Source organism: Sceloporus occidentalis, unplaced genomic scaffold, assembly GCF_023333645.1.
Source record: "Sceloporus occidentalis isolate IW3139 unplaced genomic scaffold, rSceOcc1.0.p SCAF_11, whole genome shotgun sequence".
NCBI lineage: Eukaryota > Metazoa > Chordata > Lepidosauria > Squamata > Phrynosomatidae > Sceloporus > Sceloporus occidentalis.
This window is the reverse complement of record NW_028316991.1, coordinates 16,988,868-17,133,046: the sequence shown is the minus strand read 5'-3', so window position 1 is coordinate 17,133,046 and position 144,179 is coordinate 16,988,868.

Below are 144,179 nucleotides of genomic sequence, written 5' to 3'. Positions count from 1 at the left end.
CCTTGATTCAGTGTCCAAGCAATGACCTTTGTATAATCCTAATAGTGGGTTAAAAACACTTCTACTCCCATACATTATCCTAGATGCACTACAAATGGTTGTGTACAAAATGCTCATCGTTACAGAGTTGTTTTTTTTTTTTTTTACAACGAACTGAAATATTGTGTTAAGATGATTATACTTGCCGTGTTTACTGACTGCAAGCTTCCAATCAGTACAGCTATTTAAAAGCTGTGTTACAGAACAGGCCTATGCATAAATAGATTCATGTGGGTGATGGTTTAAATGTATGACTGTGTGTTCTCATTTGTATGTCTCTGCCAGGAAATTCTGGCTGCAGTAGAAACACACTGGGGGTTATTCATAAGGAACAATTCTTGCACGAAGAGTGAGCACTCGGGAAAGCTAATATGTATATGAGTCCGTTACGACAGGGAAATAACATATATGCGGAGCTAGTATCATTAAATTGTACGGTAGGTTCAGTCAAGTGAATATTGATAACTATTAATATTGTTTTGTTTTTATTATATGTAATAAACCATTTGACAATTCATGACAGGATTCACAATTTTCAGGGGAGGGGTGGCAAGCAGAGTAAGGAGCAGTTGGGCTGTTCTGATTTTGAGCCACTATTTTTTATGTATTGTACTTGCAGTTCCACAAACAGCCACTAGGGTGTCTACATCATCAATGGCTTTAGGCAGTTTTTACATCCGTACTAAATCTTTATATTGTTTTCTATGCTTTATTACTGGAGTACTTGGCTAGACTATTTTTATTATTTGAAATAGAAGATGCTAAGGATCCTGTATCAGAATGATTACAATATATCCTTCAGATTAGATATTCAATATGAATTTATCTTCAACCATTCAGAACACACTTTAATTAGTTGATTTGCCTTTTCTTTTTCATTTTGTTTTATGCTTATGTCTTTTAATTTGTCATACACTTCCATAATACCTGAGAACATTTGTACTTGGCTTATTTAATGTCTGATCACTTAATGCTTTATCCTGAAATAAAAAAGTCAAGTAATCAGACCAGTCTATGCAAACTGCCTTATCCCATAAGAGATATCAATATGTGTTGCTTGGAGGAATACATAACATATTTATTTAACATAGTAGAGGATGGCCGTTTTTTTCACAACCTAGCCAGAAGAAGTTGTTTTATGTGAAAATACCTCAAAACATTTTTTCTACCTAACACAAAACTTCAACTGGAATTAAGCTGCCTGTGATTGTCCAGCGGTCCATTTTAAAGCCAGCTTCTCCATGAACTTGTGCATTATGTAGTAGAGGAAGGGATACCTTTTCCGCTTCCACAATCTGTGTTATAAATTCCTACCACATGTCTACCACTACATGTACTTTTTTGGATGCCAGAAGTAAGAGAAACCCTAAATATTATCAATACAGGGCAGAAAAGGTAGAAAATATTGTATAGTCAATTGTTGATTGCAACCTCTGGGCATTATATACTATAAGCTCTCCAGATGGTCAGCATCCCATGGCACATATATTATGCATAAGGCCAAAGGATACAAAAAAACCCAACATGTTTTGACTCAAGTAACCCATAAAACAATGTGCACTTAATAACAGAACATAAAAAACCCTCTGTGTTATCGTATTTTTTTTTAATGATTCAGCAATTAATTTCACCCTAACTGCAGTGATACCTATTGTGCTTTGAACATTTGAGGCGCTGACTTTATTTTTCTGCATTAATTATTAACCCCTTAAGGACAATGGGCGGTCCCTAAACCCATTGAAAACAATGCATTTTGTCATTAAGTGGTTAAACATGTTACAAAGATGAAAATATTATTACTTATTGTTTTATACAGCACCATCAGATTCCGCAGTGCTGTACAAAGGATAGACGGGACATGATGACATACAGAAACAACAGCTCAAAAGAGCTTACAATCTAGAGATTTACTTGATTACTAATTTAGGTAACTCTGTTCAAAGTCCTTTGACTAAATTTGGTATTCATAGAGCAGTTTTGATTTCCTAATACTTTATTTGTTTCTTTTTTGATAAATGTCTGATGTGACGCTTCAGTATTTTAAAACATGGATGTGATTTAATTTTGTCTCTTTAATAAATATTTGGCAGCGTGCATTGGCAATCCCGCCAGTTACATTATGTGGCTTCGTACTGTGTGGGATATAGGTTTTGTACAATATGGTGTTGGAACTTCAAATCCCTTGATGCTGCTCAAAATGCCAAAGTTGAGTCTGCAAGCTTGGGATTTTGGGAATGGTTTTCTCAGCAGGGAGTTCACAACCAAATCCAGCATCCTTTTCAATTTTACTGTTACCACACACACACACACAGATGGGTCATTCCAAACTACAACTAAACCTAAAGCAGACTTCACAGCTGAGTACAACATTGTTTTGTACAACAATGGTTTCCAAAAGGACCACATCAACTAATTCAGATCTACACTTTAAAAGCAACATTTTTAATTCCTGTGAGAAACATTTTTATTCCATCCCTGTCCCTACAATTACATTACAATGGCAGAAAATGTTCTTTATTGATTTGTAGATATGTCATACTTTGGTTATAGAATAGATTTTGACTACAAGATGCACAGATGGTGGCACCTTGTATATTGTTTTATTTAAGAATCGTAGGGTGGTTTTGTGTCTGGAGTGTCCACCTTGTGTCCATTGAAGTTTATGCTCAGTTTTAAAGCTTAGCAATTTAAATTATATCTTTATGTAAATCTGATGGCAGTTTTTTACTATTGGTAACATAAACATGATGAATGTTTTCTTTAAACACAGGAAAATATGTTTCCCAGCTAATATTTACTTAGGCAAATCTGGGAATCATCTACATAGGGAGCTTTCACTTAACTATGAGCTTGCAGTAGAATTGATGATCCTTAAGACCTGACTTCACAATACGTTATAAGGCTTTATCTGCAGGAACAGCTGGCCTGTGTAATGCATAGTTAAATCATAGATAGTCTCCCCATGTTAACTATGCATTATACCATGCTCACAACATAAGCTAACAGGATTGGTCTTGCATAATACCGTTACATTTGTGAGTTACATTTTCACCCCACCTTCAAACCCCGCAATGAATAGACCCCATAATGCATGGCTTAAGTGTTTTCAATATATTAACCCCCTTCCGTACCGATGACCTACCTGGTACTTCCTGGTTGGGTGTCACCCACAGACCAGGACGTACCTGGTACGTCATCGATGATGCGCAATCCAGCGTCGCTATGGATACTGGGATCGTGAGGGGCGGCTGCTACTGACCGCTGGGTGTGCCCAGCGATCCGTAGCAGTCACTCCCCCTCCATTCCGTGCACGGGATCGCTTTGCAGCGAATCACGAGCATTGAATTAAAATATTGAAATAAAACTGCGGTCTTCAAGGGAGTACGCAGTCCGAGAACGCCGGTATGGGAGGGGTTAAATTTTAACACCCTTCCTCCCATATTCCTTTAGCTCACCTTCCCTAGTGCCTCTCCAGAAATACTTACACTAGTGTGGCTGGTCCATCCCTAACACCAACACTTTTACCTCTTGTGTAATACACCCCAACTCCCTCTAGATTGTAAGCTCATTTGAGCACAGGGGCGGGCTGGGCCGGGGGGCAGGGGGGCAATTGCCCCCCAGGCCGCGCTAAATCCGGGCCGGTGGGCCGGACGGACGACCGGCAGACGAGCATTCAATGCGGCTGCGGCCGCAAAGTTAAAAACTAAGCGGCCGCGAGCAGGATTGAATGCGGCCGTCATGCGTACCTGGCGAGGGGGGGGAGGGGGGCGGTCCGCCCCGGCTGCCGCTCATCTGAGGGGTGCCACCATGCCGGCACGCCTTCAGAAACAATGCGCGCGGCAACTGCGGCAATGTCAAATCCCGGCGCACAACACTGAAGCCACGCCCACCGTCTTCCGCGCTCAGTGCACCGGAAGGACAGGAAGAAGAAGAAGAAGAAGAAGAAGAAGAAGTAGAAGAAGAGGAGGAGGAAAAGTGAGAGTGAAAGAAGAAAAGGTAGGAGAGAGTGGATTAGTAAGTGTGTGAGAGTGATGGGTGTTATGCTGAATGTAAGTGTGTAAGAGTGATGGGTGTTATGCTGAATGTAAATGTGTGAGAGTGATGGGTGTTATGCTGAATGTAAGTGTGTGAGAGTGATGGGTGTTATGCTGAATGTTTGTGAATGAGGGTTTCAGATAGCATGGATGTGTAAGTGTTGGGGGATAGCTTGGCATAGGGAGTCCGTAATCACATTCCTTTCATGCCCAGATTCCAGCATGTAGTGGCTGCCTAGGCATGATAGGAGTGTGATTGCTGTTATAAATTATTTTTTGGTCCAACTTCGGTGTGTTAACACTTTTATTGGACAGAATAATTCAATGACAGTATTAATATATATATATATATAATTGCAAACAGCAATCACACTCCTATCATGCTAAGTCAGCCAGCACATGCTAGAACCTGGGCATGATAGGATTGTGATTGTTGTTATATATATGTGTATATATATATATATATATGTTAATATTGTTGTTGATTTTTTTGTCTAATTTTGGTGTTACTTTTAATAAAGTATTTTAAAGGTTTTTTTGTTGTTTTTTTCAGTTTTGGCCAAGTGAATGCTGAATTTTTAGTTTCAGTCCAGAATTTTCATTTTGGTGCATCCCTACTATATACTATGCCAGTCACTAAAGTGGTAAGCCTACACCACATCAATGTTTGGCTTAGTATATAGTGATAGGGGTTGTCAGTGTCTGGCTCAATGTATAGGCACACATTGACGGTGGTACCGCGTAATCCCTAAGCATATAATGATAACAAATATGCTGTACCCCTGTCAATGTTTGCCTAACCATAGAAACTATGCAGTTTTAAAGTGTGTGTGTGTGGGGGGGGGGGGGGTGCCACATACAGGGTCTGCCACAGGTGCCAAATACTCTAGGTACCCCCCTGCATCATGCGGCTGTCAGACCCAACGGCCATTCCTCAGCTCCTCTTCCCACGTCTTAAAAGGGGTGTGATGAAGAGCTGAGGCATGCGGTGCGTGCACGTGGAGTGACTGCCACACGACGGCCGCTTTCAATGTCGATCGCAGTCGCTTTGATGGTGCAATGGGCCAGTTGACTAGACTTGCCCCCCAGGCCTTAGGCTGCCAGCCCTCCCCTGTTTGAGCAGGTACCTCGTCACCCGTTCTTTCAAAATTGTTATGTTATATATTACTTGGTATGTCCTGTCTACCCATTGTACAGCGCTACGGAATATGATGGCACTATATACGACTAGATGTAGGTCGTGTATAACAACATATGAGTCTAGGAAGATCAAGATAAAATAGATAGCACCAGCTTACATCTATGATGCAGTGCCAACAGCATAACCAGAAATATGTAACAAAAATGACATTTGGATTTTTCAATGATTGATGGAGTCTTTAGTTGACGTTGACACCATTTATTGGGTCAACATAGAAAAAGATGTGAACTTGCACACGTTTTCGGGACCTTAGCTATGTCTTCTTCAGAATGATTGGTGGAGGCTTAAAATGAGAAAATTAACTGAAAGGTTATAAAAATTCTTTTGTATGAAAGTAGCCAGCGGCCCCTCAATAACACGTTATTCTAGATGATATCTAAGATGAGAGCAGCAAGGTGACTATGATACTCTGGCATTTAAAGTGTTACATAAGAACCATATTTATCAAAAATGCTGATCTAAAATCTTATCATCTCCCTGGTAGAATTTAATTTGTATTTGTAATTATTTTATGTTTGAAATTGCTGCAGATTATAATAAAATACTATGTTTGCTGATAAAATATTAATCATGCTTGTGATTAATCAAATAAGTAAAGACCCTAAAATTCAATCTGTAAAATTAAATTTTAGTTAGTTAAGTAGATGTCTCCACATTTCCATATGTTTGTTACAGCTGTCATTTCCTTAATGGCCCAAACTTTTACACAAATTCACTGGGAACATGAGAAGTTTTAAGTAATTTCAGTAATTTAAGTAATTCAAGTAATTTCTTTCTATCAAATAAAATCAATTTGACACAAGTCAAGCCACTTGACAATTTATTACTACAAAATGGACAGATAATAAGACCTTTTATTAATGGTTTTTAACATTTATGCTATCTTTAGGACAAAATTATAGCCACGCATCCAGTAAAGCACTCAGCATAAAGTGAAATTATTCATAGAGCTGCTCCATGTCCCAGTTGACTATACATAAAAGTAGCCAAAAACATTTGGTCACATACTAAAAATTACAGTGAACATGGATAGTGACATCACATGTGCCAAGATGCTTACGTCTTAAGACACGATGTTAATGTCACATGATTTGACATTTACATCATGACCCATGCAGCATTTCAGGAAGTTCTTTTATGTTAGTGACATCAGCGATTGGATAGTTGAAGGTATCCAACTACTTCCACAAGTGTCACCATTCCAAAAGGAACATTTGCCTTTTTGTCCAACTGAACTATCATTAGACTTGTGCATTCGTCTTCGGGCGAACATGAAAACGAACACGAAGAGTGCGTTTTCGTGTTCGTTCCGAAGACATGAAGAAGAGAAGACAGTGCCGGTAAAACGTAGGCGAAGACGAAGACTCACACACGAAGAATCTTCGCCTTCGTCTACTATTCTCCCCGGTCCCTTCCCCATCTAACTTACCTTATCTTCACAGCATCGCGGGAGTTGACTGAAGTGGAAATCCGCAGGTTCGTCGTCAGGGGTTACAGGGCAGTGTGAGTGAGCCTATTGGTCACCTGCAGGGTCTTCCTCTGGCATCAACCAATTGGTTGATGCCAGAGGAAGACCCTGCAGGTGACCAATAGGGCTCACTAGCACGGCCTTTTTAACTCCTAATTTCCGCTCCCGTTAACCCCTGCGATGCTGCGTTGGATAACGGGAGCAGAAATCCGTAGGGTAAAGGGCTGTGCAAGCGACCAATAGGCTCACTCGCACGGCCCTTTACCACTAGTTGCTAGGCAGAAAAAAAAATCAACCTGGGACCCTGCTGCAACAGTTAAAAGTCCGTGCCAGCGACCAACAAAGTCACCGGTACGGACATTTAACTGACACAGCAGGGACACCAGTGGTCTCCCCACTGTGTCAGTTAAATGTCAGTGCCAGCGACCAACAAAGTCGCCGGTACGGACATTATTATTATTATTATTATCCTTTATTTATATAGCGCCAACAGTTTACGCAGCGCTTAATACAATACATAAATTCAAGGGATATGACAAGACAAGAATTGACAGACTAAGACAAACCGATACATTTGGTGGAGAGAGCCCTGCTCGCAAGCTTACAATCTAGAGGACATTTAACTTAGCATAAATAACTTACTATAACTTCGGACACAATGCTGCCCTCTGTTGGTTTTACATTAAGTAGCATATGCTTGAAATCCAAAGTTATTATGCTACTCAGTGTAAAACCAACAGAGGGCAGCATTCTGTCCGAAGATATATTAGCCATATGTGGCAGTGTGTTCATTTTCATTTATTAATTATTTAAATAAAATATATCCCCATGATCCGCTGGTCTCCCCGCTGCAACAGTTAAATGTCTGCACTCGCGGACATTAATTCTGTCGAACTTGAAAACTCTTTTTTTCTATTTATTTTGGGGTTTTTTTGTATTAAACTGTTAGACGAAAGCATCATGGGAATGTATTTTATTTGAATAAATGCAAATGAGCTCACTGCCACAGATGGCTAATATATGTTCGGACAGAATGCTGCCCTCTGTTGGTTTTACATTAAGTTGCATAATAACTTTGGATTTCTTTCAAGCATATGGAACAATGCTACTTAATGTAAAACCAACAGAGGGCAGCATTCTGTCTGAACATATATTAGCCATATATGTTCGGACAGAATGCTGCCCTCTGTTGGTTTTACATTAAGTAGCATTGTTCCATATGCTTGAAATCCAGTTATTTATTATGCTACTTAATGTAAAACCAACAGAGGGCAGCATTCTGTCTGAACATATATTAGTGTTATAAATATAAAAACGTGTCTGTATCTTACTGTGATTACCGAATAACATTTAATGTATGAATATATATATATATACACTGTTATGCTATCAATAACCACTAACTATTGAGTGTAAAGTCGGAGTCCACACTCCTTGTTTTCTGCAATTAACAATATTTATTAAGAGAGGCTAAACAAACTAACAATACATATACAAATTACTATAAATTAGTATATGCTGTTACCAAACTATCTATTCATTGATTGAATGGAAATAACAAAGAAACAGCAGGATAAGCCTGTAAACACGTGATACAATTACCACTCCCTTGTGATCATCTCCACGCAGACTCAGAGAGAGAGAGAGAGAGAGAGAGAGTTGGCAGGACTTTATAGACACAATAAGTCCTCCTTCTGCTGGACGCTCCCCTGGTAACCTATCTTCTCCAGTGACCCTTAGAGACCAAGGTGATAGAAAAGGGAAAGGACATTGCACTGGGGGAGGGAGTGGAAGGTGACCAAATGTCCTAACTGATTTGCCATGTGCTCTGCAGAGAAGAATCTCCATTAATGTTTGAGACCATTTTAAGGTCTTGTATAGAGAGGCTTTGCCCATTGGATCTCTGCATCATAACACCATTTCACTTCATTGGCATACAGTTGGTTGTCAATCATGCCTTCCTTTTTACATCCCTCCTTTTGACAATGAAGTGGATGAGACCCCTGGACTCTATAAAACCCACTGGAGACAAGAGGGAGGGTGTACCTCGCAGTGTATCTACTATGTATGCATGCCCAGCCCGCTATTCACAGAGTTCTTTCCATTTGCATTCCATAATGGAGGTGATATACTCTGGCAATCAATGACTTCAGGTAACAACACATACAAACTTGAATAACAATACATACTACAGAAACACACAATACAATAATAAATGGATGTATGAATAGGTTCCCCAGAGCAGTACCCCATGTTGATTGTTTAGAGAATGCATTAGCTAACTTTTGCCACCAAGTTACACTAGAAGTGTCGGTTAACAACCATTTACATTCCCAATCATCTTGGTTGCCCTGGTTATCTACCCAAAATCCCAAAATATAATTATTTCTTATTTCCCCATAAATTTCAACAACACCCCCACCCCCACTGAATGTTAGATATAAACACGGATCATGTACATTGTCACCACTCCATATTTTAGTCCATCCTTCCATTCCATTGGCATAATTCCCTCTGCGGTCCCGAGAGGGCGGAGTGATGCCTGTATCAGTCCAAGAGCTGTTTCCAGTATAATTGCCTTCAGGATGTTGGTCAAATGAGTTTGTGTTAAGTTCAAGAGTTGCATTCAGTTCCAATTGTTTAAGGAAATGCAACATGACCAGAAAGATGTTGAGCTTCATTCTTCTTAGAATATTATTTCAGGCTGTTATACTTCGGGCACCTAAAAAGATCAAGCAGAAGCATCAGTCCTTAGCAGTTAACTCTGTATCTGGAGCACAAGTCCCTTTATATAATTTACACTGATCTACATGTACCCACTTATATCCAGGCTGCCTTCTGGCCTTTTTGGGGTTAGACCTCTGTACATGTAGAACTGTTGTGCCCAGTGTGTCTCGAATTACATAGGGCCCTTCCCAATTTGCATCCCAGGGAGAATTTTTCTGAAAATTTTTAATCATTACTAATCCCCCCTTCTTAAACAGAGTTTGAGGTGTGCATAACATTTTGCAATCTGTTGGGGCAGCAAAGTGAAGCAATGAGTTTAATTGCTCCTGAATTTGGGAGAGATACTGATCTCTAGCTACAGATTCTCTCAGTGGAGTTGAAAGTTGTGGTTCACCTGGATGGCCTAGTGCCATTTTTCTCCCTGTCATTAATTCATATGGAGAGCACCTAGTGGCATTAGAGGGTGTAGCTCTGATAGCCATGAGTACTGCTGGGAGATGGTTAACCCATGATTTGCCATATTGTACCAGCATTTTAGATAACCTGGACTTCAGAGTACGATTCATTCTTTCCACTATACCGGATGACTGGGGATGATATGGTATATGAAATCTCTGCTGTATTCCTAATAGAGAACACAGGTTTTGCATATCTCTCCACAAAACATTATTGCAAAGGTCTACCAGCATTCCTTCTGTTCTCATTACATCTGCACCCAGTATGGTACCTTCAGTGTTTTTACTTTGCCAGATCAGTATTTCCTTACTCCACTGAGCACTTAAAGTCAAGGTCACTTGTGGAATAAGAAATGCCTGAGACTGGGAGCCACCAAGTCCTACAAGAAATGTCTTTTTCGCCCTAGAAGGAGGACTTAATGGTAGATCGGTTAATGTCACTGAAGCTCCTGTATCAATCAGAATCTTAGTGTGATGTCCTGCCATAATACCATGCACGTATGGACGTCCGGAATGGTCCCTTAATGTTTTACAAATAGGAACCATATCGTCCAGTGCTAGTCAATCTGAAAATAAAATTAGAGGAGCCTCATCCCCTGGTTTCAGTTTGTGGTCATTAGTAACCGCTCCCTGTACTGCCATCATTCTCAGAGCCTCCCGCGCCGGACCATACAGATTGGTCCTAGGCAGAGGGTTAGAATGATGCGCCTTTTCAGGAATGTTATTTCTGTTCATCTTTACAGATACTCTTTGATCACTTTTTCCTTTGGCAGACCCAGAGGGGGATGGACTAACATGCCATCCCTCAGTCACCCTTTGGTCTCTCTTGGCCTTCCTACATTCTTTCTGTCTGTGACCATGTTTATTGCAATAATAACAAATACCTCTGAAGGGAATCTCAGGTAGAGATTGCTTCCCTTCATTGGTAGTTACAATCGCAACCTTACGCTGTCCTATGACTCCTTTCCTCATTAAATTCTGCCTGGCCTTCCCTATGATGGTCAATACCCCTTCCAAAGTATCTTTTTCTTCTGCCATCATCTGCACTCCGGGGTCTAAGTAAGTGAATTTTTTTACTAGGTATTGCAGTAGATCAGGAGGAGTTTGACCTGGTGGAATGCGGTGGGTTAGCCGATAGACTTGCTCAAATTTGGAAGCAAAAACCCACGGATCATCTTGTAAATTCACCTTCATCTCAGCAAGTGAATGACTATCTAAATCTCTGTCTCCTGTTACAAATTTGGAGACAGCTCTAAGTCTGTCTCCCTCTGTACCCCATTTATCATCTTTAAACCAATCTCGGTCTCGATTAATAGGGCCATTTATGGGTGGATTAAATCTACATGCAATGCTGCTTGGGGCCCACATTTTAAGCATCATACATGCCTCTTTAGGAGAGAGCATATATTGTTTAACTGCTGATTCGTAATTAGACATGTTTGAAAGGACATCTGTTTTGCAGTCATATGGGGGAAAGAGGGGCTTTAACTTTATCAGCTGTTTCATCACCTTATCTCTATCCTGCTGCTGTAGAATTTTAGCAGTTTGCAGGGTGGCAGATGTCCTGCTTTTAACACTAGGTGAAACAGATAAAGGGTCCATAAAATGTGGTATTGCTGGCTTTGTTACAAGAGGGGTTAATACAGGAATACCACCATTATCTAGCTCATCCAGTATACGGTTTCCTATGTTTGTTCCTGGGTTCTCATTCTCTACAATACTTTGTGCCTCTTCTTCTTCTGCACGTTTCCCCCTGGCTGCATACAGCAACTGGGGTTTGCGTGGCTAAACATGTTCTAAGGGATGATATCAACTCTCCTCTCGCTTCGTAATTGTCCTCTAATGTGTTTACATAATCACCATTTAATCCACAGGTTGGACAATCACTATATTTACTTGTGTTGTTTATTATGGAGGCCACAGGAGTGTGCCCCACAAGTATACGGTTCAACTGATTCCTCAATAACTTCAGCAACTTCATACAGTTCTGGATTTTCAGTCTATCTTTATTCAGGCACCACTTCTTATTGTCTACTCTGCAATTCTCTTTCTCACATTGCAACCACAAGCTATGCATTTGTTTAAATTCATTTTCATTTTCCATCATTAATGGGTCAAAAGTGCTAGCTTCTGCATACTGTGCTACAATTTCCATTCTTATATATCAAAAAACAAATTATAATTTACTCACACGACTTGTGTCTTCAGACTGCAGGCAATCAAATGGTGTGCACCCCACTTTGAATCCTCGGTCTGGATAAAACTCGATCCTCCAGAAATGATGTCCGGCTTACTAATTGCGTCTCACTCTGGTTGCCTCTTAGGATCTCTCACGTCTTGGCCCGAGACGTATTGCAGAAAACGCTTCCAGCAAATAAAACAAAATCGGTTCGGTTATTTTGTCCCTTTTAGCTCACTTGTATCTGGAGAAAACTGGATTGTCCCCCCTTGCAAGTGAGCAAAAAGTAGTAAAAAATAATTACCTGGCTCGCCAAATGTTATAAATATAAAAATGTGTCTGTATCTTACTGTGATTACCGAATAACATTTAATGTATGAATATATATATATACACTGTTATGCTATCAATAACCACTAACTATTGAGTGTAAAGTCAGAGTCCACACTCCTTGTTTTCTGCAATTAACAATATTTATTAAGAGAGGCTAAACAAATTAACAATACATATACAAATTACTATAAATTAGTATATGCTGTTACCAAACTATCTATTCATTGATTGAATGGAAATAACAAAGAAACAGCAGGATAAGCCTGTAAACACGTGATACAATTACCACTCCCTTGTGATCATCTCCACGCAGACTCAGAGAGAGAGAGAGAGAGAGAGAGAGAGAGAGAGAGAGAGAGAGAGAGAGAGAGTTGGCAGGACTTTATAGACACAATAAGTCCTCCTTCTGCTGGACGCTCCCCTGGTAACCTATCTTCTCCAGTGACCCTTAGAGACCAAGGTGATAGAAAAGGGAAAGGACATTGCACTGGGGGAGGGAGTGGAAGGTGACCAAATGTCCTAACTGATTTGCCATGTGCTCTGCAGAGAAGAATCTCCATTAATGTTTGAGACCATTTTAAGGTCTTGTATAGAGAGGCTTTGCCCATTGGATCTCTGCATCATAACACCATTTCACTTCATTGGCATACAGTTGGTTGTCAATCATGCCTTCCTTTTTACAATTAGCCATATATGTTCGGACAGAATGCTGCCCTCTGTTGGTTTTACATTAAGTAGCATTGTTCCATATGCTTGAAAGAAATCCAGTTATTATGCTACTTAATGTAAAACCAACAGAGGGCAGCATTCTGTCCGAACATATATTAGCCATATGTGGCAGTGTGCTCATTTGCATTTATTCAAATAAAATATATTCCCATGATCCTTTCGTGTAATGGTTTAATACAAAAAACCCCCCAAAATAAATAGAAAAAAAGAGTTTGCAAGTTCGACAGAATTAATGTCTGCGAGTGCGGACATTTAACTGTTGCAGCGGTGAGACCAGCGGATCATGGGGATATATTTTATTTAAATAATTAATAGATGAAAATGAACACACTGCCACATATGGCTAATATATCTTCGGACAGAATGCTGCCCTCTGTTGGTTTTACTCTGAGTAGCATAATATTCTGCCCGAGAATATATTAGCTATATATGGTAGTGAGCTCATTGGTCCCCAGCAGGAGGCCCCCTGCTGGCAACCAATAGAGTTGCAGCAGAGCTGCTGCGGTACGCGTTAACCCCGTATTAACCCCTTAACCGGAAAAAACGAAGAAAAAACGAATATTCGCCCGAAGAGAAGACAGGAACGGGCGAATATTCGCGGAATACGAAGATTTTTTTTTTGACGAAGACGAGCACGAAGACGAACACGAAGAGCCCCCTGGTGCCCAAGTCTAACTATCATGGAGATTTAACTCATGAGCAGGGATAGTCAAAGTGTCCATGGCAAAGGTTGTGAAGGTCCATAGAATATCATTAAATTGTCCCCCATAGACTTCAGTAAATGTCGGCCATGAGCAATGTTGGTGCCTACCCCTGCTCATGAGCAACATGGCAGAGTTGTCTGTGCAGTTTGCATTGACTCTCGTTTATTGAGTAAATTGGGTCAAATAGTGAAACAAATAAGCTGGGAGTTCTTTGAAACCGATAGCGACCACTCAAACAGTCCAGTAGTTAATTGATACAGTTGTACAGATTGCCCCATTTAATGCCACATACTCACCTGCCTCTTCTCATGGCTACATTGTACTCCATACCTCTACTACTGGACTTGTCTTCATTGTTTCAATGGACACCCCTTTTAGAGACCCACATGTGCATGATGGAATTAATTTCAGTGTTGATAAACATTTTGGTAACAATAACACTTACCAGAACTGGGACAATATACTTTTAATTTCTATCGCTTGCAGTTTAAGCATGTCTTGGAATCTGGGACAAATTTAGCTGTGAATTCCGTATCAAATATATTTTGAAGACATTTCAAGTGTGCATCCCGCTGTGTTTACTATGCGTGGGGGTCAATTAAAACTAAAACTATTTGTTATTTTTCTAATGAATGTTATTTTCTTTCTGAACAAAATAAATCAAAAAAGCTTTTTTTTTGTCTGTGGAAAAAAGAATGACTTTATATCTGGGGGCAATTCAATAATATATCACCATTCCCAAAGATTTCATAATTAATAACACTATTGAAGATCATTGTGGCTTCTATAAATTCATAAACTATTTCTATTGTTTAGTGGATTGTTTTGATGTGTTTGCTATAGTTAAAAAAAAAATAATAATTAAAATCTCTTTGTCATCTCTAATTCAACACAAATAATAGGATACACAACTTACAACATTCTCTCCATTTGGTTTTAGATTTGTTCTGAGGATCAGTTAATGTCAAACATTTTGAGGTCTAAAAATCAGCCATGTTTCTCATTATCAGTCATCAAGATGTTTTCTATTTGTTCTTGCATTGTTGTTCCTTTTTCAGAAGAAAAAAACTGCAACATCTTTATTTTAATTGAGGCTAAAAATTATGGTTTAGTTTATAAAGGTTCTCATGGTGCTGGAAACATTTAGTACAGTCGCAGCATGACGATCAGTTTTATTTCTACCAGTTTTCTTAAGTGACACATGGCAGGATTCTAACATTTACGTATCGACCTGAGATGATCTATAGATAGCAGTGCTAACACATTTTACAGAAATATACATGGCTGCTTCGACAATCACTAAACTATCTTGAAATCAGTTTGGTTGTTCTCGATAGGGAAGCCATATTATTCTTCAGACTTTAGATTTCTGTGTTCCTAAAGGTAGAAGTACATTGTTTAGGAGTTACTATTACTGTATGGTTATACACAAGTATGCCTGAAGAAGAGATCTAAGTTGTCTCAACAACTCGCACTCGAATCCTACTCAGCCAATCAATCTACTTGTCTCTTAAAGATATATGGTATGTTATGGTTGAGGGTCACATAATAGTCTACATACATTACCAGTCTACATGTATTGATACGCAACGCCACTCTTGATGCAAATTTCAGAGGAATAAGGGAATCGGTATATTGCAGCTTTGGAGCAGCAGCATCTTCGCCAGGCAAGTAGTATTTTGGGAGGTGGGCAAGTAAAGAATGCATATTAATGTATTAAGTACATTAATATTTATTAATTATATTGTGAGTCTGTTTGGAACAATAGACTGTCCATTTAAGTAATTGAAAAGTTTCATTATTAAAAAAGAATACATTTACTTACTTGCTTACTTTCCAACCAGGTTCCAACCACTACCATCAACTTCTCTCCTATTTAGAGCCCTACCCTATGCACTGCCAGACCCACTCTTTGCTAGTTATGAGATATGTGTGCTTCATCTGAATGTTTTGCTTCCCTAGAAACCTACATCCACCCCTGGGTTACAGTATAAATGAGGTCCACAAAAGCTATTAAGCACTAGACCCCCCACGTATTGGACGAAAACCAAGCAAAAAGCTCTCACTCAGTATCACGCTCTCATTCTTGTTCACTCTCTCATGCTCTTCAAATGGTTCCCTACCTTCTTTGCCGACCACTTCTGCTTCTGTGTCTTCTTCTTCAGCTTTTAGCTTCTCCATTCTCTTCTCCTCTCCAATCTTCTATCTTTGTCTGCATTCTAGGCGACATAACTTGGCAGAAGCTTCCCCCAGAATAAGGGCACTTGCAGTGATGTCCTCTTCGGATCCTCCAATCGGGAGAAAGGATCTCACCGCAAGTACTTGCCCCGAATTCACGTGAGGACTGTGGCAGAAGTTACCGCCGGGTTATGTCCATGTAGATGCAAACAAAGATAGAAAATAGCCAATTGAAGATAAAAGAAAGAAGAGAAGGGAGAACATACAACATGAAGATGCGGAGGTGGATTTTCAGCCAAACCAAATGGACAGGGAATGAAATTTATTGGCCAAGACCCATCTGTGTTTGTTAATGTTGTACTGGAGTGCTTAATAGACATGTGCAAAGGGGACAAAAACGATTGGGACATATTTTTTGGTTAATTTTCGTAAAAAATTCGTTTTCGGTTACAAATTTCATTCCATGTCCATTTAGCTTGGCTGAAAGTTCAGGGGGCATTTTTAATTTGCCCATAGAAGAGCACAACAAGGGTCTAGTGAAATCATGTTTGTAGGACTAGAGGTGTCCATGGGCAAATGCTCCTCTGCTTTTCCATTTTGGCTTTATTTTTGTTGAATACATCATGAGAGAGTGTCATATGTTGTTGTTCATCTGAGATCATAATTTACCAGATGATTGTTGTTATGTCCTGATGTGTAAAAACAAGAAATAATAATAAATGAACAAATAAATAAAATCATAGCTTTAACATAAGACTGCTCACTATCACTCACTCATCCCCAGCTATTAAGTTAACATGAACTATATCCACATTCAAACATGTGACAAAATCTTTACAAAACTAGATTTGAAAATTGGTATGTCAATAACACAAGAGGACTAGTGGCCAACTTTGTTTTTAATGCCATAATAATGTTCAAATATAAATGCACAAAGCAGCAGAATTCTTTCTGCAATAAAAAAAGTGTATACACAAGCTGTCTAAATGTTACTTGTGGACTGATCATTAAACCACTGAGGAGCCTTAGTTATAGTATTGAATGTTTCAGAGAAGTATGCATAGATTACTGTATAATGTGATAGACGTATATCCTTCGCTGTACTAGGGGGAAATAACTTCTGTTTAGCATCGCCTGAAGCTCATTAGATAGGATTTAGAAAATCATTAAAATATCGATTCCAGTTTCTTTATACAACATCAGTTAATATTAGCAAAATTCAAACCAGATTTAATAGCTTACTCTAGACATTCTTAGGAGCAACCTTACAAAACTTTATACGATATTTGGAAGGTATAAATTGACTTTTAGACTTACTGGATGAAAAAGTACCCCTTCTATAATGAAATGATCAATATTAAATATATGTATAATGCACACAATTAAGGTATTTTGCAAATCTACCTTTTTTCATATTTGGAAATATTGAGACTTGAGGTAACTGCCTGCATAGTATTAGAGTAACATAATTATAACTAGTGAAAACAACGAAAAGGAAATCAATAATGTTTCATAACAAGGACACGGTATCAACAGTTTTAATAACCTTCTGATAATTCTGTCTGCCTGTCTTGCTGGGCAGACAATTGAATTCAGATATTTTATAATAAAGATATGAGAATTTATTGTGCCAGACAGGGAAACATAAAAGATTACCCCCCCACACACTTTGCAATCTGTGCTAAGCCTATGCATGTAGACTGACTAGGCCTAAGTCTAGGGTGGCAGGTTTAGGAGGCAACAGTTTCTCTGTTGCAAAACTAGGGGCAGATTGGCCTGTTTGGGAGATCCATACCAAACTTCATTTGGCGCTGCATGTCAGTCTGAGCCAGACTAATAGGACATGATATCTGTAATGGAAGCCAGGAGACTACAGAGAGATTACTGGCCTCGGGTAGCTGATGTGGGTTCTTGGAGTAAGTGTGCTCTGCTGGTCAAAATTCTCCAAAACTAACCATTACTACCAGTAACGACAGGACACACCAGTCAGGATGTAAAAGAATGAGTAACTGTTTATTGGGGAAAAACACAGGGGTTTTAAGGACACAAGGACAAAGATGACTCTAGGAAAACACACTGGACATTAATCAATTCATTTGTTATCTATGGCCAATGGGGTGTCGAATGTGACGGGAGAGTGTCCCTTTAAAGTTACCAAAAGGTTTGAACATGAACAGACGAGGCATGGGGACCAACCAGAGGTCCCTAATATATGAATGGGCAAACATTGATTTGGTCACGTGAGCAACGGGGAGACTCATGGGAATATGGGGGAACAGTTACCCGGACAGGGGGTACGAATGCAATACAATATGTCAATGTGTAAAAATAAATGAACATCAAGAACAAATAGCAATAACATTATAAGTATATTTTAACAGAACAACAGGCCAACAGGACCTGTGCACACTATCTTGGTGAGTTTATATGAATAAAAGTGTATTTTAAAAAAATTATATGTGACAGAGTTTCAATATATATAACTCTCTTTTTTCCCATATGTAAATCTGTATCTCTGGGAGATATCCAGTCCATAATTGTGTTTTCTGGTATGAGTAACCAGAAGGTGCTCTACGCTCCTATATATATATATATATATATATATATATATATTTATTTATTTATTTATTTATTTTTGTAAATTATTTTTATTTTATTTATTTATTTTTTTCTATTGGATTTGGGGAATCCTCAGAGAGTGTTCAGATTGAGGAGAGTAGGTGCCGCACCGGTGCGGGGAACTCTGATCTCTGACAGTCGGGGAAGGTCTGCGCGATGGACGCAGACAACCCCCGCTGCTAGCCACACCTCCTTCCGGCTGCAGCGTAAGTGCGTGGGATCTACAAGCTGCCCTGGCTACGTGATAGGGAAGTCAGAAGCACCGGTAAGTTGGGGGGGGAGTGTTAAATGGGGGGCATAAGGCATTTCTGGAGGCAGAGTGCTCTGTGAAATGCCTTTTAACCCCCTTAATTCACTCTGCCTCCAGAAATGCCTTTTTAACCCTCTATACGCCACTCTGCCTCCTGAATGCCTTAAACCTCCCTATATGCCACTCTTCCCCATAATATGCCTTTTAACCCTCTAAATGCCAGAGTGGCATATAGGGGTATAAGGCATTTCTGGAGGCAGAGTGGCACATAGGGGGTCAAAAGGCATATCATGGGGCACAGTGGCATTTAGAGGGTTAAAAGGCATATCATGGGGCACAGTGGCATTTAGAGGGTTAAAAGGCATATCATGGGGCACAGGGGCATATAGGGGGCATAAGGCATTTCTGGGGCAGATGTGCATAATTGGGGGGCAGGTTGGAAAATAGAAGGAAATACAACCAAAATATTTTTCTCAATCATAGCTTTTATTAAAAAAAAAATAGTTTAGATGAATTAACATTTACTGGTAAAACTTTTTTCCTATAGGGTCGTCTTATATTCAGGCTTTTTCTCCTAAATTAATATTTGAGGGGTCGTCTTATAATCGAGCAATACGGTGTTTTCTTTTTTTATGTATATTTTCTTGATTTTTAATACATATATATGTAAATATACATTGCTCATTTCAACTTAGAATCTCCATGACTTTACAAAGTATATATAGAATTGGATTGGGGAAAAATGTCATTTTTTTCACTTCGCAAATTAGTTTATTGGGTAATTAATATCCGTGTTGGAATTGACACATAACTTTGCTGATTAATTCTACTCTCATCAGTGCTTTGAGATTTTGCTTTATCCGGGAACAAAATGCACTCCATATATTGACTGAATCTAGGTTTGAGCACATTTTAAGAGTATTTTCTTACATAAGGCAAGGCTTAGAGACTTGATAAGATGTCTCTTGCTGAGCTCTTGAAGAGATTACCTTGGAGGCTATAAGGAAACAGACTGCTCCTGCAAGATTTGGTTTGCTTTTGTTTTATTGTATCCTTCAGCTGCCTATGTACAAAGATCATTAAACTCCCCACTGTTTTTGAACTACAGAGTGTATCAGACGCTAAGCTCATTATTTCTACAACCTGAAGCTAACTTCTTATAAATCACTATTGAAGAAAAGCCTACCAGCTCATTCATATAAAGAACACACCAAGCATTGCCTATAATGGATTAAACAGGCAGTTAAATACTGTGCATGTGGTTTAACAGGGACAATAAAAAATATTCCCTATATTTAATTGAATATCAAATATATAAAATGATACAAAGTAAAATTGTTTACATTTATTTTAATTTTTAAAATGAAGGTTTCTCCTTCATAAATAGTTAATATAGAGTTTTTAATCCTGGGGTTATTTATTGTATTTTTTTTTTTACTTTTTTTTTGGTGAGGGGACCTCCAAACCAAGCACCAATGAAAAAGTGAAATAGGAAAAGGTGGTGGTCTAAGTTTGTTACCAGGCAAAATAAGTATATATATTTATAATATGAGGCTAACTTAATACATATTTGCATATCTGAAATGTAACCCCAAACCAATGATCAACGCACTACCTCTCCTTACTCCTATTCATCAAACCTAAGCCTCATTACTTTATTCACTGAATAGGGTTTGGTCCCGATAACACCCATGACATGTTAATAAAGCCCTGGCAGCTGTGTATATATGGCAGATTTGCGCAAATAATTAACCAATTACTGGGACACCTTCAACAAGACATGACCACATACTCTGGCCAGATAAAACCCTACTTCTGCTCCTTTTGCACCACTCAAGGCTCATTTGGGACTTTTTGGGGGATTTTTTGTGTTGGTGGGAGTCTATTACAGTGTTTTGGGATCCTTAAGGTACCAACATTGTACATAGACTTGTGCATTCAGATTTGTACAAGTTTTATTCTAAAAAAAATTGCCAATTTCATTAATTCACACAAATGTCCAAAAACAAGGATTGATCCCAACAAAACAAAAGAAAATGAAGTGGAGCCACAGAGCGTACCATGGGGGCGGCATCTACCCCTTTCGCCCCAATCGTGAGAGAGGGTGTGTGAGGTGGCTCCAACCTTTTGCAGAAGTACCTGGATAACGTAGCTGATACCAGAGAGAAGGGTGTGCATGAGAGAGAGAAGCATGTGCATGAGAGAGAGTGTGAATGAGAGATTGTGAGAGGGCATGAGAGTGTGAGTAAGGGCAGATGACAACAAATTTTATTTCCAAATAGAAAAAGCTTTTTGAATTTCATCCAAACCAAAAGTGCAGGAAAATTCCTAAAAACAAAATGAAACATTTGTCTAAATCATTTTTGGTCCATTTGCACAAGTTTAATTGTATATATAAACAGTAAAAATGTGTCCAAAAGTCTTTAAAAGAAAGGATAGGTGTACCTCTTCCTCCTAGCCATGCCTCTTATCATATACGAAGAACTGCACTGCGGAATATAATGGCGTTATATAAATCAATCCATGATAATAAAACACGTTTCCCTCTTTGGCCATTTAAAATGCTATGTCTTGTGTTGGGTAAAATCATAAAGCATACAGTGGCCAGGTTATTGAAGCAACTGACAGGGATTTATTATTTGGCTTTACCCTATGTATGTCCCTTTCTGTGGGCAATCAGTGCTGAATATTTTTGCTTCTTCAAGTGTAATTCGGTCTAGATGTGATTAAAATTTGCAAATGTGATTTAAATGATATGCTGTTTCTGCTTCTTTTGTTTGGCAATTCAATGAAACTTTAACTGTTTCTTTAAACAAATAAATCATTATTCGCTCTGCAGCTGATGAATTAAGCTGCAAATATTATTCTAAAAAATGTAGAGTTACAAAAAATCTTCCATAGCAAAAGCTACATATGGAAACTGTTTCCCCCCCGTAATTGTTTTCATAATGAACATAAATGACTTCAGCTGCATAATGCAGCTATGTAGATATTTGATGTGAAAAATTGCACAAATAGCTATCCTTGGTGTCAATTGTAAATTGTATATTATCATTTTAATAACCGGTTCAAGGGAAGCTGTTGATGGAACGTAAATGTGACTTTGCAGAGGAAATAAAATACATTTCTCACTTTTTTCCCCCAATATTTTTATTTTAAAAACCCAGTAATTGAAAAGTCCTAAATAAAATATCATCATGAAATGTTATTATCTGTTGTGAATTTGTTAATTATTTCTTAGTAATTACTATGTATTTATGGTATTTTGGGAACGTATTCTTCTTCCTGTAATCTACACCTGTTATAGATTTACCTATATAATGGGAAATCAAAAGGCGATCAGGCACCGAATTCAGCCCTGTGCAGGGGAATATCATTATAATCTGTTTGATTTACCACAAGGCATGATTTCTCAGCTGAAAATCACTGGATTGACAAACAGCCAAGTCAGACACAGTAAACAAATTGGTATTCATGAGTAAGGACACAAGATAACAGCAATGCAAAAACTCGGAAACAAGACGACATAGAAACTTTTTGTATGTTTCACATGTTATTTCACATATCGCCACCAGGGGGTTCTAGAGTAACAAGAGGCAGCATTGTCATCCTGTTTAAAATCTTTTTTGATGCCTTCTTTGACTTTTCCTTTTCTCTTTGTGAATTTTAGTTGGCTGGGATTGGAAAGTGCACTTTGGGGGATCTGTGGGCAAGGCAAGATTAAGGAGGTTTGGGCCCTACAGCAATTATACTGTATTTCCTGCCTTCAGCAAAAACAAACACAAATCCCCTTTTTCTGCTTTCTGTCCCTTTGCTGCCCCTTCTGTTCTTTTTCTATTTCCTCTTTATCTTTGGCAATTTCTCTTTGCCCTCACTTCTTATATCTTCTTTCCATTTTTTTTCTTTGATCTTACTTTTATATATTTCATCCTCTAACTTCTATTCTGTCCCCAACATACATACTGTATATACACACATGTAGACATATACACACATACATATATGCACACATAAATACACACACATATATATATACATATACATACATACAATACATACACACATACACAGTACTCACCGCACCCTCCTATATGTTCCTTTTGGCCCGTAGCTCCCTCGCTGAGCGGTGATCCGATCGTGCCCCCGTGACGTGCGGCAATCATCCTCTTAGGAGTCGGATAAAACAGGATACAGACAGGCTTGTGTTGAATCCCTAAGTCCTGAAAATGTAATATTTAACCCCTTCAATCCCCTATAGACGTACCGGGACGTCCAAAAAACGCCCACTAAGAAACGGGAGAACAGGCTGTCGTTTGATCTCCTGTAACAGCTTCCGGCATGAAAGCCGGTAAGCTGTTACATTTGAAAGTGCCCGATCGCGCGATCGTGCAGTTGCAAACACGCGATCGGGCATGTGTCACTGCTGACGTAACCCAGAAGGTCATCGGAGGACAGGATATCCTGCCCTCCGATGAGCCACAGAGACGCTGCGATCGCTATGCAGGTCCTGTGAGGACCTGCATAGAGATCCCAGTGTGATCGGTGCAGGGGGATCGCGGGGGGGGGGGGGGGAGAAACCATCTCTCTCACTCCCCCTCCCGTCCTGAAACAGAAAAGCTAAAAAAAAATATAAAAAAAGTTAAAAAATAATATTAAATAAATCATTAAAATAATGATAGAAATAATGCTAAAAAAAATTATAATGTGAGCTGTGATGTCATTGTGACATCACTGGCATGTTCAGGAGGTCCCTAGGAGGACCTCTAACCATTACTGTTTAAAAAAATATATAAAAAATACAAAAAAATGTAAAAAAATGTAAATAAAAAAGAATAAAAAAAAAATATATAAAAAAAGATAATAAAAAAATTCTTAAAAAACCTTACTTCCCATTGCCCTAGCATAACATCTAGCCAGTATAACCCTCCTGCCCCTGTTCACAACCCCCAAACCCGTTAAGCCATAGGCATAAAAATTATACAAAATTGTACACCTAATAGTATGCTCCCTGGTGCTGGGAAAGTCTGGAAAATCTATATAAATTAGGTATTTCTGAAATCAGGACACCTGAATTGATAAACTTGGAGGGGATTTTCCATCACTTTACCTAATTTTGTGAGGATTCTAATCTTCGCTAGTTTTTACTAAATTTCTCATTCTAAATTTTCAGCTAATCATCCAACTATGGTATCAAACGAAAGCTCTATCTCTCCTTGAAAAAACAATATATAGTTTACATGGGTACACTATTCACAGGAAAAGAGAATCATCGCTAAACCGACATACCCCAAAAATGGGTACCAAAAACCCCTGGGATTGAAGGGGTTAAGCATGTGCAAACAATTCTACTGACTCTGAACTCATTCCTCAAGTACAGCTAACAGTTAATGTTTTCTGGACCTTTGGTATTAAACAGCCATATCTGCCTATTTTAATGGACAAACAAATCTTGCACTGTTGGCTGTACTTGAGGATTGTGGTTAAGAAACCCAGTCTAAATTCTCAAATGAGTTTAGTTTTTGTTTGAGCCTTAGAACATCAAGGATTATGTCGTTCACACAGAACAATAAAGAAGCCACGTCTATGTATGTCTTTTTTTTATAACTGCTAATTGTAAGATTTTTAATTATCTTAAGTGCTGCTTTGAAGTAGGATCATCTTATTCCCCTTGACTTCCTAATTACAGTTATGGTGCCTTGTGGTTTGAAATTGTGGCAAAATATGTTTGTCTGTGTAACAAACACTATAAAAGCATCAAATCAATGAAAAAGTGGAATCATTTTCATAAAGGAAACATTTAAACATTGCATAAACTGAACCCCAACAAAAAAAAACATACACATTCTGTTCAAAAGAATAAGTTAGATTGGAGACTTTTTAAAAAAAAATTCTAAATGTGAACTTTTAAGATGGACATTCATGTTTGCCCTCATAGTTCAGAAATTCTTGACCCGTTGCATATGGTTATACTGGTGATGGGACCAGGACTACTAATGATGCTTGGGTAAAAAGTAGGATCCAGTAATCATGTCTCCTCAAAATGTACTTATGACTACTATATTTTTGGTGATTGCATTGCATTCAATAATTTTTTTACCGTTATAGCTAAAGCTAACGGTAATAGATGCCTATGGATTTCCAGTGGCATCTGCAGGATAAGTTGCAGCATTGGGGTTTTAAAACCCCAATGCTGCAACTTACCCGGCACATCCCACTGGTCTCCCTCCCCGTTCAATTAGTTAAATGTCCGTACGAGCGACTTTACATTTAACCCGGCACAGACTAACTAAGTGAACAGGGAGGGAGACCAGTGGGATGTGCCGGGTAAGTTACAGCATTGAGGTTTTAAAACCCCAATGCTGCAACTTACCCTGCAGATGCCACTGGTCTCCCTCCCTGTTCAATTAGTTAAAGACCAGTGGCATCTGCAGGGTAAGTTGCAGCATTGGGGTTTTAAAACCCCAATGCTGCAACTTACCCAGCACATCCCACTGGTCTCCCTCCCTGTTCAATTAGTTAAATGTCCGTACGAGCAGACTTTATTGGTCGCTCGTACGGACATTTAACTAATTGAACAGGGAGGGAGACCAGTGGGATGTGCCGGGTAAGTTACGGCACCAGGAGTTTAACAGTCTGTACGAGCAACCCTATTGGTCGCCAGCAGGGGGCTCGTCTGCCATCAACCAATGGCAGACGAGCCCCCTGCTGACGACCAATAGAGTTGCTCATACGTACATTTAAGCTCCTGGCGCCAGAGCTGCGTTAACCCCGTATTAACCCCTTAACCGGGAAAACGAAGAAAAACCGAACACGAAGAATGTCCACGAATATTCGCCCGAAGAGAAGACAGGAACAGGCGAATATTCGCGGAATACGAAGATTTTTTTTCCCCCGAAGACGAGCACGAAGACGAACACGAAGAGCCCCCTGGTGCCCAAGTCTACTAACAACCATATTCCTACAATCTCTTAAATTCCACAGTCTGTCAACACTTTTCCAAACATGAAAGTTGATGGCAGAAAACACCATTTGGCCAATCTGGTCTGCCATTTTTTTTCCTGATGTATAAATCTCAAGCCTTTTTTGCCCCTTGGTCTCTTCTTATATTTAGGATAGCCTTGTGTCTATCTTACCACTTTATTAACCTCTTACACTTCTGCTGATGGGCTGTTTTACTTATCTACCTACCTCCCAGTGTAGTAACATTTCCTTATGTTGCACTTAGGCCTCTGACCCTCTTCTTTTATACTATGATGTTTCTCCTTCCATGATCCTTCCACCGAATGACTGCCTGATAAACACCATCAGAGTCATAGGCCTTAGTCGTGGGCTAAAGGCAGAGCTTAAGGTACTTAAAGTAGTTACCCTAATGAACATTAAATAGTTTTATTTGTCTAAGTGTTGCCAGATCTGTCCCCATGATCATTAAAGATGGGTTTCTAATGTAAATATATAGCAATTATTTTAATTTGAAAAAACTAAAAGTTTTGGGAAAGAGACAGATCCACTTTAATCTGCAGAGACTAAAATAATTCTAATAAAATTGATGAATTTTACAATTCACTTAATGTTATCAACCTCCTGGCTCTCGTCTTCTAATAATATCTCTACCGCTGTTCTGTCTCACAGTTACCTCCACATCAGCCTTACACTGGAGACAGAGAGGAAATCGAGCGTTTAGTCGAGTTAAGATTACCTATGAGTTTGTACTCACCTGTAACTCAAAATCAGCATCTCCACTGCATTAAATTACAAAAATATAAAACAATATTAAAAAAAAGAGAGTCCCCTATTAACAAAGGGTGACTCAAAAATTGCTCACCTTTTTCCCCCACCCTGTGTACGGTGTGGTGAAGGTAATTAGATAATCCTTGAGGTGGGTATATATCCCTTTATATTCCCCTAAATCTAAAAAAACCCTATAGGAGACACGGACCCCCAGCTATGCCCTCCCCTTTCCCTTTTCCCATTCTCAGTGGGATGGGAGGGTTTAAGATCATTTTCCCCAGCTTCATGTAAGATTCTGGAATGTTAAATGCTTAAAGTGCTTCTGCTTCTTTGCCTTCAAAGGATGGTTGTAAACGCAGTGGAGCAGATGAACCATCTACTGTCCGGGAATGTCTTGTCAGAAGTGGTCTTTATGGAAGACTTTCATCCAAAGAGCCATACCTCGGATGTGGAAACAAGACCAAGTGACTCAACTATTCAGGAAAACACAGGAACTGGGGTGCAGAAAAATGGCAGCAGGTGCTCTGGACTGATGAGTCAAAATGTTAAATATTTAGCTGTAGCAGAAGGCAGTTTGTTCACGGAACGGCTGGAGAGCGGTTCCTTGCAAGACTGGGGCTGCATTTCAGCAAAAGGAGTTGGGGATTTGGTCTCCTCAATGCTGAGAATTATAGGCAGATACTTATCCGTCATGCAATACCATCAAGGAAGCATCTGTTTGACCCCAATTTTTTTCTGCAGCATGACAATGACCCCAAAACATACAGCCAAAGTCATTAAGACTTTAAGACTCTTCATCATCAATGAGGACAAGGAGTCCACAGAACCCTGATCTCAACATCATCAAGTCTGTCTGGCTTTAGATGAAGAAAGAGAAGCAAAATCCACAGAAGAACTGCGGTTAGTTCTCCAAGATGTTTGGAAAACCTACCTGCAGAGTTCCTTCCACAACTGTGTGCGAGTGTATCTAGAAGAACAGATGCAGCTGTGAAGGCAAAGGGTGGTCACACTGAATATTGGTTTTATTTAAATTTTTTGTCTGTTCACTCACTTTGCATTTTGTTAAATAATAAAAAAATAAACTTTTAACATGACTATTTTTTTTTCAAAATACTCTTACTTTACAGCATTTTCTTCCACACATGCCCAAAACTTTTGCTCAATGCTGTATATATATATATATATATATATATATATATATATATATATATATATATATATATATAGACACACACAGTATATAATTTTGAAGAAGCCAATGATTACAAAAGACTAACGTGAAAACACAGCTTTAGTATTTTTGCCTTATCAACTGAATGTTCATGTCTAAATTATAGGATTGCGTGTAAAAAAGTGTTTCGATTCAACTACCTATTTGTGAGGCCGTTAACGCAGCTGCCAAGTATACTGGATTGCCAAGGATAGCCCCTATTTTTGGCTCCCTCTCCTACTGTCCAGGCAACCATCCCACAGTTTTGTTTATTGCTGCTTATTTAACACTTTATTAAGTTTTCGATTTTTTTTTTGTTAGGATTTTGGAGTATTACATCTCTTCACTCCTTCAACAAATTCTTGCTGATGCTGCTTGCTCCAAAATGTATCACTGTGCACCCCGTTGACTGTAATGTCCCTGCTGTACACGGTCTGATTACAAGTTTGTACTGATTGGTAGTTTCCTCTGAAGTGTTCAAAATGATTAGTGAAGTAGAATTATAATAAAAAATTATTAATGTAATATTAATTGTAAATGTAATGAGTAATATCATTTAATTACTTATAAAATACGTGTTATCAAATTATTTTTGGGAAATACATCCAACCCATTAGATATAATCCATCAGCCACCATTCTCTCCAATGCAGTTCTAATGATTATATAATGTTCATAGGAGTATGGCTGTATAGAAGTGATGCACCAAGAGGAAATATTAGGATTGTGGTTTATGTCTATAGAAATTAACTCTTCATTGCTGGGATGGGAGGCACAAGGGCACCAGCCTACCAGACTATGCCTTTTTTTATTGAACAAACATATATTGTTTAAAATGGATTTTGGATTAATGTATGAATCTAAATATATAAACTTATATGATATTACCCCTATCCTACTGACCTCCTAAAATATACATAGATATAGACCTCTTACAGACCCTGCGCAGTCAGGGTGATATTTTCACAATGCACTAGATACATTTGATGGGCGATTATGTAATCACTGATAAAGTGAACTCCTATAAGTTCAAGAAGTGAGTTTTCCTGCTCTTTTTCATTTTCATTCTTCAGTTAAGAAATGAAGCGCTGTATATGTTGGGAAAGGATTGGAGAGGGAGCTTTTTATGGCAATGAACATTGAAAAGGTTGTAAGCATGCACATATACACTGTCTTATGTAGCCTGATATATATACACACTCACGCTCACTCACACACACACACACACACATACACAGACACACACATTCACACTAATGCAAGGACATAAACACGAGTAAAACATACAGACACTTGTATTTATATACTTTGATGTACATATTCTGTACAAAGGGTCTCTCATTGTTAAATTCTTAACAATTTGATGCAGATAATAAATATCCATCATGGGTGTTTTATAAGGCTAATGCCACTTAGTGATTAATTAAAATATTCACAAGCCTTTTTCTAAAATATTTTTTTTTTTGTGAGGCCAACCTCATAAGCTTTATATAAACTGTGTGGTTACTAGAATTCATAGAAACATTATATTCAGCATTTTGTTTCTGATACAGTAATTTCGCCTGAAGCTAGCTCAGCATAACAAAACCCTGCACTAAATATAAACTAAATTATTTATACAATTTAGTACTGACAAGCTTGAATAGCAATGCTATATCCATATACGGCTGAAATGATATTTTAAAAGACTGTACAAAACTGTTAAATGTTAAATTAACATAAAAGTAGATTTTTTTTTTAAATTTAACATTTATATATACCATGTATAATATTTTTTTTAAATACAAAATATTATTAGTTGGGTTTTTCAGCCACCAAGGCATAAGTTCCATTGACATAAGATACAGATGACACCAGCTTTACAGTTTATGTAGATGAAGAGCCACAGTCAGTGTTTAATGAAAATAATCAAAGCAGAATTATTATTTTATAAAAAAGTAACTATGGCATCTATTCGCTGTAAGGTGGCGTAAATGAGACCTTACATTTTGCAAGTTGGCCCATGTGAGGTGGATTAGGTGTAATAAATAAACCCTAGGGGGTAAAGAGCACATCTATAGCCCCTACACTCCAACTAACGTTCAGAGGGACATAGGACGAGGTTAAAACATAATAAAAATATATGATACATATAAAATATAATACGATAAACCAATGACAGGCATGGGCCAATCCCATGGATAGGGGAGTATCAAACAATAATAAAATACCATTAGAGCATGCAGCCCACCTAGGTCCCCAATGACTTGTTTTTTGGGGGAGTTGCAGTAAAATGAACCCTTTGGTATTTACAATGCATAAAGGAAGGTATGGGATGGGCTCTCGGTCACTCATAGGTTTATTGTAGGATATTTTAACCCTTGAAACATTGAGCATAGGATGGGGAAATGATAGTGGTATGGATCAAATCCATACAGCCTCCAGGGCATTATTTATTACCTCCCACTGCACTTAGTTAACAAGATAATTATTAGTTTCTAATTAAAACCCCCTGTTTTTTATGTAATGTATGTACTGTATGATTTTTATAAAAGACCCTTTTATAAATCCACCAGTTCTTTTTTCCCCAATGCAATTATTTAGTGTATGCGAGTCAAGTGTTATTTTCTGCAAGAGCAATGATGAGTTTTCAATAGTTAATGTGAAGATTTGGGAAAATCTGTGAAGGAACATTTCAGTCTGGAAGGAACAAGAACAAGGCCAAATTTTGCCAGAATCCCCCCCCCCCCCGACAGATATAAGGGGCTCTTAGTTTATATCTACAGGGCCCTTCCAAAATTGTAATGCACTATAACGGGCTTTGACATACGTAGGTTAGCTGATGCTGGTTTTAAACTTAATCCCAAAGGTTTCAAACATCTATACCTTAGCAAATATACACTTTCTAAAGAAAAACAATAAAAGGAAACCAGCCAAGTACTGGCAATTATTAATAGCATAGGACATTGGACCAAATGCATTTACCGTGATATTACACTGACTAAATTAGCTCACAGCTCTTTTTCATTATTGCCAAAATAGATCAATAACATTTTGCCAAGTATTACTGATCCCAAAATGAAGTCATGTTTATATATATAGTTCCCGTGCCATTTGAAATGCTCCACAAGCTATTATTCAGCCAGTGTATCCCTTCTCAAACGTAAGAAATATATTTATTTTAACGGCTAATAGCTTTAATGCTGCTAAAGATAATGTTGAACTTTCTTCCCAAGACTCTTGCAAAAAAAAAAGAAAGAAAGAAAGAAAAAAAAACCAAAAAACAAAGAAGTTCTTGTCATTTTTTTTTTTCATATCCAGCGTTAATGATATTTCATGCCTTTGTTGAGTCTGTGCAGAAGAAAAGCTACTGCACCTAAAAGGGAAATGACTTCCATACCAGCCTCTGTGAGCCAAAACATTTTAGAATTTGGGAAATCTGGACAAAGTCCATATTTATACTTCAGGGAGAAGTGTAAAAGAAGATTTCAAGACATTGTATAGGCAGCCAATTTTTTTTTTGTAAGAGCCTTCGGAGACAGTTTAAAAAACATTATTAATGTATGATATACCTATTTCTTGGAAATATGAAGCATTGTTGGGAATATAAATAATGGTTTAATATCTATTCTCTGTTTTGGGTTGTATTGTATATAGTATTATTTTTTATTTTTTTTTAACTAAGCTTTATTCCCAGTTTTAGAGTAACTTGACAGTCGTTTGATTAATAGGATTCTACCTGTCAAACTCATTTTAACTCTGCATATATGATCACCATCTCCGAGCTGTCAATATAAAAAGCTTTTATTAAAATATAAAGTATATCACTGTGCATTTTATATTAGATCTGTTTTTCTGAATGGGTTTCATTCCAACTACACCCACTGTTTTTAGTACATTTTCTCTGCTGTTGGTTACAAAAAGTAAAACATGAAGTCCTTCCATGTTTTTTGCTTCTAAATGGGAATAACACATTTGTGCTCCATTTTTCCACCATTACTTAATATAGTAAAACTATACTTTACCAGCTTTCATATAAAAACATGTTGCCAATCCAAAACTTGTAAGATTTAATTTAATTCTCATTTAAGGTATCCAAAAACTAAAATAGGTGTTAATTCCATAGCAGAGTCCATGAAATGGAAAATAGAACGACGAGTGTAAGTTGAGGATATCTAGAGTCATTGCAAAGTATGGTCTTAATATTCTTATAGCTTTATTTCAAATTAAACATTTTTTCATGGTTAAATATGTCTTTGGGAGCTTTAACAAACAACAATTCTGTTGTTAACTGCTTTTTAATGAAATGATAGATCCCTTAAAGTATATTTATTTTGTTATTTTGAAAGAATGTATAGTTTGATTACACCTCACACCCCAAGGTGGGGTTCTCTGCTTTCCATAAGACAAACTAGGGAATGCCTCGGGGTTAATTAGGCGATGGGTGCGATCAGTTACTCTCCAATCTCTGGCCCAGTAGAATTTGTGCCAAGACCCAAGACGCTGATGGCATCATACATTTGAACCTGGACGTTGTAATACATTGTTATTATTTATTAACCCCTTAATGACAAAGCCCGTACATGTACAGGCTCAAAATGCAGTTTTCAATGGGTTTAGGGACCGCCCATTGTCCTTAAGGGGTTAATAGAGTGCTATCGTACTTCACATTGCTGTACGATAGAATTCTGTTGAGTTTTGTACAAATGACAATTAGAACAACAGTAGAGAATTCTTATTAGTAGGTTGCCTAGTTGTAATACAAAAATCCCTGTTTAACTTAGCTCCATGGTTTAAAAGCATGCGCCGTGTGAGTCGACTCACAGCACAATATACCTGGATTGTTAAGAAAATAACGTCTTTGTAAATGAAGAGCAAACCAATGTTTCTTGATGTACTTCTAACCAATTCATTAAACCAATTAACTGCATAGTGTGACTTCACAGTGGAAACAAACAAATGGATTTCTGTTTTTGCTTCATTGTATTAATCTGTTCCATTAGCAGTTTTTATTTTTATAGGTTCCATTAATAGTTTTATTTTTATATAATGATAACACCAGCAGGCTGGCTAGCTTTGTACAACAGGCTGCTTTTTGAAATCTGCATATTTTTCCAGCACGTATTGTTTTTTTAAAATGTTCAGTCATCACCCATAATAAGTCCAGTTTCCTTTCCATATGGATATGTTGGATCATGTTAGTAAATAATAATAGGAAAATGTATATATTTATTGTTTAATGATAAGGGCCGCTCATTGTTGAGACTTGGTGGCCAAATAGTCAAGGTTTGCTGGCGGGTTCCAGCAAATCGAGTTGTGTATTTCTTCTTCAGCTGCATGGGCATGTACCTTTACTTGTCATATCATATAAGGTATACCTTAGGCATTAATCAGTTGGCTTCTTCAAAGAAATAGACCAAGGGCATAGCGAGAGTTTCCCAAAAAAAGAAAAGTACCTTTCTCAGTACTCTTAAGATGAGCACTTGGTAAAACTCCTATGGCTGCAGAATCTGTAGGTCGTCAACATAAGAATTAGGTAATATTTCTTGTGGTGTTTTTTAATTCTGCATTTACTATATAAAGCTACAAAAATGCTTCAATTTAGTTATTGATTTTGGACTCTCCTGATTGGATTCAATGCAAATTCCCCCCAAGACTGACAGCTAATTGGAGCTGGCAGGTAGAGCCCTGAGCGGGACGGCTTAATCCCGCTCCCGCTGATTTTTTGCCCGCTCCCGTCCGCTCCCGCAATGTGGGTGTGGCCAATCCCGCCTGCTCCCGCTACATTTGTGGCCAATTATGCCCACCTCCTTATCTGAACTGCAGATCCCGCAAGGCTGCCTTCTTGCTGCTCCCTCACAGTGTCTCTTCTCTTGCTCCGCCCAGGAACAAGGCGGAGTCACGGGAAGTGATGTCATATCACGTGACTCCATTTTGTTCCTGGGCGGAGCAAAAGAGGAGACACTGTAAGGGAGCAGCGAGAAGGGAGCCTTGCGGGACTGCGCGGGATTACTGGGACCCGCAGATACAGTGCCTGACCGCCCGCTCCCGCCCGCAGCAGCAGCAAGAACGCCCGCGCCCGCAAGTTTTTTGGCGGGTCCCATGGGACCCGCGGGACCCGCCTCCCAATGCAGTCCTCTACTGGCAGGTTCAAAAGCATATTCACGGACTGTGTAATGACACATCCGGTGAAGGATATATTACTTTCATTTTTTTAATTTCGTATTATGAATTCTTGTTGTTTTGTACGTTTGGTTCTAAATTACAACTATATTCCGTACTGTTTTTTCATCTCACATGGGATGTCAGGATCAATTTTGGAGTCTTTTTAAAAGAGTTGTGGCTTGAAAATAATTGTAAAAAAAAATGTTTTTCAAATGTGCATTCTTTACATACAAATCCAATACATCTCATTTTATTTTGGGTTATAACTCAATAAAACAGGTAAAACCTTTACCTTGCCAGGGTATTGTTGATAATAAATAAAAGGACGTAGTGATATCACAAATAGTTGGAATGTCAATCAGTCTTTCTATAAATAAACTCATGGTCAGAAGAGTAAAAGAACGAACAAAGATTTAAGATACAAAGCGTGTCATGTAAACCCTTAAATCAAATTTTCCAATAGAAAAGACCAAAGCTTAAGTGTAAATCTAGCACAGCTAACACTGTGTAGAATGGATCTTCACTGACAATGACCACCTGAAATATATTCTTACATGGCAAAGAGGTCATAATTGATCAGCAAACTTGGAAATAGGAAATTGCAAGTTCAACTTAAGCTATGTTGAATCTTAAAAATTGAAACCATTACCATTGTTTGGTTGTGATATATGTTTATGGTTCTAAGGACATCATAATTCGGACCATCCTGGTAAGGATGACATTCAAAAACAAAGGAAAGGTTTGAATGGATGGAACCATAATGGATGAGATCACTAGTGCTGAGTGCAGAACTCAGAGTGATGGGTAACCATTATTATGGTTATTTGATTTTAGGGGGCAAACTATTGACCAGTGGTCAAATGCAAGTACTGTAGCAAAGTCACAGCGTACCCAAGTCATGTATCAAAATTATAACAAAATGCAATTTAAAATAGTCAATGAGCAAATTTTCATATGGACATGTTCTAACGTTTAGGAGAAATGGTTACTTAATTTCTTTATTTCCCAACAAATATGAAAACATTTTTTGCCTCTTAAAAGTAGAAGATATTTGTATGTTCAAACCTAAATATATGCTTTAGGACAGTCTTATGCATTTGGTTGAAAACAGTATATAGAAGCTGAATGTGTGAACACTCAGGAAGCAAATAATACAATGGAATCGGACAAGATATGATTACCTAGCTTGTTTTTGACAAGAATGTATACAGCAGCTTTGAATGCTGTACACTGCAACCTCAAACCAGCAATAACGCCATGGGTTTTTATGCCTTCAGGAATTGACATCTAGAATCCTTGTCTGAACCTTAAATTCCCTAAGAACCGAAACTAGGCATAAAACTTACTTTATAGTTTGTTTCTCTGGGTGGAACAGTTGTGTGTATCTAAAAAAAATTACCTTTTCAGGTTATTATGGTTATTTTTACTCATTCTTACTTTTCATTGTTTTCATGCAGGTGAAAACGTGAAAAAGAGCTTTCCCACATTTGTATGTTATTTTTTGTTTATACAGAATCAACAATTTCTGCAGCGCTTCTGACAATACATATATTCAAGTAGAATGACAAGACTAGAAAAGGTAGACTTAGACAAACTGATACATGGGTAAAGGGGGCCCTTCTCGCAAAAGTACTATTTCTGCTCATAAGATGAACCTGTGTTGAATAAGAATGTGCTAAGGCAAGACATTGGATCAGAATGATCCCCAATAGTAAAAAAAATAAAAAAATAAAAAAATAAAAAAAAAAATGATATAGAAATAAGAACTATAATATATTCAATATTATTAATAGATAGATATAGAAATCAATGTAACGTGATGGTGTGAATATATATATATATATATACACTCACTGGCCACTTTATTAGATACACCTGCTCAATTGCTTGTTAACACAAATAGCTAATCAGCCACATGGCAGCAACTCTATGCATTTAGGCATGTAGACGTGGCATGACTTTGAACGTGGCTTGGTTGTTGGTGCCAGTCGGGCTGGTCTTAGTATTTCAGAAGCTGCTGCTCTATTGTGATTTTCATGCACAACATCTCTAGGGTTTACAGAGAATGGTCTGAAAAATAGAAAATATCCAGTGAGCGGCAGCTGTGTAATGAAAATGCCTGGTTGATGTCAGGGGTCAGAGGAGAATGGGCAGACTGGGTCGAGATGACAGAAAGGCAACAGTAACTCAAATAACCACTCGTTACAACCAAGGAATGCAGAATACCATCTCTGAACGCACAACACGTCAAACCATGAAGCAGATGGGCTACAGCAGCAGAAGGCTACACCGGGTGTCAGCTAAGAACAGGAAACTGAGGTTACAACTTGCACAGGCTCACCAAAATTGGACAATAGAAGACTGGAAGAACATTGCCTGGTCTGATGAGTCTCAATTCCAGCTGCAACATTCAGCTGGCAGGGTCAGAATTTGGTGTAAACAACATGAAAGCATGTCTTGTATCAACGCTTCAGGCTGGTGATGGTGGTGTAATGGTGTGGGAGACATTTTCTTGGCACACTTTGGGCTCCTTAGTACCAATTGAGCATCGTTTAAACGTGAAACCCTGCCTGAGTATTGATACTGACCATATCCATCCCTTTATGACCACAGTGTACCCATCTTCTGATGACTACTTCCAGCAGGATAATGCAACGTGTCACAAATCTCACATCATCTCAAACTGGTTTCTTGAACTTGAAAATGAGTTCACTGAACCTTAGAATACGATGTCATAAAGTCCCTGTTGGTGTAATGGTCAGGTGTCCAATACTTTTTCCCATATAGTGTATTTTGTGTGATTTCAGAGCACCTTTCTATTTATTAACTTTTTAAAATCAATTTTCTAGAACGTTTTAGAATAGCAATAAATAATAAGGGTCATTTAGACAGGTATCATAGAAGTATCACATTATTAATAGGAAACTGCATTACAATTACATATGTTTTCCCTGCACTGTTGGAATATTTAAATATTTTTTTGCTACCCCCTTAAAATCCCAAGTGTAAATACAAGATACAGCCTATTGACAAACTACAACACTGGAAACCAACAATTATTTGTTAAAACCCTTTGTCAAGATTAATTATACATCTTTGGCAGATGGCGTTGTAATTATTTCTAATGGTATTTGGTTTTTTTTAAAGAAAATAATTAACAAACTCAGTTGTGATATATAGCCCTCTTTACAAAACTGCTACTGCCTCCAGTTTATACCTATGTTTAATAATAATGTCTAAATACACCCACACATTTTTTTCATTGCAACATAACGGATTTTTATTTGGTCCTAATAATTAGATACTCCCACTTCCAACGTGTATAAAAAAAACCCAAACAAAAACGTTTATTTCGTATGAAAGAAACAATTATGCTCTAAAAACCGTCTATTATAAAAGTTCTGTTTGAAGAAACTTTTCATGGTGCTCCATTTGTTTCCCATTTTCTCCCACCTGGTTATTCTTTGGACAACAGACAGTTAAACAGGTTTCATTATTAACCTGTGCATGAACGAACCAAATGTATGGGGCGCAGGTACATATAAGGGAAAAAAAACAATACAATATAGTATTGTATTGTATTGGTTTTTTTCCCTTATATGTACCTGCGCCCCATACATTTGGTTCGTTTATATTTCTACACCCTGAGGAAGAGTGTCTTTTTTGGGCAGCTGCGGTCGTAGTTCAATGAAGTATTATTCATTGAATATATACACTGCTCAAAATAATGAAGGGAACACTTAAACAACACAATGTAACTCGAAGTCAATCACACTTCTGTAAAATCACACTGTCCGCTCAGGAAGCAACACTGATGGACAATCAATCTCACATGCTGCTGTGCAAATGGAACAGACAACAGGTGGAAATTATAGGCAATTAGCAAGACACCCCCAATAAAGGAGTGGATCTGCAGGTGGTGACCGCAGACCACTTCTCACTTCCTATGCTTCCTGGCTGATGTTTTGGTCACTTTTGAATGCTGGCGGTGTTTTTACTCTTGTGGTAGCATGAGACGGAGTCTACAGCCCACAGGTAGTGCAGCTCATCCAGGATGGCACATCAATGCGAGCTGTGGCAAGAAGGTTTGCTGTGTCTGTCAGCATAGAGCATGGAGGTGCTACCAGGAGACAGGCCAGTACATCAGGAGACGTGGAGGGGGCCGTAGGAGGGCAACAACCCAGCAGCAGGACCGCTACCTCCGCCTTTGTGCCAAAGTGGAGCAGGAGGAGCACTGCCAGAGCCCTGCAAAATGACCTCCAGCAGGCCACAAATGTGCATGTGTCCACTCAAACGGTCAGAAACAGACTCCATGAGGGTGGTGTGAGGACCCGACGTCCAGAGGTGGGGGTTGTGCTTACAGCCCAACACCGTGCAGGACGTTTGGCATTTGCCAGAGAACACCAGGATTGCCATATTCACCACTGGCGCCCTGTGCTCTTCACAGATTAAAGCAGGTTCATACTGAGCACATGTGACAGACGTGACAGAGTCTGGAGACGCCGTGGAGAACGTTCTGCTGCCTGCAACATCCTCCAGCATGACCGGTTTGGCGGTGGGTAGTAATGGTGTGGGGTGGCATTTCTTGGGGGGCCGCACAGCCCTCCATGTGCTTGCCAGAGGTAGCCTGACTGCCATTAGGTACCGAGATGAGATCCTCAGACCCCTTGTGAGACCATATGCTGGTGCGGTTGGCCCTGGGTTCCTCCTAATGCAAGACAATGCTAGACCTCATGTGGCTGGAGTGTGTCAGCAGTTCCTGCAAGAGGAAGGCATTGATGCTATGGACTGGCCCGCCAGTTCCCCAGACCTGAATCCGATTGAGCACATCTGGAACATCATGTCTCGCTCCATCCACCAATGCCACGTTGCACCACAGACTGTCCAGGAGTTGGCGGATGCTTTAGTCCAGGTCTGGGAGGACATCCCTCAGGAGACCATCCGCAACCTCATCAGGAGCATGCCCAGGCGTTGTAGGGAGGTCATACGACTCCATATCCAGACCTCCATGGGTTGATAAATTTGATTTCCATTGAGAATTTTTGTGTGATTTTGTTGTCAGCACATTCAACTATGTAAAGACGAAAGTGTGTCATACGATTAGTTCATTCATTCAAATCTAGGATGTGTACTCTTAGTGTTCCCTTTATTATTTTGAGCAGTGTATTTTTTTCACTTTATCACATTAGCACTCAATTTTAGGTTCATTCACGTTGTCATACATTAACCTGTGCATGTTCAGCTCTTTGGTACACTATCGGTTAAATCTCCTTCTCGATCAATAAGATCAAATTGCCTAGAAATATTTACTTTGTAAGCTAATCTATGTTTAAATAGAAATCAGGGCATATCCACCCTCCTTATGACTATTTGACAGTGACATGCAGTAATTACTTTTTTTCTTTTTGTAACTGAGTTCTTGAAGTTGCAACATTATTAAAATGTCTTAAGACAATATAATACTCTGCATTTGCGAAGGGATTTTGATTAAATGAGATTTTCTGATCCAGATAGCTTCCACACTGACAGGAGTTATTTGCATATTTGATTTGCTCAATTACATTTAACTATGTATTTAAGAGGAAAAGATAATATTTTTTGTGTGTGCTGCTGCTTCACAAAAGACATTTATAGAGCCATCTTTAAATATGATAGGGAACTCAAGAAGCTTCCCCTAGTGGGCTCCCATTAGCTTCCTAGTCAAGTTGTACCTGCTGCCCCCCCATAGGAAAGGCTGGTACCAAGTGTCCTCCCATCTTCTCCAACTACTTAAGCACTATTAAAGCAGTAATTTGAATGCATAATTCTTAGTTGTTTACATTTTTTTAACCATTTTTGTACATCTAGCACAGTTTCTGTGCTATTTGTAATCAACAACTCAAGAATACCCCCAGAGTATCCCATATTCATTTTATCGACTACTGTCTTAGATTTTAGATTTCAACATCTGTCTTTTTTAATCTTCTAATATTTTTCTGTACTACAAACTATATTATAATATACACGGCAATCGTCTCAAATCTGTTTATTTTCAGTTATGGGCTTGGGTTTCTTTTTTAATCAAAACTTTCAACTGAATTAGAAAGCTAACTGAATTATGCTTCCAAACAGAAACATCAGACTTTATAACATTCTTTTACCAAATTTGTGAATTACAAAAAATAAATAAAAAAAACTACAGAACAAGTCCTTTCTCAGACAAGGGTTGAATATTACAAGCAAAAGTATTTCTCTTGAGAAACACCGTTAGAAGAACCCACATGCTTCTTTGATTACAATCCTTGCGTTAAAAGTTATAAATATTTATAATATATTTAGTGGCATAAAGAAAACACAGAACAGTGATTTCTACACAAAGACAAGTGCATGTTTGCAGAATAAAATCAAAACATTAATGGTCATTTTGACAAATTAAAAGGGAAATTCAAGAAAATAATTGCTCTATTACACAGTAGTCTGTGATCGCAGAGCAAGACCAGAACAGTTTTTATCGGCAGCCTGTGTTGGTGCCATATCAGCCTTCGTAAATCACAACTAATCACCTAAAAGGATTTCATTTTAAGGTTTATGGGGAAGAATATCAGAAATGGAAAGAAAGAAAGAAAGAAAGAAAGAAAGAGAAAGAAAGAAAAACCCCAAGAATTTAGACTCAGAATCCTTCCTGGTAGTGACAGAAAAAAATAATCCTTTATTGTTGTAAGAATTGAAACCTATTTTCCTGTGTGAGAATCATTATAGAGTTGAATAAATCAGAATTGTTTGAGCTTGTGCTTAGTATGACAGTTTGTATGTGTAATCTTTTGTACAGGTCGTATGTATTAATGTCCATACACAGTGCATTTTGTTGGTATGCTGCTTGGTCACATATATTGTGAGGATGGTGTGGCAGCAAAAGTAGTAAACAGATAAGAGAACCGAGAAAAAAAAACACCTGGAGAGTGTTTTGTACGGGCTGCAGCTGGGTATCCGGAATTAGTGACAAGAAAAAGGGAAGTATATTGGTCACATTTTTTTCTCTATATATACCTCTTCTCAGACTGTTCTTCATCACTTTGTTTTTTAACAGATAAGAGAAGACAGAAGTCCATAAGGTCAAGCAGGAAGACTAGGTTTGCCACCTTTTGTCAAGCCTTTCACTTGACTTTATTTGAAAGAATAAAAAAGAGATAGGAGAGGAAATAGAGAGAAGAGACTGTTAAATGTTAAAGAGAGAGAGAAAGGAGAGATAGAGAACAGAAAGTGGGAGAAGAAGCGTTAAAATGAGAGAAGAGAAGGGATAGAGAAGAAAAAGAAAGGTGAGAAGAGGAAAATATGTGGAGAGATAAAGGAGAAATAAGGGAAAGAACAGATGGGAAATCAAATGAGAGGAGGTAAGAGACACTTGGAAGGAAAGAAAAACAAAACAAGAGATGATGGCAGAGTACCATAAAACCCTTTAGCTGGTATTTATGACATCTGGACCCTCAGAGTCTGCATCAGGAAAATAGAAAATAAATATACCTAATACATCTTAAAGATGCAAACAAGCTCAGCCTTTTTTCAGCCACTTTCACTTTTAATGTATTTTTCCAATCCTCTCTAATGAAATTAGATATAAAATAATTCTGCTTGTTTTGCAGTGAGGTGAACCAAATACTTTATATACATCTGATTTGTTTCTGTATCTTGTTTACTTAAAATATTAGCAAATCACAAAATGAGCTGGATGCTCTTGAAAACAAACTCCACGTAGTACTTTCAACCTCTGTCAACTTAGCTAAAACATTGTGCTAGCATACATTTGGTGATAGTGGATATTTGTTTGCTTCAGTCACTTAGCTCTGATGTATCGAGTGCATAAGCGCTGAATACCCTGCTTACAGTTCAGAGCCTTTGCTGTTTATTAAGTTTTACTGTTTTTTGGCTCGTCCCTATCTAAGTGCCCTATGGAGAATGGAATTGTGTTAAAATCTAAATTGTTGAACCATTGTGAAATGAAAGAAGTTTAATTTTGTTCGGTGCTAATTCACTTTCTTTTGGTCCCCATGGAAATTGTTCCTAATAATGCGTTTTAGATTTAATTCATCCCTTAAATTACATTGACAGATAACGGTGTCATGGAGGGGTGTCTGGATTTTTACTGTGTTAATAGAAAATGATTTATGGAAAGTTATTTTTCTGCCTCACCCAAGATGGATGTTATTTTGGCATCTGTACAGAAACCAAGCGCAACCCTAAGTTCGTGTGTTGCACTTACTATTGGGTAGAATGTAACGTTTTTAACGGGCGAAAAATCTGTATATCAGTAAATATAGAAAAGGCAAAAGTAGTATAAGCAGTTCCCCAGTTCACAAGTTAGTCACTCGCATGAGAAATTTAAAAAGAATACAAAATTAGTTTTCTTTTAACAATGAAAGTGATGGCTTATTAAACCGATGATTCAGGCGTCAATATAAATAATAAAAAAAGCTCTTGGCTACAGTTGAAAAATTATCCTAATGTGTCCTAAAGATATTAAAGCAATACATTTCTGGATAGGGGAAGTCAGCTTATGTATTAAACATTATAGATTTTATCAAAGACCACAACGATGATGAAACCTCATTATATTTGTGTAAAGGATTGGATCAATGTTTGAGAAGGATGAAAAAATAGACAAGAATAAACGTCCAGTTGGTTTTGTTTGAGGGTATGCCAGTGTCTTTGTCTGTTAGTTTCTGTGGCTCGGTATGTTCGTTTGTGTGTCTCGGTATGTTAACATGTGCCTTTGGGTATGTTACTTAGTATGGGTGTCTGGGTTAGCATGTGTACCTGGGTATGTAGTCAAAGTTTGGGTGTATGTTAGTGTGTAAACATGTGTCTTTGGGTATGTTAGTGAAAGTGTGTCTGGGTATGTTAGTGTATGTATGTGTGGGGTTGGGGGAGATTTTAGCATGTGAACATATGTCTTTGGGTATGTTAGCCTGTGTTTCTGGGTATATTAGTGAAAGTGTGTGTTTGGGTATGTTAGTGTGTGTCTTTTGTCTGGGTATGTTTGTGTGTGTGTCTGAGTATGTTTGTTAGTTTGTGGGTGAACCCATGTTTCAAGTGTCTTTGGCAAAGTTAGTCTGCAAACGTGTCTTTGTTTGGGTAAGTTCGTATGTGTGTGTTTGGTTGTGTTAGTATCTGGTATGTTTGTGTGGTTGTGTATGTTAGTGTGCGTGTATGTTAGTGTTGAGTTTCTGGATGTGTGTGTTAGTGCTGAGAGTCTAGTTGTGTCTAGTGTCTGTGTGTTAATGCGAGTGTTTGGGTGAATGCTAGTGTGAGTGCCCCTAAGGAGGTCGGGCTCTGGATACACCCCTGTGTCTGAACTTTAATAGACCCTTGCTTTTAAAACAAAAATATCCAAAGCCAGTTCACTGGTTGGGAAATAAACTTAATGAGAACACAAAAACAGAAAAAAAGAAAAGAAGTTATAAACGAGAGGTAGTTTTAATTACATAAATTAATTAATTGACATCGTTTTTATGATAAATGTATGCTAAATTATGCAAAGATGATAGTTACTAAGTTTATACGAACATTTTTTATACTTTCAACCAAGTTTTTTTATGTATTTATTTTTGCTTTACTGCAAAATGCAGATTTTCAATATGCTGGTGCTAAAAGAAGTAATCATATTTTCCTGTACTTTGGAACATTTCTTAAAAAAAATATTTCCAGTAATCTGCATTTAGCCTTATCCCACATGCGGATTTGCATTCCTGCAGATCCTTGCTTTTAAGAAAAGTTTGTTTCCCTTAGTTAAGTACAAAATAAACCTTACAATTACATACAGTACATCACTTAAATATTTTTAATAGAACCAAAAAGAGTACTTTTTGATTTTTATTATCACAACCATAAAAACATCTTGTATAACAAAAATATGGAACACAAATTCACTCTATTATTTTTCACATGCTGAAGTTGCTATAACAACTTTTATATTATGCTTTTACTCTTAAGTGAATTAGTGTTTAATGCTAATAACATTTGTAAAGAACAGTAAAACTTGCAGATTTTGATGGAACATAGCAGAGCATTTCAGAAGTAAAAAGAAATAGACTGTCTGCCAATGGCAGCAAAAATACAACTTGAAGTGTATTTTAGATATAAGAAAATCTGTTTCTTAAGCAAGTGTGTAACATAGAAACATAGAATTTGACAGCAGGCAAGAACCATTGGGCCCCATCTAGTCTGCCTATTTTACCTAGTTTAGAGACTTCGATCTTAATCAGTCCATGTCTTAGCCATATGCCTATCCATGATGGGAGGTTGTTGTATTTATCTACCACCCTCTCAGTAAAGTAATTTTCCTTGCACTACATCTAAACCTCTGACCCTCAAGTTTTCTTCTAGTTCTAGCATTTTCCCTACTTTGAAATAAACTCCCTCCTCTACTTTGTTAAATCTCTTTAATTATTTAAATGTTTCTATCACATCTTCCCTTTCTGTTCTCTCATCCAAGATGAAATAATATCATCAGCAATTGAAAAATACAAGTAACTCTAATCATAAATATATAAATACAAAAAGTCAATCTGAAAAATATGAGACAGACATTGACTGTGGCACAGCATAACTTCCTCACTTTACACTGGGCCAAACATTGATGGTGGAAGAGCATAACTCAATACATCAATATAAATTGTGCCAGAAATTGACGGTGGTGCAGCATAACTGCCATCACTTAACACACGGCCAGACATGGACGGTGGTACAGCATAACTGCCATCACTATATAAGATCCATTAACAGTGGTACAGCATAACTGCCATCACTATATATTGTGCCAGACACTGAAGGTGGTACAGCATAATTGACTTTATTATATTCTGTACCGGACATTGATGGAGGTACAGCATAACTGACATCACTATTTACTGATCCAGACACTGACAGTGGTACCACAATCAGTCTCTGGCTCTGCTGCGTTACTGGGAGACAGGAACAAGTGGTTATAAGTGAATATAAGCTTACATTCACTTAATACTGTGTACAAGATGCTCAAAATCAGGCAAAAGCATAGCTTAAAATATTCATGAAAACAGTTGGAATGAGATGCAGAACTTTAAGTCTAGATAGGAGGAGTGTACATTATGTCCAGTTGAATTGATAATATCTCTAGTAATACAGTACCAGATGGCTGAATTATCTACTTAGTATCAAAAACTCACTAAACACCAATAAAAGTCAGGGTTTTTTTTATATCTTAGTTTTGATAAATCACATCTCCTGCCCAGCCATAAGATTATAGCTTTATACTCCAATTACATCAGATAAAAATATTTCTGGGCAGCAAAGCCAAGTACATTTAAGAAACAATAATGTTTTACTTGCATAAAGATTAATGAATTGGCTTTGTACGCGTACAGTTGAGATAGTACATAGGAATGTAACTGAACCAACATAAAGGTAATACAAACCTTTAAGATAAAAATTATATTTATATTTTATTTATTTTTCATGTTTTCTGCAAAGTGTTCATATGCAGACATTAGCTGGTACCTATGACCTATGAAGCCCAGGGCATATATGAAGTATTGCATCTAATGTATGTCACAAAAGCTTCTTGTATACTCTTGAAAAGGTTATGTTTGATTGGAGTGCTTTTTAAATATCAAAATTAGCTGGGTGATGGTTATACATTTCAAGCTCTGCAAGTACAAATATTTGGAATCAAAAACTTCCATTTGGAATGGGACATAAGTTGTAGACTTTGCTCTATGTTCCACCAAAAGACGGACACCTTCCAAGTAGCTCCTTGATAATAAGTCCAGGCCTATGTCTCATAAATGGGAGTTTGTACCAATTAATATAACTATTATTCTTCTATATCTGCCTTCTGTGGGACACCTTATGGAAAATTAAGCCCAGTATTTAAAAGTAGCATGCATGATATATATATATATATATATATATATATATATATATATATATATATATCTATATATATATATATATATATATATATATATATATATAAGACCTAATAGCAAAAAAAATATAAATGTGAAATGCAATGTAATATTTTTTTAAAACTTGGCTTGTTTTCATGGCTTTTTCTAACTATATTCTCATTACAGAATGTTTGGGGCTTGGCTTGGGACACTCAGTTTTAGTGGGAGTTTGGAAAAGAGTTGCCATTTCAACTCAAAACTTCACAATGTATTATGATGGACCAACCCTGGCGAGTTTGTCCTGCAAGAAGGGCTTTAGATTTATCTCTGAGTTCTAAAGGTCCAAACAGGTTCTTTTTGCAGGAAATGCTCACCGGGGTTGGTCTCTTGTAAAGCATAATGCATAGCTTGATAATTATTTTTGATGGTTTAAAACAAGGTCTTCATTTGATGGCCCACAACCCTTGTGTCAAATCCCTCTATTCAATTATGTTAAAGCTAAAAACACATTTCTAGCTTGTGTTTTACATATTACTTAATTGCCAAAGTCCTGCTAATATATGTAAATATTACTTTTAAATATTAAAACAATGCAATAATAAGAGTAAAATGAAGCAACAGCAGTAGCCTAAGAGCATTTGCAATGTTTTTTTTAAATTTTTTCATGTATATGCATCAAAAAAAAATCAAAAAATCTTTACAGTCTGACATGGGTTTTCCTCTGATAACAGTGTTTTTGGGAAATATTCTCATTCTGTTACGGGGAAATCATGTTTTGCTGACTTCAAAGATTGGATTATTTTACTAAACAACTAACTGTTAGTATAGGCATCTGGTTAAGGCACCAGATTCCCACTGTGAATGAATTTATTTTCCAGCATGGGGAAAAAAAATCATATATTACTTTAGTAAGCACAAAAACTGACCATAACGTTTCCTGTGGCTGTACAGATTTCATATAAAAGAAAATATCAGAAAAGCAGACTGATGTTCTCCACTATGATGGCCATGACCAAGTATCTGAACACCACCTACACTGTGGTAACAGGTGCTCCGTCTCAAATTTGCTATGATAACCTATCTTTAGTCCGAACTTTACTTTAGGTTTCCATTCTACCAACACTTTTCTAGTTTTTTTTTTAAACACTTGAAACATTTCTTGTACCAGGCTCATTTAGTTCAGTATCAGAAAATATATATTTTTTTATCTCATAGACGTCTTTTAAACCATTTGAGATGTTCAGGCAGACTATTTTTTTCTGGGAAGTGGCCTAAATGTCCTCTAGGACATAATAGTACTATTTTATGATTTACATGAGTTAAGCGAATTGAAAATTAATTTTTCTTCCTCTTCAAAAAAGAAAAATTATGTTTTTCAAAAATTAAATAAAATTGATACAATTTTTAAGGTCCATGGGGGGCACCTTCTTAGGTCATCAGACTCTCTGGCGTGCCACTGCTCACTGCTAAATGGGACATCTACGACCTTCCTAACCAGCCCATTTATAGTGTAGCCTCCATAGGATGCACTTCTTCAGAATATGTATATATATTGAACATTTGTATTATATTTGTATTATAGATGATATGTAATAATAAAAAAAATAATACTTATATTAAGTCATATTCATGATGTCACCGCAGCGCACGCTTTCACATTAAAGTCAGCGGCGGGTGACGTTATAGATGATATGTAATAATAAAAAAAATAATACTTATATTTTTCGTCTCTGTGTTCAGTTTTTTTTAAATTTTTCAGTTATGGTTTTTGTTCCAGTGTTTTAACATATGTAAGAAAAAAAGAATAACAAAAACATAGTGTTTTCCGTAAAACAGTAAATCTGTATCATTGATGAGAGTATTATAGTTTGCTCTGACTTTCTGGACATAAATTGAACGGTTCCACCCGCCAAAAGGATTATATGGGCTTCCAAAGCTCCTTCCCGAAGAAAACAATTATCGGTCCACACGATAACGCCACAGAACGAAAGCCAATTATCGGTCCACACAATAACACCACGGAACGAAGCAAAGAGGCAGAAGGTAAGGTATACAAATATTTAATTCGTTATCAAACAAAAGCGCGGTATGCTCACATTTAGGATTTCTTTCTCGGATCTCTCTCTCCAAGCGGACAACTTCCGGGTGTAGCAGAATAATGAAATCGGCACGCAGACGCGTTTCGCCTTAATCAGGCTTTCTCCGCCTTACTCCTTACTCCTTTTTCCGCGAACTCCCTAACTGCAGGCCTTTATGAAGGGAGACTTCGCCACACTCAAAATGGTCGCGATTCCCGGACACCAGAAGTGATGTCATGAGAGGCTGATGGGAGATTCAGACTTCCTCCGCGGTTCTCCTTCAGACCTGTTACACCTTGCCTTCTGATGGTCGTCTATGCCTTGTGCTAGCACCCAGATAGCGTTTACCTTCCTGATTCCTGTGTTTGACCTCGGCTTGCCTGACTACGTTGTTTTCCTGTATCCTGACCTCGGCTCGTTTATTGTTTATCGTGATCGCCTGAATCCTGACCTCGGCTACGTTTATCGACTATCCTGCTCTCCGGAATCCTGACCTCGGCTTGTATGAACTGTTCTGTCCTGGAGTCCTACCTGACTACGGTGTCTCCTTACTACTTGTACGTGTCAATATCTATGTGTTTAAAGGTGATGCAATAAAATATTAATTGCGTGCTAAGCAATTAAACCTCAGCAGGTCTCATCAGATTTGCCTTGAGGCAACATGAAAACAACACAAAAAGAAACCTTTTCATTTTATATGACATCTTTTCCTGCCTTTGTGAAAAATCATGAATTAATCAAAATTTTATTTGATTAAATAATTAGTTCTGAGAAGGGTTTAAACATTCAACAGTATGAGGTCATGATGCTTTTAATGTTATAAAAGTATTACATTCCAGAATAACTTCACCTCTACATCCCTGGACATCTGCTCAGTGAAATACCTGCAAGTAAAGCAGCTTTTCTGTACTTTGGTAAGTCTACGATTGTTTTATACATGTGGCTTCTGAATCAATTGGCTCTATTTACTAAGAAGAGCTTGCATGGTATGCACGCAAACCAACACACATAGTCAACAAGTTGTTTTGCGATCTTCAACTGAGTATGACAATTTGCATGTCCTTGCCTGAAGGTTTACCGTTTTTTTTTTAATATATTTGTCCATGATTAATGCCGCCCAAAGAGGTGCCATGTTATCTATTAAGTCCTGCTGGAGAAGTAATCCCTCTACCCATCACATGAGTATAAATTGTTAAGATGTCAATGGCAAGCATGGACATATTAGTCTAAGCCAAGGATGGGGCTATAATGCTGTGAGGTTTACTTTACTACATTCTGCCATATTGTGCATGGTATAGGGGAGAGGGGGCCAATCATTAGCTCAAGCTTATGGAAATGTATCCAACTTGTATATGTTTGCATCTGTATTTTTAGCTGTCTCGTGTACAACTGAAGCAAGATCACTGAATTACATACTTGCAGGCTATTAAATATTTATTAAAAGTTCATTATATGGCCTTCCTCTGCCGCAAAATACAAAAACACCTCTGCAATGTGAGATTTAGAGCTTGGTTATTTTCTCTGCTTTTATTTACTTTCATCTTTTAACAAGATTATTGAGAAGAAGAAGACTGGGCTCACATAACTAAAAATTCTGTTGAGAGGATCATGTATCAAGGTTGGCTACATTGATTCTAATTAGACAATTATGTAACATTATGGCACTTTACTGACCCTGGAGGAGTGTGTTGAACAATCATATACAATGGTTATTGTTGTATCCTTCAATTGCCCAATTTCTTTGGCTTGCTCCATTAATAGCCCTAAACCTCTCATTTGTAACAGCATTATTGCATCTCCCTTAGTTACAGCTGTTAACTATAATCTTCAAAAGCCTCCAGTACTATGAAAAAAAATATTTTTATATGATCAGTTACATTGTGTAAATACATAATAAAACTTGTGCGAGAAGGGACATTGCCTTCTAGACTTCTAGCGCATAGAAGTGAATCACTTTATGGGCTGTAAACCCTGGTTACAGTGGTTTTGTTTATTTAAGATTTCGAAGGAAATTTGTTTGTTTTTTTCTCTACTCTTTTAGTATATACTGTATGAAAGAGGGACCAAGACCATTTTAAAAGTCTAATACATTTAGTATAAACATACTAAACTATAACATTTGTCTTGGTAAACATCCATAATATGTCACACTGAAGCTCTACTAATATTTACCAGACCGCAGTTCCATGTCTTAGTTCTTTTATTCACCTTGAAATGGATCCAAGGATTGGCAGTTCTTTAAGTGGGTAGGATTCATCTATGAAAGCCTCTTTCGTTTGGAAGCTGAGCACCAAGGCACCTGCTGGGACTTATCTTCAAGGCAGTGCATGGAACACCAGATGAGGTACATCAACGTCAGGGGCAAGACGGTCAGTACAAATGGAGGTCATTTCAAGGTCATTAAAAAGCCGGGTTTAGCACACAGTATAGGAGATCAGTTGACGTTAATAAACAAGCTGGATATGGTACACATTAAAAGAGATTAATAGACAAGATGAGTTAGTTACACAGGAGTCAGAGACCACTCGAGGTATTTGTGGGTATTTATAAGAGCTACTTACAACTAGATTCACAAGCATATAATTATGTTAAATTCATATATTATCAAGAACTGCCATTGTGAGGAAAACCAGCGTTACGACTGTTGAGTTAGTGCCAGAATAAATTGTTCTGTTAAAGACCAAGTGAAGTTGGACAAGATGAGAGCAAAAAGAGGCTTGCTGATAGGATGGAAAGAGAAGTGAATCCCTAGCACTTAGAATATTAACAATAATTGTTCTTATATATGTTATTTTACCATCTATATGGATGAAAAATCTGTTATAATATAGATATGTTGCATGTTGCAAAATATCAGAGCCCTGTCTGATGGTAAGAGATTGTGAGGGAAAAATGTATTTAAAAAATTAACTTGTTAATAACAGGTTATTACAGAAAAAAAGAGTAATTTTAAGTAAGAGAGAATAAAAAGGGTGGGATAATTATGTGATGTTCAAAAAAAAAGTTCTTATCAACCTATGCTACAATATGCTGTTAATATTTACATACATATATATATATATATAAATATGTGTGTATATGTACGGCATTAGACATGAAAGGTATCAAAAATGTACTCAAGAAGGGTACAAGCATAGGAAATTCATACTTATACTGACAAAATAGATTTTTTTTGTACAAGTAAATAAAGAATAATATATTATATTATTACAACACAGTAGAGGGCAGTCATGTGTGAGTGAGAGAATCATAGCTCACTTGTAACCTATAAAGTACATTTTGGAGGTCATCTTCTATCCTTTTACACTTAAAGGCCAAAGCATTTTCATCACTTTTTTTTTAAAACCATATTCATATAAACAACACAATATTTATTAGGAGTAGAATAGAAAAAGGTAGGAGAAAATTAAACTCAGGAAAACTATTTTTCTTCACAGGGCTAACTGTTATAAATTTTACACGGCTAATGCTTGCTGTAATTTTTTTCTAAATTTGGTTTTCCCAGGACCGTGGCCTTAAAAGTTCTCACAGATTCCATAAAAGTACCACAGAGGTATATGATTCTGGAAAGCAGACAACCCAGGCTATTTCACAAGGGTCATTCTGATGCTTTTCAGGTAGTGAAATACCAACATAGTAACAAAAAAATACATTTTTGCATACTTTTGCCATTTTGTTTCTTATGTGTTGGAAGACATTTAAAGGCTATAACTCTCTAACACACTTCACCATTTTTATACTTCTGGGTTGATTGGCAGGGAAAGGACTTCAGAATTTTTTCAGGTGTCTGAATCCTTTTTTTTTTTTACTACATTTTACAACTTTTTTTTCTGAGTAAGTTTACGAGCAGAGCCCTCTTTACCTGATGTATTTCTGTGTCTTGGTCTGTCTATTCTAGTTGTGTCCTCTCTTTTGAACAAATGTTTTATGAGAAGCGCTGTGTAAATTGTTGGCGATATATAAATAAAAAATAATAATAATAACAAAGAGCAGTCCATTCTAACTATACGGCACCCCCTGGTGTTATGATGAACCTACAGAAGAACATTTGTGTATATATATATATATATATATATATATATATATATAAAGCACTCTCAAAGGATGGTCAGCACTCCAGGTCTTAAAGTTAACAACTTTTCTTTATTCAAAGTCAAGTCAACGTTTCAGTCATGATATGATGTCCTGATGAAAGTCAGCAATGACTAAAACGTCGACTTGACTTTGTTTGAATAAAGAAAAGTTGTTAACTTGAAGACCTGGAGTGCTGACCATCCTTTGAGAGTGCTTTGTATGGAAACTGCTGGTTACCAGCACCAGGCTTGAAATATTTGGAATGGTGTGCAGTGGACTTTGTAAGCATACGAGTGGTCGCATGGACCTGTGAGCATGCTGGCTGAGGGGAGACCAGGCTGTTATCAGATGGTAGGATGTTATATTATGCCATTGCTCATTAAGTGACAGCTCTGCAAGGATGAAGTAGTATGTCAGGGGTCATTGGAGGGTTAAATAGTGATTAATATATTTTCCTATTTGGCTCAAGGATAGGCAAGTTGTGTTTCCATGACTTCACTATAAACTATGCATATCCAAGTCCAGAGACTCTCCTGACAGCGCCGCCTTTAGTGAATAGACCCATTGACTTTTTTGTGTTGATAGGTAAGCTTCAAAAATACTATACAGTCATCAACCCTGTACAGGCTATTCTTGAATTAACCATCCTTTTGCACATATCCCTTAAAATTTATGAATGGCGTCCCGTCAATATTCATATATCTTATATACCATCATATATGAATATATCAGAATCATATCAGAATATAAGAGCCAAGATTCCTTTACACAAAACAAAATATTAATACACAAATGACCTATGGATGGCATACATTGTCTACCAACTCTCAGCTCCTTAAGATTTTGCTTGCGTTGGACTCCAAATAGGATGTGTACAAAACTACCTCGAAAACGAAATGGCTGGTAAGATAAATCTTTGTTTTTGGGAACATTTAATATTGTAATTAATACAATTTCTGAAATGTTTACGCAAGGAAAAAAGCAGCATAAAAATGTTATATTTTAACATGAACTCATTCATAATCTCCCGTCCTGACTATTTCTGTATCTGCCATTGTCATGAAGACTTGGCGTCTGCCACTGTAGACAGAAACAGTAGTCTCTCTCCATGGATACCTCTGTAATGTTACCCACTACAATTCTCTGGATAACATGATTTTCCAACCTCCTCTCCTGGTCTTTAGCTGTAACTCAGATTTTTGGTTGAATTTCAAACAGTAATAGCCCTAGTGATACATAAGGCACTGGTTCAATAATGCCAAATAAGCCTTTTTTTTCGTTTCCATAGTGAGTGTTACTTAATCTGCCATATGAAGTTTTTTTTCCAGGAACTGGAGTAAAAGCGTATTTTTTATTTATTTATAGAAGCAAACTTTGCAAAGTCGCATTACTAAATATTTTTCTGTTTCCCCTCTACCGTTGAACGTATGTCATTTTTAATAGAATATATAAACAATTAAAACTATTTCCCTGGAATTTTAAATAAAAGTTTGCAAAAACTGAATGTATATAAATGTAAAGTATCTCAATACATTTATGTATCTCATAAAATCCTCCAGCCTAACCAGTTTTACCTAAAATGTAGGGCTTAATTAGTCCTTGACCCTGTCTTAAATTCAGGATAGCTTTATGCTTATAACATGCTTGTTTTAGTTCCTTCACTGTATCAGCCTCTACCACTTATGCCGGGAGGCTGTTCCATTAATCTACCACCCTCCCAGTAAAGTACAATTTCCTTACATTACATTTAAACCTCTGACCCTCTAGTTTGAATTATGGAATCTTGTTCTAACATTTCTCCCCCATTGAAATAAACCTCACTTCTGTATTTTGTTAAATCCCTTCACGTACTTTCTGTCATTCAGTTATATTTTATGTCTATTGCTTTTTCATGTGTTTTAACTGATCCTATTTTTAGTATGTAGTGTGATGTTATAATTTAATAGTTTCACTACTTCTGTGCAATGCTTCTATTTTATTTTAATATTTTATATATCATGTATTTTGGCTCTGTAGAAAATCAAAGCCCATTTGGGGGTACTTTTTTCACATGATGCAATAATAGAAGCATAGCAATGTCCTAAACGTCTTGGTATGCTGAAAGGGACAATTCAAGACATTTTGGGCAATTCTCTACTTCTTTGTGGGAACAGTTTGGGGAAGACTCACCATGACTCTGCCCCGGCACACAAAGCAAAGTCCTCAAAGACATGGTTGGATGAGTCTGGGGTGGAACTTGACCGGCCGCACTGGTATGAACTGCAACAGAGATTGTGAGCCAGGCCTTCTCATCCAACATCAGTGTCTGACCTCAAAAATGCTCTACTGGATGAACGGGCAAAAAATCCCACAGAAACGCTCCAAAATCTTGTAGAAATCCTTCCCAGAAGAGTGGAAGCTGTTATAGCTGCAAAAGGGGGACCAACTTCATATTAATGTCTATGTATTTAGAATGCAATGTCATAAAAGCCCCTGTTGGTGTAATGGTCAGGTGTCCCAATACTTTTGTCCATGTTCCGTGTGAGTATATATAGATACACACACACACTAGTCGTTCACTTTTATATCCAGGGGGAAAAAAGAGGACTGGTTTAAATGTTTAGCGTTAATTTTGCAACCTTCTATGTGTATCCAAGCGAAAGTGAATAATGTATCACACACGGTTTGGTTGTAAACCAACCAAGATTAATGATTTAAACTTTAGTGTGTTGTATTAATATAAGAAAAGTCCTTCTTCCATGAAAGAAGGGTATTTGAATTCCAAATGGCTTTCTATAGCTTTAACATCATGGTTACAATTGTAATAGCAAGATAAACCACACCATTGATAGTTCATGTCAAATTAAATGTTGCAAATGTTCCTTGCTCTGAGACAAGAGCTTATTTAGATTTTGAAGATATTTCCTGTGGCCAGCCAATCAATTTGGAAGGCAATACAATGTTTCAACGGCTATTTTACGAAATTACTGTATGATTTACAATGATTTCATTTTTTTGGAGCCAAGAATTTAATGAGAACAGGAAATACACGGATCTGTCCTTCTGCACATATATTTCAGAGAATATGAGATGGTTAAAACTTGTTTTCATTCATTTCAAGAAAAAAAAAAGGCAATTTTCCTTTCCACCTTGCCGAAGCTAATTCCAATTCTAAATCAAAGTGTATATTTAAGATGTTGCCATTAGCAATGGGTCAGCTTAATTTACAGTATTCTCTTATGGGCACATATAGGTCCCCTTATTAATATGGACGGGTGAAGAAGTAGCAGAGGTGGAACATATGTGGCTAGTGGGTTGCCACTAAAGGAAATCATTAGCCACACACCTAATGAATTTCAGTTAGTTCATATTTATATGACGTCTTTCAGCCCTGATGTATTATATTGATAAATTGCACTGTTTGAGAGTAATATTAAGTGTATTAATAGCTGTAAATGTGTATAGATCATTGGAGAGTCTCATTGTAACAATAATGGGTAGGGATTTCAGAATAAATATGCAAGATTATAAAATTATATATTTTATGAAGCTTACAATGGTCAGATGTTTAGGAAATGCAACTGAAGCGCCTACTATGTTAGAAAAATCAACCAATTAAGGCATAGGCAGAAGTGGAAGGCCAGTAATGACTACAGCCAAGTGGCCCTCTGCCTGCCGATTTTATAACATACAAACACACCCACACCATTGAATTTTTATGTTTACTAAATTAAAATCACCATGAGAAACTAAATGATCTAAGCCTAACATTAACACAACACTGGTTTAAAAAAAGCCGTTTTTAAACCATTTTAATGCACATCTGTACATACAAAAGCCTTAGTAACATAGTTCATAAGGTTGAAAAAAGACCAAAGTCCATCAAGTTCAACCTATATACATATTGTGTCCCTACTGTGTTGATCCAGAGGAAGGCAAAAAAACCCTTATGAAGCAGATGCCAATTGCCCCATACCAGGGGGAAAATTCCTTCCCGACTCCAAATATGGCAATCAGAATAAATCCCTGGATCAACGTTCTGTCCCTATTAATCTAATATCCATAGCTTGTAATATTATTGCTTTCAAGAAACACGTCCAGGCACCTTTTGAACTCTTTTATTGAGTTTACCATAACCACTTCCTCTGGCAGAGAGTTCCATAATCTCACCGCTCTTACTGTAAAGAACCCCCGTCTGTGCTGGTGTAGAAACCTTCTTTCCTCCAACCGTAGAGGATGTCCCCTTGTTATAGATACAGTCCTGGGTATAAATAGGTCCTGGGAGTGATCTCTGTACTGTCCCCTTATATATTTATACATAGTTATTAAATCCCCCCTAATCCGTCTTTTTTCCAAACTAAATAGCCCTAATTCTGATAATCTTTCTGGGTACTGTAGTCCTCCCATTCCCCTTATTACTCTGGTTGCCCGTCTTTGAACCCTCTCCAGCTCCACTATATCTTTCTTGTACACTGGTGCCCAGTACTGTACACAGTATTCCATGTGTGGTCTGACTAGTGACTTGTACAGTGGTAGAATTATTTCCTTGTCGTGGGCATCTATGCCCCTTTTGATGCACCCCATGATTTTATTTGCTTTAGCAGCAGCTGCCTGACACTGGTCTCTACAGGTAAATTTACTGTTAACTAAAACTCCTAAGTCCTTTTCCATGTCAGTCGTCCCCAGTGTTTTCCCATTTAATACATATTCCCAGCCTGGATTTTTCTTCCCCATGTGCATAACCTTACATTTATCTGTGTTGAACCTCATCTGCCACATCCCAGCCCAAGCCTCCAACCTATGCAGATCCATTTGTAATCGTGCACTGTCCTCTATTGTGTTAACCACGTTACAGAGCTTAGTATCGTCTGCAAAGATTGATACTTTACTATACAATCCCTCTACAAGGTCATTAATAAATATATTAAAAAGAATAGGACCCAAAACTGACCCCTGTGGTACCCCACTAGCAACAGTAACCCACTCAGAGTATGTACCATTAATAACCACCCTCTGTTTCCTATCACTGAGCCAGTTACTTACCCACATACACACATTCTCCCCCAGCCCAAGCATTCTCATTTTATGTACCAGCCTTTTATGTGGCACCGTATCAAATGCTTTGGAAAAATCAAGATATACGACATCCAGCGATTCACCCCGATCCAGTCTTGAGCTCACCTCCTCATAAAAGCTGATCAGGTTAGTTTGACAGGACCGATCCCTTGTAAACCCATGCTGATATGGAGTCATACACTTATTTTCATTGAGATACTCCAAAATAGCATCTCTTAGGAAACCCTCAAACAGTTTACACACAACAGAAGTTAAACTAACAGGCCTATAATTCCCCGGGTCACTTTTTGTCCCCTTTTTGAATATTGGCACAACATTTGCTATGCGCCAGTCCTGGGGAACAGACCCGGTCACTATAGAGTCCTTGAATATTAGAAATAGGGGTCTGTCTATTACATTACTTAACTCCCTTAGAACGCGGGGGTGAATGCCATCTGGACCTGGTGATTTGTCTATTTTGATTTTTTTTAGGCGGCACTGCACTTCTTCCTGGGTTAGACAGGCGACATGTACTGGGGCAGTTATCTCATCCTGCTGTATATTACCTGGCATTTCATTTTCCTCTGTGAATACAGCAGAGAAGAATATATTTAATAGATTAGCTTTTTCCTGATCCCCGTCTATAACTTCTCCCTCATTACTTTTTAAGCCTTGTCACTGTGGGAATGGTCAATCACGCTGAGCCGGGCTTAAAGGCAAGGTCCAATCAAAATGCAGTTGGTGATGTATGATTGGAGTTTTATCTATTATTTTTAGAGATAATCTTTAAATAAAGTAATAAAAAGTGTACATTTGACCATTTTCACCAAGGTCATCAAGGTCAACCACGCCAACTATACTAGAAGGATCCCAGACACTCAAATTGGTTGAATGGTGGTCAGTCCATGATGATGATGTGAGGAATAACACCACACCAAGGCTTCAACCGCTAGTTACTGTACATTCACACCCCATTTTCTCCATACACATCAACACATCCAGCTTTTTATACTAAATTGCTTGCCAAGCATAATGGGAACTGTAGTCCGCAGGAGGTGGAGTTTTAGTCATTAAGGTTGTCATCATGTCAAAAAAACTAACCAGGCCCTCCTTGCTTCCAAGCAGCTCCAAATCATGATGCTTTCTCCATCGTACTTCACTGTTGGGATGATGTTTTAATGTGGGTATGCGGTGCCCATTTTACGGCATACGCGGTACTCCGTGTCCATCCCAAGCAATTCAATTTTAGTTTTATCAGTCCACACACCATTTTCCCAGTTACATTGTGGAGTGTCAAGGTGACAGGGATCGTAGTGACTACAGAGCATCCTAGTGGCGGCACGGGTAGGTATCCCATGCTCAGGATAGCTGGTTTGAATCTTAAAGTTCCTAACAATCTATTTCTTACTTTCTTTTTTCTCTCTTGCTCTTATCCCCATTTGTTCACTTTCTCTTTTCCTTCCTACCTTCCTTCCTTTCAATTATTTCTTCTTTCTCTCTCACTCTCTTTATATCTTCTCCCACTCTGCCCTTCTTTTCTGTCTGTCTGTCTCTCATTCTTTTCTTTTTTCCCTCTTTCTTCTCACTTTCTCCTCTCTATACTCTGATTCTTCCCACCTCTGCATTCACTCAACTTGTTCTGTCAACCCCACTCTCTTCCCACACAAGGGATGATTCCGGCACACCGCATAGTATTGGTGTAAATTCCCAGTCATGCTGAGCATACAGTAAAGGTTCAATCAAAGTACACGTATATTTAAGCACTTCCCAGTATGACCTACAATGCCCATGGTGACAAGGCTTTTGTATATATGTAGAACACACCAACAGAAAATAATAGAAATTTTGCGTTTTTTTGTATGTAATATATTCCAAAAATGACATTTTTTTTCTTCATATTTAGAAAAACAAGTGAAGGCAGTGAAGCATGAAATCTTATGACTGTAGGCTAGATTCATGTTTGCTATCTCATTAAATATTTGTTGGGCAAAGAATTTCTTATGAAATATTTGATGTTTTTCTCTACTGCTCAATTGTACCACCAATTAGAGTGCATTGTATTGTAGTTGTTACATCAAAAATAGTACCCTTTCTTTATTTTTCTTACAAAAATTATAAAGCTCACTGAAAATTTAAATATATTCAGTGGCACAAAAAGAAAATAGAATGCCTGGCAAAAGATAAAAGTTGCTAAGGAAATTGCTTGAAAAGAATGTCAAGAAAAGAAATGTCAAATAAGGATAATGTCACATGTAATAGGAAATTAAAGGTGATAAAGGGAATTTTGTGACATGGTTAAAGGTCAGGGTAAGAACACAATAGGGATGCGAAATTAAGAGTTCATAAAATGTATAAATGAATGGCATGTTAGACAGATTATTAAGTAACCGAAAAAGGAAATTCATTTTAAGCTTTATAAATACTCATGTATTTGTAAGCCTTTTTTGGACTAACCTGAAATCCAGGGTTAGTCTTCAGCTTGGTTACCTCTATATGAGTCCTAGCAGGTAGTCTTGAGCCTCTGGAGATTGCAAGATTGGGGATCTAATCATGTAGTGTCTCCACATGGCTGGGACATCTGAGGCTTTTAATTCCTAAACTAAGGTTGCTCACAAACTACAATAGACAGTAATGCCCACCTTCATAATACTTCCTCCCAAAAGTGTAGCCTGTTTCTGTCTGCAAAAACCCAGATTGCCCAGAAAAATGGTGGTGCACTTAGGTGGGAGCCTTCAGTGTAGTCGGTAGTACCACCTTGGTGTAAAAGGTGAGCATTACCTCAATACCTTGTGGCAGACATTGGTAACAAGCCACACAATGTCTTAGGATCTGTCCTCGGAAGAGTGCAGATCTTTCCTAATGTGCTGGTAACTTGATTATGTGTTAAGGTTGGACTCCCACAATCTCTTCCTTCTAGCAAATGGTTTACTGAGCTGTGCTTCTCCTGACTTCTCTTGATTAGAGATTTATCTAAATAAAGTAATAAAAAGTGTACATTTGACCATTTTCACCAAGATCAGTCCTCCACGCCAACTATACTAGAAGGATCACCGATTCGGAACATTCGGAATGCACAAGTCTAGTAATAAATAAATGGTCCTCTTATTCAGCCCAGGTCGGACTGGCCTGGGAAGCAATTGTGGACCACGTACCTCCACCTCCCCTAAATACGCCACTGGATATGCCATCATTCAGTACAATAAAAAAAAAAAAAGTATTTGTACAAAGTCTGTTGGTCACGAAATAATAGAAGAAACAAGCAGCTAAAAATAAAATTATAAAAACAACATTTATGTAATTACTTCAGCTTTGCCTCGGCCTGCTTAATGTTTAATGTAAAGCACAGAAAGACAGCGATCACTGGCAGCAGCAATGTTGATGGACTTTGTCTCCTCGAGCCATCACATGCGCGGAAGCGGTTTCTTTTACCTGCTTCTGGTCTGCTTGGCAGCCAGTAGGAGAGGTCCTGTTGCCAATTTTGGCTGTAATTAGCAGCGATCAGTGACAGCAGCAGAATTGTTTGAAAACTAAGGCATAATGTGAGAAATAACTGCTTTACAAACAAGAAATGTGGCTTTTAAAAGAAACACATTAGATTATCCTGTTGGTTCTGCGTTACCATCCTTTGATTCCGTGTAGGCGGGTGTAGTTCCATGTTACTCCACATGGTGGTATTATCTTGCTTTTGCTTTTCCTAGTTTTCTGTATTAAATAATATTCTTTTGTTGTTTGTTTTTTTCTTTTTTTGTTAGATTCATACAGATCTTTAGGTGTGCTGCATATATCTTTTTAAATCAGACGAGGCATTGACATATGGCACATCTTTCAGCAATAATCCTACAATCACACACAGACTATGAACATGCCCTCGGGTCTGCATCATTTCCCTTAATCATGGTCAAAATTGCACCAAAAGTCTGGATCTTGATTGCTTATAATTTAGAACCATGATAAAAAAAAAGTAAAATTAAAAAAAAATATATATATATTTGTTCTTGCTACTTGAAAAATCCTGTGACGTCTCAAACCACATTGGGTATTGACTGCTTTTCTCTGTTCGCCCCTTCTCTCTTACCTCCTTTCTCACTCCCCATTTCTCTGTTTTTCCTTTCACGGTATATTTGCATACCCATTTTTTTTATAATAAATTGGAGCAGCTTAAATCTTCAAATCACAAAGCAGACAGGGCTACGTTTGTCCGCTTGGCATTCGTACGCCGGAATAAAATCATCCATAGCCCTATAATTCTTGTCCATGATTAAAATGGCGTGGTTTGACTGCTACTTGCGTATCGTAATTATTGTTCACATTTACCTTACACTTACTTAATGAATTGGCCTCGGATCTTCATATGGTTTTTCTATATTTTTTAGCTTCCATTCTTGGCCTTTAAAGCGAACAATCAGACCAAGCAGAGCTGCCTCATGGCTAAGTGATGGCAGCACAATCTGTCTGCAGTCGGAGGTAGGTCAACACTGATGAGACGTTCTTTCATCCTTCTCTGCATGAGGCTTTTCCCCACTTATTGCCGTACGTGTGTGTGTTGGCATGGTCTTAGAAAAGTGACTCTACTCACTGGTATGTCAGAACTTAAAGAAGCTCATTGTCTGCTCTTGAATTCCGTATCCCACTTGAGAAGTGTTGAAACCTAACCTCACATTTTAGAAGTGTATCAGAGTTTTTATATATATTTTTTTTTTCTTTCATAATAGCTGCAGTATGAATAATTCCGGTTAATGGATTTTCCAGTTTTTAAGGAACTTTGCATCAATTCCGTATCATGACATTCGGCGATGTGACTTTCTTTTAACATACGGTTTCACAAACAATGACATTTTATATACCGGGTCTGATATTATTAAAGTCCGTTCTCCAAAATCATTTCTCCTTTTACATAGTAACGCAAGGAACTTACATTTTTACCTTTCTTTCTGGTTTAAGATTATTTCACCTTTACGAGGCGATCATGGGATAAACAATTTCCTTTTTTTTTCCTGAAACTACAGCTGTCTGATCTCCAATAGCATTTGCCTAAAAGTGATAAATGAAGCCTATTAACAGCTCATTTAAATAATGTAATAGTGTTTTACCGAATGTGCTGTTAGTTTCTAAGTGCATCTGACATTTTATGAGCTCCAAACATTTAAAGTCTGCACAACTAAAACTATTAAGTTATTTTATTAGAAAGGTTATACTTAATGGTCTGGTAATGGTCAGCTTGACGTTAAAAGTTCATATATCTTAATAACAGCTGATTCGAAATCTGCATTTTTGCGATACGGGTTTATAAAGCAGGAATCCTCTCTTAGTTCATTAAAAATGCATTTTTCTATTTCTTCCTCTGTCGGATTTTTACATTTTTTTTGTGATATGCCTCATCAATCACAGTATCACGTTTATTTATAGTATAAAGCACAGGTTCGCAATGCAACGTGTGTATGGGCAAGAAGAGAATAATAAGTCAATATATTGGAATGTATTTTTTTTCTACAACAAACTGAATGTACTATTTCGTACGGATAATTGATAGATTTTTTTAAATGGGTCTATAAATCATATTTTATTATAATTATATATACAACATATATATATATATATATATATATATATATATATATATATATATATAGTAAATATATATATTTCTTAATACAGTACTTTATTATTATTATTTATTTATTTTTATTATTATCATTATTATTAACAACAAAGATGCATTCTGAAATATTTAATATGACTATATGTTAAGAGTCTTAGCTCTATGTCATAATATTAACCCATGTCATGTTAATACCAGTATACCTTATGTCTCCCCTTAAATGGTGCATAATCCATTCACTTGAAAGAGTTCTTCTTTCTGCAGTGATCACAGAGGTCAAGCGTTAAAAGGCAGACTTCGCCAAATGAAAAGAAAGCCTGAATTTTCTGCTTATACATTTAAATGTTCACTGATTTCCTTAATTACAGGATGACTTTCTTTCCGAATCCCTTAATTGTTCCGTAAATGATCACTGATAACCACAGATACAAGAGAAGGTCTGTGATCCCTACTTTATTTGATTTTTTTCCAACTAACATGCGAAACCACAAAGAAGGTTAGGATATGCACATAGTTCCTGCGGAACATGAAACAAATAGTTCTTTTTCTGCCTCTTGATTATTGAATTAAAATTGAATACAACAAGCATAACTAAAATAACCAGACATATCCTTGATGTGAGACTCTTAAAACAAATAAAAAAATAAAAAGTATTTTTTTTCGAAATTCAATCAATTTTTTGTTTATATCAGTTTTGGGGAATGTCAGTAGCAAAATACATGTGTATTCATAAAAAATTAACTCAATTACTTTATGTAGTATTTTTATGTATTTTAAAGTTTAATATTACATTATATTGTTTTATAATACATATACTTTTTGTGTTATTGCTGGTCCTGAAAATACATTTAATAAAAATAATAATAGTAATAATAAAATAATATAATAATAATAAAATAATATAATAATAATAACAATAATAATAATACTACAGATTATCAGTGTCTGTGTACGGAGACGTGCTGAAAAAACACAAGACGGCAATGGATTTACATTTTTTTAGACCACTAATGTCCATAAATCTGAACAGCTTTAACTTCTGCTCAGAGATGCAGATGCTTTTTTTCCGTCTCCCTCCTGTGACAAATTCATAACGGTCTCTTGCGAGTAGTAATATTTTCTTAGCGAGAAGTTGACATAACACAAACAAAGTCTATAATTTGCTTTTTTTGACAGTACAAGTGCATTAACTAGATAAACATCCCACCGAAGCACAGATTTTTGATTTTAAAGCTCAGGAGTGCCCTTAAAATTGTAGTTTTCAGATTTATTTACCATTCTTGGTTACTATACCTAATAAACAAAAGGTATACATAAAACTTCTGTATAGTGTTACGTACGTGGCAAACAAAACGGATATTTAATGCCGCAAGGAAAATGTAAAAGCATTAAAGGATGGATGTCTAGACTTCAATCGAGGGTAAACTCTTTAAACGTTTATGAGTACAAATGATGCATTCAAATGCAAAGTTTATGCTCATTTTCGATTCACAAATCAGTGTCTGTTAAGGTACTTGGTGTTAACAAGATCTAGGAAATCTACATTCAGCTTAGTATACATTTTTTGTTTTAATGGACACCAGGGTCTAATAGGTCGCTTGAAATTTACTTAAATATATAACGTCATCCAGAATAATTCCAAAGATAACGTTTAGGGGCTTTCAAAATCTTTCTGTTTTTATGACACGTGGAAAAAAGAGAGGGCGATGGATTCCACAGTACTACTACATTAGGGGAGAATGTAACATTAACAATAATAATAGCCTTTGACAAAATTAACAATAACATGAACACTCGTTAAGATATGCTGATACAGAGTTGATGGTCCTGTCATTGACAGCGTCCAATCTATTAAGAGGTTAAGGGGTAAGTCATTTTCATCAATGGAGCTGCACTATTGTTTCCCCACGTATTGAATACAACAAGTTTCACATTTATATGACACTAAAGGGAGAGCTGGAAGGAGAGTTGTGGTTTCAACTATGACCATTCATTATTAAATATAAAGAGCCATCCAACCTCCCCACCTTCAAGGTCTCCATGCCACTGACCTCTCTAAATCACCCTTACTACAGTCAAGTGATCCTCACTCACGTAGTCCCTCTCCTTTATTTTAAATCTGATTTGATGTCAAATTACATTGTCAATGTGATTGTTTTTTCCCACTGTCTTCTTATTGTAATAGTGTTATGGGAATCTGCTGGCGCTCTATCAAAAAATACTACCCCAAAAAGATCTAACTGCATGCCTATATAGAGATGGACGGGGACTTTTGTAGCCCTTCGTTTCCCAACACTTCTCCTCCGGAAACTTTAGGGAACATGGCAATAGAATATCAGGTTTGGGGTGATATATCCAAAATGAGTTATTTTTTTGTTTTTTCCTTAGGAGATAATTGTGTCCTCCCAGGCAGTTAGCCAGACATTTTGGGCTTAGCTGTGTTTCTGGCTATTATTCAGGCCAGCAGATTTTTGAGGTCAATGAGATATGATGAATGTTCCTACACACTTTATTGCAAAATTAAGGTCACCTGTGAAAAGTGTTTAATTTAGCAGCACGGCAAAGCCTAATGCCTGGACGCATCATACACACGTTGCATAATGCATGTTTGGATTGGGTTTCAAGACTTCGTTCACCGCTAACAATGCATGGAAGATGTTCTCATTTTGTTTCCACGTCCCATAAATTATTTCATACTTTGAACAAAGATATTTTTAAGGTTAACCTGAACTTGAAGCAATGGAGTAAAACTTTATGACAAGTTGTCATTGTAAATTTTTATATCCAGAAATAAAACCCATTGGAAAAAAAACTTTATCGCGCTTCTCTGTGTTAATAAAAGTTGCCGTGATCCTTTCTAACATTAATTAGCGTGCTTGTTGCATTGGAATAAATCTTCCTTTTCTTTAGAGACTCAAGAAAATATATTGCTCTGTAAACTTGAATAAGAACAAAACGTTAACAATACAAATTATTTTTTCACTTCTATGCAGAGCTGTCATCTAAAGACAACTTTACGATATTCAAAAAATTCTCAATTTAATATAAAAATGTGTATTATACCTTATATATCTTATCTTATATATCTTATATATATTCAGTGGAGGTGATTTATAATAGGGTTGCAATCACAAATTTCTGGAAATTTGATCTGGAGTCAAGTTATAATATTAAAATATTCCAGAACCAGTAGTTAGGCGAGTGTGCCCACCTGCTAAGCCTGTTGGATTTTTGCAGCAATAACGGCAGTGCAGCCTAGCTTTAAAACAACATAAAAAAATATTGCAACTCATACACGCATTTGAATGGCAAAAAAATATTGCAACTTTTAATGCAATTGCGAATCGGCAGACCAGGTAACTTCCCTCGGAAAGGCTACCTGGAGAGCTCCCTCTTCGGGGGAGTGACTTTCTGAATGGGTGTGGCTAACTTCACTTAGGGGAGGGGTTTAGTGGGTGGAAAGTGGGGGGAATAGGAGCAGGTGTATGTGATACATGGGCAGGGAGGATTTCCCACTTACTTTTCTAGATGGCCTACTACATCCACAAAAGAACAAAAGATTTTGAAGTTCTTCTTGCATGTAAGTGAAAAGTTTAAGCCACTGATATTAGTCGGTGAAAAGGATCAATAATCAGCGACCAAAAGTGTTACTAATCAATTATCAGATAATAATCAGTGTAATAAAGACGTAAAAAAATAATACAATGTGTTTTTCTGTATGACCTGGGCGAACCCTCTCTCTCTGAAATCTGTCACTGAGGGATGGGCATACCTGGGAACTTCTGGGCTCCCAGTCCTCAGACCCTTGCGGTCTGTGACCGCTTCTCTGGTTCTCCAGGTCAAACCCTGGAGAGTTCCGAGGTATGGGGATAGGTAATCATGATCATATCAGTCAAGGTCAGTGGTGTTGCATCACATAGGCTGCATAATGTAGCTTTGACACAACCATGGCACAGGTTAACGCTGCACAATCTCTCTCATTAAACCATTGTGCAATGAGGGAGGAGGGTCAGGGCCAAAGATACTCTGCATTAAGGCCCTGAGCCTATGACTGCTGGGATGTAATTACCGTTAAACCAGCATTTTGTAGAGTTACTATTGGACAATCGCTCTCAAGCAATTGTGCAGCTCCTTTCAACAAAAGACCTGCCCCGCTGTATGAGGGAAGGCCCTCTCCCCATGCAAGACAGGGTTTGAACCTCCCAAAAGCTTTTGATCAGCCTGAGGAGCGGTAAAAGTGCAACTATGTAGAGCCTACACAGATGTCCATGGAAGTCCACTTTGTCTGCAAAGTAGGGCAAATTTAGCTGCCACTCTAGGGGTTAAAGATCCTTTCAGGTGATGGGTCTACTTGAACGAAGGAATAAATACACGTAGTGCGCTGTATGCAGGATATCAGGGATTTACTTTCTGTCTATTCTTAATATGGTAACGAAACAGGCATGGGATAGTATTCTGTGTCATCGACTATGGTAACACGTTCAGATATCCCAGCTGGATAGGCTTAGAGCTGAGTGGGAATTTGAAGCCGTGCCTAAAACTTCTGCGATGAGCAGCCCACAGCAGGAAAATTTTTTGGTAATATTTTTACATTATATAGCTAACCACCTGGTGTTTTTTGTCGTGCGGTAAATCTGAAAAATTACCTTGGACTATGATTTCCTTCCCCTTTTTAAAGGTTTCAAAAGAGAAACGACAATCCCTTAACCCCATGTTGAATTACAAGAGATGAACCTCTTTGAATTATTACAGATAGAGCTCCATATACACCGACAGAAAAAGACTAAAGCCGTTCATAATAAATCTACGAACTCTTCTGTAGAGTTTCTCAGTGGAAATTATTGGCATTAGAATAGTTTGCATTCTATGTGTTTTATTAACCCGAGCATTCTGTTGCACATTTAATTATGAAAAGTCTAAGCTTCACTGGCTCAGTAAAATGCTCAAACCTGAGCTCATTCATCACATGTTTACAGTAACATCACAAAGATGGAATATTTTGTACTTTCCCGTAGATTTTATTTCTGGAGGAAAAATGTTTATTTTTTATTTTTCTAAACGTTGCTTTGAAACTGCTCTGCAGTTTAATATTACACACATTATTTTCTGACAGTGAAAATGACCAGTAGTTTTCTCTTTGGGGATTTCTGTCACACAATGAGATATTCCAGGTTTTTAAAGAAAAAATACTTTTCAAAGCTTTAAATAGTTTTCCTTCATAGATTTAAAAACGAGATAAAGTAGGTGTGTTGTATATCAAAAGCCAAAAATATGCTGGAATTGGGTTTAATGTTTAAAAAACATATTTGAGATATTGTACTTATTTATGTCACATAACATTTGTGAGATAATTTAGTTATTGTTTGCATCCCCAACATTCGGACATTTTGTTCAAAGTAAATAGAATGTGGTATGAAGGAACTAGCAGGGAACATTATGGCTGCATGCCAGTTTAATGCAAGGGGAGGATAAAGACCTTAGTACTGCCCTCCAAGGCTTTTGTCCAGACCATTGCCTTTCACAGGTTATTTGTGCTACATATCTGTTATAATTTCATTCAGCTTTCTAGAATGTCCTCTTTTATCAGATGGGCTGGAATCGTTTTACATCATATAGGCACTTTTTGGCGTGCAACATTCTCAGGCATGTTGTGGACAGCATGTGAGTGATGTTGCTGCTCATGATGTGCGGTTATTATCGCAACCAATGCTGAATTAAAGGATTTGTGGTCATGGAGCTGAACATTTGAAAAAAAAAAAGTAGAATAGGCACTTAGGTGGGCAAGTAGGCAATATATTCGGCAGCGGCAGTTTCCCCTATGCAGGGCCGGCCTTAGGGGTGTGCAACCTGTGCGGCCGCACAGGGCGTCATGGCAACAGGGACTTAAATTTTTTGTTTGTTTGTTTTTTTTACTTTATTTAACATCCTCCATGTTAAATAAAGTTTAACAAAAAAAAAAACGGTGTTTAAATTTAAGTCCCGGGCAGGCGTGTTAAGAAAAAAAAAAAACCCGGTGTTTTAATTTAAGTCCCGGGCAGGGGTGCCGAGCGGTCGCTTGTGAAGTTTTCAGGAACCGTGACGCCGTTGCGGTGCCAGCGTTTCATGCTGAGCGCCGGAATTATTCTGGCGCTCAGCTGTGAAGTGCGCGCAGCGGCAGAGCGGGAAGACGGAAGCCTCCCGCTCCCTCCGGCAACAGGGTTAGTAAGGATAGGGAGAGGGGGTAGATAGTGAGAAGGGGCGGGGGGGAGGCAGTGAGAAGGGGCAGAGGTGGTAACTAGTGAGAGGGGGCAGAGGGGGAGATTTTTTTCCTTTCTTTTTTTTTGGGATGGGGGTGCCAGAGGAGTAGTCCGCACAGGGCGCCAGAACACTTAAGGCCGGCTCTGCCCCTATGACACGTTGCAGCCAACAGGAACGCTATGAGGTACCAGCCTACCAACCCTTCTTCCCCCATAATGACACCACTCCGACCCCTTTCACCACCAACACAATCTTACAACAGCCTTAAAACTGTGAGGTATTGCTAATGCTTTATTTTAGGTGTGGCTGCTGTTGGACCAACTAAATGACATAGGCCTGGGGCATCAGCTCCATTTACCCAATGCTAATCCGGCCCTGATCATGACCACTTGAGTCAGAACCAGGTGTTTTGGGAAGGAATATCAATCTGGCCTGGGCTATTGGATATGGCACGCCTTCAAAAACGCGGGCAATATAGTTACATACAGTTATTCATCAAAGCACATACATACACCGAATTGAAATATTAAATATAATTGCTTATTATGCCCCTTAAATGGGATTTTTTTCCTCAAGTGAAAACAAAATAGTCAATGGAAAGTACTTTAAAAAATAACATTTGATTAATTAAAGCATAACAGTCTTAAAATGAAGGAGAAAGGACCTGATTCAATCAAGTCATGATAAACATTCTAGATACTGACAGCTACTTCCAGTCACCTAGGTTACAGTTTAATAAAATTACTTTAATTATCCATTCTCAGCGTAGGTGTTTTGCGGGTTTACAGCTCTGCCGCCATACAAAATACAGTACAAAAAGTTTATTTCAATACAAATGATTCACACTATATTCTAAGATATATTGGGGGATGGGTGAATACATTTTGACATGTGGCATGTCAGTCAACTTGTGTGCTCTCACCTGAAACTCATAAAATGTAACATTGCATGCAACTGCACGTAACTCAAATATTAGGGAATTAACAAGGTGCTTTGTAAGTTTATGTGCATGTTACCATATTAACGTCTAGGGGATAAGAGTTAACTTGGCTACCCACTTGGTGCAGACATGGGAAACACAGGGTGCAGATATGGGTGCATATATGGGAAAGACAAAATATACTGGTATGTATACAGAGAATAATTTCATTATCCAAATATACACCCTTTGTGAGTTCACTCATGTGTATATAAAAACAAATCTGCTTCATTACCATACCTGGGGACTTTCTACATAAGCTGATCCTGAGACTCTGAAATATTAACCCTGTAATCATTAAGATTCTTACCCAAATTACTCTAGTACGGGTCCTCACAGATACCTTGATGTGTCATGATTCATGCACTTGACTGTGTCACCTGTATTCAAGCATGGATTTCAGCCATAACATGCTGGTAGCAAAAGCTCAAACTTGGGAAACTTATATACAGTCACAGCAGTGTAGACTAGGAAGGAGTCCGTTCCAGACTATATGACCCTGAGAATCTGCCCCATTTACCCAGGGATCCATTACTAGGATGTCTAATGGAGGGCCCATGAGGATGCCATGCTACATTGCAGTGTAATGAGAGTTGGGTCCTGTTCCTATTTAGGAGGTCTGTTTATTTTTTAAAATTGGGGAGCTTAGGAGGTGAATGCATTTTTTAGGGGAGTGTAATTCATTTACTGAGTTTTCTACTGTGTATTCAACTAACAGAGCTCCGATCATTGTACATATACCCGAAAAGATGTCTTGGAAGTTTATGGCACTTTGCATTTTATTCTTTAAACAGTGGTCCACCAAAAGGCATCACAAACTTCTTTGGACTTCAAAACTAAAATCGAGTTCCCATTTTCATTTTAACCTGGTTCCACATATGTTTAAAATAATCACCGTGACTCCAGGCCAGTATATCTATTGTTTTACCAGATTTTACAAAGTTAACTATATCCTCCCCAGCCAGGTGGTCTGGATCCTGAAGCAAACTGCGTTCTGCATTTTGTTCTGGGAGTGCAGTTGGTTAATATGTACGGGAAGCTCTATCCAAGAAAAGATTTCTATAAGCTTAAATGCTCAACAGATTCTCAATCCCTTTAATACAATTTTCAATCCCTTAAATATAGTGAATTTTAAGTCAGCTGTTTTAATTTAAAAGTTTTTAGCATTAATGTTATGTCTTCGGTTCCCTGTGTCTCACAGGCGTTAATAGTAAATTGATTCTCAACACGTGGAATGTAGAATATCCAGTTTCGTGAACAAACCTATTAATAGAGGAATTTTGTTAAACTACTCAGTAGATCAAAACAGACAAAAAATGATTGTAAAAAGAGTAGCGCTACCTAATGTCTGTATTTTCAATCCCTACCGGACACCGAAATATAGGCAGGGAGAAGTGGCTTATTTTAAAATACATACTTAATGCATGGCCATAACTAAAGTCGGAAATATGTGACGCTAGATGAACTTTTAATTTTCAATAGTCGCTAATCTGATTGGTAAAAAAAAAAATGTAAGTGCAATTTTATTTTTTTTTAAAAAGGCTTTTGATTATCGGAACACTTTTTTAGGGGTATAATGGAAACCATTTAACATATTAACCCTACCCAGTTATTTGTTGTCCATGCTCCTTGAATTCCTACCTCTAGGTGTCTGTTGTACTTTCATGAAGAGAAAGGCCTGAACTGGCCATCTGGCACTCTGGGCAAATTCCCAAATTGCTGCTGGTTGGCAAATGCCCAAATTGCTGCTCCAGGTTCTGCAACATGCGGCCGGGCGGGCATATCTAACAGCTGGTATCTGACCCTGAGTAGGGATTCCTCATATTTAAGTATTTTCCTCCAGCGTACAGAAGTATGAAATCTGCATTTTTTTCTTGATCATAATTTGGTAAATATAAGTATAATAAAAAAAAATGTATATAATGTGAACCTATTTATATAATAATATGACTATGTTCCCTAAGAAAATTGAGTATTATTGGAATTAAAGAGACAGTTTCATGTTCCACGGAGGTACAAAGAATAATGCATATTAAACTACTTAATATGCATTATTTTAAAACGTTTTAAAGAAATATTTGCCTTAGGTAAAAAATGCAGCTTTCCACCTGCTCTGTGGTCTGACAACTGTAATCAATTTGAAGGCTTTCTGCATAGGTGCACTTGGGGTCATGGTAGACCCCAAAGCGATGCTCGTCAACCAAGGACTAGAGATCACCTCTTCCTTTTCCCGTCTACAAGATTTCACTCCGTGCCCCATATCTCTGGAATCTACTTCCACCGAACCTTCAGCATTCACCCTCCCAACATTCAAGAAACATCTCAAAACCCACTTCTTTAGTGAAGCCGCACCATCTTAGCTGCTAGAACTTCCTTGTCATTGACACAACCACCACACTACCTCTCACCTGTCTCTGTGCCTTATGTTTGTCACCCCATTACCTCTAGATTGTAAGCTTGCGAGCCGAGCCTCTCCACCTAATGTATTGGTTTGTCTTAGTCTGTCAATTCTCGTGTTGTTATACCCCTTGAATATATGTATTGTATCAAGCGCTGCATAAATTCTTGGCGCTATATAAATAAAAGATAATAATAAAAATAATAATAATAATAATAATAATAGGTGTATCACGTGCCAGGAGATATGTTCGGCCAAATACAGTTCCTGCATGAAACATAGCTGGAGGGCAGACATAGGGGCAAATGTGTATGTAGAGTTTTGCAAGGCGAGGGGGGGATACCTCTCAGATATCATATGCATACGATGGCTAGATTTTTTCTTTAATGAGAAAAGATAGCTACCTGCTAGTTTATTGAGATGCATGCAAATGATTCCAGGTGATTACATCAAGCATGAATTCAACAGGCTTCAGATTTATTTATTCTGCAGAAATCATTTTCAATTGTAAGTCAAATTTCATCAAATCCAGATTGTATTGAGAGAAAGCTGCAGATACATTAATCTTTCTGAGTCTAAGTGGATCGCATGCTGTGTGGATGATTCACTTATCTCTAGTTAACAGTTTGAGCTCCCCGCACACTTAATGTGTCTGCATATTTTGCTATTTCTCATAATTTTTAGCTTACTTTGCTAGCGTGACCTGTCTGCATATTGAAATAAATATGTCTAGTATTCAAGCAGGTTATTGAGAGAGTTAACGTAATTATTCTGTGCATGTAATTATTCATCACTTTTAATAATAAAATCAGTTTGTCACTTTACCTGGGAAAACTCGAGAAATAATTTTATAACAAAATCATTGTTATTACTGGGTAGGGTATTAAGTAATTGAATAATTTTATACATCATCTATACAGCTAGTCAATCACCATTTTTTTAAATGAAGTCTCAAGCTTGATACAATTGTTTGAATTAGAAAAAAAAAAGAAATTACTTTGCTGTTAATTTTCATTATTTCAATATGAGCAATGGGAGCTGAGTAAATTGATCTGGTATTTACTAAGGTGTTAATTAATTCAATAAAGTTGATCAAAATTAATTTGGAACAAGGAGCTTGATTTAAATAAAGCCTTCAATCATTACATCAATATGTTTCTTTATATATTATGTATAATTCATATATTTTATTTCAACAGTTTCATTTATGTTTAGTTATGGTTTTAGATTTCAGTAGCTTAGGATTCATGTTAAAATATTCATTTACATTTATGTTATTTATGATACGTGCAATGTGTAAAAAATGAATGTTCTGTGCATTGTTTTATAAGGATTAATGCTATTTTAAAGATCTTAAAATAATAAAAAATGCATCAAGGATTACATTAAATAAGTAGATGTCTTTGAATCCAAGCAAGAGTCCTAGAATTTAAATAATGACATTACAAGATATGAGCAGAATTCCCATTAAATTCATTTAATTTAATAACAAAGTAGGTGAAATCAGGAAATTAAAAATCTACCTGATAATCACCTGATAATATGAAAATGACTATGATTTTTTTTTTCTTTTTTTCTTTAAATGATGGATCTCACTGGATCACAGCTGATATATCATCCAGCTCACTCATAAGATATTTATAAAATATCCCCAAGGGATGGCTTTCCAGATTAAGGGGTTTCTGTGAAGCCCCCTTAGAAGGTAGAATTCTATGTTTTTCATAGAATTAAAACAATATCTGCCATTTTAGAACAATATATAATGTCTTAATTTGTTTTACAGTAATCTAAATGTAACTATTTTAATATTACAGGCTCTGCTTGTGAAGTAAATAGAAGTTGAAAAGCATTAATTTCACTACCTGAAGTTACATCATTTAGGGGAAATAGAACTATTTTAATAACACTAGTATCTTTGCACTAAGAAATATTTTCATTTCAATAATTATGATTTCTCATGTTAAATTGTGAATTCGTGTTTGGAAAAAAAGTTTTAATTTCAAGTAAATTAAATCTAGTTTTGGTTAATATGGGGAAGTCTGGTGGAGGCAAGTCTTGATATTTTGCTTTTTCTGTCATTGTGTTTTGCCACTTTGTTTGTCTGGGGCAGAACATATCCATTCTGATGCTCCACCTCAGAAGGTCCTAACCATCTCCAAGGAAGGCATACAAAGGCAGAGAATGGCATATGGGGTGAACCCCTTCAAGTTCCTCTTCCCGTGGGGATAGTACTAGGACTGCCAGCAGGTGGCCCAGTGCCGCAAACAGCAGCCTGAGATTGTACCAAGATCAGTTCAGAAGACCCCTAACTGTAAGATGGACCAGCTTTACATTTTAGAATTGAAGCATACATTTATTTCAAGCTTTCAGGTACACGGGTAGTTCCTTCTCCCATTGTAGAAAAATGTTACCTACACATTATCCCCTCAGTGTGTTCCTGGATTGGTATGGGTCATATTTTATGGAATGAATTGGATTTAAAGGAAAGAAAATGGAAAAAAAATTTAACAAATAATGCGAGACAAAATGCAAGAATCTGCTACAAAACTGATCCAATCAAAATCTTTCTTGCATGAGTCATGCTTAACGGCAAAGCATTACTCCAAAGACATTTGAGCTATCGTTTTGTAAATTCTATTCCTACTCTTCTGTATTAGAGGTGAGATTGTCTACATGTGACAAATGTGTTCTTTAGCAATGCGATTTATCAATTACAGTGTACTGTTTGGGACTATAAAATATACGGCAATATCTAGTAGGCCATATCTAGTAGGCCAGCAATGCAGTTGATGTTTCCGTGGTAACTGTCCATCACCTCAGCATTCTCCAAGTAAAAGGGGTGAACATTGTAGAGAGACAGTTCACATTTTCACACATGGGTTTGAAATGTAAAGAATTACATGTTTTAGTTTGACAGTAAAGTGTGGGGAAACTTTTGGCCTTTATCATTGACATATTCCTGGCAAACCTACATCTCCGACATATAACCCAAAACAAAATCTCAGCAGGAAACGTTCGGCACAATAATAGGTGTTAACATGTCCGTGGCAGCAGGTGTAGACCACAAACAGCCTCCTTTGGTTAACACACAGAAGAACTCTGAAAAGATTACAATGTTATTTGTCTGATGGGGAAAATGTCTTCACAGATTTTTAAAAAACCAACACACAATATATATGTATATGTGTATCCCTCAAAAAGAGTGTCTCTTCCCTATTGTTTAGTTGCTGATTGTTGTTGATTGGTCCAGACAACCTTTATAATGGTGGACGAAGAGAACGGAAATAACTTCATCACCGGGAAACTGATTGGATACGTTATGGCTTTCCCACAGGCTGCAGCTGATCTCGGCTTCCCGTAAGGTGAACTTTAAAATGAAATTTATCTTTAAAACACTAATTGACAAATAAAATCCATTTTAGTTTTAATAAATTCATTTTGTAATGCTAAAAACTGTGAAAGCCTATTGTTCTCCTTTAAGAATGACCATAGCAAAATACATAAATAAGTAATATGAGCAAAGCTAAATATACCAAAAAATAAAATCTTTTATTTATAAATGGGAGAGATTATAAATAAATAAGCAAAATATTTATTCACATTGAATGCCAATACAATAGATTTTTTGATGGCGTATATAAAGAGAAGTGAATAGTGACATCCGTGAATTTTTCTTGGATATTTTACTCAAATGAATTGAACTCTCATTGTTTCTTTAGCTTTGCTTTATGAACGACGGTGGGAAAGCTACAGTGTATCTAACCAATTTATTGTGATGAAGTTATCTTCAATCCTTTCATCCATGCTATAAAGGCTGTCTGGACCAATCAACAACAATCAGCAACTAAACAATAGGGAAGCGATAATAAAGAAAAATAATCATGCACATCCCGGGATGAGAAAAAAGGTAACGTATCTGATGTTTACATGCACATATATATTGCTTACTGGCAGTTTCTGACCACGTTTGCGGGATTTTTTTTTATTCCTGCAGGATTTATTGTGGAAAGAGGCAACAAGGTCGCACTGTTTATTCCCGTACAAGCACTTTTTTCACTTTTTGCCCAACTTTATTTGTTGCAATTGCTGTATGTGATTTTATTGTTAAGCATGCAATTCGTTGAATCTTGATTTCACTTTTCATGTAGGTCATGGCACCAGCTACATATAATGTTTTCACAGTGATACCAATAACTGTCTGGACATGCAAACCATTCATAAATGGAATGTGGATATATTTATAAGAGACCATTAGATGATGAGAACAAAATTCAATAACGTACTCTCCCCCTTGGAGGGGATTGGGGGAGCAGGGAGAGGACATCACTGGAAGCGCTACCATTTTGACAGAGGTTCATGCTTGGTTATGTCCACGGAGATGTGGATAGAAGATAGAAGACTGAATATAGCAGATTGGAGATAGAAGAGAAGTGAGAAGATAAAAGATATAAGAAGAAGAAGATGTGGATGTTTTCTGCGGAAGTAGTTGGTAGAGAAGGTTGGAAAACATTTAGACAGTGTGAGAGAGTGAGAATATGAGACAGTGAATGTGGGCACTGGGCATTGAATTTTGTTTACAAATTAAAAATGCCCCCGAACCGAATGGGCAGGGAAGGTAATTCATTGCCCAAAAAACAATGGGACAAAAACAAAGCATTCAATTTGTCCAAATCGTTTTTGGCCCATTTGCACATGTCTATTAGCTGTATTTTAAGGTAAAGCACAGAAAATGCCAGGCACTGCTATTCCTTTGACAAAGCTCTTTCATGGATCAAATCCTACCTCTGACCCCACTTGTACAGTCTCATTCACTTGCTTCTTACCCCTACCTTTATCTGTTGGCATTCCTCGGGCCTCTTTTTGCTTCCAACACCACCTATATGTAGACAACACCCTAACCTTTCACCCTCTCTTCTAATTCGAGTCACTGACTGCCTTTCAGGAATTGCATCATGGATGGCATCCCATTACCTTATGCTCAACATCTCCAAGACTGAGTTTATGGTAATCCCGCTATCCTCTCTGTCCACAATTCTTGAGATGTCTATCACTGCTGAAAACTGCACTATTTTACCGGCAGACCAAGTTTGCTGCATTGGTGTCACATTGTACTCTGCACCTCTCTTCTACTGTCATTACCTCTTCCCACTCCCGTATTCAGGATGTCACCCTTGCTGCATTCCTTCTGTAAAATTCCCCTCCCCGTTCCATCAGACTTTCTCCCTGTAACTTTAAAAAACTCTCTGAGACCCCAACTTTTTAAGGAACTGTAAAACCTTTCCACCATCTCTGTCATTATCCTAATCTGTAATGTTTCTGTTGGTAAATGCAGGTAAGGAATCCAGTATGCAGGAAAGGTAGCAACAGGAACGGTTCGGACAGAGTCCAAAGAATAGTTGAGCAAGCCGGGTCAGGAATGGAGAAGGTAACGTGGTCAGGAGTAAGGCAATGGATCAGCAACAGGAGGATCCTCAGACAAGCCGGGTCAGGAGTGGAGAAATCAGAGTAAACAGGAACAAGCCGAGTCAGCAACGAGAGGGTAATCAGACAAGCCGGGTCAGGAGTGGAGATATCAGAGTAGCCAGGAACAAACCAAAACAGGAGTAAACGCAATATGCAGCAGGGAACAGCTCAGCTGGGAACAACAACCGAGCACTGAATGAGTGTCAGTGCTCAGGTTTTAAACTTGCCGCCTCTCCAAGCCCCGCCCCCAGCTGATGACGTGGAGCTGTGCGTGCAGCATGATCTCTACTGAGGCATAGAGAGAGGGAGGGGGCGTGGTATGTGTGCGTGCTCCTCCTCCCTATTCTGGAGGGGCGGCATGGGGAGTAGCAGACCCCGAGTGCCCGCCGGACGCGGGCACCGAAGATTGGGCACCGGGGAAGGTAAGTGGCGAGTACCCGCTATCCGCGGGTACTCGGGAGAATGGCTCCGCTGCGGTTCGGGACGAGAACGTCCCGGATCGTGACATAATCAAGCCACCTGAACAACCAACAACCTCTACAGATCATCGAGACCCTATCAGTTTAGGAATAATGATAGACAACAGACTTGACAACAGTGCACAATGCCAGTCAGCAGCTGCGAGGGCCAATAAGGTTTTGGCATGCATAAAACAGGCTATTGATTCATGGGCGGAGGGTATCATCTTGCCTCTTTACAGGTCAATGGTAAGACATCACCTTTTATATGCAGTACAATTATGGGCACAGGTTAAAAAATGATTGAGGGGATTGGAATATTATATAAATATATGCAGGGCCAATATAACAAGCTCTTCAGTGACCTGTTCATTAACGGAAATGTACAAAGAACAAGAGTCACCCTCTGAGACTGGAAGAGCAGAGATTTCAATGGAAGGGATTCTTTACAGTAAGGACAATAAAGGTATGGAATTCACTGCCAAGGGAGGTGGTTATCAAATACATTAGATGCCTTTAAAGGGGGTCTGGATATTTTTTAGAAAGGCGTGACATACAGGGATATAAATAGAATAACATTAATATTTTAGAGCTTCTTGATCCAAGGAGAAATCTGATTGCCTTTTCCATCAAGAAGGAATTTTCCCCCCTGATGGCAGAATTTGAAGTAGCTTTTTTAGGGGTTTTTTGGCTTCTTTTGCATCAACAGTAGGGTGGTTAGGTAGAAGGGTTGAACTTCATGGACTTTGTTGGTTTTTTTTAACTTTATTTACTGTGTAACTATGTCTGAACTTAGATGTAACTCAGCAGTAAAGATCAATTTCTTCTTAAATGCATTTTAAATTATAGTTAGCGTTAATGTACAGATAGGTTTTACTGTACTGTGAGGGTTGTAGATAAATGAAATATTCTCCCAGCAGATGTGATAGAGGTTAATACAATTAGAAAATATAAACATGCAAGGGATATGCATATGACTATCCTGTATCTATGACAGGACTGATTAAGGTGTGATTCTTTAAAGCTGGAATAAAGGGCATGTTTTGTGTTTTGGCCTAGACCAGAGTGCTATAAGGGAACCGTCCATGTTTAAGCTACTCAACTGGTCCTTACTTAATCCGTGAAGGTTTCATACAGTATCATGTTAATAATATTTAAAGGGCTCTCTTTTGGGATCCTCTGAAAAATATATTACCGTATTTGCTCGATTATAAGACGACCCTGATTATAAGACGACCCCCCCAAAATCTGAATATTAATTTATGAAAAAAAGAAAAATCCTGAATATAAGACGACCCTATAGGAAAAAAGTTTTACCAGTAAATGTTAATTCATGTAAACTATGTGAACAATTTTTTTTTAATAAAAGCTATGATTGAGAAAAATATTTTGTTTTTATTTCCTTTTTTTTTTTCAACCTGCCCCCCCCCCTAGTTATGCACATGACAGGAGGATCCAGGTCCCCTGCATCGCTGCGGGGGATCTTGATCTTAGTCTCATAGTCAGACCTAGTTGAGGTCTGATTATAAGACAACCCCGATTATAAGATGAGGGGTATTTTTCAGAGCATTTGCTCTGGAAAAAAACTCGTCTTATAATCGAGCAAATACGGTATTAGCAATAGTATACATATTTTAGATTTGAATTATGTATAAAGAAGAATTAAAATTTACAGAATGTAATCCAATTAAAGGGACAGTCTAATAGAAGAATGCCTAATATAAGCCTCTATGAGAATTTTAATGTGCATTCTTCCAGAATAAACAAAAAACCCTAAAAATAAACCTCTTACCTGACAAAGAAGTTGCAGCCATGTTCCAAAAGTCGACATTTCTTGCCACTGGTTGGCCAGCGCTGATGCTGACTGGAGGTGAGTACAACATGTGTTCAGCCAAATGCCTCTCCTGCAGGTCCTTTAGCTGGGGCGGGGGGGGGCAAATTAATTTGGGGTAGAATCCCTCAATGCATTTGCCAAATGGACCACACAGTAATGTAAAGAGGCCATACAGCTACCATATGCATTAAGGTGCATATGATGGCAGGAGACTCCCTTTAAATGGGCTTCACAAACTTGGCCATGAACATTTTATAAAATAATAATAATAAAATAATAACATAATAATTTAATAAAAAATAACTTTTTGGGGTATTACAACACATTTCTTTTATCTCTTTTTCTATTTAATATCATAGAAAACTTCAATTAACCAGGATGTTGGCCGTATGTCATCTACTGTAAATACAAAGGCTTTCACCACCAAGACAACAAAACTTTATTCCTTCAGTGTCATCGTTCAAATGATATAATTTGGAGCAATGTACTGCAAAATTTATCAACTTTGTGTGTACGTCTTATAAATCAGTTTCCAATACTTTTCAGAAATGAAATTCTCAATTTGGCAGTTTGGGCACGTAAGTTATTTGCTACAAGTTTGTCAGTTCTATTCCCTCTGAAATAATATTGCTGTCTTTGTCTAGTAAGTGATCTCTTTGTTCCCTGAGACTAAAGAAAGTTAATAAAAGCGTTCCTCTGAAACATTTGTTTTATGGTTAAATTGTTTTTCAGTGAAATTTGGTATTAATAATATCTAAAGACCATTTTCAACAGCTTGACCAGGATGTGCAGTATTCCTGAACATGAATATTTCATGCACTACTTTTGATGGATATGCCCAATTTCTATGATAAGTATTTATTTGAATTTGTCAAGGTAATATATATATATATATATATATATATATATATATATATATACAGTCATGTGACACAATAACAATCATCTGTTCCTTAGCAGGTCTAAAAATTAGGTAAATACAACCTCAGATGAACAACGCATGCAATAAGAACAACACATGACATATTACACCTTGTCATGAGTTACAAAGATAAAGCCATGTGTGAAAAGCTAAGTACACCTTATAATTCAATAGCTTGTAGAACCACCTTAGCAGCAATAACTGTTTTCTTATGAATTTATCAGTCTCTCACATTGTTGTGGAGGAATTATGGCTCACTCTTCTTTACAACGTTGCTTTGGTTCATTGATGTTTGTAGGCATTTGTTTATGCGCAGCTCTCTTAAAGTCTCTCCAAAGCATTTCAATCGGGTTGAGGTCTGGACTTTGACCGGGCCATTGAAACAACAAAGGATGTTGTTCCAGAAGTCTTGTGGTTTGTTCAGATGCAACTTTGCAAACCTAAGACGCACTACAATGTTCTTTTTTTAGAGAGAAGATGCTTTCTTCTGGTAACCCTTCCAAACAAACCATATTTGTTCAGTCTTTTCCTAATTGTACTGTCATGAACTTTAACATTCAACATGGTAACTGAGGCCTGTAGAGTCTGAGATGTAACCCTTGGGTTTTTGTGCAATTTCTCTGAGTATTCCACAGTCTGACCTTGGGTGAATTTGCTGGAATGTCCAATCCTGGAAAGATTGGCAACTGTATTGAATGTTTTCCACTTTTGAATAATCATTCTCACTGTAGAATGATGGACTTTAAATTGTTTGGAAATGGCCTTATAACCCTACACAGATTGATGGGCAGTAAGAATTGCTTCTCTAAGACCATTGCTGATATCGTTCCTCCTTGGCATTGTGTTAACACACACCTGAATGCTCTTACATTCAGACCTCCTACACTTGCTGATGATGAGCAATTAATCAAGGACATTTGATTAGCAGCATCTATCTGCTACTTAGTATCTTAATTCCTAGGGAAGCAATAAGGATTTACTTAGTTTTTCACACATCGCTTCTCCATTTTGGCTTAATTTTTGTTGAATAAATCATGACACGGTGTAATATGTCATGTGTTGTTATTCATCTGAGGTTGCATTAACCTAATTTTTAGACCTGCTAACAGGTCTGGAACAGATGATTGCTATTATGTCCTGAGATGTAAAACCATAGAATTCAAAGAGAGTGTAGAAAGCTGGCTTTGTAGCACGTTGGTGATTATAGCTTTAACCCCTTCAATCCCAGGGGTTTTTGGTACCTCAAAGCCCAGAGTAATTTTGCCATTTTTGGGGTATGTCAGTTTAGCGATTATTCTCTGTTCCTGTCAATAGTGTACCCATGTAAACTATATATTGTTTTTTCAAGGAGAGATAGAGCTTTCGTTTGATACCATAGTTGGATGATTAGCTGAAAATTTCAAATGAGAAATTTAGTAAAAACTAGCAAAGATTAGAAAAATAAACTAATTTTTTTTTACATTTTCCCTCTGAATCCTCACAAAATTAGGTAAAGTGATGGAAAATCCCCTCCAGATTTATCAATTCAGGTGTCCTGATTTCAGAAATACCTAATTTATATAGATTTTCCAGACTTTCCCAGCACCAGGGAGCATACTATTAGGTGTACAATTTTGTATAATTTTTATGCCTATGGCTTAACGGGTTTGGGGGTTGTGAATGGGGGCAGGAGGGTTATACTGGCTAGATGTTATGCTAGGGCAATGGGAAGTAAGGGTTTTTTTTAAGAATTTTTATCTTTTTTTTATTTATTTTTTTATTTTTTTACATTTTTTATATTTATTTTTTTTACACAGTAATGGTGAGAGGTCCTCCTAGGGACCTCCTGAACATGCCATTGATGTCACAGTGACATCACAGCTCACATTATAATTTTTTTTAGTATTATTTATATCATTATTTTAATGATTTATTTAATATTATTTTTAAATCACTAACCGTTTTTTTTTTCCAGCTTTTCTCTTTCAGGACGGGAGGGGGAGTGAGAGACATGGTTTCTCACTCCCCTCCCCGCGATCCCCCTGCATAGAGATCGTAGTGTCTCTGTGCCTCATCGGAGGGCAGGATATCCCCGCAGGGTGACCGGATGACCTTCCGGGTTATGTCAGCAGTGACGCAACCCGGAAGGGAATGCCCGATCGCGCGTTTGCAACTGCGCAATTGGGCAGTTTACAGTGTAACAGCTTACCGGCTTTCATGCCGGAAGCTGTTACAGGCGATCGGACAGCAGAAAGCCGGCAAAGCCGGCTTCTGCTGTCAGTGGGGAGTCCAGGCTGGTCTCCCGTGCAGCGGCAGGGATGTGTCCCTGACGCTGCACGAAGGGCTGGACGTACCGGGACGTCCATAGAATCCTTAGCAAAAGAAATGTAACAAGAATAAATATGGAACACATTAGTTATGTTACAAAGAAACAGCCTATGTTACACTTGTATAAATCTCCACCTTTCATCCTCTAAGCAACCATTACTCCAATTAAGATCCAGCTGTCTAATCATCTTTTATGGTGGAGCCACACCTGATGTAATACGGTATAGATATCCTTAATGATAACGTATGATTAGAATTATAGTGTGACAATGCATAAAGCCATGTACAATAGTAATAGCATAGTAGCATTACGTTTCAATAGAATGCACTTTATTACAAGAGAGACATTCACTCAAATCCTCTTCCCCGTTCCGTCAGACTTTCTGCCTCGTACGCGACTTTCAAAACCTCTCTAAAAACCCACCTGTTCAGGGAAGCGTACAACATTGCTTTATAGTGCTCACAACCATCATCCTAATCAAGCCATCTGAACAAACAGCTTCAACACATCATCGCAACCAGATCAACTCATCCCCATCCAAGCAGTCCTCTCCTATTGTCTCACTCCCCTCAACCACCGACTAGATTGTAAGCTCGCAAGAGCAGAGCCCTCTTCTCCTTTGCGCTTTATAAATAAATGTAATATAATGTAAAGGACAATTTCAAGCCAAATAGGTAAGTTCCATTGTATATGAATGCAGTCCTATATAGCATCATCATAGGATGTAAGGTATAATCAGCTGTAATCACTAATATATCTAAACTTGGGTTAAGTTTACTGCTGGATATGAGAGAGAGGGGGGAGAGAGAGGGAGATACAAAATCCAATTATATTTTATTTATAAAAAATCATAATAAAGACCGAATAATCAGTATGCTACCATTTTGACTGATTTATAGGAAACATACTTGGAATTTGATGGCAAATAAGAACCATTTGGCCCAACTAGTCTGTTTTTCTGTAATGACCTTATTATTTGGTCTTTGGTCTTTTTTTATAGAAAGGATAATTGAATGCCTATTCCATGCATGTTTAGGTTAGTTAGGTAGAGTTAGTATGCATTTCCCAAAACAAGCTGTTATTTTGGAACACATTAGACAAGATGATTGCACTGAAAATATATACAATGAAATGTATTCATGTCAAAAGAAACCAAAGGAATATGCAACTGAAGGAAGGCAATATAAAAGAATTGACATAAACTACTAGGATATATGCAAATGTACTGTACAACTTTATACTGTTTTACATGGTAATTATATGTGGGAGAGCAGCACCATTCAGCCATGGGGAAAGCTTAAGCTAAATGCCTGATAATATGGTGTCTCCAGACATTTGGTTAACAATGACATAGGCAACAATGTTTAATGGTCATAACTGAGTCATGTTTGATAAATCTTTGCAAAATAGTCTGTTTAGAGCGAGCACATAAAGGATGCTGCCCAGGTGTAAACGTTACATAAAAGTCATTACTCTACAGATCCTGGTGTATATGTGTAGAACTGCAAGTAAAACATAAAAAGCTTCAGGGACTGGTCCAAAAAAAGACACAGCAAAATTGACAATAGAAAGAAACACATCATGTTTGAATTGAAGACAGCAGGGGGATAGAATCAGTATGAGACACACCTTATTATTTCTTTTCTTTTTCCAAATTAAATATCAGATACCAAATCAAGTATGTTATCCCTTTAAACATTTAATGTTTTATAATATAATTAATTACATTCATCCACATCTAATTGCATTCATCCACACGTGCACAAAAACAAAGCATTGACCATGCTCATGTGCTGTTATATTATATTATTTATATGCATTATTAATAATAAAACATGTTGTTTAGAATAATATCAAAGTGACACAAACTAATTTGTGATAGTGGGTAACAGGGTACCTTTTGGTACATATAATTGGTACCTTTTTATATATAGATACATTTAATTATGCAAACTGTGTCTAATATTCCCCAACTATTTTAGTAATTATCTAGCTTTTTATACCACTTGGCGACATTTACTAACTATTTTAATGTGATGCATACATATCAGCCATTTAATTGCAGGTGTAGTTCGGGTCAACCAGCAATAACATTCTGTTGGTTGTTACGTGGACTGCTCCACTTTTTGATCCAGAATTGTGCTTTATACATTTCTGATGCAAGATAGTAAAAATTAGCCTGTACATCCATAGTGGCGGTAATTAATCTACAAAAGAAATATAAATAGCGGTTGGCAATTTTATGTTACTTCACTTTAATAATAATAATAATAATAACATTAAATTAATGATATTGGAGCCGAAATAAATCTGAAAAACAATATTCTATAGGAAAAATAGTATTTTTCAGCCATTACATTGCTCTTTGGGGATAAGTTTCCATTGAGATAATAGTCTGTTCTAGAAGAGGAGAATTATTCATTTATATATATTATCATTAGAGTTATTTTATATTATGTGTATATATTTTATCTCTTGAAGGTAATCCATCAAATATTTTGAATGAAGCTAGTTTCTGTGAAGGTAAAAAAAGAAAGATATCAAGCTTCTGAAGAATACACGTGAAGAACGGGACTTTAAAGTCTTAAAAATTATCATGCTTTATTTTATGAATACGTTGGGCATCTACAAAAAAATCAGTAACCTAGATTTTATGAAATCATGTATTCATTATTATCAAGTGTTAGGAAACTGATAGTTTCTAATTATCCATCATTTTCCTGACGGACAAGCTTGGAGCACTACAAAAATAATTTCATGTATAATATACAGCATACAATATTTTCTTTTTGGGCAGAGAGTATTGTACATGGACTGTCTAATGAAAAACTCTATGCTATGAAAGAATTTCTTTTACGAACAGTCTGGAAATTCTGATGTTTTGAATTACCATTTCATCTTTATTGAAAGGTTTTTAATTTTATTTGCAAAGCATCAGTGTCTCTGTGACGGCAGACTGTAAAAATGTTTGGTTGCTGCTAAATATCAGACTTTCACTTTTCATTAAGAAAATCAAAACCAGCTCAATTAGATGCCCTCTGAAAATGATTTTCTTTATTACCAGGAGACTCCTTTGAAACCACTCCGTGGTGGTTCTAGTCTCGCTGGCTCTCGACTGCAAACATCAAAGGGAATTGGTAAAAAAAAATTCCAACGCACCATCATGATAATGTAACTTAATGTATACCCCATAGCTGAGCAGATTTACGTGGGGAGGGGATATTTATGTTCAACATGACAGCTTTATCACTTAAAATGAAAATAATTTCTAATTGTTTGCTTAATTAATTCCTGCTACAAGCATATACTTAAAAAAGACTTTTACAGAAGAAGCCTGCCATTGAGCTCTTCAATCTTTAACGTTGCCATCTGCCATGTGCTTTAATTGTATGGCCGAACGTAATGTAGAGTCCTGCTCATCAAACCCATCATACACACATATATATGAAGTCCAAGTAACAAAAGTTTGGTTATTAGTGAGACAGAATGGATTTGATTAAGAGAAAGGAACATGCAGACCATCTTGTTAAAATGGGGGTCCTGCAAGACATGTCTGAGAAAGTCATTGAGTGCCTGGTGGAAGGTTGCTCAGGCTCACCCAGTTATTTAGGATATAACTTGCCATTCTTCCCTGGATCCTTGTTCTAGGTGTAATCTAGCCTCAGTTGTAAACTTAGAATGCTTTATCAAGAATTCTACACTTTCCACTCTGTAAGAGATCTGATTACAAGATAGTGATAATAAGGAATTATCTTTCAATATCATCTCACCTTGGAGCATATTCTAAACCCAGGCTTTATGAATAGGTAAGTAAGGAGACCCATCTCAGCCTAAAACTTTGATCATAGTCTCTTTTTTGTTGTGATATACTTGGATAAAAATTATTTTTAAAAAGGTTATAAGGTAACACTCAACAATCATATGCACTATATACAATGCGTATTGTAGTGAACCTTTAATCGCCTTTAATCACAGGAAGTGATTTAATTTGTCAGTTACGTATTATTCAACAGTGTATTGGGCTCCGCCGTAATGTAAATCAAGTAAAAAATAAGTAAAAAGTAAAATATAACAAATAAAACAAAGAAAGAATCAAGGGAGAAAAAATTTTATAGGGGAACTGCTGCAATATTAGCAGTTGATAGTGTTACCTAAATAGCAAAACTAAAAATATCCAAAATCTATAAATTCTGATGTATGCACTAGCTCCAGAACAAATAAACAAGTTACAGAGTATAAAAATAATATATTTAATAGATGCTTATTGCATCAAGATATAAAATACATAATTGAACATATAAAAACAATTGAAAGAATATACAATCAATCTGCAAAACAAACACACAAATGACAGGGACCTGACGCGTTTCACCCTCAAGGGGCTTAATAAAATGGACACTATAGCCTTTAAGGTTATTACCAGAAAAATCATGAATGAGACAGTATGTTATATGATTCAAGAATTACTTTTTTGGGAAATTTTTGGTTATTGAATTGTTTTAGGAAAAGTTGCATGCATTTTCATAATTGTGACATCTAGCAGAATAGGTGGAACAGCACCTTTAACGGTTTTATGTAAATGCCACATACTTTACATAACTATGTACTGCAGAGTTCAGTGTACTGTATAAACGTTATGCTATTAATACAGTTTCCATAAGAAAGCTGATTAGTAATTTCCATAAGCAAGTTAGGCATTAAAAATTTGTTTGTAAAAAAACAAAAACTTACATTAATTCAGCTTGCATTAACCGGAGGTCCTAGAATATGCTTATTTATAGACTAAACTAACATTTAAGCAGATTAAAAACATTCCTTGCCTCCCCTTGATTTGTGGGAGTCTTATTAGTATGATAAAGATAAGACTTACTGTGCCATTAATTTATTGTTATGTTAATTTAAATAATATGTTTGTAAAACAGACAATATATGGGACACATTTTTTTAAAACCTTCCCTTGAGTTAGAGTTGGGCTCATAAAACTTTTTGGATAACGTATCTAAAACTCTGGAGCCATTCCTATTTTTTTAATGCAGAAAATAGAGTACTGAAAAAAAAGAAATATTACAGGTTGCTTTACAAACAACCAATGCATATTTTTTATAATAGAATTTGGTTTATGTTGTGTAGTCAAATTTTGGATAATTTTAGATCAGGTAGTCCGCAAGAGTTGTCGCCTTTCATGAATTAATTAAACTTTGTATGCAAAGAGTTTAAATTGGTTAAAGTTTACCAGCTGTGCATTCACTCTCTATAAATAAAATTCCCTGAGAAACAAAAGAATGACAAATTGTGTTAAGAAGATCCCCCCATGGTTGTTTTATGAAGTCTGAAATGAAAACCTTTATTCTTGGCTGTCTATTAGAAGATGCAATTCATTAATATTTAAAGCAGATGATCCAAAGTCAGGAACATATTTAATTAAATCCAGCGATGTTGTGCTTGAGGAAAGAAATATTTATAACGGCTTTGAAAATTATAAAATTAATTCCTGGAGTAAGATAAATAGACAGAAAATGTATTCTCAAGTTAACGTACATTTATTAGCAGAAAAGACACAGAATGTGAAAAAAAAACACCTTAACAGACTCCTCTATCTATCTATCTATCTATCTATCTATTAATCTACCTATCATCTCTAACATTATTTAGAATTAATGTTTTTATTTAAACAAAATTAAATATAATACAAAAAATACTTTTCAGAGGCGCTTAAATATTATTTTTATATACATCACGTAGTTTACATAAATTGTAAGTGAAATTGTCAACTTGTTATGTGCTGTTTACGCTTTGTACATCGCTGTGGAATATGATGGCGCAATGTGAAAAAATAAATAATAAAACTAGTATTCTGTTCCTAGGATATCCATATAACTCTGTTCTGTATGTAATTTACCTTACACTTTACCCAGGAACATACTCATGTATTAATGCCATGTTCCTTCTTCATATCTCATAAGTATTATGAATAATTCATAATGGTTAAATTTATTACATACAGCCCGGTTTCCATTCATCTCTACCAATATATATATATCCTTCCTTCACGTTTTCCCATATAATCACATAAACACGCTGTCTTATGTGGCTATATATGAAAAAAATATAAACCTGGAGTAAGGAGTTAATTTAGACCAAGCACAAATGCACACTTAATTGTGAGCAAATACGTAGAATGGATATAACATCCAAAAAAACAAAAACCTGTGCAATATCAAATAATATAAAAAAATATGGAATACTAAAAAAATGGTTAATTCTTGAAAACATATTACATAAATGTAAATCTATCTTGCTCTTATAATTAAATGGTTAATCTAGATAAACCACTCTGCTATAATATCTTATAACATTTATATATCTCATATTGCTAATATTTCAGCTTCATTTGTTGTTTTAATTATAACGGGTTTTATTTATTTTAGAAATGATCTATACAAGTGCAAATATAATTGGCCAGCATGCACCTTTGTTATAAATTTATGGGCGGTTAGTGTAAAAGAGCACTTAGCAATTTATATTATAAGACCCTGCTGTCAAGTGCATGTTCTTAATTACCGCTCCTAATTTAGTGTAGATTTAAATAAACACGGGTTGGGGCCATGCGAGAGTGGGACTCACAGCTACAGTGCATCCCCGTAAAGCATCAATCAGAATATGTCCTGACGAGCAAACGTTAACAGCTGCAGAACTAAATGATCTGGGATAATCAGGCCATGTAATGAGCCAACATGGCACAAAACATACGGCATTCCCATTCTTAACAAAAGTCTCCAATCTACAAGAAATCTGCACTACCGAAAAATAAAAACCCGCACAATAAACACAGTTAGATCGGTTTTGTAAGAGTATTATTGTTTTGATGGGTAACGGTTGAAAATGTGATTATAATAGGGGCACTTCCTGCCCGGTAATGTCACAACACAGGTGTTTCCTGAAACCTCATGTGAGTTATGATGTCATGGTCATACAGCCCATCTATGCCACCACATCCCTGGCCTTCCCTGGGAATCAGGTGCTCAGTGGGGTCACGTTACGTGACAGTATGTGGCCCCACATATGCTAACAGGAGGCACCAGGCATGGTAAGGTTACGCTGTAACTGTGTGTGTGTGAGTGTTCATGCAAGTTAGAGAGAGTGTGTATGTGTAAATGGAGAGTTGATGGGGAGTGATACAGAGTGGTGGGGAGGCAGGACAAGCACTTGGCTGTACTTGACCCTGGGCCAAAAGCCATCTGCCCTCCCCTACATGTGGGAAACAATTTAAAGGAGAAAAAAATTGGAAAACCTCAGTAGCAACAAACTATCAATTACTTGAACATCTAATTCACAACACACCAGTGGCAAAAAGCTCTGCTTTGCATAACAAGTATAGGTTCAGGTGCATAATTAAAATGTTTTTTTAAGCAACCCCTTTCATGAGAAATCAAGTTTTAACTGGAGTTACTGGGAATCTGTAAAATTGAGAGGAAGATTTACACCCAGCACTAACAAGATGTAAAGAAAGGTTCAGGTCATATGTTCTAGTGCCTAAGGATCATTTTTTGTGGCAATAAAGTATCTGAGGAAGGTAAGCAAATAACTGCTAACTCAAAAATCAACGTAAGTTAGGAACACCATTGCATCACAATTATAATGACGCATTTTATGATAATACTCCACTATTCTATTATTATTATTATTATTACTTTATTATAATACTACACTATTCTATTGTTAAGACAGAACTTTATTATAATGTACCGATAATGAAGAAATATTTCAACTTGCTCAATTAAATAAAGTAATTTAAGAATATATAACAGGTCCATAAACTGTCCCTGATTGGATAAAACACATGGATGTATTTTCACCAAGACTATATTTTAAATAAATAGGTCATTATTAAAATATATAGGTCATATTATTTTATCTCTTTTCCTTTTTCATTGGCTTTGTCCATTTAATTATTTGTTTCCTTCTTATTTTGTTTTTTTTTTAAAGGGAATAACAAAACTTTTTTTCTTATTTTCCATTGTATTCAGTTGGTGACCTCATCATTTTCTTTGGATCAGATACTGGCCCTTATACATTTTACAGCAGTTTATGATTCTGTTATTTTGTTGCAGAGGAACAATAAACATTTATTACCCAGTAAAAAGGCAACCGTTATTAAGAGCCAATATAGTTGACTTGCAAAATCCCGTTAATAATAGACTATGAAGCCAACTACATTTGTTCTCAAATAGACAATTCCATCGGGAACTAAAACACGTTCGGCCAAAAAAAAAAAAGTGAACTGTGGGTTAAATCTGTAGATAAAGCTAGATTTCGGCTACCTACAGAGACTAAAATGCGAATGACAAGAGAGTCTTCTACAGCACCGAACGCTGCAAAGGGATCAATTAGTATAGGTAAGTAAGGAGATCTTTGGATTTTCGTGGTGTAGTATTGTACTTTAGAGTGTATCCCTACAGATATGATGACAAAATGTGCCTGGAGAAAATAGTAAAAATAAATAATATAAATTATCTCCATCAAACGTTAATATTGTAAAGGTATTCCTAGTCTGTTGACTCGGTGTGCAAATATTCAATTCATTTGTAATTTGTTGAAATAAATGTTTATGTCATTACTCATATAAATACAAAGGTACTATAAATATAATAATTTTAAAAAAGAGTCAGTGATAGAAATTAAATGGCGTCCAAGGGCTGGATAAAAGTCAGGATTTATATCCCAGGGACCACAAATTATAAATCCATACAAATTATAAATTACTAGTAGCAATTTTAGTAATTGTGCCCATTTTGTGGCTGTGGTCATACCTGGGAACTCTCACGCTTTTTGTCCTAATCTCAAGGTCTCTGGGTGAAGGAGCATATTCTCAGAGTCACACAGTTTGGAGCTGACTCCTTTTTTATTATACACTGCTGATCAAATATAAAAGCCCCAGTAAGTGTTTTTGCTCCGAGTATGTTATGGTTGATATCCCTGCTTGAATGCAGGTGACTCAATTAAACTTAAATAACTAAAATAATGACAAGTCAAGGTTTTCATGACAACCTGTATTAGAAACATTTGGGTAACACATTTGGTGATTCACTAGAGACTTGACCGTGGGCTAATAAAAGGTTAATATTTGAAGAGTCTCAGGGTCAGCTCATTTAGAGAGTTCCGATGTATGGTTGTGGTAATTTCTCTCCTTCCTTTATCTTGCTTTCTTTTAACACCTCTGCAAGCCACCATTTTACCACAAGTTACTTGCATGATAGAAAGGTATTCAATAGAAGTGCAAATGGGGCAAAAATAATTTGGGCAAATTTTAGGGTTGATTTTGGCCCATTCGCTTTCAGTCAACAAATTACGTTCCCTGCCCATTCGGTCGGCTGAAAATTCAGGGGCATTTCTAATTCAGGAACGAAATTCGTTGCCCGGGGGCCCAGATTCACTCTCACTTACCCTCTCACACACTCTTGTTGACTCTCACACTCTCTTAATGTCTTGCTTCCTTCTCTGAATGCTTTGGCTTCTGCATCTGCTATCTTTTATCTTTTTCCTTCTCTTCTATCTTTAATCTGCTATCTTGAGTGAGTATGGGAGAAGGAGAGTGTGAGTAAGAGTGTAAGTGATTCTGTATTAATTAACCATTAGACTTATCATGCCTGTTCTCTATATGTACCAAGTACTGTATGTATTTTGAGGACATTGGTTTTTGGTTTTTTGGGGCAAATGTTGTTTTAACTTGTATATATGTTACTGCTTAATAAGTAAATGATAAAAATAATAAGAATAATACCTTTAGAAATTGTCATCATATTTATTTGTGGTTTTCCAGTGTATGTCTGTAGTAAACAATGATGTAAAGAGGATAATGGCTGAGAAAAAATACTTTGTTGAGACATTTGTTGGGAATCAGTGTGCCTTTTTCAAGATCAAAAGCAGTGAAAATAGATGAATGAAAGGTTGAACTTGGGGAACTTGATTCTTTTTTCACCCTAAATTGTTATATTACTATGTTTCTGTGTTGTTGAAATAAAGGATATTGAATTTGAATATCAAATTGAATATCAAATTGTGTTACGTAAAGTTGTGATGTAACCAAATAATAATATATTCAAAATATAGAATTTTAGATGTCTACTAAATAAATTGCTTATTGTTTTAATATTTGATATTGAGTATTTGACAAATAAGAAATATTAAAAAGATTTATGATCTAGTCTGTCCATTTTTCTCATGTTGCAAGACCTCAAACCCTTGGTTGTTGTCTTGGTCATGTGTAGGACACCTGTATACTTACATTTCATCAATCAACGTTCTCAGTAGATTAATTGATTTTGACAAATATTAACATAAAAAACAAAGGCGTTAAAAATAATATATTAAAAAATGGGAAAATGCCCTCTGTATCCAAACAGCCCCCTACAGTAGAATCCTATTTAGGGAGAGTTATTGACGTTTTAAATAAACCTGTTCAGTTATCTAGAAATCCAATGCATGGTTTTTATTTCTCAGCATGTTTAGGCGCGTCAACACATCGATGTGCGGTACATTTGGTGCAATATTATGTGGGTCTACAAACCATCTTGGAAGTACTTAAAATCACCACCTTTTACCATGTACAAGATTGCTTTCCTTTGTCTCCCATGATAATAAAGTACAGTCGAAAACTTTTGAGAATATCCAATCATTTTATATGGAATTGTTTAATTTGGAAATAACAGTTGGGAAATGGTAGAGTTTGGTCAGTGAGCTGTAGGTCATTTGAGACAAAGCATTTACTCTCACTAACTCTTCCATTTTTGTAGGAAAAATTTGGCCAACATTTATGGTTAGCAGCATGGCACGCTTTCATTTTTTGCTGTAGACATTGCTTATGTCATATTTTATGATTATATCCCTGTCATTTTAGGGCCAATTATAGGTCTATGGACGGCCCATATGGACATTCTTAGCAGCTACCATTTTTAATCAGACACAAAATTGAGCTCCAAAGTATGAATGTTTACAAAACAGCCCACCTTTAGTCTCAGTCCACTATATTATCTCAGTAGAGAGCTAATTAACTTCTTGTTAAACTTATCGTTTCTTACAATTCATGTGACCCCCCACTCTTCTCTGTACGTTCTGAATCCTATGAGATCTTGATATCGATAGTGGTTGTGTACTTGCAAAAAGGTACTATTGTAATGTTTGGCACTACAACCATTAAGTAACTAATAAATTCTGTTTTAAATATCACACATCATCAATATTTGAATATATAATGTATGCCTGACATGGTCTGGAGCTTTGGGTATTTTGCTTTTTGTTCTCTTCCACAGTTATTATTGTTACCTACGCTACAAGAGGTTTATTTTTGAACTTGCGGCAGACCTTTACAAGAACATAATTTATACATGAATAAGATTCATTTGTATGGTAATATACTCTATAATTTCTAGTTATTGGACTCAAAATTCAAGGTTTTTGGTAGGGCATTTCAAAATAATATAAAGAAAGCCTACATGACAAGAAAAACTGGTAGGCAAATAATGACAAGAAAAATAACGTCAGTTTCAAAATTTGACTTAAAAACAATCTTAAAAATGTTTTTTTTCTTTTCTGTAGAGACCTGGCTAGATTGGCAGTACTTACATTCTGATAAAATAATTACCTGAGGCCATTGTTACAACATCAAATGACTTGCCATGGGCACGTATATCTGTGTCTTTAATGCTTTTCACTGTGTAGGTTCATACAGGTAAATATGCATTGTTTTAAATGAATGTTTACCTGTATTGAATATAATCTTTTACATAAAAAAAAATACGAACAAAATAATACTATTTGTCGTACAGAGTACAGAAAACTAAAACAATCTGAAAAGATCAATTTGTTAAGTTGATGGAAAGACTTGGGAAGACCACAAAATTATTACCAGAAACCTCTTTAACATCTGTGACTATTTAAAACAAGAAAGTCAATGCAATTAGGTGAAGTTATAATGTAACCACACAAGGAATCATCTATCAGACTATCAGAATAGCATTCTCCTGGGTACATCGTGTCTTGAGAGAGCCTTCATTAACTATTACTATGAAAGAAATGTCTATCTGTGTTACCTCCCTTTTGAATGAGTCATCTGTTAATTGTGGATAACTCTCAATGAATGAACAGTATTCTTCCAGCGGCAAAAATAGTCAAATAACACCAGTAAATTACACTCTGGAAAAAAAACAAAGTTTCAAGGGTTAAAGCCACAATTAGTGAAAAGGTGATGTAGCTTACAGGAATGTATTGATTTCAGATTTAATATTTACTGCTATTACTGGGCAGTTCAAAAGGGGCTTTTTGAATGGATATGTAAGTAATGGAACAAATGTGTTATGCGGCATGCAGCACAGAGGAAGGAAAGCAGACAAGAGCTTATTTGTTGATTACCAACTAAGTGAAGTCTGCTTTGAGCTTGATACCCATACAAAATATTATATATTTATATATATAAAAATATAAATAAATATATATATATAAAAAATATATATATAAATATATATATGTATATATATATATAAATATATATCATATATTTATTTTAAGATCCTGAAATGAAACTTGAGGATTAGAGGCTTGGATGCAACTTAAGGAAGTTTTATTTTACGATGACACCAAGAATTTATGTATTTATTCCATTAATGATCAAACCAAAACAGGGTGGGACTGGTGATCACGAGTCAGCCCTGGCACTTTAAGGCCAGTGGCCGCATGATGACGCACGCATTTCATTCCCACGTAAGTGCCAGATGGCCAGTCCGGCTTGATTGTAAATAATACACAATAATATTATTTACAGTTTTATTATAAATAAGGTATAGATTGTCAAATTATTTCTTTAATAAAAGTATATATTTTTTATTATTATTTGCTAGTCAGGACAACATAGCTTAGAAGTTCTTACACATTTCAATACTAACGCTGTAATCACAACTAGCACAAATTGACTACCCAACAGGATTCTTGTGTGATGATTTTGTTAGGTAATTTATATTTTAATTTGCCTAGGTCTTTTCACAGCGTCACTTAGATAACGATGCCAAAGTAATTGTTTGGGGTTACCTTTAACACATATGCAAAAAATATCTGAATTGCAAATTAATATTATTTATATGTAAATTCCAGCACTTTAATTGGATGATTTTTGATTACCTGTAGAAAACGACTATGATTTGGCTTCCGGAACATAGATACTAATGTCTCTAAAGGTACTTCACATATAGCATTACATACGGATTACTGCTACGCACTGGAAAGAATAATTAATCGTGAAGGAAATTAGTGTCATCACATTTGTCCCTAAGGTACAAACACTCATAAAAGGTATCTCTGCGTACATTAATCCATACATTACATTGCAATAGACTAGTTTTGCATATAGCAGAAAAATGTCATATGTTGACTAAGCTATGATTTTTCTTTTCTGGTTATTTTAAGGGTATTCTCAAATTATGATTACTAATTATACGGAGAGTTATGATTGTTGTGAAGATTGTTGTACTGCATTATTTTAGGTTCTCAAACAAAGGTATTTGAAAAAGGGAGTATTTGTAGGTCACTCAGATGGGTGTCTCACAAAATCTGATCACAAAAAACACACAAGCCATAGGTAGATTTAATAGATAATTTCAGTTATGCTAAAATGTAATAGTGAATGTCCCCCTTTAATTGCTAATCCTGATGAATGATGATGATGAATGAATTTAACTTTCCCTTAGCATTCTTGCTTAAATCAACATAACTCCCAAGTGCCCCAAGGGTAGCTGCTCCACTGTTTTGCTTTTTCAGGCATTGAGTTTCTTGGGTTTGTTGGGAGATCCTCTGATGTCTCTGACTAGCACAGGGAGCTGTAAACATGAAGCCCAGACCTTTATTGCAGCTCTAACGTGGCCACCTTGCTCAGCTGGAGCCATGAAGTGGCTTTCCGGGTTAGTTAGGGGGTGGTGACAGCTCCAACCATGCCATTCCTACCTTTGGCTTCACCCACCAGACCTCAAGATACTCATCCACTTAGGTCTCACAATTTGCCCATCTGATGTCATGGGGGTGCTGGATGAGTACGTCATTACATTTTATTAAATTATAAACTATATGTACTTCCAACTGCTAAATAATCTTAGCAACATTTTCTATGGAATGATGGCAAACAATTCCTAGAAAATGCTTAGGTCTTAAGTCAATGAATTGATGAAATTCAAAACATAAATAACATGTACATGTTTTCCCAGGAAACAAGAAATAAATTCTATCGACAAAATAATATTGAAATGTATTCTATGATAACCCCCTTTAAAAAAATCACATCGGTAATACATTTAACATCCTTTCCAAAGGGAATGATACATTATTGAAGAATCACAATTCCAAGGGCAGTGCTGTCCTATGTCTGGAGCATATTGCTCTTGAACATAATTATAAAGAAGATACCAACGCAAGAAGGCTCAGTGTACGGTTTTACCTTCAACCCCCCCCCCCTGGTTGTCCTTTTTGTCATTTTGATGCAGGTCTACATTTTGGTCTTTCATGTAGCTTTGCATGAATATTAATATGAAAAAAAAGTATGAGATCTCTAAAGCCATACCCTTAGTGAATTATTTTAAATATTTAGCCGGCTTTGCTAATCTAAATGAATGTAACCTTTGACAGCGACCATGGCACATCCAGAAAAAAAAGTTTTGAAAATCACTTTTTTTTTAATCTATCCTGACATTTTTCATGAATATGCTAAGAGTCCAGTATATAGGACCGAAAATTCAGTTCAGAATAGTATGCCTTTGAATGATAAGACCGAAAGACAAAAGAATACTCACTGACTAATATAATTTCCGGCCATCTGTAACATGTCAACAGTTTTCAAAGATTCTGATTTCCTTTATTTCCTGAGACGCAGTAATTGGTTGGAGAAATGATGACACCTTTATTAACCAGCTGAGCTTTATTGCGGTGTACGAAACATAGGATGAGAGGGTCTGTAGGGGAACATAAGAAAAAGTAAGCTATTGTCTTAATAAAACAAATCATAAATACTAATTACGGTAATAAGTAAACACATTTTTCAACTTGGCCCTAGATGACTAGGGGTAGCCAATGAGTTTCACTTGGCAAAGATCTAGACCCTTCTGCTTTGCTATTGTTATCCCTGTTTTTTTTTTTTATGGGACCCGTGTTCCAATGGCATACGCAGGTTATCTGTGCATTGAAATGAATGAAGATTTCAGCCCTGACCTGCCCTTGGTCCTGGGCTGCCTGTCTTGTCATTTTAATCATGTTGATTTTGTAAAGCAAGAGCTTTGCTATAGATAATTGCTTTTCTATGATTTATGGCTGGCACCAGTGCCAAACTAGAAATAAAAATAATCAAACACATACAATATAGGTAGTCACAAAAACAAGCAACATTATATGGGTACTTCGTTAGTTGGCATTCAGTAAAAACATAATTTCATTTTGTGCGTGTAATAGAACAAATAAATTAATAACACATTCGCTTAAAATGACTATATATTAAATACACTATAGGGACAAAAGTGTTGGGAAACCTGGCCAACTGGGACTTTGATGACATTGCATTAATATGTAGTTGCCCCCCTTTTGCAGCTATAATACCTTCCACTCTTCTGGGAAGGCTTTTCACAAGATTTTGACGTTTCTGTGGGAATTTTTGCCCCTTCATCCAGTAGAGTATTTGTGAGATCTGGCATTGATGTCGGACGATAAGGTCTGGCTCACAATCTCCATTCCAGTTCATCCCAAAGGTTTTCCACCCTGCCACCCTGCATTTCCTGATATCACACATTGTCATGTTTCCTTGCAACTTCTAGAGGCCACTCTCTCGTATGAGGAGTCAGGAATCATCTCACCTGACTACCTGCACCTGCTTACCTGAGTTTCGCCCTGCACTTATATACCTGCTGGGCCCTTCCATTGCAGTGTTAGCAGCCTGTTGCTGTGGCTCTGTACCTGGTCCTGAATTGTTTCTAGCATCCTGCTTCTGAAATTCGGCTTTTGACCTGGTTTGATTGTGACCACTCTCCTGCATAGCATTTTGGCTTTTTTTTTTTATTGTGTCCTTCGGCTACCGACCCGGCTTGATATTAAGCACTCTCCTGCATACCGTATTTGGCTTTTCTGAGCGCAGGTACACAAAGCGGGCCCCGGCCACTTCAGCTGCACAGAGGGCTTCCTGCCCTGTGCCCTGCTAGAGGGCTTCCTGTCGTATGCCCTGCCAGAGGGCTTCCTGCCGTGTGCCCTACCAGTGGGCTTCCTGCCATGTGCCCTGCCAGAGGGTTTCCTACCGTGTGCCCTACCAGTGGGCTTCATGCCGTGTGCCCTGCCAGAGGGCCTCCAGTTCCACACCTGTCTGGCAAGACTTCCCAGTCCATGTTTATGCTTTATTCCACTGTATATACTGGTCCTGTTCCTGATCAGCCAGCTTTCATCAATATAATCTGTTCTTGTATACCAGCCTGGTGTGTGACTGTTATCTCTTGTCTGCACTTACCTGTCTGTCAATATGCATCTCGGAGTACAGACAGAGCCTCAGATATCCCCTGCAATTGGGCTCCTACCTGACCTGTTGACCCGGGCCCTGACAAAGGTGTTCGATGGGGTTGAGGTCAGGGTTCTATGCGGCCAGTTAAGTTCTTCCACCTCAAACTCATCCAACCATGTCTTTATGGACCTTGCTTTGTCCACTCCCAAAAATGTCTAAAATGTAAGAAACGCTGCGTAAATTGTTGGCGCTATATAAATAAAAGATAATATTAATAATAGTAATAATAATGATAAAATGTCTTGGGATGCTGAAGGGGATATACCAAGACACAAGCCATCGTTTCTTGGCTTCTGTTGCTAGTAACACAACTGTCACTGCTACTACCCGACAATGTTAAACAGGCATTCAAAAAGACAAACCAATATCATGGGTCTATGGTCTATTATCATCTGTCAGCTGACATTCAAACATAATAACCTTATATCTCTGTTAACTCAATTGGTTTAATCTATACTATACTGCTAGAGCTATTACCGGCTACTGGTGCTACTAGCATGCTAGCCTAGATCACTACTACTACCACTAACGCCACACAAAAACTAGCAATCAAAAAGATACTCAATATTGTATGGACAACATTAGAGTCAATAGGGTCCAATGAATCCTATGGCGAATGCAATGCATCTTCAAACAGGGAGCTGGCCATTGCTCTCTGTGAATCTAACAATATATTGAACATGGGGATACTCACTCTGCATGTTCAATACTCACTCTTTGTTAAAATAATAAAAAAAAAATTTTATATTCTGTAATGTCCATCCATTGATGACAATTCAGCTTATGAAGCCTGCTAAAAGGCGCATGATAAACTCTTTAAGGAGAAATAGGAGTCCCTTAAGTGACGTGATAATAAATTGGGCTGCCATTTCCTTACATAGACATCTCCATCACCTACATGGTTTTATTTGTGAAAATAAAATGTTTTATTCAAATATAATTTTAGAAGTGACATAATTATTTTAAACATTCTCATGAAAGCTTTAAGGCTGTGTATTTTTAGAAGTGCTGCGCCTGAAGAGTCAGTTAAACTAAAGTGTGGCCACTTAATACTGATTGCAGTTAAAGTAATGATATAAGTGTCCTCACTTAACGACATTGTTACATGAAGTTAAACCGGACACGCTATTCAACGGTACATGAACATAGTTCCTACATGTTTAACATACCATATGGCAGTTTTAGATATGTTTAATGAAATGTTTGCTTTTGTAGGTCTCTCTGCTTAACCCCTTAATGACAAAGCCCATATATGTATGGGCTCAAAATGCATTGTTTTCAATGGGTTTAGGGACTGCCCATTGTCCTTAAGGGGTTAAAATGAAATCTCCGCGTCCCTTTTCCTCCCTCTATGTTTCTTCTTTTCGGAGCTCAGAATGGCTGCTGAGTATGTGTATCGCATTGTTCTATAGCTTTAAAAGTCATAATAATGTTTACATAAACAGGAGAAAAATGTTTATATGTTCAATTGAGCAAATGAAATGAGCATAATCAGATTAGTAAAGATATTTTCCTATGTATTCTAACCATATTGAATTGGCATAATGTATCTCAATGCTTTTACAGTCAACAGAACATGATAGAAGGTGAATGCCTGCATGGAAGTATTAAAGAGATTGATTAAAGATTCCATAAGCTTCAGAGCAAAGAACAATCAAATTAAAGATGTTTTTTTTCTTTTTATTTATAGACAGGAAAAATTATAGGATAAAGTAAAAGGATTGGGACAATCTCATCCCTCTTCCAATACTTGTGTAAACACCGAAAAGATCATTAAAAGGTGTTCTTTCCATACTCCTGGGGTTACTGCAAAAATATAACTATCTTCCCCACAAAATAATATATGCATCTTAACACGGCTCAGGTAGATATACATATACCTATCTTTGTCTTTTGTAAAGTAGAGATACAAAGAATATTACATATTCTCACCTGGCTATTTAGCTTTAAGGAAAAACTGTTTAAATTATTTATTTGATTGAAAATAACACTCTAGGATGCTCATTTTTTAACATTTTTCTTTATTGCTATTACCGCACTTACTATATTACTACCTGCTAAAAATGTGTACTTCAGTGATAGCTTCATTTTTTTTTAACAGAAAATACATCATTTAACAAACTGCTTTCCCAGTATATAGAAAATTAAGTATATGAAATCTTTCTTTAGGTGCGGATAATTAATCTGATCTACACCTGTGACCCATCTGTACAGATGGTAATGGTGTTCTGATGAGAAAACAGATGTTTTTATTGACTCAATCATATTTTCTGTGCTTTAGAATGTGAACGGAATGCTATACTGTAAAAAAGTAAACCATCTGGAGTGTCAACACTGTTTTCACAGCTATAATCCTTTCATTTTTCTTTGCCGTTTCAGTTGGCATAGCCGGTGGCATTGGGTTATTTTATTAGACTTCTAGTCTACAACCTATTATTCTTTTTCCTTTAAATCCTGAAAATCCTCTTTACATTCTTGACCTTTTTATTTGCAGAAAATATTTCAATAATTGTCTGTGTGTCTTTCTATCGAGATAGTAATGGATAATACTTAGATACTGTTTATTATTAGGTATAATTGGCGAAATATGGCTAGCCACAGTTTGCCTATCTTTGGTGGGGAGTAATTGGAAAATAGGCAGAATTTGGGTGAAGAGTGGACGCGATCCTCACCCGTTCCATTGAGAGATGGAAGAAACCAACCCGGGGTCATGCGGAAGAATCTCTTCTCCCACACGGTCTGATTCGAACCTTGCAAGTTCCAAGGTATGGTCATAACAAAGACTTCAAGATATGGAGAATTGTATCTAAATCTAGAACTAGATGTACAGGTCCACATACAAATCTTGATCTTTGACCACTTATTTCATCTTTAGCCTTGAAAATCATATGGGGGTTTTTTTTATGTCCAACAATTTTAGTTTAAATTGATAACCCTGTCAACCTTCCTTCATTGTTGTTGAAGGCATCAACATAATGTACTTAGACACTCATTTGCAAAAATGTTGAGATTTTGTCACTTTCCATGCTGTACTGCTTAAGGTATTGTGTTTTTCTTGAAGACATTCTTTTTTGTTATGTTTTAGTTTTCATTCCTGAACTAAGTAGAATAATTCAATGCATTTCTAATTGCCATCATATGCATTTTAAGTCGCATGGTAAGAACAAGCAGCCATAATTAGCTGTTCTTCTCATTATTATCTTCAGTTTATGACTGTTATTCTGGATTTATGGAAAACCAAAAAATAAAACAATGCAGCATCCAGAGTTTTTAACATTTCACAAATAATGGTTTAATTATAATAACGACCAAGACTTCTGTTTCTGGAGGTTCTTGGCAGGACTCTGTGTTTCTTTTAGAATCATAATTTTAAGTATACACCAAGATGAGAGCTCATATGGAGACATCTCTGCACTGAACCTCAAACAGCGCAGGGACATCAACGCAAACCTAGTTTGCTCGGCAATGAACCTGAATAAAATAGGGCTTGGCTTACAAATTAATAAAGGATTCATCAACATACCCAAATTCTCTCTCTTTAATACTATATTGTTATGTAATAAACAATGGCTAACAATTGGCTAATATTTTTCCAGATTCCCTTTAATTAATTTTAAAGTAATTTTTTTCTATGTTATTTAAATCAAAGAACATTTAATCCAGTTTAATATGTAATTCCATTCCAAAAGCTAAAACAAAGCTCGCATGAAATGATACAACTGTGCTTTAATGTCCAGCCATGCGGTTTCTTCATGGAAAAATAATGATTTAAAGATGAAATTCCTCATCTAGTTTCCATCTATTTTGCAGGGATAATTTGAGACTCTTTGCAAGTGAATTGGTTAATTTCTAAGCCTAATATTGTAAGCCACGAAATATTTTATATACATGTGTTTTTGGTCTTTAACCTTGTCTGAATGAAAATGCGTACATAAATATACACCTAAAGAATTATGCATGTCTATGTGGAACTTTGTGATCTTACATGAAATCAAATAAACAACAGATTTGGAAGCTTTTATTGAAGAATAAACATTTCACCAATGTAGTTTGGCATGCAAAATGAATTAATGTTGGCTCTATATTCTTGGATAAACTAATATACATTCCTTTAAGCATTCTCAGAAATGCACTGTTATCAAATTTATGAAATAAGATTACATTTTAATACATTTGTATGCCTGACAGTTGTATATGCTTACTGATCTTTTGGTCAAAACTTCAAGAATATATTAAATATTATATTTTATATCAAATAGCAGTTGAAAACAAGACAAAAAAACTTGAGATAATGATTTTGTGAGTGATGCTTAAATGCATTTAAAAAGGAATGAATACACATAGAATATGTAGAATACATAATGATATGCACACAATATATGTTATGGAACAAAAGGAGTCTAGAACCTGAATTTGTACTGAAATCAACATTAAGCACCTCCAGTCAGATGTTCAGATGCAGCACAGGAGTATCACATATGCAGTCACAGTGAAATGAACGGATCCCCTGCCTGCTCTGCTCCTATATAGGCTCTCCATCAATAGACTTTTTTTTTTTCCTTTGAAAGATGCCACACAGCCATTGGACAAGCCCTCAGCATGATATGACAGGAGTGAGCTGATTGGACAGTTCACTCAATGTCTCTCCTCCAAAATGGCTAGATTCTCCTCCTCTGAGTGTTGTTAAAATGGTGAAACAGTGCAGAAGAGGAAACTAAGGTAAAAGAAGTAAATTATATAGTGCTACAGAATATGATGGAATAAATAATATCACTGTTCTGATACATTTCTTTGTTCTGTAAAAACATGAAAAAGAGGCTACATTAAAGACGGAGCTAATAAGATTGTAAGCTTGCAAGCAGGGCTCTCTCCATGTAATGTATTGGTCTGTCAATTCTAGTCTTGTCATACCCCTTGAATATATGTATTGTAAGAAGCGCTGTTTAAATTGTTGGTGCTATATAAATAAAAAAGATAATAATTATAATAACAATTGCTTGAATCAGAATAAAGGACTGACATGTCCTTCTAAATGTATTGGCATTAGGACTAAACTATTGGGACACAGCATTTCATAGTTTAACGCTAATAAACCAGCACATAACAATAGGACTTGCAATAATTGACCAGGTGGTGGCATTGGAATGCAGGAACACAAATACATTCTGTGTTTTAACATACCTTTCACAGGTTGCTTGGAGTAACAATCAGAGGCATTCAGTTTTTGCAGCAAAGATACATTTGGGCATTCTGAAAATATAACATAATGGAAATGCAGAATGTTTTAAGCATTTGTTTGTGTATATTTTTTAGATATTATTTTAATGTTACAACCTTATCCATAGTGTTTTCAAAAGGACAGTTAAGAACTGCAAGAAAAGAGGTTCATTTACCAATACCAGATACAAAAAGTACACTATATCCAGTAGCCCAACTTTAACATTTAATTAAATAATTAACTGTGCAGATGTTATATTTCAATAGATTTTGAATATCTGTCTCTAATAAAGATTTCTTAATAAATGTATGTTGTTTGCGAAATGGAATATTTGACAGTTGTCCTTAGGGGGAAAATAGACACATAATTGGAATCAAACTTCATTGAATACTTATTCTTATTTTTTTAATTATGATCATAATGGGATATAACATTCTTGAAACAAACTGAGAACAAGTCAGAATCTCTCCACCCCCAAAGTTCCTTTGATGAGTGTGTTTGTCCTTGTTTTGGAAACATAATTACCAGCGTTTACAGTGTTCCGTAGTGTTTATTTTTCACAATTATATAAAAAAAGTGGTCGGCAGACAGAGAAGTTAGGGAAACATTTAGAGAGTGATAGGCATGAGGGAGTGATGTGTCATGTGTGATAGGTGAGATGAGGGAGTGAGGGAGTCATGTGTGATATGTGGTAGATGTGAGGGAGTGGGGTGTGATGGGTGATAGTTGTGAGGGAGTGATGTATGATAAACGTGATGGGAGTAATGTGTAAAAGGTGTGATAGGAGTGAGGTGTGATGATAGAGTGAGAATGTTTTAGTGAGTGTCTGTCATGGCCAGTGTATGTTCTGTGTGTGTGTGTGTGTGCAGGAGGAACTTGAGGGTCCCAACCATACGTCTTGCAGGGGGCTCAACATTTTTTGCTAAGCCACTGATACATACAGACACATAACGTTTTAAGGATTTCCTATATATCAATAAATAATTATAATGATTCACAGAAAATAACTGTATGTTTTAAACAGTTTAGGTGTAAATGATGGATGCTATGATAAGAAAAAAATATCCTTTATAAGAAAAAATATATTTATGTAGATATTTTTGGTGAAGAACCAATAGTGAAGAATAATTTTAAGACTTTATTTTTTATTATTCTTTCAAATATGTTATCCATCTATCTATCTATTTATTTATCTATCTATCTATCTATCTATCTATCTATCTATCTATCTATCTATCTATCCATCTTTATCTATCTCCATATTTAGCTAACTGGCATTCCCCATTCTTAAATTAATCCAAAAAGAGAACTTTGAAAGTACTTTATGGTGCACAGGAAAATAAAGATTAAAAGATTTTGTCCCATTTCATACACAACCAAAATAATTATGGTATAAAGCACAATATATCAATTACCTATTCCTAAAATGCCGTAATTTCTTTTGAAGTTGTCATATCAACTACATTGAAACATTTAAAGGATGAAGAGTCTAGTTTAAAAGATTGTATGGAAACCGAAGTCAGATGCTCTGTTTCCGTTTTAGCTTTTAAGCTGACAATTTTAGATTTAGATGTTAAACAGATAGAACATGTTTGGAGGTAAATAAAGAATAATGGGTTTTATTTTTAACAAAGTCCTAGGGCCAAATCTAACCAATCAATGATAAAGTGTGGGAGGTAGTAATAAAAAGGGTATAGTTTCTCTATTCAAAACAAAATTACGACATATACTTTTCTTGATGGTAAATGCTGTCAATTAAATGATTGTTTAATGTATATCAAGGTAATCATTTGGCAAAATATGAGTTTGGACAACCCCACTAAGAATAGAGCATAGCTAGTTTCTCAGGTGATAGAAAAGTAGAATTTGTTTTAAAAAAAATCTGAAAACATGATTTCTCACAGTTAATAGAATTTAGAAAAAAGTTCTGAATAGATGTGATAACAAAATATCAAATAAATAAATAAATAAATAAATGCACACAGTTCATAATGTAGTTATATTATATGCCATATTGGCTCTTCAGTCATCTTATAAAGAGTTTTTTTTTCTACTTTTAGACATTGTCATATTTTTCTTTAAATCAATATGTAACTATATTCTAAATTATATGTAAATTAGAGTAAAGTAAACCATGGGTAACGTTTTTTCAGGAGCTATCTCATGCGTTTATTTCACAGTTTGCTAAAATGTTGGTATTAGCCATTCCCTGGCCCTTATGATACTCTGTCCAGCAAAGTCTTGATGGGCCAATGGTTCTTATGTGCTGTCAAATTCTACGTTTCTTTGAAAAGCCGAGCTGTCAGGCCTCCATTATGGGGAGGAACCATTTAGCCAATTGGGCAAACTAGGTGGGCCAAATGGTTCTTATGTGCCATCAAATTGTATGTTTCCATATTGTGTCTCCATCGCCCTGGGGTGAAATTGTTGATTGCGGCTGCAAGAAAGATTAAAGGACAGGTATGTGTCAAAGAGATCATACTGTCTACAATTAAAATGTGTGTTATGTCACCTTAAAAGATGAATAAGTAGGACACACCGAAAAGCTGTATTAGGGGAGAATTCCTGGACTCTGTAATAGTGAAGGTTAAATTATCCAAGAAGGAGGACTTGTTGGCAAAATAAGTAAGACAATAACTTAAAATAATGAGTGAAAGAGGGGTTTGAGTCAGCCCAGCTGTAGCTCCCAATTCTCCAGACTTAACGTGCTGGGCAAAGTCAGGCACTGTGCTCAAGCTCACAATGTCTCACTCAGCTATAAATAAATTCAAAAATCTATAGTGCCTGTGCTTACAATCTTCCCATTCTAACAAACAAAATTCTACCTGTAATTTCTGCTCCAAGCAGGATAGACAGAAGATCCTAACCATACGTTTTGGCCAAGCTACAGCAGATCTCAGGTGTTGGGGGACTAAGGAACATGAAAATCATCTACAAGACATTCAGAACGGCATTTTACCTTCTCATTAGTAATTTTGCCAAAGTCAAGCAAAATCTCTGCCAGCTATTTGAGGCACCGGAGTTAATGCCATTGCTATCACAATAGCTGAAATACCATTACACAGATTACGAAGGAGTCAGCTTCATATCATGTGACCCTGATATTTAAACCATTTACCCTGATATCTGACACAACAATGCTGAGACTTGTTGTTGAACCTAGAGTTTTCTCAATCATGATCCTTATAACAGTAGGGATTGGTAAAGCCCATATCCAAAAAAAAAAGCTTTTGACACATAGAGTGTCCATAAGAGTGGCATTATGTGTGTATTGCAAACTGCAGGCATGTACAAGGGTGGGTACACAGGACAACATTTCAATGGTTTTGTGGTCATTTGTACGTTAACGAACTCTGGACTTTTTGTCCATGAATGCCTGCTAGCTTGGATAGGAAATCGCAAGCCATCCCACTACCAGTGTTAACTGGAAATCCTTCACAAAACCAACCATTAGTGTCTGATTAATCCATTACTATGTCTTGTTTGATATTATTTCCTAGTTTTACTGTTTTCCCTTTTATTGCCCGGACTTGTTACTTACATTATTAGTTTTAAATGTCTCTGTTTAATTCTGTTTATCTGCCAATTTGCGAATGCAGGATTACTTTCTCAAGTTTCTGCTTTTAAACAATTCCCCATCGTTCTATAAACATTAAATAGTATCATTGAGTGCCTCTTTCTGAATGCTGAAACATGCTTGTCTATTGTAGGCCATAGTGGGTACTTAACCATTTAAAATAAGAGTGGTGACCATCATATTGCTTGGAGAATGGATACATTTGTGACCCCCTAAGTCTTCATTATGATGGGTTGTAGCTTATTAAATATTAAACAGCTCTGTACAATAACCCAGTTTATATTCTATGAGGTAATTTATTTTGCTGACCAAATTCAACATTTAATATAGTTTTATTTGTCACAATTAATTTCTCTTTAAAATAATCCTTTAGTCTGGGTGAATTCACACTTGGGATTGGCGTTCCCCAGTGCTGCAAACCAAGTTTTCTCCGGAAGAAGATGAGGGCCTGTTCATTGTCCCATCTTGAGACCAGTAGTTCTGATTAAGGTAGACATCAAAATGGCTACTACAAAAACAAGCTAATTTAAAGACACCAGATGGGATTTTTCTCTGGGAAAGAAGGCCTTACAAGACACTTGAGCCATCACATTTACATGCACTGTTTCATGTGGTCTCACTTACAAAGCAACAGGGGTACTCTGCTGAATCCCCCAACATGCATTTGCCTCTTTATGTACCCCCAGATTTTTGTCTGAGTACATCTGCTGTTGCCTGCACCCACATCCTATAGTCACCGACAGTCAGCTCCAACTGATCCTCTATGTGCATGCACAGGAAGCCCTCACTTGCCTTTCTCTTTGACTGTCATTACCTCTCCCCACTTGTGTATTCAGGATTTCACCCGTGCTATACCACTTTCCCTACATTCCCTACCCTGTTCTGTCAGACTTTCTCCCTCTTACTCTACTTTCAAATGCTTTCTAATAAACCCACCTCTTCCCAGAAACATAGAACCTTCCCTCTTAATACCCTCAACCCGCATCCTAAATAAGCCATCCTCCTGCAAGATAAACAAAGTTATCCATACGACTCACTCTTCTTCAAACAGTCCTCTCGTACTTTCTCACTTCCCTCTCTGCCACCAAATAGGCTGTAAGCTCAGAAGAGCAGGGCCGTCTTCTCATTCTGTACCAGTATGCTTTAATGTTATGATGTCATCTATTGTAACCAGAGCCAGCTTTAGGTGTTCTGGCGCCCTGTGCGGACTATTCCTCTGGCGCCCCCCCGATCCCAAAAAAAGAAAGGAATAAAAACTTGTAACAAAACTCCCCTTTCTCACTATCTATCCCCCTGTATCACTATCTACCACCTCTGCCCCTTCTCACTGACCCCCCCTCTTCTCACTGACCCCCCTCCTCTGCCCCTTCCCCTTACTTACCTTGTTTAGTCCAGCGGTGGGAGCGGGAGACGTCCGTCTTCCCGTGGTGCGCGCTTCACAGCTGAGCGCCGGAATATTCTGGGCTCAGCATAAAACGCGGCACCGCGATGGAGTCACGGAGAGTGAGGGGCGCCGAGCGGTTGCTGAAAACTTCACAAGCGACCGCTCGGCGCCCCTGCCCGGGACATAAATGAAAACATTGGGGTTTTTTTGTTTGTTTTAACTTTATTTAACATCCTCCATGTTAAATAAAGTTAAAAAAAACTTTATTTAACATGGAGCATGTTAAATAAAGTAAAAAAAAAAACAAAACAAAAAAACACCCCGATGTGCAGGTGCAGAGGGGGCGGCAGCGGACCCAGCAGCGGCGGCGGCTTCGGACCCCGCGGCGGCGGATCGCGTGCCGGCGGCGGACCCCGCGGCGGCGCCCCCTGGAGTGTGGCGCCCTGTGCAGTTGCACAGGTCGCACACCCCAAAGGCCGGCCCTGATTCTAACAACACTAGATAACCGCTTTATAAACGTAGGGCAATTATCAAGACTTGTTAATGGTGGTCTTCCCCTTTCCTTTGTATCCAGCCTGCATTCTCGCAATATGTTTTCCTTTATCTATTATAAATTCTTTAGACTATCACAACGCCGTACAATTTCTCACTTCAAAATAAAAATTTTTATTAACGCCAAAACATTCGCAAAACAATTTTTTTTACCCTGTCTTATGTTACACATCTGACAGTGAAATAAACTTTTCGTTGCATTATTTATTGAGTTAAGAAAAAAAAATTATGAATCGTAATTTGCTACTTAGCGTCTAAAATACTTTTTGAGGGGAGAACTGTACCTTAAGGATTTGCTTACTTCACGTTGTGTACAGAATGCCAAGTCAATCTGTTATTCCTTACTGTGCTATTTGGCATACTAAATCGCTGCACTGAGAGCTTTTGTCATGAATGAAAAACTTTTAAATATGCTCTATCTTTACTGTTATCAGACAGTTCGGCCAAGAGAGCTCTGGAGACCAGTGCCTACAGATTTCATGGATAACATTTTCCATCAGATCAGTTCACATGGGTGAATCAAATTAAGCTGGGATCAAAGGTTATCATAGTCCTTGTTTTCCCACTGCCATTTCCCGTATGATGAAAACAGCCGTAAAACTCTTCTTGAAGATGGGATGTACTCTACAACTAATATGAATGCGTTATTACACTCAACTCTGTTAGAAATTATGTTTACACAGACGAAAACAAGTCTGGGACATTTGTCAAACATTATGCATTGTTACATTAACAAAAATAAAAAAAGAGAAGCACATCTTAATAAGTAGACGAAGGGTGCAGTTTCGTTGTTCAGCCCGAATACCAAACATATGAACAGGCGGCGGCAAAACCTATACAAAGACGAAGACACACAACACGAAGAATCTTCGTGTTCGCCTTCGCCTTCGTTTACTAACCTCCCCACTGTCTGATATAACTCTATTATACCATGTTACTGTTGTAATATTTCTTGAGCTGGTTCATATTGAGTTGTTCTCTTATATTTTCATCACTTCCCATAAGTAAGCATACCATTGACTCTTTGCCATTGTAGCCCCACAACATATCCCGTATAATTAATATTTTTGCATTTGGTACTCTATATTAGACACGTGAGAATGTCTGGGTTAGCTGGGCTCTTGATTAGATCGTAAACATAAGATATATGGTTAAGGTTATTCTCACATTCTATATCCCACATGTGGAGCACCACCAAGTATCCACATATCGGGTTCTTTATGTCGTGTTGTGAACGTTGTTAGAACTTTATGAATAGTGGCATCATCATAATCATAGTATAAGCAAATAAATAAAGCATGTTATATCCAGATGGAAGTTCAGGGCCATACAGTCTTCTACCTTTGTTGGACTGGTGGGATGTTTGCATGCACATAAAATATATTATTTTATGACTTGATCTAATATCCTGACACTTAACTACAATCAAGTAGCGGAATCATATCATTTTCAATATATGTACTGCATCCAGTATTTTTAGCGATTTTACTAAATTACTGTTGCTATAAAATAACTGTACTTTTCTAGTTCACATGAATGTATTTAACATTTAGGCTTATTTGCATAACAACACAGAATAGGCAGTATATCAAACTTGCTTAAAAAGCCAGTTCATTACTTATCTGGAAAAATAATGTTATCAAGAGGGAGCCTTTATAACTAATAAATCAAGCCTTAGGAATTGTAACCCTTATTTCATTATATTGCAATGTCCACTGGTACATAATTATCAGCTGTGCTATTCATTTCTCTATTCAGTTAAATGCTAAATATCATACAATAGTTCTTATAAAACCTAATTGCTTTAAAGAAGTAGGAGAAATTAAATAAAATACAATTTAATAAAATTGCATTTATATTTAAGCATGGGAAACAAATCACAAAAAGGACCCCATCTGTGATTTTTATTGATACGTAATTTCATTATTTTATTATCTTTCTGTGACTTTCTTAGCGATGCTGAAATTAAGCATGATCCTGTAAGGCTACAAACAGGGGCGTTGCTAGATCTCCAAAGGATCCCGGGCTAGAGCCCACAACAGATTTGATAGCAGTGTAGTCCGCTTTGTGAGTGGTCGCTGCACACACTGTATATATATATATATATATATATATATATATATATATATATATATACACAAATATTTGCAAAACATTTCTAAATTAACTAAATTCGGATTTCTTCATATTCAAACAACCAATATGAAATATGCAACTAAGTCTATCTGCTTTAGACATCCCATTTTTAACTCTGTAATATGTACATAAGGACTTGCCCCAGCACCCGGATTGCACCCACAAGATTTGCCCCAGCAACCAGATTGCACCCACAGGATTTACCCTGTACCCAGGTTTCACCCACAGTGGTCTCCTTTGCTGTTTATCTCAGCCCTTCCTTTGCTTTTTAGATCTCCTCCTCTCACAATTTTCTTTATCTCTCTCATTTTTTTTATCTCTTCCCCTTCGCATTAACTGTCCTCCTCTTTCTCTGTATCTCTCATTTCTATCTCTTCCCTTTCTGTTTATCTCTTCCCTTTTTTTATCTCTTTATTCTCTTTATCATCCCACATTTCTCTTTATCTCTTACCATCTTTCTCTCTCTCCTTTCTCTTCATCTATTTCTCCCCTCTATATCACTCCTCTTCTTTCTCTTAACTTAACTTTCTGTAAACCTCTCCTCCTCTTTCTTGCCCCTCCCCTTTCTCTCTTTTCCCCCTTTCTCAGTTTTCTCTTCTTTTTATTTATATTTCTTCTTTTCAAAAACCTAATCTCTTCCATTTCTTTTTATCTCTTCTCTGATTTCACTTTATCTCCCCTCTTTCTACCTATTTTCCATTATCCCTTCTACTTCTTAGCACTACTCTATTTCATTATTTCTTTCCTTTCTCCCTAACTATACTCTTATTCATTATTGTATTTGGCATCTTTCTATCCCCCCCCCATATTTCCCTTGCCTCTCCCCCAGTAACTTACATACATATGCAGTGGCACACATTTTGACACACATTCTCACATTTGCACAGACTTATACATTTATGCCAACACACATGTACACATACTCACTAACATGCATTTACATATACACATACATTCCTACACACCTTCACACAAACACATTCATGCTCACACACAAATATTTACACATCTATGATCACATACATACACTTAAATGCTCACACACACTTACATATACATGCCTATACAGTTACACATACACATACATGCTCAGACACAAACATATGTACATCCATACGTGCATGCTCACAAACACATGACACTACACCGCACAGCTCAACTATACACTTCACTTTACTTGTGGGGTCACATGACCTCACATTACATGACCAAGTTCTGTTCCTATGTGGTTATGCTGTGTGGCCACCCACCCCCCATATACGCCACAGGTGCTGAGTGCCAGGATGTGGTGTTCTTTACGGATGCTCAGCATTCGTTTGGGGAGGGTTACAGGGAGCTCTATGGTCTCCCAAGCTGCCTCATAGCCCCTGATAGAGACGCTGCTGCAAAAGTATGCTTTAGCCTCAGAGTCTCCATTCTGGGCTATGAAGTTGAGACTTGGGACTTCAGCTCGAGTAACCCCCTCCCTAGCGACACCCCTGGCCACAAAACTCTGTTGTTTTTTTTAATCCCTTTTAATTAATCCAACTATACATTGTAAAAATTGTAAAGGTGCAAAATCATCTTGGCAAAAATACTTATACCAATGTAATTTATTTTTTGTTAAGCTCCAGATTAATCTAAAGAGGTTATTGATCCAATATTGAAAAAAAAAGTGTTTGGCTGGGGAGCAAACTAAAATTGCAAAATATTAAAGTCTACACAAATATCTGATTATTACAATGTATATTAATTTCCTGTACAGCTAACATTAACAATGTCAAGTAAAAATTATAAATCATCTATATGTGGCTGATTCCCATATGCAGCTACGATAGAGGCTAGCGTGAAGTCAATAGTGATATGTTTAAAACAGCAACATTCACTATTTTTGTAGAAAATGTTATATAGATTTGTTAAGCAAATAAATATATGTGTACTAACGTAGGCCTTGTAAAAAAAACCATAGTGTCATATAGTGAAAACAATTCAGAGTTAACTGTGCACTTTCGGAGCTCTAAGTGGAGAAATATAATAATATTCACTAAGAAGTCAAATGATTAGCATAGTCAAAGGTATGCTCGACTGTCTAGACACATGGCATCACATGCTAAGATTTGCCAAACAACTTGATTGAAAGGGCACATAAGTATCTGCGACTTTACGTTTTTTTGAGTTACAGACAAGGGCATGTGACGTAAACTTGCATGTCCTCACCTGTATCTCTCAAAATGTACCCCTTCACTATATTAAATACATTAAAAAAAAGATTAAAATTAAACGGGGCTTCTCTGGACTGCCTAATTCTCTTCTGCATGTGGGTGTATATGAGTATGTAAGTTTAGCTGCATAGCTTTTGTAAATTTGTGAGTTGGATTTAAAAGCCCTCTCAGCAGCAAAGTATGAGAGGAAACTCAAGCAGCAGCAAACTCAAAAGCGCTCACAGTTTAGTGAATAGATCCCAAAGTATGTTACATTTTCATTATTTACCCACTGTTTAATGGGCTCCCACATATGTTTTTGCCACATCCTAAAACAAGACATAATCTAATAATCTAATATTTGCTTACAAATCTTTGTAGCATTTTGGTAAAGGGTGCTTACATCTACTCTTTTAACAAGCAATTTGTAAGAACAAAAATGATGAAACAGTTCCTTTAAGATGCTATGTGGATACCCCATACATTTTAATTGAATTAATCTCAAATTCAATGAATAATAAATTGAAGAAAGAAATAAGTTCACCAACCACACTAATACTGCCTTTACTGTTTTTTGCCTGTTCACTTCAACATCTGCTCCAAAGTAGATCCTTCCTTACAGTACATGGCAATCAATAGAGGACTTTACAATATAGAACCACAGCACAAGCTTATTCCACTGTAATATGCCCCATGAATTACAAAACATCAGATTTTAGGTGCTATTACGAAATCACTCGTAATATTTTTGGTATATTTTTGGTTAACCTCTTAACATTACAGTTACTTTTGTTTCCAAAATCCTTGTGTTAAGAAGCTCCATGTAAACAGAAGCTTTTGACACATCATTAACCATCAGATATGTGTCGTTTTTTTATTTATTAGGTTTGTCATGTTATTAACTACAAAAAGGCGTATGAAAGGAAAGTCTACAAATAAATTAGGAATCAATATTAATTACTTTACTGAGGAATTTATTAGGTTGAGAGATTAATGACTTCCTAAACTGGAACCCATATAATGAATCACTGATGTTGACGCATTCACCTGTTTAGAATAAAAATAAACTTTTTGTGTATACTACCCTATTTTTAGTCCAAATTGATACATTTCTGACACTATCTGAATCTCCGGTTTATAAAAGTATAATATGCAATTAGAAACAAGAATGATTTTATCAAATACAATTCCGTGGTAGTCAGAATTTACTAAAAACATACAGTAGGTTAAATAAAATGAGTGAAAATAATTTTAGGATGGTGCAGAGAACTATAAAAAAATTCAGGTTCCCTGAAACAGCAAAATCTGGTGTATACGTAAATATTTATGAATACAATATTCCAATGTCCCATGCAAAGTCCTGGTTGCATAATGTATCAAATGTTGCCCTATAAGTAAATACAGTTACATGTATTTCATTAAAACCTGAACTAGCTTTAATCGGACTTATCTAATTAATATTATTAATTTGGTAAACGCCCTCAATTAAAAGGTTACTGAGGTCTAGTATATAACGCCCCTATCCTTTACTCCAAGGTTTCACTTGAGTTGTTCGGTGTCATTATCTGTTTTATTGGATCATAAGCAGGGTTCCCTCTAAGCTGTGCGCTTGTGCGCACGTACATAACTTTTTGAGGGAGCGCACACGTCCTAACACTGTGCGCACAGTACCTAACGGGGAGCTGGGGGGGCAGGCAGTCCGTCCAGGGTGCCGTCCAGGGTGACTCTGGCACTCCTCCAGAGACAGACAGTAATGTCCGCCGCTGGAGGAGCAAGCTCGGTTGGGGAGATCAAAAATCTCACCCCAACCGGCTTAAAATCAATCAAGGGAGCGGGAGGTCTGTTAATGCAGACCTCCGATCCTGCTCCCTTGCGATGCGTGCGGCAACTGATGCTGTGCGTCGGGATTTGATGTCAGATCCCGGCGCACAGCACTGAAGCCACGCCCACCATCTTCACTGCACCGGAAGGACAGGACACAGAAGAAGAAGAGGCAAGAGGAAGAACGAAGAGGAGGAGGAAAAGTAACAGAGGAAAGGTAGGAAAACATTAAGTGAGATTAGTAAGTGTGTGAGAGTGATGGGTGTTATGCTGTAGTTTATGCTGAATGTTTGTGAATGAGTGTGTGTGTGATAGCATGGATGTGTAAGTGGGGGGGGGATAGCATGGCATAGGGAGGCTGTAATCACATTAATATGATAATAGGAGTGTGATTGCTGTTAGCAATTATATGCATATATATATATATATATATAATATTGTTGTTGTTTTTTTTGTCCAATTTTGGTGTGTTATTTTTAATAAAGTGTTTTGTTTTTTTTAAAAGGGGGGTCATTTGAATGCTGAATTTTCGGTCCAGAATTTTCATTTCGGTGCACCCCTATATACTAAGCCAGACACTGAAGCGGTAGGCCTACACCACATCAATGTTTGGCTTAGTATATAGTGATAGGGGTTATGCTACATTATTGGCAATGTCTGGCTCAATGTATAGTGATAGGTGTTGTGCTGTGCCTCAGTATATAGTGATAGGTGTTATGCTGTACCACCGTCAGTGCGTGCCTCAGTATATAGTGATAGGTGTTATGCTGTACCACCGTCAGTGCGTGCCTCAGTATACAGTGATAGGTGTTATGCTGCCCCATTGTCAATGTTTGCCTCAGTATATAATGATAGCAGTTATGCTGTACCAACGTCAATGAGTGCCTCAATATATAATAACAGTTATGCTGCACCACTGTCAATATTTGGCTCAGTATATAATGATAGCAGTTATGTTGCAACACCATCAATGTCTGCCTCAGTATATAGTGATAGGTGTTATGCTGTACCCCAGTCAATGTGTGCCTCAGTATATAGTGATAGGTGTTATGCTGTACCCCTGTCAATGGTTGCCTAACGACAGAAGCTATGCAGTTTTTCCCAATAAAAAATAAATAAATATATATATATATATACACACACACACATATATATATATATATATATATATATATATATATACATACACACACATATATATATATATATATTGATCCTTTATGCAGCCCGGAGCCCCCGCTCGTGATTCACTCATAGTTAACTTTTGCGGTGAGAATTTCACCTTTAAAATAGACCAAGAGTCTTCGGTTTATATGGACTGTAGAAGCATATTGTGCGCACAAAATTTTGGCTCTGGGAAAAATTTTGCACAACAGAAATTTTCTGCGCACACCACCCAAGAAAAATTAGAGGGAACATTGATCATAAGTTTCCTATACTTACTGGGCCCTGAGATTTCTAATGGAGGCCCTGGGTGAGTCTGCAGAAGACGGTGGTAGATAAGGGAAATATCCTTCAACTGTAAGTGGTAGAGTTTAGTGCATTGAAACAATTTAAAGAGTGAGTGTGTCAAGTACAGGGTGATGTGTCGAGCAGAACACATCTCCTACAAGGCATTTGGCTGGTGGGTTGGGAAAGGGTCAAATGCGAAATCACCTACTGAATTTATGAAACATTTAATGTTTAAAGGGTCCACACAGCTAACATATTCATTAAAGCGCATATGATGACTGGAGTGCCCCTTTAAGCATGGGTGGGATAGGCATTTGCCTATCCTGAATATATGACAAGGCCAAGGACCAAGTAGAGATTGATTTTTTTCATCAGAAGGAAATGAGGTAAAGAGACGAGTTACATGATCCTATCTGCTGAAATATTCTTAGAACTTGTCAAATAGGGTCCTAAAATAAGAACCATAATTATCTGAAAATGTTAATACTGATACCCACACTTTTTAGGACGCATCTTGAGATAATTTGTAAAGTCTGTCCCTTCCCTATGTGTGAATTTCCATTGTCTTACTAATTAAAATGCAAAATTTGACTTCCAAGCAAAACACTTAAGTAAACAATGTCCAATTATCCCGTGTCCTTTATGAACTAAAGGTTAATCAATGCAAAGTTGAACTCAATAAGCAAATGTCTGCATTTTGTCACAGTAAATGATTTAACCCATCTTTATAGTATAATTAGTATCATGTATTAACAGACAAATATATTAAAATATTTTTTTTAAATATAACACATTTTTGTTTCTTTTCCTTTCACTCCAGTATGAAATCTACAGGCCCGTCGATAGTAAATAGTGAAAACACTAACTAGTACCTCCACCAGTCACCAGCAAACATATTATGGAAGGCACAGAGCATAAGATACTCTTACCTAAATTGTGCGTATTTTATCCATAATATACTCATCGTTTGTTTTACTTTCATTAGTTGCCACGTATGTCCTAACAAAGAGTAGATTTGTTCTAATCACTTATTTTGTCAGTAGTAGCCGTATGTCAGCCGGGTCCTGACACTCTCCTCAATTACTTCTATTCTTCTTAGGTAAATTGCAAAAGCAAAGCAGTCATGTGGTTTGTCTGCAAACTTTTATAGATCACAATGATATAATATTAGTAATTCATGGCCAAAGTTTCTAGGTCTCTTATATTGCTTAAGAGGCCTTCTGTAAACATCCTCTTTATTTTGCAACTGTAGAATTATGTATCTAGTGCCAGTTATTCTTTCAATGGCAGACACACAGCTCTGAGAATAATCAATATATTAAGCTAGTTTTAGTCAACATACTACCGTATGTATTATTAATACAGGACGGTTCTACTGCTATGATTCATGCACAATGGTGGATTTTGGCGTCTCCATGCCTGTTAATGTTAATTGTTTTTTCTGGCCCTGATGGTCCAAATGTCAGAATGCGACAAGAATAAACCTTTTTAATGAACTTTTTTTTTGTTATTCTGGATAGGCATGGTGATTTTTTGTATTTCTTAGGCCTGGTCAAGGGCAGAGCCCTAGTGCCCTAGCCAGCCATAACCACGTATGTCCTCGACCACCATCTTCTATGATGAGTGCCAGGACGTGAAATCTTATGCCGGCACACTTCCCTTTAAGGATACACAACGCAGAGTAAGTACCCATGTGGGGTAAGAGACTTAAATAACCCTTATGTGATATAGCGACTTACTACACCACCCTTGTTATTCCAGTGGTAGTGGAATAGAGGCTTGAAGCATGTGATTAAACCTATAGGTGGCATTAAGCCCATCCTGTACATTTGCATGCCCCCATCTCATTCCAGGAAATGCCCTCTGGAGCATACAGATAACATATGCCCCCACTCCCATCCCCTGCCCATTAGGACAGGGGGTAAAGTCATATCAACCCTTTGGAGAGGTACAGAGTAAATCCCATGCCTCTCGCCTTCCTGTCCTGTCTTACTCTGGCTATAATGGAAGTATTAGACCCACATTATAAGGGGTCATTGTACAACTTGCTTCGAAGATGGGATTTTTTTTGTGTAGTGTTTTTGTTTCAAATAGTACACATCTGTAAATTTTTTGGAGTGATTTTCAATGTCAATCTCCCTGTCATCAAAAAAACATGCATTGGATGGACCTTATTCTTCTCTACTAAGGGGAAGTTGGAAGGTATTTTTGTTATTTTATTCATTTAAGACAAAGCAAGAATTCAGCGCATGCCCACTGAATACTATTCAAAAAACACCTATCTGAGGCATAAATATAGGGGATTCCATAAAAGTACCCCAAAACTGGCGAGACTGTACTTTATTTAAACCATAAAGCCGTCTCTGGACACCATTATTGAGGAAACTGTGGGGCAGGTGGGGCTGCGCAGAACCTACTAATATACATAGCAAAAAAGAACAGAGAGCAGGAGCAGACAACCAACATCTTCGTGTGATGCATCAGCACCCTACAGCATACACCTGCCTTCTCCTTCTCAGAGGTGCAGCAGAAACATGCCACCTGATAGCATGAAATGGAGGTGAAGGTGTGGGTAGGATCTATACCTCCACCAAGGTTTTAATTACCCTTTAGACTACTGCAAATGGGGAGGAGAGAAATCATCTGTACCACTTTGCTTAATAAAATGACTATTGTACTCCTCTTCACTTATCTATCCATATTTATTTCTTTATTTTTTAAGTATTAAATGCATGTTTTAATGTATTTAAAAAATGTTTTGAATAGTTTGCAAATTGCAGGTGAGGACATGTGACCACTCTACTTCTTAGTGAATAGGTCCAATAGTTTGTATACGTCTTGTGAAAATCTCTTCTCTCTGCCTGAAATTTCAAGTGACTATTTATTCGTGACACAGTCTATGGAATGATTAATGATTTAATTTCTATTGTGCATTTTTTAATCAAAAATATTTTACTGAAAAAGTCAATTCTTCTTCAGTATTTTCAATCTATAGAAGTTTAAGGGAACTCATAAAGTTTGTGCATATAGCATAAAGAAGATTATTAACATTCATTCCATTAAACTCATGCAGCTGGAGAATCGATCACTCCATGTGTTATATAGTACTTTACTTATTGTTGTCTTGGGACCACATTAGACAACACTTATTGAATAATGTCATGTAATTTTGCCTACTTTTGCACAAAAACAGACAAGCCTTATTGAATACAAATTAAAAGGCCAATTTCTAGTTCAGCTCTATTTTCCTTGTAGTCGTTTTTACAGCTGTTAACATATTGGATATACTCCCTTAAAAGTTAAATACGGCAATGTTTAAATTTCAATAGGTGAAAAACTAAACCCAAACAGCAGGAACATAGTCCTATGCACTATACGTAACTTTCTCCCTAAATTTCATACAGTCCAGTAGACACGACAGACCAACATAAATGTATTTCATGGTGAAACAAATAGGCTATACTGTACGTGTAATTTAAAATGGTAAAATTTTTACGTTTTCAAAGAGCACATAATGTCTCAAGATAGAAAAGCTTTACTAATACACCACATTAGCTTTTTGTAATCAACCATCTTGCGTCATTGCGCGAGACGTCACCGGGCAGATCGGATGGCCCCGGTGATGCCCTTCAGTTTGAGGGGCAGATCGCCGGAGTAGGTGGTGATGGAGGTCCACAGACCTCCATCAAGGTAAGGTAGTGCTAGTGACGGCATGGTGCCGTCGTTAGCACCTGATTGGGACTGCTAGCGACGGCACCATGCCGTCGTTAGCAGTCAAGGGGTTAAAGTCCCATTGCGGACTCCTGGGTGGTTACAAATTCGGCGGGGGGGCAAGGAATAACCAAGGGGGGGCAATTGCCCCCCCTTGCCCCCCTGTAGCGACGCCACTGTGTATATATATATATATACATATATATATATATGTATATATATATATGTATATATATATATATATATATATGTATATATACATATATATATATATATATATATATATATATACCAAATATGTATTTTGGGGGCATTGTTTCTTTTAGACCAAATATTGTTCACTTTTTCAAATGTAAATTAATTTCTTCCTGATCAGTTCCCCCACTGGCCTCCTACAGCCATAACTTCTCCCCTTTTCAACCTTAAACCCATGCAATGCATAACAAAAGAATCCTCCCGAACATATAAAAAGATGAATATAACATTATTTAAAGTCAATGTGTAATATGCAATTGTCAAAGTATTAAATCTAAAATATTATTCAAACACTAAAATAATGTTTATTACATAAAAACATAATAAACAGGAATATATATATTTTTTATAAATTAAGTAAGAATGGAAAGTACAAGAATAATGTATATACAGTGAGAACTTTAAATATGCCCACTGTGAAAACTAAATGTCCGTATTAATTTTTAAATACCTGCATGTAACTATTTATGCTGTAACTTTGCTTGTCAATGTTATTTTCTTTTGTTATAAATCAATCAGGTTATTAATAGAAATGTTGCAGCTAAAGCATACATGATCATTACTCTCATATTTTGATTGACATCTAGAACTTTTAATGGCACTGTATAACTGTATGTCTACACGAGCCTGCCACATCACACCAAACCGCCAATTACAAAAACACATGACTTCATTATTACACAAAGTTGCATGTAAAATCCTAAAATAAACTGAATTGCCAAAAGTTTAACATACAACAGAAGTTATTATATTTTACTTATACAGCATGGAAAATTTACACAGAGAATCTTACAGTGTAAGACAGAACTAGAACTGAGAGACTATCTGATACATTAGGTAAAAGATGGCTCTGCTGTCCAGTTTAAAATCTAGAGGATGAGAAGATAGTGACCAAATTAAACATCAAGGAGTCAAAGACAATCCTCACAATATAGTAAATCATTGGTAAATTCGAAAATTAATTGATGATATCTCCCCAATTATTTGTTAAATTCTAGACATATCAGTGGTGGGTATAAAAGCCCACAGTGATGAACCAGTATCATTCACCAATGTGTTCTAGTACATTGAAGAAGCAGAAGAAGGAAAATTATGCTGGATCACTATATAATGATAGGACTCATGTTGTACCACCATCTGTGTCTTTTATTTACAGAATGTTGGTAAATTCGATGATTCGTACGAACCCCTGAAAAACCCCTGAAACTTTAGCCAAAATGTGTGGGTACACATTCACTCACACTCTCAGCTTCTGTCAACTTTTGCATCTTCTATCTTCTCCCTTTTTCTTCTCTTTTCTCTATTCTTCTTTCTTCATCCCCATCTCCATGGGCATAACTCCCCTCCCCGATTAGAAGATCAGAGAGAGCACATCACCGCAAGCACCGCCATATCGCCTTTAGTTGGCGCTGTCAGTGACGGGAACTTCCCGCCAAAATGACGGTGCTACGTGACGTCCTCCTTGATCCTGCAATCGGGGAAGAGGATGTAAACTGGCAGTGCTTGCGGCGACAGTAAAGTAACCTTTGGCACTACAATCCCCATTATGCATGTGCAGGTCTTATAGCATAGTCCTCATCAGCATACAGTTAGCCAGACATTGGTATGATACAGTGCAGCTCATAGTGAACAAAAGCACATAGTGAGCCTGACATATATGGTACAGTATGAATATACATTTTGACCCATTTGCACATGTCTAGTATATATTGGTGGGAGTTATACCATACCACCATCAGGCTCAGTATATAATGGCAAGTGTTATACTGCACCACTCTCAGTGTCTTACTATTTAATGATGTGATTTGTGCTGTACCATTGTCATTGTCTGGCTTGCTATGTAATGATGAAAGTTATGTTGTAGCACTATCATTGTCTAGTTCAATATATAATGATTGGAGTTATGCAGTACAAATAACAGTGTCTTGCTCAATATAATGGTATTCATGCTGTACCACATATGTCAGGCTCACTATATGCTTTTGCTCACTATGAGCTGCCCTGTATCATATATATGTCTGGTTAACTGTATGCTGGTGAGAGCTATGCTATAAAACTTGCAAATGCATAATGGGATTATAGTGCCAAAGGTTACTTTATTGTCTAATTGTCCCAAATGTCCCATTAAACTCATGTGAAACAATTGCTTGAGCCCGGTCAGCACAAGATGTAACAAGAAATTGCTTAGTTTGAGTAAATTTGTAACTTTTTATTTTTTTAATTATCTGTAGCGCTAATATCATTAATTTCCTTGTTATTTAATTATTTATTGTCCTTAAAATAACCCCTGTAAAATATATATGTGGGGTGGGCACAACTTTCTGTTGTTGCCTCAGGTGCAAAAGGAGCTAGTTACCATCTTTAAAGTCGGAAGAGTTGTAATGCTGTTTGGGGGCAAATATGTCACTGACAACCTGTTTTGATACAACGCTGGCAATAGCAAGCTGTTTGGGCACAAAGATAGCACTGATAAGCTGTTTGAGCACAAATATAGTGCTGGCAAGCTGCTTGGGAACAAAGATGGTACTGACTAGCTGCTTGGAGACAAAGATGGCATTAATAAGCGGTTAGGCACAAAGATGGCCCTAACAAGATGTTTCGGGGTAACGATACCACTGACAAGTTGTTTCAGGCTAAAAGATGGTACCGACAAGCTGTTTTCAGGACAAAGATGGCATTGACAAGATGTTTGGGGCAAAATGGCACTAACAATCTATTTGGGGACAAAGATGGTAGTATCTACAGTATCTCCCCATGCATTTAAAGTTTAAATTAAAGTGCATATGATGGCTGGACTAGTACCTTAATGTAGTGTGAACAGTTGTTTATTATATTATTACTGTAATAAATAGTATTCTATACAGGTTTGTTTAAGGCTAAAAAACCGTTTTGATACTTTATTCTAGTGGAAGTATGGAGTCAGCATACATTTCTTTATATAAAATAATTCAGCAAAATTTTATATGAATAAAAATAAATTTAAAACTTTGTTCTGTAAATTAAAAATAACATGACAATTTTTCAGACTAATCAGATGATTTCGGGTACATTAAAGCAGTTTCAGAAAGCAGCGCATAATAAATGGTCATTGTTTGCACAGCTTGAAAATCAGCTCGATAGGGAAAAAGTACAAATTAAAGACCTGAAGGAATGTAATTGTGTTGTATGGTACATTTGTTTGCAGTGATTATTCGTTAATAAATATTAATATCAGGAAGAGGGAGACTTCTATGTGTATAAAGCCGGCGGCCGCACACTACAGAGATTATAGGTAATGTAGGTATGCAGGCCAGCAAATGCCCCATATTCCCCAGATCTGCCACTCCAGTGTGCCACCAACTGGCACCAACTGTGCCGCACATTACGTAAGCATTAAATCATAATATCCGGCCTGTCATATTCAGCCATCGGCCGCACCTGCGTAATTTGGCGTCTGTCAGCCTTAAAGTCATCCCAGTCCAGCCATCATAGGAACACCATTTCAATTGGACCCATTCTCTGGAACTAATCAAGTTTCATATCTTTCATTCCCTCACATATAAAACCCTCTTTGCTTTGAGACGCTTATTCCAATTGATCACAAACCGTGTACAATAATCCAGTTTCTATCAAACTCTAACCCTATCAAAACATTACAGGTTCCTGTTCTTTTTTTGGCATGTACATTTGGATTTACAGCCTTTTATGGGACATGCTCCCACAGCATAAAATAAATGGTATGTATCTTGATCCCATTAAAATAAGTTTCAAAAAGATTTCTATGTAACGGGTCTCTGCCAAGTTCATTATTTAAAATGTCAGCTTTCTACCATACTTTATTTTTTTATTTTTAGAAAAAAGTAACAACTGCTAATAAATCTCTTAGTGCATGTGATGCTGTTTTGGGAAGTGATACATGGCTTGAAGGTCTGGAAACACTCCAGAAATAGCTCAATGAAAGAAATTCTCTGGAAAACTTTGCAACATGTGCATGCATAATATTTTTATCTTCATAATTTTGATTGACATAATAAATTGGGTAGTGTTTTTATGATTAAATAAATTTCTAGTGCATTTTATTGAAATATAAATAAAGTTTTGGTATTTGAATCATTATACCTTAATTAATATTCCTCCATACCATTCGTATTGAATGACATTTTTTTTTTCCATTGTAGGTACATACCTACACGCACTCGTAAACACACGCAGCACTCACTCACACACACTATTACCAGTAGCCAGTTGTTTGCCCTACGCTACTGTGATGCAAGCTACTCTGCTGCTCTTGTGAGGTCACCAATCATCCCATAGTGAGCTGCCCCTAGTTAGACTGGCTTTGAAGAACTTGGACGGTCCCAGGGGACAATTACCTTCTACTATTACCCCCATCAGCTGCCAAAATCCTACAAAATACAGATATTTCCAATATAAAGATACATATATACATAAAATGCGTTTATTCATCTAACATCTCAGTAGATAATCTTGCAAATATAACCCACATTTTAATTAAAGTTTACCATACTATTATTATTATACAATATCAATAGACATTGTATGTTTGCAATATTGTAAATATTGCATAAATTACTCCTAGACACAGTCATGTGAATAAACGAGTTTGACTTTTCATTAATATTGTATGTTTTCTCGATTCTTTATAAACACACGCTATAATTTTCATGCTTGCACGTTGGCACACTTGCATTTCGGATTTACTGAAATTAAATGTTATCAATTCCGAATTCAGTGAATCGTAGCCCACACCAGTAGAGCACATGTTATAGTTAATTTAGCTTATTTCTCGTATTACTGGATGCTGTTTTTTTGCAAGTCCCTTTTTTTGAGTTCAGACATGGATATTTATCTTTGCATGCAATTAAAATAATTACAGAGAACAAAAACATGGCTATTATTATGAGGAAGCTAAGCCCAGGTTAATGTAAACATCATTTTGAAATGCAAACAAACTGATTAATCATTAGGCGACTGTATGCTATATCACGGAACTTCTTGGAAATGGTAAGCTACATTTTTCCTCTGAACAACTTCTTTATGAAAGGCATTGTGAAAGAACGACTGAAAATCAAATTTCCTCCAAAAAATACTTAAAATAAAAACAAATTATTAGTAGAGATTTGTTGCAGAATGAATAAATAAATGAATTCCATTTTTGATCATTTGCAGCTAAAGTAAGTTTTAACGTGCTTCCCTAGAATAGTGGTTCCTTAGAATTAAATACTATTATTTTTAATGACTGATTGTCAATAGTAAATAACTAAAATACTGAATTTCCTAGACACCTTTTTTTTATAATTTAAACTACGATAGTCTGCACCTTTTTTTTTTCTCAATGATTGCACTTTTAGACATTTTGCTTAAAAGTAAGGAACTATTTTAGAATTGGGAAACAAGATCTAGGGCAAAAGGTTTCAAAAAAGGTAGAACAAAACATTTGGTATGCAAATTAGGCTTTTGATAAATCTAAATTGTAGACCAAATAGCATAAGTTTATTAAATGGCCACTTCAGCCATCATTTGCACTATAATGCATATGTTAGCTGCGTGCTCCCTTTAAATGTTCATGGTGTCCCATTAGCAAATTCTGCAGAATCCCCATATAAATTGGCTCCTTTCTCCACTCCTCAGCTGTATAATCGTCTGTAAACATCTGTAGGCGCATTAACTATTTACAATCAGTATACGCTCACGTTAGCTCGATACACAGTGCAGGCGAGGGTCTCTTCACATCTCTGTGTGCATGCGTTGAAAGCACTATCATTGACTTTCCTGATGCTAATCGGTGGCATGAATTGTCCAACCGCAGAAAAGGAGGGTAGCCACATTTCAATGACAGTAAACTCTCCCTTTAAGTATACTCTTTAAAGGTGTCTGTCTAGTAGACTGTTGTGTATATCATATATATGTACTTTAGATCTCAAGCTTTGCTTGTTTTAGGTGTGGTTTGGTATGGTTTAGTATAGGTATGGTTTTATCGCATTATTTAAACGGAACTGCAGAAAGCATCGAACATTTTATGAAGGTAATTTAGTATTGTCTTTGCGCAACATCTGCACTATTTGCTATTGGGAAAGTGCACTATGTTACTTCCTTCAATGTGTGGAATCACGAGTTGTGTCAGCAGTTCCAGTCACTGTCTTGCCCAAGGGGCTGGTGTAATAACCAAATAAGTAAGTGCCAAATTTAATTGTATGGCTGCAGACTGAGACATAAAGCTTGGCTAGAAACCGGTTAAGCAGGTCAAGATATCCGAACAGTAGATAATTAAAACGAATGTCGGCATTTGATTAAATTAAAAAGGACTTATCCAACCTTCTTCTCATTTAGTAAATTAAGGTGGGTTGAGAGAGTATAGATTTCTGCTAGCTTCAAATTCTTATTTGTAAAAATTGGCCTGGCTGCTATAGTTTTATAAGGATTTCAGTGATTGTCCTTACAATGTTAGACCAAGTAAAAAAATTACTTTTAGATTTGTTTCTATTGATTTTACACCCTCTTTAACCCCTTAATAACAAAGCCCGTACATGTACGGGCTCAAAATGCATTGTTTTTAATGGGTTTACTGACCGCCCATTGTCCTTAAGGGGTTAAATTCCATGGTTTTGCGTATCATAATAACAATCATCGAAAAGAAAAAATGTCGGTGCGCTAAGCTAGTCTCAGGCTCAAATAATACAAATGTATAATATGAGGCCTACCAAACAGTGTGAGCATGCTGCAAATACAGTGTGTTGGCTGTACAATGTATACAAAAAACAAAATACTGTCTGCGCTTCTCACCCTAATAAAGTTGGCAACAAATATATAAACATAATATAAATGAGAGGTTTTGGTTATATGAATTGGCCAAAGCATAATTAAGCTCACCCGCCACGTCAAGGCACACTCTCAATAGGGTGAGAACCTACTCTCACCTCCTACATAGTGGGCACACAAAGCAGTTGTTGCCAACTTTATTAGGGTGAGAAGCGCAGACAGTATTTTGTTTTTTGTATACATTGTACAGCCAACACACTGTATTTGCAGCATGCTCACACTGTTTGGTAGGCCTCATATTATACATTTGTATTATTTGAGCCTGAGACTAGCTTAGCGCACCGACATTTTTTCTTTTCCCTGTTTGCACATATTTGAGGTTGTTGGCTCCTCATCAGTCTGGTTGCAGCTTGCTGTCCAGGGGTTAAATGGGAGGAGGTTTAATTGCACCTCCCCCAATACATTAATCTGGTTTTGGTAGCAGTATAAACTGCTTTGTGTGCCCACTATGTAGGAGGTGAGAGTAGGTTCTCACCCTATTGAGAGTGTGCCTTGACGTGGCGGGTGAGCTTAATTATGCTTTGGCCAATTCATATAACCAAAACCTCTCATTTATATTATGTTTATATATTTGTTGCCAACTTTATTAGGGTGAGAAGCGCAGACAGTATTTTGTTTTTTGTATACATTGTACAGCCAACACACTGTATTTGCAGCATGCTCACACTGTTTGGTAGGCCTCATATTATACATTTGTATTATTTGAGCCTGAGACTAGCTTAGCGCACCGACATTTTTTCTTTTCCCTGTTTGCACATATTTGAGGTTGTTGGCTCCTCATCAGTCTGGTTGCAGCTTGCTGTCCAGGGGTTAAATGGGAGGAGGTTTAATTGCACCTCCCCCAATACATTAATCTGGTTTTGGTAGCAGTATAAACTGCTTTGTGTGCCCACTATGTAGGAGGTGAGAGTAGGTTCTCACCCTATTGAGAGTGTGCCTTGACGTGGCGGGTGAGCTTAATTATGCTTTGGCCAATTCATATAACCAAAACCTCTCATTTATATTATGTTTATAAATTTGTTGCCAACTTTATTAGGGTGAGAAGCGCAGACAGTATTTTGTTTTTAATAACAATCATCAATGGTCTAAAAATTAGGTAAATGCAACCATAGATGAACACATGACACATTACACAATGTCATGATTTATTCCACAAAAATAAAGCCAACATGGAGAAGCCATGTGTTAGATTCAGTAGCTTGTAGAACCACCTTTAGCATCAATAATTTGAAGTTATCGTTTTTTGTATGACTTCATCTGTCTCTCGCATCATTGTGGAGGAATTTTGGCCAATTCTTCTTTACAAAGTTGCTTCAGTTCATTGAAATTTGCATGCATTTGTTTATGCACAGCTCTCTTAAATATTTGCCACAACATTTCAATCGAGTTTAGATCTGCAACATCTTGATTATTTTCTTTTTCAGCCATTTGCTGATGTTCTTGGGATCATTGTCCTGTTGCATGACCCCTCTACCACCGTGCTTGCAGTTGGAATGACGTGTTTGTGCTGATAATGCTGTGTTTGGTTTTCACCAAACGTCTATTATGGCCAAACATCTCCACTCTGGTCTCATCTGTCCGAAGGACATTGTTCCAGAACTCTTGAGGTTTGTTCAAATGCAACTTTGCAAACCTAAGCCATGCTGCCATGTTCTTTTTTTTTTTTTTTAAGAGAAGAGGCTTTCTCCTGGCAACCCTTCCAAACAAACCATACTTGTTCAGTCTTTTTCTTTTTGTACTGCCCTGACCTTCAATATTCAACATGCTAACTGAGGCCTGTAGAGTGTGAGATGTAACACTTGGGGTTTTATGCATTGTACGTTCTCCAGACCAGCAAATTGCCAAAACCTTGGCTTTTATAGAGATGGTCACAGTTGTAGATGACTCAATTAATCAAAGGTATTTGATTAGCAGCTCCTATTGAAGCAGTAAGGGTGTACTTAGTTTTTCACTTATGGCTTCTCCTTTTTTGCTTTATTTTTGTCAAATAAAAGATAGGGTGTAATATATGATGTGGTGTTGTTCATCTAAGGTTGTCTGTTATGTGTTGTTTAGACCTACTAAGGAACAGTTATTGTTATTATGTCCTCATATGTAAAACCATAGAATTCAAAGAGGGTGTACTTTTTTCACATGACTGTAGGCACCTTATAAAGTATTGCAATGGATAAAAGTTAATTTACATTTGGTGATGTTACAATTGATGACTTTGTCTTCATACATGAGATGATACATGTATGTTTTAACGTTTACCTTTGGCTCTGATATAGACTTGATGTAGGGCAATACCCCCAAGTGCCACTTCTACAGGTGTCATCTTCACTACATGCCTTAAATCCATGCAGCACATGGAGGCAGTCTATGGAGGCAGTACTGACTCATTATCCATAGTGTAACTAGGCTGGTTCGGGAGATCACAGATTTCCCCTGTAACTGTCCCATTAAGCCACAGCACACCGGGGTGCCTTATCACCTAGTCCAGAATACATTGCGACTCCTGTGCAATTACAATGTATAGATATATATATTGTTATTCTGTGCACCATGTTTACATTGTTTGGGTAACAAGAGTACAGAGATAGGTTAAAGTGTCCATACAAGGACACCTGTGTCCGTGGCAAGGTTTGTGAAGGTTGATAGAACATCTTTTAAATTGTCCACCAAGGACCCCAGTAAATGTCCACCATCACCACCATCAGTTGGTGCCTAGCCCTGCAAGAGTCTCTTTAGAAGTACAGTCCCAGACATTTTGTTCTGGATATTGTAAAGCAAGACACTGTGCTGTCACCTACCTGCTGGCTAACTCCAAATACCATCATTTCTGTAATCAACCGCTTTGTTATTGAATGCTGGGACCCCTTTGTGTCTTCCAGTGTTCAGGTGTCAGCATTTCATCCAGGCGGTATACGTAAGGAACCTCAGAACACATCTATATTGCTTTCGAGATACAATTTAAATTAGCTTTATAGCCAGAAGAATAAACAAGAAATAGAAGCTCCAGCAACAATTCCAGGTTATCTGAAGATTTGTAAGCACAAGACAGGATAGAACAGCTCGGCAACAAAACAAATTAAGAATATTCGGAAGAGAAAATTGGATTATGGACAAACATGAAATAGGTTATGGGACATAATATAATGGATAAAATAAATGTAGGGACATACCAACCGCAATGCAAAAAATCATGAGAAAATGCATAACAAAAAGCCGGATATGTTAACAATATACAATACCTTTTTTCTGTTCACAAAATACAATGCAGATTTAACCCATAAAACCAGAATCTGACAGCAGATACCAACCATTTGGCGAATCTAGATTGCCTGTTTTCCTGACGACCTTAATAAGTCCTTAGTCTCATCTTCAGGACAGACATACGCATATCCAGTGGCGGAACTACCGGGGTCGCAGGGGTCGCGACTGCGACCGGGCCCTGGAGTTCTGCCGCTCAAGGGGGCCCAAGCAGGGCCGGACTGGCCCACAGGGATACCGGGAAATTTCCCGGTGGGCCCGCAGGTTTGTGGGCCTGGCGGCCGGCAGAGCAGGATTGGAAGCCGCCTCCGGCACCAGTGGCGTGCTGGGCAGAGGGACAATTGCCCCCCCAGGGCGGCCGAAATCTTATCTAAACGGCCACTGCATGCTGATGCCGGTCCGGCTTGCCATATTAAATAATAAAAAAAAAAAGTATTAAAGTAGTGCCGGCCGGCCGAATCAACACCCAGTGGCCATTTAGATAAGATTTCAACCGCATCAGCACCCAGTGGCCGTTTAGACAAGATTTTTGATTAAACAAAAAAAAGAAATCTCTGTGTCTGTATGTGTTCACAAGTTCAGCCCCCCCATGTCATTGCTGTCCCAATTCAGCCCCCCATGTAATCTCTGTCCCCAATGAGCCACTCCCTGTGTCACCCCTGTCCCCATTCAGCTCCCCAGTGTCACCTCTGTCCCCATTCAGGAGGCAGAGTGCCCCATGATATGCCTTTTAAGGCAGAGATGCATATAGGGGGTTAAAAGGCATATCAGGGGGCAGAGTGGCAAGCCTGGGGCAGATGTGCATAACTGGGGGGGGGCGGGGTAGCGAATAAAAGGAAATAAAAAACAAAAATGTAGATAGAAGGGGGGTAGGGAGAGGGTAGATAGCCTGAGAAGGGGGGAGAGGGGGTAGATGGTGTAAGAGGAGGGTAGATTGGGTTGGGTGGGGGGCCCTTAACAGATTATCGCACCGGGGCCCTGAGGCTTCTAGTTAGGCCCCTGTGCCTATCCCATGCATGTTTACATTTCTTCACTGTATTAGCCTCTACTGTGTCTACTTGGAAGCTGTTCCACTCATCTAATACCCTTTCATTGAATATGATATATAAATAGTAATTGATTTCTGGCTATGCAAATGATAATTATCTGATGTTGAAATGGAAAGCTATACACAATAGGGCTAAAATAAGCAAAGATTTGTTATAAACCGTCTTACAATCTTACAGTAATTGTCACTTATGGAAAAATAACCTAGTTATCAGAAAGCTGGTAATCAATATAAATTCATATTTAATAACAAAACATGTCTATATATTTATATGCAATGTAAAAGCCATTCCTGATAAATGGAATTACTATCTGTCCTAGGGGTCCCCAGGCTGTCCTATCTGTTCTTTTTCTCTAGCTACCATTAAAAGGGTAGAAACAACCCAGCTGATAAACTTGGGTTCTTCATAAGTATGGAATAAAAGCACATCATCCCTTACGTTGCTGATAAAACCTACATATAATTCTGGAATTCCCCATGATTTGTAGCAGTTATAATAAAAAATCACAGTGGTTGTATATTCAATATTTAATTTTAATATTAATCTATTATAAATCCTGTAGGAATATAGGTATTAGAAGTTGTCTCTGAACCTACTGCTTCATAATTGTCTGAAAATTCTGAACTATTCATGCTTAAAACGGTAGCCTCACTTCTATCGGAGTTGAATCCCTTAGTGTATAAGAAACAGACAGCTTTACTCGGCCTTTCCATGTGAGTAAAACGGCAAGAATTATTTTTAAAATAAAAGGTTGAAAAGATATTTCATCAATTTCTAAAGGAGAAAAAAATGCACAAATATTAAGAATGAAGATCCATGCTATACTTTGAACTGGTTTCCTTTTCAAGCTTAATTCCGATGCTGTAACTGAAATATAATTATATAATACTTTACATTTATACAAATTTTAAATACAGAACCCAATTCACTGCCTTTTCAAGTAAAGATAGTGCCCAATGGATGAATCCAGTTTCACAATTTAATATTTATTTAAATAATTATGTCTCTGGTTTGGGCATAAACAGTACTATGGTGTTGTTAATGCTCATTCAGTTATAATTTAGTTATAAACAAGTTAAATTCAGCAGAGTAGGTGGAACAGCACCTTTAAATCTGTAAATTTGAGTGTCCACATTCCAGTTACCTGGAGATAGGCGGCTAACGCAGATAGACGGGTATCTGTTATGAAGTCTAAGAGACAGTCTGGAATTGTAATGTTGTGGCCTTATGACATGAGTAGGACAGGATCCAGGAAATTAACAAAAGGGGCCAAGAGCAGTGGCTCTAATGATAAGTCCAATGGCTGAAAACGAAAGAGTAGTCAACTTGTCAACTGGCTGAAGAATACAGTCTGTTGAAGAAACGGAACACTACCAAAATACTCCATTGTAAATGCCTGTTTTTAACGTTTCCTTGTGTATAAATGTAAGGGGTAGTAGAAGTATTGTTAAACACTCATCTACAGACACCAGACATGCCAGAAGGCTTGTTTTTCCCTCAGAAATCTCATGGTGCTACCACAACCACAAGGGATTCTGGGTAGGCACATGCAAATAAGGTTAACAATTATCACCTTTGCCTCTATATCCACTTTATACATGGATCCCTTAAGTGGAAGGGTTTCCATCACCTTTACCCACCATAACTTATGTAATGGTTTTCTTGTGTATAAAGAAACCACACACACATTGGATATACACCTTCCCTTTTACGTGAGAAAGAAGGAATAACAGTATAAAAAAAGTCTATAAACCCTAAATACAGGCGCTTTAAAACCTATATCACCCAAGTAAAAAAGCAATTGCCCCCTAAAACTTGGCAATAACAACTGCAATCAAACATTTGCAAGAACTGGCAGTGTGTCTTTTTAAAAGTGTTTGGGGTCATCATGATGTTTTTTTGGTCAAATGTGAGCCGTTGTAATCTTTTTGGCCAGCAGTGGTTTTCTCTTTGTAACTCCATGGATGACATTTTTGGACAGTCTTTTTCTTACTGTGGAATCGTGAACAGAGAGCTTAACAGAGGAAAGCAAGGCCTGCAGTTCTTTACATGTTAGTGTGGGTTCTTTTGTGACCTCGTGAATGAGTCATCGATGCGCTCTTGAAAGAAAACTTGGTAGGCCTGAGAAGGTCCTCCACCTTTCCACGTTTTCTCCATTTGCGGATAATTCAGGTTCGCTGCAGTCCCAGAGCCTTAGAAATGGCTTTGTGAACCCTTTCCCGACTGATAAATGTCAATGACTTTTGTTTCTCATCGGTCTTGAATTTCTTTAGCTTGTAGCATCATACGCTTCTTTTTGAGAACTTTTAGTCTACATCACTTTGCAAAACAGGTTCTATTTAAGTATTGTTTCGATTCAACAGAACTGGCAGTGATCATGCCTGGGTGCGTCTAGTAAAATTGAATTATCAATTACTTTTTCAGCTAGTTTTTTTTTCCATTTAACCCATGAAATCATTATTTAAAAACTCTGGTAATCTTTGTGTAATATTTAAATGAATTTCATTATATGAAACATTTAAGTGGAAATCAGGAAGGGGCAAATTCCATCCTTAAAAAAAACTTAGCTAAAACCTTACATCTAAAAATTGAGTTCTCCAAATTAAAACATAATGGAAATGTAAAATGTAGACACACCATAATGTTTAATTTTATCTTTAATGCATAATTTCAAGGTTCCCCTGATGAATAATATGATAGAATTAATATATAATTTCTAAGAAGGTTTCATATAAACATGATATAGAGGGGGGGGTTGTGTTTAAAAGACAAACAAAATCCCATTAGAATGTGTTCCGATGTCAGTTTTGCTGGCAGAAGTCTAACAATGGATGGTTTCAGAGGCTGAATTTGTTTCCGTGGTGATTTCAATCAGGAAGCAGTAACAAAAGTTCATGCCCTCTTTTCTCATTTACTTAGATATTATACGATGCTTATTGTAATTTTTAAATAGTTAGAAATGGCATGGAATCATGAAAGGCAAAGAATAATGTTGAGTAGAGTTATACATGTTAGAGTATACATACTAAATTCTACACATATTGCTTGGGGTGTGATATATATTTGGATCATATATTATAAAGAATGCCTAATGATCAATGCTTAAAAGCCGTGTTAAAAATAATGTCTATAATGAAAACGGAAATAGTTAAACCATCTCCATTTAAACCAGAGAAATCAGACCACCCAAATGTTTCTGACCGTCACTACAACAAAAAATCCCAGAAAAAAAAAAAGGCTAAAAAAAATTTTTAAGTATCAATATTCACATTGTGACTGTTAAATGTGACGGTTAACAAGAATGACCCTTAGATTGAAGCTAGGAGTTTTATCCACTATGCATAACAGTTCTGGTGTCATTGTCTTGCTTGAGTTTTCTTTAAGTGTGATAGCAAATCAATTCAACTCCTAAATCTGATTTGTCCCCTAAACAAGACCCAGTTGTGAGATTCTTTTGTTTAGTTTCTTTTTTTTGCATTTAAAACAGGGCCGGACTGGGAATGAAAAGCAGCCATGGAAATATTTGGACACCACCCCATGTATTTGATTGTGTGGTTGAGCTCATATATCCACATGCCACATCGAAGGGTAACTAGAAACCACAGGGCCCTGTAGGAAAAATTGCCCCAGGGGACCCCAACTTCACAACCAACCTTTGCCGCTAAATAGCTTGTCTGAGCCAGCTTTGCCCCAAACAGCATTTCTGTGCCCCAAAACAGCCCCGTACCATCTTTTTTCCCCAAAAGCCTGCATATGCCACCTTTGTCAGCCTGCTGATGTCACCTCTGCCACCTAAACAGCCTGACTGTGCCACATTTAACCCTTTAACAGCCTGCCTGTGCCTCATCTGCCCCTAAACAGCCTGCCTGTACCACCTTTGCCCCTTAAACAACCTGCCTATGCAACCCCTGCCCCTAAATAACTTGTCTGAGCCACCTCTGCCCCTAAACAGCCTACTTGTGCCACCTCTACCCCTTAAACAGCCTGTCTGTGCGCTCAAACCCACACATTTAAATGTATTCAAATCGAAATACCTATGTCCATACAGACAGACATCAACAAAAAGCAACCTAAGAAAAGAAGATCCATTGGTTGTGCACCAGTTCTTATTTATTTAAATGTACTGATATATTGACACCATATTTTTTTTCTTGCACCCATGCAACATGTGCATCCTCTTATTTCAATTAGTTTTACTGTCAGTTTGTGCTGGTCTTTTTATTTATTATTTAAACTAAAGCTCCATGTTCCATACTGATACTCAAATCCACAGTATTCCTATAGTATATGTCTATAATTTGTGTCTGATACGTACCAGTTGGTGTTGTATAAGGTGGCAGATTTATGTCTAGAAGAAAACTGTGGGTTCTTGAGGGTTGCAAAAAGCAAAATAATAGGGAGCTCTTTCCTCTAAGAAATTTGAGAACCGCGGCTGCTCAGTTGCTTGAAGTAACCCAAATCTCTCTGGGTGCAATTCCAGATTTGTAAAATTTTGGATAGAAATAAAATATCACAAAATAGAACAGACTACCCCAGGGACAGGCGGAATAACTAGAAAAATCCCATTAAAGAATAACATAGATAATAACTCCACAATTTATCACAATGTTGTTCATATTTATTTCTAGCCAGCCAAAGATACATTACTACTAGTAGAAAATATATGGATTGTTTATTCCCCATTTATTTTTTATTCTGAACCGCTAAAATGGTTAGGAATATGATGATGGATGCAGTAGGATCAACATACTGTATATTTTTGTCAAGTCAGAGATATAGGCTATAATGCGTATCGCTATAATGCGTATCATATTTTAAATATATTTATGTAAAGCTTCGAAGTTATCAAATAGCCAGCTGCATCTATCTTCCATATACATTGGCACTGTAGTTACTGAAATTCCGTAATCTTCCATAATCCATCACCTGCTGTCATACCACAATCCACCATCCTGTCAGAAATTAAAATAATGACTTCAAGAAAATAGTATTTTAGACAGAATGTAACACGCCTTTATAAATAAAAAATGTAGTTTATTTGTTTTAATATACTTCTGTGACATTTGAAAATAAGGAAATGGTAATAGGAATAACCACAAAGGAGAATTGATATGTCTTTATCGTTCACACTATCGCAAGGAACGGCTTCCATACCTAATCAAAAGAGAGAAAGCGTAGCCATGTGACTATTAGTATGTGCTGTGTATTCATATTTCAGTAAGAGGATTATACGGTATATGTACCATATTACACACTTAGAATACATTACAGGAGATTTACACCATTAGTTTGAGAAATAGAATATTTTATCTCTAATGCGCATTGGTTTTATATCTTCAAACAAAGTATTAGATAGGAAACATCCATAATGTGTTTGGCTTGCTCTGAATTACAATACAGAAGCAATGGGCTGAATTCAATGTAAAAAAGAAGCAATATTCACATAGATTTCAATGGAAAATATGAGAGAATATGGCCCGTATTCATTAACTGTGGGAGGATTGCTTTTCAATTATGCGTGATAAATGTATTTACATTATATCCAACTCAATAATTTTTCTGAATTAAAACACAGAAATATCATACTGATTTATCTGATTTATATATATATATATATATATATATAAATCAGATAAATCAGTATAATATCTATATATATATATATATATATATATATATATATATATATATATATATATATATATATTTATATATATATAAATCAGTATGAGATAAATCAGTATTATAGCATAGGTGCTTGGGAAATTAGAATAATAATTTACATATATGTAGTAATGGTATTTTGAATCTTATACTTTTGTTATGATGTTAAATTATCTCCATGATCCATAAGCTAGAACTCTAAATGATTTTGCCAGTCTCAATATTTAATTATGCAGAATATTCTGCATAGTTCTAAAATTAAAAAAAATTATGCCACATTTGACTGGGAAAAAAATATAAATTATAGATGGTAAACACATATTGGTTACATTTCACAGTAATAATAACAGTACGCAGTACCCTGCATTTGTGAATATTTAACCTTTTTTTCTGACCATGGAATTTGGATGTTTTCTTTCTGAACATATATATAATAAGCTTATAATAATAAGCTTGAAAATAAAAATAATGAATAATTAATATTAGACATGTAATCTTTACTATGTAAAAAATGGGATGGAATAGTAAAACTGACCTGAATAGAAATGGAATACATTTGGTGTAAAAGCTGTATTGTAGGACTTCATAGCTTGTAGAGGCCATCTAGAATGTTAAAGATCATCTAAAAGGTAAAGAGCTGGTAAACCCATTATGGAAATCATGTGTAAAATGATTACATATAATCATGTGATTCGGGAATGATTTTGTTAATGCACATTTAATAAAATAATATTTCTTACAGGTTAAGCAGCCAATTCAATTTTTTGTAGACCTCTCGCATCAACGTTCACTATAATATGTAGACAATGTTTCAACATATCCTTCATACAAAACTACTTAAAAAGCAGACTAAAATGATCAAATATGGCTTCATATGTATTGTCTACTTCCTAATCTAAACCTACCGTAGTGCACAAAACTTTGTCAGAGACCACATATCATGTCACCTTATAAAGCACTTCTAGACCTATACTGTACAATTATTCTTCTGACTAAACATGGCAGTCCATAAATAACTAAACATGTAGACCTGTGCATTTTTAAACTTCTTTAAACTATATACAGTTACAGTTTTTGATCTATAAAGGCAAAACATTTGGACTAAGTACATTAGAGAATGTCAAGCGGTATTGATAATTAACTTTTTTTCCGTAGTTACAGGGTGTATAGTATGTGTAATAATTGTAGTTTGTTGAGCTCCGACAGTCCTCTGGGTAGGAATATTTTATTCTTATCTATCCTCTACATTGGATTTATCTAAAGTCCTTTAATCCCTACGTCAGAGTCATGCAGACTCTTCACAAACTTGCCATGCCTGGTCTAGAAGAACCTCTCTTAAAGATCTAAGGTTAATCAGTAAAAGATTACACCTTTGGTTACCAAGGGAAAAAAAGTTACACCTCAAGGCTTATAAACAAGAGAAATGTTAGCATCTTTCCCAGATAATGAGTTTTATTTTCTTTCTCGGAAGAACGCAGCTGATTTAAATTCACGTTTTTTTAGAAGTACAGAAGAATTAAATTACCGCTATATATTTTGGTCAATATGTGTGAAGAGACCTTTTTTATTTTCAAAACTGCACAAGGAAGATTTACCAAAAAAAGTCCTTTGCTTTCTTTCTAAATGAGTCCTAGAGTGATAAGTGTCACTGGCTGGCTTAGCTGGAGCTCTCCCTCTCCTGCTCCAAATGGGTGGAAGGACGGGCATGTAGCTACATTGGGACAGCACTTTTAACCATGCACGGGGAAATAGCTGGTGATATAGACAGGGAGTGGATAGAACCGGAGTCAAAGTTAAATGCCACTCATCAGACCTGAAGAATAAGTAGAGGCCTGGTAACCCATGGTGATACCCAAAGGCTTTGGGGCAAACCTGGAGATTCCTCAAATATAAATAGGTGCAATAATACATATATAATTGAAGAGAAAGGAGTCTTCTTTGTTTTTGCAACATGCCAATACAATGAACACCTATCCACAATCTAATATTCAATGGTTTGGAGTCTATCCCAGTACTTAACTGGAGCCCCTGCAAGCAGAGAGGGTGCTAAGACTTGAGACATATGTAACAAATCACCCTTCTGCTAGGGCAAAATCATGCTAGGTCTACAGACAAGGCAAGAATAAGCTGTTTGTATTGTCCGGCTGCCCTAATGGCTTCTTACACATTTCTTGAGATGAAGCCAAGGAAAGGTGATTTATTATTAGAGATGATTTCATTCCACCACCTATATATCACTTAAGCTTTACTGTTCATAAATAACATATATGTTGGTCAACAAAACATGATGCAAAGATAAAGGGGCAAATTCCGAGAAAATGACTCGAGTTAAAAAGAGGAAAATGCCAGTTGCTTTTAACCCCATAATGACAAAGCCCGTACACGTACGGGCTCAAAATGCATTATTTTCAATGGGTTTTGGGACCGGCCATTGTCCTTAAGGGGTTAAGCCAGTTTCTATTAATGTTCCAAAATATCAAATGCATAAAAAGACAGAGGAGAGAGGAATTATATCCAGAACAATGCCAATTCCAATAGAGCCTTTTAATAGCGATTACAGATAGCCTTGTTAGGAAGAAAAAACTGATACAGAATACAGCACTACTTAAAAGGAGGCAGAGACTGGAACACAACAAAGAAGAAAGAAAAGAAAAACATGTTATCAATGAGTGGCTTATAAAGCTCATTTTAATGCATTGCCAGAGGGGAAAGAACATTGGATTAGTAAGTAGGGATATGGTATCATTGCCAAAATATAATGTTCCTGTTGCAAAATATGGAAAACTCTAAAGGCCTTATTAGGAATAAAAATGCACATTAATAGATATAGGTTCATTGTTTTCCTTTATCATTATTGTGTTTGAAATAAAATGTGTTATATTCCGATCAGAATTGGCAATATCTAGCCATGATAATATTTAATACATTTCAACACAATTCTTAAGACAAAGAGTTACTGTTCCTCTGTGTTTACATTCTAATTTATTACAGCAGGTTAATTAACCCTGTGCAGGGAGTCAGGTCATATTTTCCACCCTGCAAAGCCAGGTCCGCTTTATAGTTTTGCTACCTTGTTACTTACAATGAATATATACTGTATATTTCTATACATATATTTTAATTTAGATTGTTTGAGGGTCTGTGGACAGTCTTATTACAGATGTTGTATTCTTACGTTTTGTAAGTCCATCACACATAAACATAACATATATTATATGGACAAAAGTATTGGGACACACCTTAATTATTGAATGAAATTGTTTCAATTAGACCCATTACCCCAAGTGTGTAAATTCAAGCACCTAGCCATGCAGTCTGCATTTACAAACATTTGTGAAAAAAATAAGGTTCTGAAGAGATCAGTGAATTCACGCATGGTTCTGTGACAGGATGCCACCTTTGCAATAAGTCAGTTTGTGAAATCTTATCCCTGCGAGATAGTCCACGACCAACAGTAAGTGGTATTATTGGAAAGTGGAAGCATTTAGAAATGGGGTCACCGAGTGCTGAGGGTCTGCTGACTCCATATCTGAAGAGTTTGAAACTTCCACTGACATTAATATCAGCAACTGTGTGGCGGGAGCTTCATGAAATGGGTTTCCACTGCCAAACAGATGCATGTAAGCCTCACATGACCAAGAACAATGCCAAGTGTCGGATGAAGTGGTGTAAAGCACGCCGCCACTGGACTCTGGAGCAGTGGAAATGTGTTCTGTAGAGTGAAGAATCACGCTCTGTGTTTGGCAGTCTAATGGGCAAGTCTGGGTTTGGCAGATGCCAGGAGAACGTTACCTGTCTGACTGCATTGAGCCAACTGTAAAGTTTGGTGGAGAAGGGATAAAGGTATGAGGCTATTTTCAGCTTCCAGTGAAGGGAAATCTTAATACTTCAGCACCTTTGGGATGAGCTGGAACATAGAAACTCTCCAAAATCTTGTAAAAAGCTGCAAAGGGAGGGACCAACTTCATATTAATGTCTCTGTATTCAGAATGCAATGTCATAAATGCCCCTGTTGGTGTAATGGTCAGGTGTCCCAATATTTTTCTCCATATAATGCATGTTTATAAGCGAATGTGCAGGAACACATAAAATCGAAAAGTTGACCATATTGCAGAAGCTGGTATCATTCTTGTGCAGTTTTATTTCAGGTATAATCTGTCATCTTCTTTAGTCTTCCGTCAATGACAAGCAAATACCGTGGTATTTTCATTGCACTTACTTGTGGATTTCTTACTGTCCATTAACAAGTGAAGATTCCAACATTATCCAGCCATGAAACCAATTGTGTGACCATATTGCGACATGCATGCATGCATTTTTTCTCTACACTTTCTATGTATAATTTAGCTGTGCTTTACAGATGTTTTGAGCTCATATATTTATCAGATGATCTCATATATTTGACACTTTGGATTACAGGAAATAGATCCGTCCTCTACGTCAAAGCAAACAGAAAGGGCTTTGTCTCTTAGTGTCACTCTCTATTATAGTGCAGGAATCAGGTGGGTTTTTTTTGTTAATTATAATTTAGATCATAGTTCAGGAGTCAATATTTTACTGTCAAATGTTAGATTACATGTGAATTCTTTAAAACAAAGCTTTCTAAGGAACATTCTACCCACGGAATTAAATGTGTATCTAATTTGCTAAACATGCAAGTTTACATAATCTTTAAAGATGTATTAAGACAGGTTCCTTCGGCAGTTGAGGCAACACAAGGTGGAGGATATCTAGATTAAGACGTTCGGATACTTTGTGATACTGACTTCCACTGAGAGGTCATTATTTTCCTACGGAAGTGTTTTAATAACACATAGAGTATATCTGGAATTTGGAAAGAGCAGAATTGTTCCTTACATATTATAAGAAGACTGTCTGCATTTTATATAATTTATAAGCTTAATTTAATTTATAAGTTTGAAAAGTGACAAGGTCCACCAGTGCCAGAAAATGTTTTTTTAATGTAAATCCTGATAAATGACATATTTTTTCATGTAAAAAATGACAAAATAGTAGTGTGTCCTCTGAAAAGAATGAACAGATGTCAATAAATATGGACTTCTAGCTGCAACATAATCCATAGCTGGTCTGAAACGCAACGCAACACAACGGGTTGCTTACATAGGTTTCTGTACGTATGTAACATACATGATGTATGTTTTTGTACAGTGCAACACTGCTGTATTTCACACAGGGCTTTTGGTCATGCAAATCCATTGACATAATGGTTGTACCTTTTGAGTGCCGGGGTCAGGGCA